Source organism: Brassica rapa, chromosome A07 (genome assembly GCF_000309985.2).
Source record: "Brassica rapa cultivar Chiifu-401-42 chromosome A07, CAAS_Brap_v3.01, whole genome shotgun sequence".
NCBI lineage: Eukaryota > Viridiplantae > Streptophyta > Magnoliopsida > Brassicales > Brassicaceae > Brassica > Brassica rapa.
In genome coordinates, this window is record NC_024801.2 from 2,410,627 (window position 1) to 2,535,589 (window position 124,963).

The 124,963-nt window shown below is 35.9% G+C and overlaps 13 protein-coding genes, 1 long non-coding RNA gene and 2 pseudogenes across 19 annotated transcripts in view; 7 read left to right on the forward strand and 9 right to left on the reverse strand.

The window, feature by feature from the left end:
* Positions 1–6,446, reverse strand: part of LOC103845919 — a 15,590-nt gene extending 9,144 nt beyond the window's left edge. The window contains exon 1 of the mRNA XM_033275476.1: positions 1–6,446. This exon is cut by the window's left edge and continues 9,144 nt beyond it. Within this exon, the coding sequence (XP_033131367.1) occupies positions 1–442 (442 nt within the window). The 5' untranslated portion in view covers positions 443–6,446.
* A 16,762-nt stretch (positions 6,447–23,208) lies between these two features.
* LOC103845921 (aspartyl protease family protein 1) lies at positions 23,209–26,198 on the reverse strand. Its single transcript, XM_009122836.3, has 10 exons — positions 25,661–26,198; positions 25,434–25,569; positions 25,043–25,278; positions 24,743–24,967; positions 24,513–24,648; positions 24,130–24,203; positions 23,947–24,046; positions 23,794–23,851; positions 23,635–23,706; positions 23,209–23,559 (listed from the first exon to the last, which is right to left on the reverse strand). The coding sequence occupies exons 1-10, from the start codon at positions 25,963–25,965 to the stop codon at positions 23,363–23,365; spliced, it is 1,539 nt and encodes a 512-aa protein (XP_009121084.1). The 5' UTR covers positions 25,966–26,198; the 3' UTR covers positions 23,209–23,362.
* Positions 26,199–32,244: 6,046 nt separating this feature from the next.
* On the reverse strand, positions 32,245–38,765 carry LOC103845923 (receptor-like protein 6). Its single transcript, XM_033275460.1, is given in 4 exon segments — positions 32,245–34,331; positions 34,741–35,647; positions 35,650–37,449; positions 37,452–38,765. Coding segments are annotated over 3 exon segments (3,009 nt in total). The 5' UTR covers positions 38,371–38,765; the 3' UTR covers positions 32,245–34,331; positions 34,741–35,357.
* Positions 38,766–39,232: 467 nt separating this feature from the next.
* Positions 39,233–40,793, reverse strand: LOC103845924 (NEP1-interacting protein 2). The gene is made up of 5 exons (XM_009122837.3): positions 40,466–40,793; positions 40,108–40,286; positions 39,934–40,017; positions 39,686–39,853; positions 39,233–39,589 (listed from the first exon to the last, which is right to left on the reverse strand). The coding sequence occupies exons 1-5, from the start codon at positions 40,629–40,631 to the stop codon at positions 39,467–39,469; spliced, it is 720 nt and encodes a 239-aa protein (XP_009121085.1). The 5' UTR covers positions 40,632–40,793; the 3' UTR covers positions 39,233–39,466.
* Positions 40,794–41,025: 232 nt separating this feature from the next.
* LOC103845926 lies at positions 41,026–57,116 on the forward strand. 4 transcript variants are annotated; one of them, XM_033275462.1, is made up of 6 exons: positions 41,026–47,829; positions 48,073–48,272; positions 48,468–48,822; positions 48,904–54,005; positions 54,094–56,536; positions 56,614–57,116. In XM_033275462.1, the coding sequence occupies exons 4-6, from the start codon at positions 54,001–54,003 to the stop codon at positions 56,887–56,889; spliced, it is 2,724 nt and encodes a 907-aa protein (XP_033131353.1). In that variant the 5' UTR covers positions 41,026–47,829; positions 48,073–48,272; positions 48,468–48,822; positions 48,904–54,000; the 3' UTR covers positions 56,890–57,116. The 4 variants fall into 4 exon arrangements, with proteins under 4 accessions (XP_033131353.1, XP_033131352.1, XP_033131354.1 ...); XM_033275461.1 differs by having other exon boundaries at positions 41,026–47,799; XM_033275463.1 differs by having other exon boundaries at positions 41,026–47,799; positions 48,603–48,822.
* Positions 57,117–57,265: 149 nt separating this feature from the next.
* Positions 57,266–57,766, reverse strand: LOC103846219. Its single transcript, XM_009123123.3, has 2 exons — positions 57,617–57,766; positions 57,266–57,541 (listed from the first exon to the last, which is right to left on the reverse strand). The coding sequence occupies exons 1-2, from the start codon at positions 57,764–57,766 to the stop codon at positions 57,266–57,268; spliced, it is 426 nt and encodes a 141-aa protein (XP_009121371.1).
* A 651-nt stretch (positions 57,767–58,417) lies between these two features.
* Positions 58,418–60,785, reverse strand: LOC103845927 (prolyl 4-hydroxylase 5). The gene is made up of 8 exons (XM_009122840.3): positions 60,395–60,785; positions 60,230–60,317; positions 59,622–59,719; positions 59,432–59,529; positions 59,226–59,355; positions 58,936–59,123; positions 58,745–58,838; positions 58,418–58,654 (listed from the first exon to the last, which is right to left on the reverse strand). Exons 1-7 carry the CDS (start codon positions 60,598–60,600, stop codon positions 58,765–58,767), a joined length of 882 nt encoding a protein of 293 aa, XP_009121088.1. The 5' UTR covers positions 60,601–60,785; the 3' UTR covers positions 58,418–58,654; positions 58,745–58,764.
* A 1,253-nt stretch (positions 60,786–62,038) lies between these two features.
* On the reverse strand, positions 62,039–63,268 carry LOC103845928. Of its 3 annotated transcripts, none has more exons than XM_009122841.3 (4): positions 63,089–63,268; positions 62,745–63,004; positions 62,548–62,627; positions 62,039–62,405 (listed from the first exon to the last, which is right to left on the reverse strand). In XM_009122841.3, the coding sequence occupies exons 2-4, from the start codon at positions 62,988–62,990 to the stop codon at positions 62,255–62,257; spliced, it is 477 nt and encodes a 158-aa protein (XP_009121089.1). In that variant the 5' UTR covers positions 62,991–63,004; positions 63,089–63,268; the 3' UTR covers positions 62,039–62,254. The 3 variants fall into 3 exon arrangements, with proteins under 3 accessions (XP_009121089.1, XP_009121091.1, XP_009121090.1); XM_009122843.3 differs by having other exon boundaries at positions 63,238–63,254; XM_009122842.3 differs by having other exon boundaries at positions 62,745–63,013; positions 63,089–63,248.
* A 264-nt stretch (positions 63,269–63,532) lies between these two features.
* LOC103845930 (peptide methionine sulfoxide reductase MsrB) lies at positions 63,533–64,375 on the reverse strand. Its single transcript, XM_009122844.3, has one exon. It carries the CDS (start codon positions 64,139–64,141, stop codon positions 63,758–63,760), a length of 384 nt encoding a protein of 127 aa, XP_009121092.1. The 5' UTR covers positions 64,142–64,375; the 3' UTR covers positions 63,533–63,757.
* An 8,088-nt stretch (positions 64,376–72,463) lies between these two features.
* Positions 72,464–76,620, forward strand: LOC103845931 (serine/threonine-protein kinase STY8). Its single transcript, XM_033275470.1, has 16 exons — positions 72,464–73,351; positions 73,588–73,702; positions 73,770–73,849; positions 73,921–74,031; positions 74,104–74,158; positions 74,297–74,407; positions 74,478–74,528; positions 74,603–74,775; positions 74,866–74,973; positions 75,132–75,205; positions 75,285–75,460; positions 75,558–75,653; positions 75,724–75,804; positions 75,890–75,943; positions 76,020–76,154; positions 76,253–76,620. The coding sequence occupies exons 1-16, from the start codon at positions 73,149–73,151 to the stop codon at positions 76,331–76,333; spliced, it is 1,704 nt and encodes a 567-aa protein (XP_033131361.1). The 5' UTR covers positions 72,464–73,148; the 3' UTR covers positions 76,334–76,620.
* A 3,305-nt stretch (positions 76,621–79,925) lies between these two features.
* LOC103846222 lies at positions 79,926–86,126 on the forward strand (annotated as a pseudogene).
* On the forward strand, positions 83,167–85,958 carry LOC108870139 (annotated as a pseudogene).
* Positions 86,127–88,792: 2,666 nt separating the features above from the next.
* On the forward strand, positions 88,793–91,899 carry LOC103845932. Its single transcript, XR_004449409.1, has 2 exons — positions 88,793–89,034; positions 89,174–91,899. It is a non-coding gene; the product is annotated as an uncharacterized LOC103845932 (long non-coding RNA).
* Positions 91,900–94,725: 2,826 nt separating this feature from the next.
* Positions 94,726–102,995, forward strand: LOC117126680. Its single transcript, XM_033275468.1, has 6 exons — positions 94,726–96,858; positions 97,089–97,958; positions 98,169–98,606; positions 98,687–99,088; positions 99,172–99,219; positions 99,306–102,995. The coding sequence occupies exons 1-6, from the start codon at positions 96,754–96,756 to the stop codon at positions 99,408–99,410; spliced, it is 1,968 nt and encodes a 655-aa protein (XP_033131359.1). The 5' UTR covers positions 94,726–96,753; the 3' UTR covers positions 99,411–102,995.
* A 5,542-nt stretch (positions 102,996–108,537) lies between these two features.
* Positions 108,538–113,621, forward strand: LOC103845933 (WAT1-related protein At1g68170). Its single transcript, XM_033275199.1, has 7 exons — positions 108,538–108,683; positions 108,740–108,829; positions 109,035–109,262; positions 110,670–110,907; positions 112,903–113,061; positions 113,150–113,301; positions 113,388–113,621. The coding sequence occupies exons 1-7, from the start codon at positions 108,538–108,540 to the stop codon at positions 113,506–113,508; spliced, it is 1,134 nt and encodes a 377-aa protein (XP_033131090.1). The 3' UTR covers positions 113,509–113,621.
* Positions 113,622–118,595: 4,974 nt separating this feature from the next.
* On the reverse strand, positions 118,596–121,188 carry LOC117126681. The gene is made up of 3 exons (XM_033275478.1): positions 121,135–121,188; positions 120,961–121,045; positions 118,596–120,868 (listed from the first exon to the last, which is right to left on the reverse strand). Exons 1-3 carry the CDS (start codon positions 121,152–121,154, stop codon positions 120,248–120,250), a joined length of 726 nt encoding a protein of 241 aa, XP_033131369.1. The 5' UTR covers positions 121,155–121,188; the 3' UTR covers positions 118,596–120,247.
* Between the last annotated feature and the right edge of the window lie 3,775 nt (positions 121,189–124,963).

The following is a 124,963-nucleotide window of genomic DNA, read 5'->3' on the forward strand; positions in this document are numbered from 1 at the left end:
CGGGGACGAAATATGGTGGTGAAGAATATGGAAGAACTTGTGCAAGGATGTCTGAAAAGATTCTAGAACAAATGGTGTTTAGAAAGGTTTTGATACCAGCAATGGCGGTGTATCGATGTTTGTAAATCATGGAAAGTGAGATGTGATTTTGCAAATATTGTGAAGTGAGAGGGATTTGGTCGAAGCCATTTGGGGGATCAGAGTACTCGATGCATCGGAAGCAGGAGACAGCTTCGTTAGCAAAAGATGCAATGAGTCGATCTGGAAGAGCAAATATGGTTGCAAAAATGTCTTCAAAACCAAAGTTTTCAAGCCAAAACCATGTAGCCATGACAAGGAGTGATTCAGATGGTGATCTTGAAAATTGTAGGACCAGTTTAGAGAATATCACCCTTTCTTGGGCATGGTAAGTGTGTAGTTGGTCTAGTGTTGGAGATGACATGACTGGTTTGTGATGGAGAAGAATGTGAAACTGACTGGTAGATATAAGGACACTCTACTCGTTTTACACACGTATGAAAGTGGCATTTAAGTAAAATGTTATTTTGAGCCAATGAATGCAATTATTTAGTTATCTTATCTAACCATAGATTTTATGCTTTGTGGTAGTTTTAAGTAGCGGTTACAAATAAATTGCAAGTAAACATTTTCTGAGTTGGTTTTGTTACTGTTTTATTTGATGTTTTGACTATTACACGTAATTTCCACTCCATTCTGACATGATTCTTTTGGAGTTAAGTTGACACTTAGCATTGAATTCAAAACAAATATTATTAAAATAATAAAAGTTCAAAGGAAAAAGACAAATTTGCTTAATGTTTTGCTGCAATTCATGATAAGAAACATATACTTAAATGCTAAGTCAAGCAAATAGTTGCTACTCAATATTTATAACTATACTTGGACTATAAAAATATATTATTTTTAAGAAATATTATATACTAGGGATTCGTGTGGTGCGTGGAGTGAAATAATTGATTATATTATTTGTTTTACATTGTTCTAAGAGATTTGTTGTATAGTGTTTTTTAGGAATGAACATTCACAAATCCTTTTGGATTCATTTCCTCAAAATCTGAAAAATAAAAATAATATAAAGCATAAATATTTAAATAATGTAAGATTAAATACTTAAATTTACATAAAATTAAATCAACTTAAATTTTGGATGGAGAACAAATAGATATTTTCAGTATTTTGAACATTCTTTTTGTTATTGCTAGATATTTATTTGTGACTACTTTGATAATTTTTAGATAATTTCATAGTTCTGAATATATAATATTGTTGGGCGTCCGTCGTGTCAATATTGCTGGACATGTTGTAAAATTGACATATTCTACAACCAATAGCCTGTACTTTTTTATAAAACAATTCTTGGTAAATATATTAAAATCAAGATATAATTGAACGGAAGGAGCTAGGGTTGCATCAAAAATAATATGATCTCTTTAATTGGCATTTAATTTGAATTATGTTTTTTCAATTGATTTCGCGAATGATCTTCTTTTCTTTTAAAGCTTTTTGATTTCTAATTTTTTTCCTACCAATATGATTATTTTTAATTTTTAGTTTGATATGAAAACTCAGTAAAAAGCATTACTTGGCTAAACTAAAGATCCGACTTTGTGTGTCGTGTTTTTCTCAGTTTTTTTCAATTCATAACCAATCACAATTATTTTTTGCTTTCGTATACCGAAGCCTCAACCATGGCCAAATTTTGCAAGGTGCAAAATTTTCAATTTCTAGAAACATTTTTATTCCAACATTGTAATTGATGTGAATCTTAATGATTTTGTAATTTCTTTCTTTCAACAATGATATTATTTAGTAGTTGCACGGGGAAAACTTCAATTTACTAATACAAATGTTAAAAATGCAGAAACTGAAAATTAGTTAATTAAAAAATTAGTGTATGAACACATTAAATGGTATGCGCTAGAGTTAAAAAAATTAGTGTATGAACACATAAATTTTTAAATAATTGTAAGACTGTCACGTCATGATTCTAATTTTTAAATGACTGTGAGGCTGCTACGTGTCAATTAGCGTGAACATATTTATTATAAATTTTTATCTTTTAGTATAGTAGGGGATTACAAATAATATTAAATATCCAATATATCTACCAATTATGTTTTAACCAAAATATTTTTTTAATAGAGAACTAGATATATATCCAAGTAATTTAAATTTTAACATAATTTTAAATTTTAATCTAATTTTAAATTTTAATCTAATTTATTTAATTAATTTCAAATATTAAATTAAGCAGAATATATAATTTACTTTATTTATTACAACTTAGCATAGATAATTGTTTGATACTTACAAAATTGTTCATTTATTCTATCACCAAACCACACATGTAAAAGAATCATCATCATAATAATATAATAAAATTTTATTAATACCGTAAATAACATAAAAGATAAATCTTCAAACTATGAAATCAATCCCTTCTTCATCAAAAATCTAATTGCATTTATATGAATTTCCTTTTATTAGAGTTTATAGTGACACCTATTAACAAAATCTACAATGATACTATCACCAAACCACAAATGTAAAACTATCATCATCATAATATTATAATAAATTTTTATTAATATTGTAAAATAACATAAAAGATAAATCTACAAAACCTATGAAATCAATCCTTTCTTCATCAAAAATCTAATTACATTTTATATGAATTTCTTTTTATCGGAGTTCGTAGTGACACCAGTTAACAACATATTTCTATTTAACTAAAATTTTATAAACTAAAATTCATAATTATATATGTTTAATAAAAACTTTTTTTAAAAATAAAAAAAATTAACGGCTAAAGATTGTGTTTTTTTGTACTCATATTTTTGATTGGTAAGATGATGATGATATAAAATAGTAGCAAACATCCTTTAAAAATAATTAATACAAACATTAAACAATTTTATATAACTAAAGTGAACACAAGATGAAAAACTACAAAATTATTGCTAAAATTTACTAATATTAGTTAATAATAATTATCCCTAAATATAATGTGAATATTTATTAAACAATTACTAAAACATTTTTAATACTAACAATTTAAAAATTATTTATTAAAAATAATGACTCAACCTAAATCATGAAATATAAAAAATAATGCTTTAAAATAATAAAGCATAAAATATAAGCAATATATCCTAAAATCATAGAGAACACAATAAGTAAACAAAACTAAAATTATCACCTAAAATTATTTATTACAAATAAATAAAATTACCAATTGAAATTATTAAGATTATGAAAAATAAATAAATTATTTAAATTGTGGAGAATATGACAAATAAACAAAATTAAAATTATTAAAACATAAAAAATAAGTAAATTTCTTAAAATTATGGAAAATAAGACAAATAAACAATAAACAATGACAAATAATCAAAATTACCTAAAATCATAGAAAAGATGACAAGTAAGCAAAATCACTTCTCAAATAATAGTATAGATTTTGGATACATCAAGGATGATTGGTTGGACTGTAGAAGCTGATTTTAGTTTTAATTTTTAATCTACCGCTTTTAAATCATCAATCATGCTTTATACTGGGTTTTAAAGTTACAACCAAAAAAATTAAAAAACAACTTTATATTCTAATGTCCCATCTTTTTGATGTATCAAATCTATTCTTGTAAAAATAAATTTTAAACATACATTTCATCCCTACAAGCCCTATTCTAAAAAGCGGCGACTTTAGTCGATTACGCAGCAAGTAAGAGTTCTACAGACCTTGTCCGTGGCGATTCTATGTTATTCCCACTGTTCTCTGCGAATCTTTTCCTTTTTTTTTCTAGATCTACCAAAAAATCATTTCTCCTTCTCTTAAAATTCTTCTTCTCTTTTAATTCTCTCTCAATTTTTCATAACATTTAATCTTTACTCTCCATCTTTGTTTGAGAAATTGAATCCTCTTCCTCCTTTATTGCGAGGAATCGAATACTCTTCATTCTATTTTGTTTTCGAGATCTCTTGAATCATCAGGTTGTTGTCGATGATAATCTTCCTTGAGGGAGGGATTATTTTCAAAAGATCAACTCAGGGTTTATTGTACCACCACCATTGTTGTTATCGAGTATATTCAACTCCTCACCACCACACAGGTCAACGCACTTCCCCTTCCTCTTATCTGCTCTCTTGTTCTCATCATCTTCTTATAAATGTGTGATTAATTTTTGTTTTGTTTACAAATTTATTAAGGAGCAGGGAAGGAGAAGCAGTGGTGTGACATAGCGGCGTCTCCGGTCAAGCGTGGTGCGAAGGTGGTATTCTGATAGAAAGTCCCTGTCTTTGTCTCGATGCCATTCAAAGGAGATGTCTTGCTTGAGTCGAAGAGGGAGTGGAGTCGGATCTGTGCCGGATTCTGTAGGCGGAAGACGACGATGACACGGGAAGGATAATTGGTGGAGGAGTTCGTGATGGTGGATGGTGGAAGAGGATAGCAGATGGCGTAGCTGACAGCGTTTTTGAAGCATCGATGGTGGAGGATCCGGAGCAAACAGACGAGGCGGAGGTGGAGCTCTACGGCAAAGGAGGCTGAGGGGCAAGAGTTAGAGATTTTTTAGGTTTAATTTTCTTGGTTTACAATTAAACAAATTTTGTTTAATGTTGTTTTGGTTTAACGTGTAAACTTATTTTATTTGTAAACAAATTATAATTAATAAATAAAATTTAATTTTTTTTATTAAATTCATTTTTGATTTATTTCTAAAAATTAATTAATTAACTTTAATCAATTAATTTTAATCAATTAATTTATTTAATTTTTCATTATTTAATTTTTAATTATAGCATTATATTTAGGGCAATTCTCATAAATAGATAATTTTCAAGTTTTGGTCACAAAAGCAGACCACAAAGAGGAAAGTGACAAAAATGTTTCTATATTTGTGACCAAAATTTTTTTAGTGCTATCCTTGGGTATTTCTCTTATATTTATGTCATTATAAAATATTTTATAACACAAAAAATAAGCAGTGAAAAATTATATCATAGCACGAATCAAATGTTAAATAAAACTATTATATAGCTGACAATTAACGCTATAATATGTCTATTTAACATAACACATGGGAAAACACTATGATAGGAGGGAGGTCTATTGTAGCTGCGGCTGTCACGGCATTCTTCGAAACGCTACGAAAACGATATGGTAGCACATTTGTATTCACTACTAATGCCAATATTTCTTTTAGTGTCTTTCTTCCATTTCGTTCTCTTCTGAATCTTTGCAAAATTAGGGTTTTTTAGATCTCAATTTTACATTTGATTATTAACCTGCCTACATTCTATATATAGGAACACTTCAACCGGACGTTCGTCTCCCGTCCATATTATTTGCAACTGATAGATTCCCCACCAAGCGTCTTAACATCTACTTTTCACCTGAGATTCTATCCTTCATTCGCCATGTTCTCCGAGATACCTCAGAGTTTGAAACCATTCGTTAGTCTCCTTTCAGAAAGGTTTTCGACCTCCCTTCCCATCATTACCAAGTTTCTTGTAAACTGATTCATTATTTCCTCTCTGGTCTGTTTTTGGTGGGGATCCTCTTCGTTATGGTCTTGAAGAATTTGGTACCGTCACCGGTCTACATTGTGGCTCCTTCCCTGAAGGGTATCACCCCGACAATACTAAATCAGTTGCGAATGACAAAGACAGAGTATGAAAGAGAATTATTGGCAAGAAAAAAACTATAACAGTTGCTGAACTATGTCACATGCTCGAGATAGAACAGAACATGACTGGGTGGAGGAAGATACGACTTGCTTTGATAATCATTGTCGACGGTGTTATCATTGCTCACAAACAAGAAGCACACCCTACTCTTCAATATGTTAGGATGGTTGAACACCTCTCAACTTTCTTTGCTTTTCCTTGGGGTAGAGAGTTATTCCTAAAAACCATTTCCTGCATGAAACCACCAAAGTTTGTAAAAAATAAATGTGAGGATCCAGTTGCTACACTGATTTGTAAGCTCAGGCAGGACAGTTTCAGTGTTCAAGGATTCCTACTCTCACTACAATTTGTGGCATTCCCAGCCATACCAGAGCTGTTGTCTTATATCTCAGCTTCATTTGACCAACTGACACTTATGGACCTAGAAGATGGTCATCTACCATATAACCCCCTCATCAATTCCGTTGACATCCACCATGTCGAATTTTCTCCTGATGTAAGTCAATAGTTTCTATTAATTCTCAACAGTTTCCTCTACAAAACACTTTCTTATTTTTGGATTTCTCGTCTCGCAGCTTCTAGTTACACCGATTATTCCCATTGAAAGCCAATCACAGCTATGGTGGGGAGTGTGGCCAAATGATCTCAAGGAAGACAGTGTCTGTGGGAACCGAAATTCGCACTGTCGATTTCCGTTTAAATAAGGAAACTAGGAAAACCCTAATTTCCCAGAGGTCCCGGATCTCTGCGAAAGCCAACGACAAGTGATCGAATATATGCGGAAAATCATGAAAAGATAACAAACGAGTTTAGAGAAAACAGTAGATCTTATTTCGAGTCCGCGTAAGAGCGTTGCGATCATTACAAGAGATCATAAAAGCTTTGGCCGCAAAGGCTGTCAGCGAGTTACTTAGTTCTAGCAGCCTAAAAGCTCAAACCTAGTTGAGTCGCAGCTCGATAACAAAAGACGAAAAAGATATATAAAAGGTTTTTGATTGATTTCGGACTGAACCTTGTTAAAGGCTGCCTACGTACCCCTTTCGAGGATCAAGCCGAACGTAGTTCAATTGATAGAGCTGCACAAGAGATCGAACTGCCTGGGCGAGTTCGTCTAGTAATTGAGTGCCAGTCATAGAAACCAAACTTGTCGAGAATAAAGCCTAAAGTTTCTAAGTGCAGAGAATTCCGAATCTAAAAAGTTCCCCCCTCTTGCTCCTCGCCTAGGACTCCTTATATACTAGCTCCAAGGTCGGTTTACGCTTTTACTCTTCTGCCCTTAAGCCGTCATAGCATAAAAATGGAGATATTCCATTTTTCCCGATCTTCACAATTATCTTCAAAACTTCCGTATTTATCCGCGGAAACTTGATATTTATCCTTCCTTGTGGACCAAGCGTAAACCAGGCTGTGGTTTACGGGCTTTTGATTAGGAAAATCGTAGGATGGGCCTCGAGTCGTGTTTTAGGTCCCTTTGGGCCGTCTTCCGACTCGACACGTTTACTACGAGTTTTCCGCGGTTTCTAATCCGCGAAGTTTGATCGATGAATTAGAATGGCGGGAAACATGGACTGAGCATACGGTCTTCGGGAGATAGCATTCGAAGGTTTTGACGAGAATGCAAGAACTGGTGTCGTATTGACGTTCGGAAAGGTTCAATCGCTACACAGCGACCGAACTTTGGCTCGAGCCCGGTCGCTTCGTAGCGACCGAGCGGGACGAGCGCTCGGTCGCTACGTAGCGACCGAGCTTTGGCTCGAGCTCGGTCGCTACGTAGCGACCGAGCGGGACGATCGCTCGGTCGCTACGTAACGACCGAGCTTGGCTGAGCTCGGTCGCTACGTAGCGACCGAGCTTTGGCTCGAGCTCGGTCGCTACGTAGCGACCGAGCGGGACGATCGCTCGGTCGCTACGTAGCGACCGAGCGAGACGGATGCTCGGTCGCTACGTAGCGACCGAGCTTGGCTCGAGCTCGGTCGCTACGTAGCGACCGAGCTGTGTGCATGCTTGGTCGCCGCGTATCGATCGAGCTTGGCTTGTCCGCGGTCTGATTTCCATACTCGAGCTTGTCCGCGGCCGATTTGGATACATGTCCGTTGCCTTCGGACAATCAGTATTTAGTGGTTCGATTGAGATTTGGACGATATTTTACTGCAAGGCTGTTCGTAAAGATATCTTTACGAAGATTACTTTTCGTAAAAACGGTTATGCTGATTTTTACGTCGTGACCGATTTTCAGACATTGATTCCGTCGTGACCGATTTTGACCCCAACAGTGTCATTTACATGGAACAGTTGATAGCTGATTAGCACACGTTCAACAAGGGAATGTTGCCAGGTGGAATTACATCGAAGCCTCTCATTGTGGCGCCCAAACCTTGGCTTAAACGAGATGGGAAGGAGTCTGTTAGTATTACGCAATCACTCAAACCTAAACATGTCAAGAACTAAAAGACATCAGCCATGAAGCAAAGGTGCATAAGTTCCTACTTCACACATTCTTGTTCAACCAGCTTCACCAATGAACAGCTTACGGAAATGGTGATCCAACTAAAAACTCAGATGAAGCAGCTGCACCAACTGATCAAACGGAAGAAGAAACGATCTCATGGTACACAATCATCTTTTCACACACTGATGTCCCGTCGCAAGAAGTCCGACACACCTGATGACACTTCTCAGCCTGAACCCCTTCCTCTCAATGATGACGTTCCAAATGATCAGGTAGAATTTAATCTTTTGAACTCCTCCTACAAACTGTTGATACATTCCTCCGTTGACTACTGAATCTATTTTGATCAAAACTCATTTTTTATGATGTCTAGGATGTGGGTGCAATGGAAACAAATGGGCTACCTGAAAGCCAGTCCCCTATCAGCAGTAAATATGCAGCTCAACTACATCATCATTCCACCAAAACCCGTCCTAAACCTCTCCTTCTGCCTACCAACAACTCGCCACCACCCACCTCTCTTGTGGTTAGCTCCCCTGTTGCCAACCCAATCATCCACACACCAATCGTCCATGACTCTCATGACCACCCTTCCCCAACTGTCCACATATCTCGTGAACACAATGCAGAGAGTGATCACGTCTCTCCCATTTATATAACAACCATACATCATCCTCCTGCGGATACTGACATGATCAAGACTAACCAAAATTCTTCCACCAATCACCCTTCAGACGATCTAGAGCGACCTCCCACACCAGTCACCCTGAAACCAGCTACCTCGTTGACAACAACACGACTGCATATGCAAGGTGGAGAGTTGGAGGAAGCTGTAGCTTGGAAAGCATTGATTGTGCCAGTATGAACGGCGAAACCTGACAAAGTATCATTACTCTTAGTGGTAAGTAAGTGGTACTTACAGACGTCTTAAATCACAGTTTTGGATGATTCCTACTTATGTCTGATAAGGCTTTCTAATTTTTTTCTCACACACCTTCCATGTTACCCCTCCACTTTTGAATTTTCTAACAACTTTCTTCTCGAACTGGCGCAACCAAAGAAATGGATAACAACCTACGTAAGTTCTTCTCACTATTAATTTTGTTACCATTACTCTTTTATCAGCATATGGAAATCCTTATCCACATGCTCGCTGCTAGACATTCCACCCAACTTGCCAGAGAATACGCAACATTCACCACACCCTTCCTAGCGATATTTATCGAGGATATCTGGGTGGAATTCAAGCGATCTAGAAAGAAGGCAACCTTCAGCTGGGACGAGCGTCTGGTCGACATTGTCCTACCTCCTAGAATGAAAGAGATAGACGATATCCACACCGTCTACACTCCTATGATTTGGAACGACTCTCATTGGGTGGTGTGTGAACCGAAATTCGCACTGTCGATTTACGTAATCGGAGGAAAGTCAAGAAATCCTAAATTTCCCTGAGGTCCCAGATTCTCTGCGAGAGCCGACGACAAGTCACCAAATAAATGCAGAAAATATGAAAAGATAACAACACGAATTTATAGAAAATGTAGATCTTACTTTGAATCCATGTAAGAGCGTTGTGATCATTACAAGAGATTATAAAATCTTCGGCTGCAAGAGCTGTCAGCGAATTACTTAGTTCTAGCAACCTAAAACCTTAAACCTATTTGATTCACAGCTCGATAACAGAAGACGAAAAAGATACGAAAAAGATTTTGATTGATTTCAGACTGAACCTTATGAAAGGCTGCCTACGTACCCGTTTTGAGGATCAAGCCGAACATAGTTCGATTGAAAGAGTAGAACAAGAGATCAAACTGCCTTTGCGAGTTCGTCTAATAATCGAGTGCCAATCATAGAAACATAACATGTCGAGAATAATGCCTAAAGTTTCTAAGTGCTGAGTGTCGTTTTCCAAATATTTTTTAGTAGTCGTTTTCCCAATATTTTGGACTACTGTCAACCGATTCTTCTTCAGGAGTGTCGATCGATTTTTGGTGAGAAATGTCGATCGATGTCGCTGTGTGAGTTTCGATCGATGCCGAGTATTCTGTCTCGTACTCAGCTCCATAGTGGCTTGCTACGATGAGTCCTGGATGATCAATTCTTCTGGAGGACGTATGTGGCTTCTTGACTGGAATAGGATTGTAGTGGACATGAGGATCTATGAACTTTAGGCACAACTGGTTAGTTTGCAAGTTGCACACTGCTCTTACTCTCGACAAGAAAGCTCTCCCAAGTAATAGAGAAGAGTTCCAGTTTAGATTGATATCCAAGACATGTATATCAACTGGAACTAGGGAATTACCAATCTGCACCTCTAGGTCTCGCACAATTCCTCATGAGCTCCTCTGAGAACAATACACAAAAGTGATTGATTCCTTGGAAGGCTCCACCTGAAGACCCAGATGGTCTGCCATAACCCTAGGTAGGATGCTGACGAATGCTACTGTGTCGCACATGGCATGTGGGAACTCAATACCCTTCACCGTACATGGTATTGCAAATTGCCCAGGATCACTCTTCTTCTTCTTCAGTGTAAACCTCTTCTTCATCTTTTCTCTAGCTTCACAGATCATTCTCCTAATGTCCTCTTCGGTCTCTCTAGTTTCTCTGAAGAACATCCACAATATGTGGGTAAAATAAGCCTCCTCGAATGACTTTTCTAAAGGAATCCTGAAAACTCTCTTTTGGAAACTTTCCCTTTCCTTTTCATTAGCTTCCCTCTTTAGATGTTTCGCCACTTTTCTTTCTTTTCCTCAGGGTTCTTCCCATAGGAACCCTATCAACTTCTATAGGATCTGCTGCATCATCTGAATGTGCACTGGTGGCCTCTAGTAGGTTATCTGAAGGTTTGGGTTGTGGCCTGAGCGCATTGAGAGGTACAACGTCTATCTTTGGCATCTGCACTAGGTATGTAAGAGGTGCGCATCGATCAATGGGCGCTGGAGGTTGTCGATCGATGGCGTTCTCTTTCTGTCGATTGACGGCAGTATCATAATGTCGATCGATTTTTACAAAAACAGGAGTGAGCGGATGTGGGTGTCTTGCTGCGAACATCTCGTGAGTCAAGATCCTCACGGCATTGCAAGATGCGGTCGACTCCGTAGGTGTCATCGATTGATTCTCTGGAGAGCATGTCAATCGGTTTTGATCAAAGTCTATCTATCGATTTTCGAAGTCCAGCGTCGATTGGCACCAATGCGATCCGCAGAAACTCATCGAGCTTTCTACTTTGAAATCTCCTTCTTGCAGCTTCTCCTGCTTCACCACTTGCCATAAATCATCATCTATGATGGCGTTCACGTGGTGCTTCGTCACATCATCCACTACCCCTTTTGTTAAGGCTTCTTGCCTCTTAACAGCTTCTCCTGTCTGAACAATCTGCGTCCCCAGCTTTTTCACATGGGTGCTCAAAGTCTCAAACTTTTTGTTCAGGTTGGTGTAGACATAGTCAATCTTCCCATTGAAGTCTACCGTCATGCGCTGTTGTCCTTCAAGAACTCTGTCAAGCTTCTCTTCAATCTTGCTCTCTTGAGTAGGTGGTGGTGGCTTCTGGAAGTAGGAGTTTCCATAACCCCTGTTGTTGTTGTTGTAGTTCTTGCTGTAGGGTTTCTGCTGCTGTGAACTCTGGTTGAAATTACTTCTTTGTCCATAGAAGTTTCCATTCTGGTTTCCAGACCTCTGAAATCTAGTTCCACTGATGAAGTTCGCATCTTCTTCTACCTCTCCTCTACCCTCTGTGTCTACAGCCTCTGCATCCTCAACTAAGCAGCCATGCTTCCTAAGAAGCTTGTGAACACTGTCCAGCTTTGCCTTCACTTCATCCATCTGATCATTCCCAAGAATGACTGCAGATCTCTTCCTCTCAAAATCAGTGTACTTGGTGTTGGTGCTGGATGCTAAGTTCTCAATAACTTTCACAGCTTCCTCTGGGCTCTTGGTGTTGAAGTTCCCATTTCTGGAAGCACCAAGAGCAATCTGATATTGCACCGCAATGCCTCTGTAGTAAGTATTGAGTAACTGTACTTCATCGAATCCATGGGGTGGACAATCTCTCTGATAAGACTTGAATTTGATCCAGGAGCTTCCGAATGATTCTGCAGGCTCCTTAGTGAATGTAGCAATCTTGCTCCTCAAGTCTTCAGCATGCGCCTCATCAAAGAAGTTGCAGAAGAATGCATTCTTGATGTCGCTCCAGGATATGAAGGATCCTGGTGGTAACTGCTAAAGCCAATGCAAAGCATCTCCAGCAAGTGAGTACTTGAAGAGCTTGCATAGGAGGTAGTCTTCAGAGACTCCCTCGACGTTTAATATCAGATATTAGATCCTTGAACCTCTCGAGATGGTCCATATGCTGCTCGTGAGATAACCCATAGTAGGGCGTATGTTCCACGAGTCTGTAGTATTGCGGCTTCAACTCGAAATTCCCCCCCCTGAATAGTTGGAGGACGAATGGCTGATCCCTTGGTGTAGAACTGATCTGGACGGTTGTAATCAGCCAACGTTCTGAGTCGAGCAGCCTCATCTACATGTAGAGTAGTGCATGTAGCATCAGTATCATACTCAGGGATTTCATCCACATGAGCATCTATCCTCTGACCTGCTGCATTTCGCAGATAACCTTCCTGGTCATGCAGGTCTCCCTTCTCTCCCGTACAAGTATCAAGGTCGCAACCATGTCTCCCGGTTCAGTATCGATCGATGTTCGGACTGAAGTATCGATCTAGGTCGGATGGAAGATGTCGGTCGACGGAAGAAGAGTGTCTTCGGTCGATGGTGGTGAGCGAGTGTCGGTCGATGAGACTGGTGTCTGGGTCGACGGTGGCTGACGAAAATCGATCGACGAACAAGTGTTGTTGTCGATCGATTTGGAACGTATTCCTTTGCGGATTGACCGTTCCAAGCTTGCAGGATCTGATGAGAATAGCAGTTGAGTTTCTTTGTTGCTTCTGGTACTGCTAGGCATGTACCTGAAAAGACAAGAAGAAATTTTTGTGTCAGAAAGTGGTTTTAAGAAGAAACCTAGACTAAACAAGACTAAATAGGCCCACCAATACTATATCTCTTTCGCTTCCATCTCCTCCACCACAGAACAACATAATTGACAAGAGGAGGATGACTGGAAGTTGTGAACAGCTCAGTTGGGTTGGATCGTGGAAGAAACCCGACGACTCTCCATCATCCGTGAGGTCAGATTTCCTCTCTCTCTATCTCTATCTCTCCCTCACTCTCTCTGTTCTGACAGAGGCAAACCCACGGCAGAGCTTCACTTCCTCGGTAGCAGAGACGGAGAAGACAGAGGAAGAGGAATGCGGCAGTGAAGATATAGGAGCGACGGTGGTTTGTTCGTGTGAGACCCTTATGAATCATCTCACCAACTGTGGCTTTCAGTCTACTCCTCGAGGTGAGAGGGTGCAACAGTCTATGTTAAAATATATTGAAAATTACAGAAAATAATACATTTATTATAGTGATTAAATGTGTTTTCTTAATATGTGTGAAAACGTTAGAAAGTCTATCTTTGTGAAACGGATAGAGTAATAAATTTTGATTTATTGTAGAAAGACCTATCATAGTCCAAAAATATTGTTATAGTTAAGTTAATAACAATATTCAAGTATTGTTATTGTATCTGTACATTTTTTAGCGTTTAAAAAACTGCTATCGTAAGGAGGGTATCTATAATGGCTGCTGATGACATAGCATTTGTGAATTCGCTATGAAATGTCTACTATAACATATTTCATATGCTAAGAATGTACATATTTCTTGTAGTGTCGTAATTTCGTTCAATGGCTCTAGAATCTGTATTATGTAATCTCTTTGTTATTTTAGTTGTTATGTTTTAACTACTAGGAACTCATGATTAATCCCTTTTGTTGCTCTGTTTGTTTTGGTAATTTTTTTTTCCTTTCAATGTCTCAGTCAAAACAAACAACTACTAACAACAACTGTCCCATTTCAAAGTACTAAAAGCCGCTTTAAACAAGATTCGATACAAGAACCGTCCATATCCACAGTCTGATAACTAAGAAACTACAATACTTAGATGCGATTGTATTAGACTGATAAGTCAAAGATAACTTGAAACTATATGAAACAAGATAGATTATTTTGTTCTTAAATCACGAGTTCACAATAGATTTCTATGAACCAGTTTCTGTGATTGTGTCCCTCCCCCTACACCTACCACATTTGTTCAGAACCAGTTTCTTCTTAGGGACCTGCAACATACAAAACAACAACCAACAAGCTATAACTCTCAAACATACCAAATTGTTATCACAAAACAAAGAACAAAACTAACTTGTATCTCCCCAGTTGATGGTATGTGTGTTTTTCGGCGGCGTCGTGATTGTCTTTTTGTATTCGGAGGGTACAAAATCATACTGCTCACTTCTTCAGGTATTTCAACATTCCTCGGATCACCATCTGGGTTGATATCACCTTCATATGTCTCCCTCCACGATGTTGTTTTATACCAATGCCCACATAAGGTGTTGTAAGGCACACCAACACCATCTGCTGCAATCATAGCATGCCCGCAAGGAATTTTAATCTCATCAAAATACTTACAACTGCACTTTCTCTCAGCTAGCATTACCTGGTCTTTGTCCCCCCCCCCCCCAAACTTCACTGAATTTATCTTGCTGCCTCTAACCGTAATCATGTTCTTAGTCATCTGTTTGTCAACTTCAACGCTCACCAAACCTCTATGTTTCTCAACATTTTTTCTTCTCGCACTAAACCATCTAGTCATCATCCTCTGTATGAATGTTACCAACTCAACTATAGGGGCTCTCCTCCCCTCCAACAAAGCCTTGTTTAGTTTCTCATCAATATTGCTTGTCAAGATGTTGTACATATGACCTGGGAAGTTAGCTCTTGATCATTGAGCTACACCGATTTTCCCCAAATAAATTTCACAAGCACAGTTAGTCGCCCTGATCTTGCCATAAAGATCCTTAAATTTTAGTGGCCTATATGCCATTGCTGCTACATTAACCATCTTTGTTAAGTTCTTACTTGAAAACTTAGAGTTCACATTCTTTGCCAAATGAACTATGCAAGCTTCATGCTTTGTGATATACCATGGATTTTACCCACTTTTAGCCATGGTATATAGGTATTTTTAGATACATTGTAGTTGTTTTGGAGTTTTTAGTATGTTTTCAGGTTTTGGAGTGATTTAGAGGAAAGTGGTGATTTTGGTGCATTTTGGAGATAAAATAATAAAGACTCGTAGTTGACCATCGAACAGTCTAATGGTCGATGATTGAAAACAATAATCGATCGACAGCAAAGCGCGCAAATGCCAGATTTGGTTCCAGCCGACTTTAAGCCCAAGTTCCACAAGAATTACCAAATTTCCCCTGACGAGTTTTAACCTAATATTTATGTGTTCTGCCATTGTTCTAGGCAACACATGCTTTCTACGCTTTCATATTTTCATATAGAAAAATATTTAGTCTTAAGTTTGAAGAGAAGATCCAAGAACTCCTTCAGAGATTTGTGATTTAAACTCCAAGTGTTTCTACTCTTATCTATTTATGCAGTTTTCTTATTATTTTGTTATGAATTGCTTAGCCATGTCTGAGTAGTTCTCTTTGTTAGAATTAGGGTTCAGATATTCATGAGGGATTAGCCAAAATATAGAATCCTAAGTGTTAGGATATCTATCAGTTGAACTGTTATTTAATGCATGTGTTCTAGAGTAGCTAACTAGGACCTTGTCCATAAATATTAGAGTGTAAGCCGAAGCATGGTCATTTGTCTAATCTAGTTTACATTGTGCTAGGATTGCTAGAAACAAGCGGAAGCTAATTTAGTTTAACTTAGTGAACGCGTCAAACCCGTGCGGTAAAGCTTCCTGGAAGGAATTTCGATCAACAACTCAGTAATTGCATCGATCGACAGACTGAAAGGTGTATCAATCGAAAATCCATAATTGGTATCGATCGACACTTTCTCAAGACCAACAAGCAACAACTGAGATCTTAGATCGGGCAATAGAGAGTCTAAAAATACGGAAGTTGATCGACTATTCTTTAAGTTTGAATTCTAGAATATCCAACATACACATATATCTCTATAATCCCGATTCTCTGAATAGAAACCCTAAGTCTAACGTCTTTCATATCTATTTCAAAACCTCAATCAATCTACCAAGCAACTACCTTGCTCACCACTGCTATTTATATTTAAAGTATTTGACCTGGCTTAGTCACATAACTATAGATCTTTTGTGTGCCGTAGCTCCATGTGAATTCGATCCCTAAGGCTACCACTCGACCTCTTATTTGAGAGAGTAAATCACTCTTTAGGGTAATTTGAATGATATCACTTAGCTTGAGAATAGATCTTACTCACCGCATTCGATATGCAGACCACCCTATCAGATAAATACTAATAATTGATAATTTTTATCAAAAATACTAATATAAATAAAAACGTGTTGGTTTAAGTGCTAAAAGAGTTTCGGCTGAAACTACCGCTAGATGGGTTCGACTTACATTGATCATCTAATTGCGCCTTTAACAATAGAATAACGTGTATCCGGACGTAAAACTTCGGATCCCACAATTATCAATATGAATTATTAAAAGTCATAAAATAAATACACCTGTTAAAATATACATTTGTAATGTAATTATAATTTTATTTATTTTAGTATAAACATTAAACAGGTGAAATTGCAAAGTATAAGAAAATACATTAAAAAAAAAGAAGAAGTTAAGCAAACCACACTTTATACGAGTATTTTGACCGAACATTGCGTTCTAGCTACCATGATTGAAAAGTAAAATTTTTGATTTATTTATTATTTTATTTTTCTCTAAGTCCAAGAGCACAAAAAAATGTGAATGGTTGACATATTGTCAACTGCTCCTTCCCGCTACGGAACGCCATTAACATTCATACCCATAATCAAGAAATTATAAACGTCACTAAGGTTGACTTTTTTTAACATTGGTTTTTTTTTGGTTTAAAAACATTGTTTTTTTCTAAATACTTATAACGATTTTGTTATTTTATTTTTAATTACTAGCTGCTAGATATATTTGTCAGAGACTCAGAGTTATCGCATTTTGTTATAGAGAAACTTACATAATAAAACACAATCTGACTTTTGTTTACGAGACACATTGTCTTCTTTGCACACTTCTCTTTACACAAAAAGCAAGATGTAAATAAACTTGTTTTTTGTGTAAGGGGTAGTGTGCAAAGGAGACAATATGTCTTTTAATGTAAACAAAAGTCAGATTATGTCATATTATGTAAGTCTCTTGTGGAAGAATGGACTGCACAACAGTGAAAGTAGCAAAATTATATTATTCATTACAACACAACTAAATACTCACTCTGTTCCTAAATGATCCATATTTTAGAAAAAAATGTTTGTTTCAAAAAGATGCATATTCTATGTTTTCTATGAAAAAATTGCAAACTTTAAGAAAATTAATTGGTTTTAATAGATTACTATTGGTTAAAAGTTGTCGAAAATTGAAAATTACAAAAAACTATAAATTTAATGTGTTTCTTAATATATGTAAAAATATTAAAAAATCTATTTTTTAGGAACGGAGAGAGTATTAATTAGTATTTTAGCAAAAAAAAAACTAATTAGTATTTTTGAGGATCGATGTATATTAACTTTTAAGGAAAATATGTATTCTTAAAATTGTCTTGATTATTTATAAATAAATTATACAAAAATAATTTTTGTGTGACACACACACAAGTCAAATTTACTTTTATCAGTTTATTAAAATGATGTTTTATCACAAAATGGAATGTTATGTATTAAGTTTTCAAATCATATAAAAGCATACTAAATTAGAAAACACAGAAATTACTATATAGTATAATCGAACGCATGAACGGCACAAAAATGAGAAATAATAGTGGCTAAACGGTCGATTATAGTGAACATTTTCTTTTTGTTTGAACAAACGGTTTTTCTAAGTTTCATTAACAAATTTAACTGAATGTATTATAAATTTATCCTTAATAACCTAAGCTATGCTGGGTTTACTTTGGATTCTTAAATTGATGTGGCTTTTATTTTATTCGTAAAAGATAACAAACTTTTGTTCTATATGATAATATCAGAAATTTTTTTTTGTCAAAAACAAATTGCAATAAAATCAATTAAACCCTAAATCCTAATCTCTAAATTTTTGGGTAAATCCTAAACCGTTGAGTAAACCTTAAACCTCTGGATAAATCCCAAATTTTAAATCAAAAACACTAAATACTAAACACTAAAATACTCGAGAGTTTAAGGTTTATGATTTGGGTTTTATGATTTAGGATTTAGTGTTTTAGTGTTTAGTGTTTTTGATTTACGATTTAGAATTTATCTAAGAGTTTAGGGTTTACCCAAAAATTTAGGGTTTATAGTTTACTCAAAGATTTAGAGTTTAGGATTTGGGTTTAGTGTTTTGCTAACGATGTTAAAAAATATTTTTTCAAAAAATTCTTTTTTTGTAATTACTATTATTTTTATTATTTGTTTTATTTTTTTATTTAAAAACATAATATAAATTGATAATATTTTATTTTCTTTTCTGAAAAATATTGAATATAAAATAACGAAATATTATTAATTAGTGAACCTAAAAGTTCATCCTAGGAGGTGAACCCAAAAATAACTCAAAAATAAATAATACAAAAGAATTTAAACAACATTTCTTGGAATAAAAATTATGTAATCTAGATATAATAAGGATCCTCAGGGGGTGGATTGTGAGTTTACTGGGTTTAAGCGTGGGCTTTATGGGCTACAGGACTTTGGGATCATAAGATTGTTGGGTATCATTAAACTCCAATCTTTCGGCTCGAAAGAGCAATATAAGCATGTTTATATATGAAAATATTAAGTTGGAACTGTAGAGGTCTTGGAAGTCATTGGACAATAAGTTATCTTCGGGAGATATGGCATAAACACAAACCAGACTTTTTGTTTTTATCGAAACGAAACAGGACTTTGGATTTGTACAACGATTTCAATCACACTTTGGTTTTGATAATGTGGTTACAGTGGATCCTATTGGGAGAAGTGGTGGTTTAGCTCTTTATTATAACAATGAGTATCAAGTTAAAATCTTGTATTCTAGCAATAGAATGATAATGTTGAGGCGGTCGTCAATGGGAAACAAGCTTTCCTTACCTTTGTATATGGAGAGCCGGAACAGACACTACGGGAACAGGTTTGGGAGAGATTAACCCGGTATGGTTTAGCCAGATCAGAACCTTGGTTTATTATAGGAGATCTAAATGAGATTACTGGAAATCATGAAAAGGATGGAGGTTCTCTAAGATGTGCGACTTCATTTATTCCTTTCAACAATATGATAAGAAATAGTGGGCTACTAGAATTTCTGGCTCGTGGCAACAAAATGTCATGGCAAGGACGGAGGGGTAAAGGGAAAGGAGCTGTGATGGTCAGATGTCGACTAGATAGAGCCTTGGCTAATGAGGAATGACATACACTTTTTCCATTTTCTTATACAGAATATTTGAGAATGGTGGGATCAGATCATCGTCCCGTCATTGCTTTTTTGGATGACAAACCATCAAAGAGAAGAAGGGGCCAATTCAGGTTTGATAAGAGATGGATAGGTCAAGAGGGGCTCATGGAATCAATAGTGTCAGGCTGGACAGAAACTCGGGTAGGACAATCAGAGGATTTTATCTCTAAAATTAATAATTGTCGTCATGAAATATTCTCTTGGCGGAAAGACAATCAACCATATGGGAAGGAAAAGATCCAGAATCTCCAACAAGCATTAGAAGAAGTACAAACAGACAACAATAGATCACAGGAGGATATTCTAGAGATTTCCAGGAAATTACAGGAGGCCTATAAAGACGAGGAGGAGTATTGGCATCAGAAGAGTCGGAATATGTGGTACTCATCCGGGGATCTTAATACAAAGTTTTATCATGCTTTGACAAAGCAACGCCGAATCCGAAATAAAATCGTGGGCCTCCATGATGAAGCGGGTAATTGGATCACAGATGAGAATGGTGTTGAAAAGGTGGCGGTAGATTATTTTGAGGGTTTGTTTAACTCTACTAATCCTACCGAGTTTGATAGTTTTCTGGATGAGATAGGATCATCAATCTCTCCACAGATGAATCAAATGCTACTACGGTTAGCAACGGAGGAAGAGGTCAGACAAGCTCTATTCATGATGCATCCAGAGAAAGCTCCAGGACCGGATTGAATGACAGCTCTTTTTTTTCAGCACTCTTGGCATGTAATTAAAAAAGATGTGGTTGAGTTGGTGAATAATTTTTTGGTCACAGGAGAATTGGATCCAAGGCTAAATTTAACCAATATTTGCATGATACCAAAGGTGGAGAGACCGACAAGGATGACGGAACTAAGGCCGATAAGTCTTTGTAATGTTGGATATAAAATAATATCAAAAGTTTTGTGTCAAAGATTGAAAATTTGTCTTCCCAGATTAATCTCGGAAACACAATCGGCTTTTGTGGCAGGTCGATTAATTTCAGATAATATTCTTATTGCGCAGAAAATGTTTCATGGTTTGCGAGCCATTAAGTCTTGTCAGAGTAAGTTTATGGCTATAAAAACCGATATGAGTAAGGCATATGATCGGATTGAGTGGAATTTTATTGAAGCTCTCCTGCATAAAATGGGTTTTGATTCTCACTGGATCAAATTAATGCGAGAGTGTGTCTCTTCAGTCCAATACAGGGTACTTCTCAATGGGCAGCCTCGGGGTCTTATAATCCCTCAGAGAGGATTACGGCAAGGGGATCCTTTATCCCCTTATTTATTTATTATGTGCACGGAGGCGTTAATTTCAAATATTAAAAAGGCGGAGCGGGAGAAACAATTAACCGGTATGAAAGTGGCAAGAGCTTGCCCTGCAATTTCTCATCTATTATTTGCAGATGATAGTTTGTTTTTCTGTAAGGCAAACAAGGAAGAGTGTCAAACTATCCTCAGGATCCTAAAGGACTATGAGTCTGTCTCAGGGCAACAGATTAATTTCCAGAAATCCTCTATTCAATTTGGACATAAGATTGATGAAGCTAGTCGTCAAGAGTTGAGAGATTTTTTGGGAATTCAGAATCTAGGTGGTATGGGATCTTATTTAGGCCTGCCGGAAAGTCTAGGTGGTTCTAAGGTACAAGTGTTTGGCTTTGTACAAGATCGATTGAATAATAGGGTTAGTGGATGGACTTTTCGATTTTTTACTAAGGGTGGAAAGGAGGTGATCATTAAATCAGTGATTACGGCTCTACCAAACCATGTGATGTCGGTGTATCGGTTACCGAAAGCTACAGTTAAGAAGCTTACGGGTGCCGTAGCCCAATTTTGGTGGAGCCCAGGAGGCAGTACAAGAGGCATGCATTGGAAATCTTGGGATAAAGTGTGTGTACATAAGGATAATGGTGGGCTGGGTTTTAAGGATTTAACTGATTTGAATACGGCAATGCTTGGGAAGCAGTTGTGGCGGCTAATCGAGAAGCCAAATGCTCTTTTCTCTCGAGTTTTCAAAGGAAGGTACTACAGGAATGCTTCACCCCTGGAACCGATTCGCTCATACTCCCCGTCATATGGCTGGAGGAGTATCATTTCTGCTAGATCTCTGGTTTGTAAAGGACTAATTAAAAGGCTGATCCCTGGCTCCCATCCACTCGCCCGAGACCAGCTAATAAAAACCTTTATAATAGTTACCCGGACCTCACAGTGGATTCTCTCATTGATTCGGAATCCCGAACATGGAATTTACAGGCAATTAGGAATTTGGTGGATCCACAAGATGTAAAAATAATTGAGAGTATACCATTGAGTAGAAATCAGATGGAAGACAGGAGTGGATGGCACTTCACCAAGAATGGGAAATACACGGTACAATCAGGGTATCAGGTGGAAAGGATTTATCCGGATAAGGAGAAACCACCTGAGTGTTTTGGTCCCAATGTAGATATTCTCAAAGCATTCTGCTGGAAAGTGCGATGTCCCCCAAAGTTAAAGCATTTTTTATGGCAGCTGGTGTCCGGTTGTATAGCGGTAAAGAAAAATCTCAAAGCGAGAGGAATACAAGGCGACATTTGTTGTGCCCGGTGTGGAGACCCGGAGGAATCAATAAACCATGTATTTTTCGAATGTCCTCCAGCACGTCAAGTGTGGGCACTTTCGAGGATTCCATCAAATCCAAACCTTTTCCCAAGGGGCTCTCTTTTTGCTAATATGGACCATTTATTTTGGAGAGTTAACCCACAAATGGAGGATCATCAGTTTGCTTGGATATTATGGTATATTTGGAAGGCCCGGAACAACAAAGTGTTTAGTAACCTTGATGTTGAGCCAAGGGAAACGCTTCGATTAGCCGAAGTTGAATCAACGCTGTGGGCTGAGGCACATGTTATTAACAATCATAGATTGGCACATGAATTACAGGTCAGGCCGGAAATAGGAACCACAGGAAGATGGTGTTTCACAGACGGTTCTTGGAAAGATAAGGACCAATTCTCAGGACAAGGATGGCTTAGTACGTTACCAGGTTTTGATGGTTTATTAGGAGCAAGGAATGTCAGGGCATGCCTTTCACCCCTTCATTCGGAGATAGAGGCTTTAATTTGGGCAATGGAATGTATGAAAAATTTAAGGCAGTTCCAGGTTACGTTTGCGACGGATTGTTCTCAATTGGTGAAGATGGTTTCGGAACCAGAGGAATGGCCAGCATTTGAAAGCTACCTGGAAGACATCAAGCTTTTGCGACGAAGTTTCATCAACTCAGATATTGTTCATGTTCCTAGGACGGAAAATAAACGGGCAGATAGCTTGGCACGTAGTGCTCGGCAACAACCGTCTTTCGTCGTGCACATGGACGCAGAGTTACCACATTGGTTTACAGAGTCTACATGAGTCTGTAAATGTTTGCTGTCAAAAAAAAAAAAAAAAAAATCCACTGGGAAACATTGTTTGTAATCCATTCAATTCATGTAACTTAGTTGTGGTATGTATCCTCCTCATACCTATCATATGTACATACATCACAAGTACGAAATGGGTAATTAAATAAATTATCATATATAACACAGAACAAAAAAATACAACTGTAGTGCAATATTTTTTGGTGTTTAATCTTCTAAAGAATATAAATACGTGTGTAGCACCAGATGGCTACGTGTATATATATATATATGTATAGTGATGTATAATCAAAGGAAGGCCAAAACTGAGAAGAAGTAAAAGAATGAAACTGTGAGCGAGAGAGAATAATAAGAGGAAGACGAGGTGCTTGGTCTTTGAGATGGTATGTTAGTGGCCTCTGGCTCAAACGAAGAAGCTGGCGGTCTAGCAGATGAAGAAGAACGGTTCGATGGAAGCGCCCTAGCCGATGTCTCACCAGTGTAACCTTAGCCATGAAAGATGAGACAGATTAGAAAGGTAACAAGATAAATAATATGCTCTTACTCGATAAAGAACTCACAATCAGATTCTTTCCAGCCAAGAACCAGTTTCTCACGGTCAAACACGACACGATAGCCAGTCATGAAGTTCTCTGCAAATTGTAAAGAAACCAAAAAATTCAACAAAGATCTTGCATTGTTAGTTTAGAAAGAAAACATGTTTTGAATTTGATACTTACGTCCAATAATGCTAATGTCTTCGATCTTCATGACGCCTAAACAGTAGACATCTGTGTCCTGAAAACATTATAAGAACAGAGAAGACAGAGGTTTAAGTCTAGTGGCAGACAAGCAACAGAGTTGAGCTGTAATAACAGAGATGCCTAACTAACCTTCATGGGGATCACTACTAAAGGGTGATAAACAGGATATGAGCCCCCGCCTTTCATTGTCAGATTCACAGCTGGATACTGGAAGCTGTCTTTGTTTGGGCTGCAAACAGATATAGACACAAAAGCTATTAGCAACAGTCTAGAGAGACTCAGAGAGATGGTGAGTTAGAGTAAAGAGGCAACCTTAATGCATAACAGTACTCAAAAGGTAACTCGGAGTCAGTCTGATAACGTTTGTCCAGAGCTAGAGAATTAAACTGCAAAATCATATCAAGTTTATTTAACGAGTAACGACCATGACCTGGCTTCTCTTTAAACCAGTTTGGCATCATCATATTTTATTTCGGTTTTAATTAACTTTTTGATTCAAAGTATTTTATTTTAAATGATAACTCGTTTTATTTCGGATTCTTTATTAAGAAGTTTGATATTTTATTAGTTTTTTTTATAAATTTTAATTAAAATAACAGGTCGTTCTCGAAAAAGGAGGAGATGGGTGTTACAGTTTATTACGCCATGTACTACCAAATCAAGATCATATACTATAATATAAGATGAAGACTTACACTTTCTGTAATAAGGGTGTAAGCTTCAGCAGTAAGATAGGTAAACGAGGTTCCAGAGTCAAAAACAGCATCAAATTCAAGATCCCCGGTGTTTCCTCCAACGCTTATTTGAGTGACGGTGATGTTGTAAGTCGGACTAGTTAACAGGAATAATAATATGGTAAGTAGAAGTAACCTTCAAGGACACGATTAAGCATTTAAGAAGAGATATCATTTGAGTGATTGCTTACTGTGGTTGTCTAATGTTCAATGGTGTTTCTCGTTGGTCTACGCTACCTCTATCTCCGAAACTGATCCTACCAGCTCCATCGTTTCCAAAACACATTGAGAACGAGTTTGCTGCGATTCCTTCCTTAGCTAATACGCTCGGAACCGATATGTCTTCTAAGCCAAGCCCGAAAAGACCGTTTGGAGCTGCACCATCGTGGAACACACCGGTCTGAACTTGACCACATCTGCTCCAGGACAAAGGGTTTAGTAATATAGATAGTTTGAGAAACACACATCTGCAAGGAAAGAACTCTACTTACCCCAAGGTAACGCGAGCAGGAATAGCTTTGGAGTTTTTGTCGTTTGAAACTAAGTGAAGGACATCTTCAACCAAGACTCCAGTAGAAGAGGTACCGTTTGAAAGATACCGTATCTGGTATGGGCAGTTACTATTTGGGGAAGCGCATCGGTCACCTCTTGTGCATAAAGAGCTATTACAAGGAACTTTAGCACTTGTTGACGATGCATTAGGGCTATAAATATTGAGCTCCAAGCTCTGTTCAACACAAAGAATAAAAAACTCATTTTCGGAACCCAACAATTTCAAAATAGTCGAATGTTTCATTTGGCTATAATAGATCTTTAACTTAACAATACAAGTCAACTGAAGCCTCATTTTAGAACATAACCCATCAAGATTATTCACATTACCGAGGCACCAGGTCCTTTGAGTTCACGAACACAATTGGTACAATCACAGGGCAACCAAAACAAGTCACTTCCAGTATCTAACGCAACCAGAAACCAATTAGACGGCGTCCCGACCGTCACATTCGCGTAATGCAAACTGTACAGAAAAAAACAACAACAAACCAAACATAATAAACATCTCCAAGTCTCACAACAATCAACATAAAGCTAAAGGAGGAAACTTTTACAATCCAAGTGCGTCGACACGAACAGTCTCATTGCCGTCAGCGAAACTGACGAGGGACTGGTCTTGGGTCGCGAGCCTACGCCCTCTGATCACTCTATCGCGATGAGCCATCACTCTGTAATACTGAGAAGAGCCTCGACTAGGCAACCCATCTCCGGGCAAAGCCCCAACGACCCGATCCGAGAACCGGTGGTGAAATTCGAACCCGAATTCGCCAAAGGCTTGGGCTTTACCCAAAACCCAGCTCGAAATCACAATAATAATCAGACCCACAAGCATAATTCTACAGCTCGAGTACAAAACCATGGCGGTGGCTTCTTTCACTACTCCTCCGCCGAGATCTCGGAAACTTTCTTAGAGAAAAAGTTGGAAACTTTCCGAGAATTCGATAGCTAGTGATGAGAATTTCGATACGAAACCGAGAGATTAGGCAAGAAGGAAGGAAGGAAGGATCGTGGAGGAGGAAGCTCTGAAGCTCTCCTCTTCTCTCTTTTGGTATTATGTTGAGCTTTCAAGTCAATTTCTTTACCAAATTAAAATAAAAATACTTTCTAGTCAATTTTATTTTCCTCGGAAAATTATTAAAATGGTTTTGATTTATTTTTTTTAATAGGAAAAAAGGTGGCAGGTAACTTTCCTTCTCTACCTCAGAAATGGCAATAGTCAACGTGGAAGTCGTCGATGTGGGGCCTCAAGTCATATGTGTGGAATATTCAAACAGTGGGTGTGAATGTGATGCAGAATAATATGCAGAACTAATGCAGAACAATTATTTTGCAGATTGTACTGCATTTGTTGTCCATTCACCTTTTTATATGCAGATCATTAATATGCAGTAAAATCTGCATGCAGATTTTTATTACAAAGACTTCGAATGGCATGCAGATCAAGAAAATACAGATCAAACTCAAAACGCAGATCAAGCAGAACAAATGCAGATCAAGCAGATCATGTAGAACAAATGCAAATCTAACTGGTTAAGCTAATTTATCAAATTAGTGTATTTAACCAAATATTAAAAATAATTTTGTAAATTAAATATCTAAAACAAAAATACAAATTCTCATCAATTATTTTTTATTAATTTAATAAATGCAAAGAAATTTTAAACATTATATAAAAGTTAACACAATTATAACAAAAAAAAAATCATAAACAAAAAAAAGTATAATTCTAATAAATATATTGAAACCTTAAAAATTATATAAAATTCATTAAAATGACAAAGAGTATTCCTTTTCCATTTAATTATTTTTATAGTCCAAATTACGAGTTTTACCGGTTTTTACAAGATTTGAAGGTTTAATTCAAATCCGAATTTTAGAGCAACCCGAAACATGAATATGGATGAGTTACGGTTTGACCGGCCAGTCCAGTCTGGTTTTCAAACACTATTCAAAACAGTTGTATCTTTATTTATCAAATAAACTTACTAAATTATCATATTTTATTAAATGTTAGAAAATAATAATTAAAATTAAATATATAAACCAAATATACATATTGTTATTTATAAATAATGAAATTTAAATTACCAAACATCATAGATATATTCATTAAAATAAGTTTTACAAAATAGTAGAAAATAAAAATTTATAAAAAAATATTAATTATTTTAGTTATATTACTCATAACAAGAATAAAAATAAAATATACTATAATATATATGTTTTCTATCAATGTAAATATTATAAATGATTTTAGTAAAGCAAAGAAAATAGATAATACAAAAATAATATATATAAATATATATCTAGTTATTGCAAACATAATATATAAAAATATGAATATGTTGAATATATACTTTTATGTAAATTTTTTATAAAATTATTTAAATTCTATAAAATAAAATCATTTTAAAATAAATTATTTATAAAACGAAATTATTAAATTTTGTTTCAAAGTGAATAACATGAATTAGTAAAGTAGACTATCTATTAATAATTAATAACCAATATAAATAAATTTATATTATTGATCTGTAAGTGTACAGCTTCTTTTTCTTCTTTAATTGCAGATCAAAACATTTATGTGCAATTTAGATCTGCATGCAGATCTTTAATTTTTTAATCATTTATTTTTGATCTGCAAAAAATGTGTTGAATGGCAAAAAAGTTGCAGTTCAATCTGCATTTAAAATGTCCTGCATTTATTCTGCATCTGTTCTGTGTTACATTCAAAGCCAAAGAGATTTATTGATCTGCAAAAAGAAAGGAAAAGAGGTGGGAGAAATGCAGATGGCCAATCATGTAGTTTTATTTTGTTTTCTAAATAGGTTATTTATGTGATTTCATTTATTTTGAAACAAAACACCAAATCTTTCATAAATATTATTAATATTTATACCATTTTCGTTTTATATTATAGTTTATTTATTTTTAAATTATTTATAAAAATAATATATAAAATATGTATTATATTATTTATATCTGATTTGACATAAAATGGTTTAGAAAATGGTATATTTTTAGTATACAGATTACATTTTTAATATATTTTATTTGAAATAAATTGTAATGCATGGTGTGTATCATCGAAAATATATATAATTTCACAATGGAATCATACTCCCTCGGTTTCTAAATAATCCATGTTTTAGCTTTTTCACAAATATTAAGAAAAATTAAATATTTAACTATCAATGCATTAATTTTTAAAATTATAACAATTTCCCATAAATTTAAACCAATAGCAATTCAATAAATCTAAAAAGTGTAGAACATACATTATTTAGAAACGGAGCGAGTATATTATATCTATCTAATTTACAAAATCTCTACAACAGAATGATTTAGTATTTTCATTTCTTATTTTAATGTATCAATTATTTTAGATGAATTTATTTATAATAAGTTATATACACATATATATATATATAACTGTATCCTTTAAAAATAATATTAGTAAAATAATGTATAATATTTTAAAAGTTATTAATATTATATAAATTAGTCTTGGGCATTTTTTTGAACCCCAAAAATCGAACCGGAACATAGCCGAAAAACGAAACTGAAACTAGACCACAATTTTTAAAAACCTGAATTGATACAATTTTTTTATCTGAATAATAAAAACGAATCGAAATTGAACAGATACCCAAAATTCCAAAATATAATAAAATATGAATTACTTATAATTTTAAAATAACTGTGATATTAATTTATAGATAAAACACTATTCAACACATCTGAGTTACTTAAATATTTTCAGGCTTTTAGGATTTTAACTCAGATTTTCTTAGGTTTTATATTTTTTTTTGTTTTAAACTCGATATATTAGTAAATCAGAACCTTTTTTAGTTCGATATGTTTCGGGTTTTATTAAAAAAAACAAACTTGCACCGGCATAATTATTCGAACTGGTTCATTCTAGATATTTTTTGGTTTCCAAATAATCTTAAGAATTATAACCCGAATAACTAGATCCGTCATGAACCGTATACGCAAATGCCCAACGGTATTTCAATTAATGATGATTTGATAAATTAGTTGATCTGCATTTGTTCTGCGTATTTACTTGATCTGCATTTGTTCTGCTTGATCTGCATTATCTGTTGATCTGCATATTTTGAACTGTGTCTCCCATTCGAAGCCAATGTGTAATCGATTGCTGATGAATAATTACGGCATTTTCGCCATTTAATTGTTGTACTAGGATAAGACCCGCGCCTTGCGCGGAATTAAGTTATTATTTTTATTATATTTTGGAGAATGAAACAATAGTTTGGCTTCATTTGGATTAGGGGTGTTCAATCCGAATATCGGGTTGGTTTCGGTTCGGTTCGGGTTTTTTCGGTATTTCGGTTAGTAAAATATAATTATTATTCTAAAACCATATTTACTTTGACTTTAGTCTTTCACATACTTTTGAAAGATTTCAACTTGACGACTAAATTGATCAGCCAATCTTGTTGCTTTAGATCATTAGTATTTATATATATATATATATATATATATATATATATTATTTAGTTTGAATATTTATTAAATAAAAATTCATATGCGTTATATTTTATGATCATTTGTAACTTATTATAACAAAAAAAATAATCTATTGATCACAAAATTTTCAGAGTGGGAATATTCAAATTTCTAATAATATATAAATGTTTTGAAAAATTCAAAATATAACATATAAGAAAAAATATAAATGTTTTTATTATATATTTAATGTGATTTTTTAATATCTTTCAATAATATAAAATTAAAAAAAAAAGAACTAAGATACCAAAATTGTTATCAAATATTTATTATTCATAATAAATAATTTTTATATATACGTTAATCATATTAGGTAATTTCGTAGCTTCTAATTAAGGAAAGTGCAAAAACAAATTTGGTAGATTATTTATCAATTCGATAGTTAGTTTAATAAAAAATATAATGTAAGTTAAGATAGTCCAACCTATTTTTCTAAGAATAGTATATTTTATATAGTCATTTATTAAATGAGAATTTATAATCATACAGTTCTATGATCATTCATATCATTTTATAACTGAATATTTAAATCATCGATAACAAAATTTTCAATGTGAAATCTTTAATAAGTTTATAATTTATAAATGTTTTTGAAAATTCATTGAAAGTTTTAATATTAAAATATTTATGTAATCTTATGGTATATAGTATAATATATATATATATATACGTGTGTTTTATTATTAAATAATATTTTTTACTCATATGGTTTTAAAATCATGTGTATCTTCTTATATTATTAAATAAAAGTTCATATTAATACAATTTTATGATCATTTGTAACTTATTATGACAAAAAAATAATCTATTGATCACAAAATTTTCAGAGTGGGGATCTTCAAATTTCTAATAATTTATAGACGTTTTGAAAAATTCAAAATATAACATATAAGAAAAAATATAAATGTTTTTATTATATATTTAATGTGATTTTTAAATATCTTTTAATAATATAAAATTAAAAAAGAACTAAGATACAAAAATTGTTATCAAATATTTATTATTCATAATAATTAATTTTCACATATACGTTAATCATATTAGGTAATTTCGTAGCTTTTATTTAAGGAAAGTGCAAAACATTTTTTGGTACGTTATTTATCAATTCGATAGTTAGTTTTATAAAAAGTGTAATATAAGTTAAGATGGATCAACCTATTTTTCTAAGAATAGTATATTTTGTATAGTTATTTATTAAATAAGAATTTATAATCATACGGTTCTATGATCATTCATATCGTTTTATAACAAAATATTTAAATCATCGATAACAAAATTTTCAATCTGAAATCTTTAATAAGTTTATAATTTATAAATGTTCTTGAAAATTCATTGAAAGTTTTAATATTAAAATATTTATGTAATCTTATGGTATATAGTGTTTAATCTATATATATATTTATTTATTATTAATATAGTGGTATTACTTAAGCTGGCTGAACTGGAATCAACACTTTGGGCTGAGGCTCAGGTTTTAAGGAATCAGAGAGTGGCACCAGTTACACAGAATAGTTCCATCCAAACGAATACAGGACGATGGTGTTTTATAGATGATTCTTGGAAAGATAAGGCTGTGTTTTCAGGGCAAGGATGGTTTAGTACTTTACCAGGCTTTGATGGATTGTTAGGGGCACGAAATGTCCGAGCATGTCTATCACCTCTTCACTCGGAGGTGGAGGCATTGATTTGGGCAATGAGATGCATGAGAAACTTAAGACAATTTCAGGTTACGTTTGCAACAGATTGTTCTCAGTTGGTGAAGATGGTTTCGGAACCTGAGGAATGGCCTGCATTTGGAACCTATTTAGAAGACATCAAGCTTTTGAGAAGAAGCTTCCACAACTCAGATATCGTTCATGTACCAAGGACGGCGAACCAAAAGGCGGACAGCTTAGCACGTAGTGCTCGGCATCAACCGTCTTTCGTTGTACACATGGATGCAAAGTTTCCAAGTTGGTTCACAGAGTCAATATGAGTCTGTGCATTGTTTGCTGATAAAAAAAAAATTATTAAATGATATTTTTTACTCATATGGTTTTAAAATCATGTGTATCTTCTTATAATAAAAATGTTAAACCATTGATCATTAATTTTTAACATAATAATTTTAATAGTTTTAGTCATTTATTGTCGTTTTTAAAAATTCAAAATATAACATATACGAAAAAATCTAAATTTTATTTTTATAGCTAATTTGATTGTTTAATTTATTTTAATAATATAAAATTAAACAAAAAATGATAGAGGAGATATAAATTGTTATCAAATCTTTATTATTAAAAGCATTAATTGTCATATATATATTAGTCATTTATGGTAATTCCGTAGGTTTTATTTAAGGAACTAAAATAGCATATCATATCATTATATCATATAGTTTGACCAACTTATGTATCTAACAACATATAAAAATCGAATGTGGACCTACTTATTTTTCAATTGAATGTAATTGACTACCTAATTGAGTGTCACCTATGCATTGGGGCTTCTTTTAATTAATACAAAATTGAGGTTACATCTTTTCAAATGTTCCTCAATTAATATATAGGGGATATTTTGTCAACACGTCATTAGATTATTTAAAACTTGATATTAGTATATGTTGTTGGACCAAGTTTTCGTCATTTTTCATTTTCTTCTTTACGTTTAGTGTATCTATCTGTGTTGTGGTGCAAACTCTAACTTAATAACTTGTCCAATAAAGCCATTCAAAGAATGGAAAAAATGTTGAAGACATTGTAAAAGAAGTTGACTCGTGAATTCGAATTCACATAGAGATTTCACATAGAATGAATGACGCGGTTATCTCACTCACAAAACAAACCAATGAGCAATGACCTATTAAAAATATACAATAATTAAAGTATTTTTATTCATAAGAATCGAATCTGTTTAAATAAATATCAAATCAACTGAAATAAACGTAAACGTTAAACATGATTTCAACTTACATAAATAAGATGAAATATACTGAATATTCTAGACATACACATATTAGACACATTTTTCATTAGATTTTATTTAGATTATAAAATCATCAATATTAAAAATCACTTATTTTACTCTACTAATATCTCATTTATGTTATACCAAAGGCGTAAAATACTCTGACGGACAAGTTGGCACGAGGTGCTAGGACTTTGCCATCTACTATGGTTTATGTTAACTCAATTCTTCCGAGGTGGCTCTCGGAGTCGGACCAGGAATCTTCTTCATTTCATAACCTTTTGTTGTAAAAAAAAAATATCTCATTTATGTTCAAATTCTTCTATATTTGCTTGATTGCCATTTTAATTTGTTAGATTTCCATTTTGATCATTAAAATATTTTATCTGTGATTTTTGATAGTTATGTCATACCAATATGATATTTGGTCGTTAAAATTAGTTAACATAGTTAGATTTATGAGTATACACCAATGATAGGTATTTTATTTTATTATAGCCAAGCCTTTCATAATTTGTTATTTATATAGGTAGACAAAGGTGGGCGAATTGTTTAGTTGGTAAAACGGTTTACCTGTATTTAGATTGGAAAAAATAAGAAAACCATATTCAAAACAACAAAAAACCTACCAAGTCATAAATTGAGAACTTCATCTTGTCAGTATTGATGCCCACTTTCAGAACAACTCCATCCATGGTATGAAAATGGAGTTCTCAAAAAGTAATTATATGTTAATTAATATTAAAATGCTGGAAGAGGTTCTGAAAATCTTAGATGTATTATTCTATAAGTTTTAAAATAAAAACTTTTGAGAACTTATTTGATGGGAATATAAGGGCATCAGCATCAATGAACCTTAAGGGAGGTTCATAACTTTAATTTTTTATTATTTTTTGTTTAACTTTTCTGTTTGATTTAAAAAAAAATTTAAGCGGACCAATCACGGGCCGCCATGTGGCGTGGGGCCCGCGATACAGTGATGAACCAGGTTCATCCCAGTGACCCTGCAAGAGCTGAGTTCACCAAAAATAGAATATTTTAATTTTTTTTTTTTTGGGGAAATGTGTTAACTTCTGCATTGAACCTTCAATGCAGATGCTCTAATCATTTTTTAAGAACTCCATCCTTTTTAGCAAAAAAAAACTCCATCCTGGGTTGAAGGTGCTCTCAGTCCTTTGTAGGAAGCACGTTTCTTTGGAAGACACCGGATCAGTTTCTTGACTAACTTTTTATCTTTCTACTTTTCACCTAACATTATCGCTTCATTAGCAATCGAATTCAGTGTTGAGATCAAGATTGTAACTGATTCATATTTAAACATTATTAAAGTCTCGAATTGAGATGCTAAATAGTCAAGCCTCGTTCACTTGAACGTATACATACCTTTATAGTAATTTACAAGTGTATCTCAAACATCTTTTGTTGATGAACAACCTTGAACAAGCTTAAATTAATGACTTTAGAATTGAATATAGAGCCTAACTTGTCACTTTTTTATTCATTTGTCTTTTGGCTTTGCAACAAGCTCACCTTCCTCATTTTTGACAAATGGCTCTGTCCAACCCGTTTTGACTGCAGTTCATACATCTTCTTCAATCCCCTTAACCTTTACTTCATACAGACTTTCCAAAGTCCAAAGTTATTTTCATCGAGCATGGGAGTTCTCTGAATCGCTAGTAACTCGAAAAATCCATGCTCACCTCATGATCTCAACATGTTATAGATCACTTGATCTAGATATGCTTCCTGCTCTAATACCAAATGAAAAACGTTAAACACGAATAATCGTATATAGATTTCAACAGTAACTCAATTCCAATACTTCAGAAATTCTGTATACAAATACACTGAATCTGTTTAATCGTATTAGCATTTCTAATGGCTCTCCCGCTAGTCACCAGATTTGTCAGCCGCTCTCCAGGATGAACACATATGGAGAATCCAAGTCTCAACACATAACTTACATTACAACACACTACTACTTTCTTCTTCTTGTCGATAAAAAAACTGCATGGGATCTTACTAAAACCATTACTACATTGAATTGAAATTTGAAAGACAAAAAAAAAAATTGTATGAAAAAAATACAACCCCTCAATTATATAAAATCATACAAAATAACTACATGAGAATGTGTCTGGTCTAACTCACTCACATAAGAGATGGCAAACAAGTTGTCTCGCGCCCGTTTGTCCTGCCCCGCAGCCGGCTCCATTTCGTTCGGGTTTTTGCGGGTCGTCGGCCTGCTTACAAATAATAGAATGCAATTTAATCAAGCAGTTGAATAAAATATACAAAAATCAAGAAAACATTAGAATATTAGTTGTTACGAGCAACTCTTGATAGTTTTCATAATCAATATGATCTTGCTCTCCAACTTCGTATGTTTCTTTAAGATGTTTCGCTCTTCGTATGTTTCATTCACCTTCATGATGGTAACAAAAAACTAACAAGAATAGTTGTAATAATGCTTCAGAACATGAGACAGTGTCATGATGATGTGATTCAAAACATAATCAAACGCGGAATCACAAGTTATGATACTTTTGTCTTGCTCCAAACACTAATTTTACTTATTCCACTGAAACACATTCACATGGTGGTGGAGCCACGCATTTGTCCTCTGATCAAGAAGCCTTAATAAGGTTCTTGTTATGGTAATTCATCTGGATGTATACTGTTTATTCTGTTTTATATAAAACTTGATATTTTGTTCTTGCAGTACAAAAAAATAGCATGATACTGAATACAATAACTTTATGGAACAGAACATCAATGCTTAGGGGAGTGTGATCGATGAGTAAACGAGTGCTTGTTTCTGCCAAAAATCTTCATGAACCACTCATGCTTGTATGAAGCCACTATGTATCCGATGGTCAATCCGAATACAATTCCAGGTGCAAAGCCTATCCTTGCTGCTATCCAACTCAAACTTTCCTCTTCCTCCTCCTCCTCTTCTTCTTCTGAAACCGGCAGTGATGTTGGCGCATGGATATCTCCACAAATATCCTTAAGGGAAGGACCATAAAGTCCAGGGTTTCCCTCGTAGGCAGAGCAGTTTGTCGTTGAAACTGTGTACCTTGTGGTATTGAACCCACAAGCTGATTATGTGAAATGTTTATCCACCCTAGGGAAGAAAGGTCCCCGAGCTTTGGAGGGATCTCACCAGAAAGCTTGTTTTGCGATAGATCCAGTGATTCCAGCGCGGTGAGGTTTGCCAAAGACTATGGGATGTGTCCCGTGAAAGCATTTCTTGACAAGTTGAGTACATGTAACTCCTTCAACAGACCAATAGATTCAGGTACTTCTCCATGGATCCTGTTTCCAGAGAAATCAATGGCTGTGTAGATTGTGAGGATACGCTCCAGTGCCATTGATACTCCTTTATTCATCAACACCACCGAAGTGTAGTAGCCGTAGTCATGAAAGTCCCCAATGTAGTGCAGCTGTGTATTGTCTTTCTTCGAAGATATTGCAGTCCAGTTGAGGAAGTAATCAGATGGCAACGTGCCGTGGAAGTCGTTATGTGATGCATCAATGATTTTCAGTTCAGGAAATCCGAACCATGCCCCATTGTACTGATGTAACTTGCCGTGAAACTTGTTTGACCGAAGGACAAGAACTTGTAGCTTCTGCAATGAATTCAACTGGAATGGAAATGTGTCACTGATTTTGTTTCCCTCCACGTTTAGAACTTCCAGAGCAGAACAACCGGTAAGAGATGAAGGAAGTTTTCCCTCCAATCTGTTGTGGCTGACGTCAATGGACCTTAAGTTGCTGGCGTGCATAAACATATCCGGAAGACTTCCTCTGAAGCTATTGTTACGAAGATTTAGATCCGTAAGAGAACTCATGTACGTCCCTAAACACCGAGGAATGTAGCCGTGGAAGTTGTTGTTTGATAGATCTATGATGGTAGGAGAAGTCAGTCCACAAATCAACTGAGGCACCTCTCCAGTCAAGTTGTTGTTAGAGACAAACAAGTAGGTTATAGACGTGGATGGGATGAAGAGTGGTCCTTGGAAAGCGTTTGAGCTTAGATCTAGCACATTAATCTGACTTCCAGTTACAGCTTTCAGAGATCCATCAAAACCGCTTAAGGAGTTGTTAGAAAGTTTCACAACTTGCAACTCTTCTAGTCTCCATAACCAGTCCGGTAATTGACCTTTGATATTGTTGTTGGAAAGGTCTAGAGAATCCAGATTTCTTTGGTCTCTTATGAACTCAGGGAACTCAGTGATGTTGCAGCCTGACAAGTACACATATCGAAACTGCGATGAAAAGTCCGAATCAGAGGTGATGTTTGCTGTTGAAAGAGGGATGCCTGAGAGAGCTAGTCCTACTAGCTGTTTGAGGGAAGAGAAGACGTTAAAGTCAACTGGACTACTGATTCTGAAACTCTTCGAGTGAAGGAAGAGATACTGTAAATTAGGTAACATGGATATATTCTCTAATCCAAGGATATCACTGAACTGGTTATCCTCCAAATAGATGTGGGTCAGTGAAGAGATTTGGAAAAGGGATGCAGGAACTGATCCTGTAAAGAAGTTACTACCGGCGAAAATGGCTTCCAGTTTGGAGAGTTGGCCAATGTTAGTTGGGAAAAAACCTGTGAACTCATTGGAACCGAGATCGATACCACGTAGTTTGGTCAAGTTGAGAAGTCCGGATGGAAAGTTTCCCCTGAGCTTATTATACCCAACGCTGAAGATGGTCAACTGTTTTAGATTAACAATGGAAGATGGTACTTCACCAATGAAACCATTTGAAAAAAGAACAAGACTTGAGAGGTTAGAAAGCTCTCCAAGTGAAGATGGGATCCTCCCAGAGAAGCTGGATTCTGAAAGTGTCAAAGAAACTAAATCTTGAGGTTGCCAATGGAATCAGGTATGGTACCTGAAAAGGATGTTTCCAAAAGGCTCAAGACTTGCATAGAGTTGTTTATTGAAAACACAGGAAGCTCCCCTCTCAGTTCTGGATTGTGGTCTAGTTTAATGGACTGTAAGTTTGGTATCATGAAAACACTGCTTGGAAACTCTCCAATCAGGTAACAGTTTTTAAGATGTAGAGATCTTAGAGACGACATGTATGAAAACTCTTGGGGGATTTCTGAAGAAATGTTTACAGAGCTCATATCCAATGCTCTAAGGTTTCTCAAGTTTCTAGCAAGTAGAGGGAGAAACAATGGTGGGTTCTCAATGGACAAGAGCAAAGCTGGAGGAGGTGCGAAGTAGGAATTAGAAGCAGAGGAAGAAGAAGAAAGATCAAGAGACACCAAGTTGGTTAGTTGAAGAAGCTCTATAGGAACATGACCTTTGAGTGAAGACTCAGAGAGATTGAGTGTTTCTAACCAAATGAGTTTATTGAACTTATCTGGGATTGGTGAAAGAGTGAAGTTGTTGTAAGCAAGGTTCAGACTTTTCAGATGTTGCAGTTGGAAAAGACTAGAGTTGGGTTCTAGCCGACCGTGAAGACAGCTGCAACTAAGGTCTAGACCGATCACTTTGCCTGACTTGGTATCGCACGTGACACCTTCCCAGTTACAACAGTCACTGATGCTGTTTGCCCATGATTCTGTCTTGGGGTAAGAAGTGACGTTCATGGAGTTACCATCATAATCAAGAAACTCATCAGGCTTGCGGATCTTGAACTCCGTCTTGAGGTCAATTAGTGCATCTCTTTGATCCAGAGGACAGAGGTTAGGTGTAAGAGAAGCAAAAGTGCCGAACAAGTTTAAAGAGAGGAAGAGAAGAAGAACAATGGTGCGAAGAAAGAAGCTCAGCATACTCTCTTTTCTTCTCCTGTTCTGTTTTTATGTTTGGTCAACAGCTTAGTTAATGTCTCGTTTATACGAATGTTTTCTCTTATCTCAACAGATGTAATCATATATTTAACTTTTTCAGCACGTTTGATTCTTTTAACGCCGGAATTTTAAAATAAGTTGCCGCACTAATCACGGACCTTCCGGATAAATATCTGGCGTTGGCTATTTGTTAAAAGAACGTCTCTATGATCTCACTTCTTTTTAGTTTTTATAACATTACTGTAACCTACTACTAGCCACATGTTAGGTGAACTTAAAATAAAAATTGAGTAAACTTTTGTCTGTTATGAATCTCGTGTTTATCGGAGACTGAGACTACAATACTTTTTTCTGGCTTGTCAACTTTTGTGATTTAGTGTTCCGACCATATGGTATTAAATCTTCACATTATAAAAAATTTAAAAGAATGTAGTCACCGCTCAAACCGTGTTTATCAGTTACTATTTGTTGAATGAGAAGCCGTGAGAGAGAAGGATTAGAGGACATAATGTTAGTAGATGTCATATTAATTACGATTTGGTATTGCAATCTGGTGCTTGATAAGGACTCAAAACCGTTATATAGTATTTTTGTTACTTCACACACACACACACATAAAATAGTGATCTTAAATATGATTAGGTAAATATCAAAACACATTAAAGAGTGCTTTAAATATGAAGTACCTATATTAAGTTTGGGTACAATAGACAAGAATCTATTACCATTGTTTCACTGGATATGGTCGGTCCCCTGGCTTGTTTCAATAATGGTCTCACAACCTCATAAGAAAAATATTACCAACCATATAGTTTCTAGCTTGAATGGAACACTAACATAAGCCTTGACACAGAGAAACTAGAAAACTCTTTTTCTTTTGTGTGTTTATTATATACATCTGCTGACTAAACATAACATTAAGAAGATACCTATACTAAACTCAGATAGGGTGTAAAAGGTAACTAATTGTCAAAGCAACAAAAAAAAGAAGCGTAATTTACATGAAAGTTGAAAGGAAGACCAGATTCTTGAGAGGTAAGGAGCTGTGTGTAGACGTATCTGAGCTGCACGGTTTACATTAAAGGTCATGTCTACACATAGGACAAGAACCGTGCCTGAGGAGCCATTTGTCTATGCAAGGTAAGTGGAACATGTGATGACAATGAGGCAAGCTTCTTACTGTCTCACCGAGCTGGAAATCCTGCAACATCAAATAAGGAGAATTGAGAAACCACAAAAAAAAGGGTATCAATTATAACAGTAATTGGATTTATTAAGCTATAAAACTAAGCAGAACCTGAAGACAAACAGAACAGGAGTCTCTGTTCTCAGAGGCATCTGTGTTATTGTTGTCAGTGATTGTCAACTTTGGGATCTTCTCAACAAGGTCTCCTGTTAAACCCTTTGCGCCTCCTGTCTCAAATAGGCTCGAGAGATCGTCATAGGGTGCATCCAAAGCTCCCATCTAATACCAAAAGAAACATAAAAATTTGAGATCATAAGAAGAGCAATTCTGAAAGTTTTGTATGCAAAAAAAAAACATACTTGACTTTGCACTGCACTTAGCATTGCAGGACCTATTCGCTCCCTTACGAGTCTCCCGCTTAGAAGACTAACAATAACATCAATCTACAAAAAAAAAAAAGAGAAACACTAAATCACTTCAAGTTTCATTCAAATTCTTATTTCGAAACAGAGTTCAAGTGTTGCTCTGCTCACCAAGTAGAGAAGGCATCCGAAACAAGACTCATCAGATTTCCAAAGATCGAGGGACGATTCAAAGACCTCTATGGAGAACACAGCTCCTGTGATGGCTCCAATGGCTGCTCCTCTGATGAACCCGCTCTCTGTTTCTTGGCCTATCAAAGCTCCTGTAAGTGCCCCTAACAATGTGCCCACTGAACATCAAAAAAGGAAACAACTTTTTTTTAGCTCCAAGGCCCAGATTTTGAATAATTAAATAATATTAAATTCCAAATAAGAAAAGTCTATTACATAGAGACAAGCAAACAAGAACAGAGCGATCAAGAACTATTGACTAAATCTCAAGAACAGAGACTAAGAACGAGAGGCGAACCTAGGGAGAAGAAGAAGGTCAAGACGGCGGAGATGATGGTGCCAAGAACAGCGGAGACGAGGAAATGACAAGCGTCTTTGATCCGTTCGACGAAGTTTCCAAGAAGAAGAGAGGGACAAGGCGAGAGAGGACAAAACCCAGATTGGAATCTGTAATAAGATGCCATGTTTTCTGGTAGAAAGCAGAGCTCGGAGAGAAGCTTAAATAGGAGAAAGATGGGGGATCTTTGCTTAGTTCTTAAGAGAGAGAAGATGCGACGTCGCGCTACTTCGCATTTAAAGCACGAGTGAGAGAGATGAGTTCTACGGGCCAAGAACTTTCTTCTTTTTTTGCTCCATTTTTATTTATTTTTGAAATATTTAAATTAAAACTTAGAAATATGAGTTATATCTATTCTTTTTTTTTTTGTCGTCAACTATTATAGATTCATACTGACTCTATAAACCAAATTGAATGATCTGCATCCATGTGAACGACAAAAAACGATTGTTTCTTACCACTGCGTATTAGTCTATCCGCCATTGTATTGCGTCATTGGTACATAGTTGTATCTATTCTCTTGTAACACTATTTTTGTAACACAAAAGAGTTATATCTAATTCTAAAAGTGGAGTTGTAACATAATTTATATTTGATTTTATTATTTTTTTACGTCAAATTTAGATTTGATTTGATTGAGTCGAGACTGTTACAATGTGACAGGTAAATGTAAATTAAATTATAAAATGCGAATTTAGTTCATATATATACAAGATTCGTCAAAAAACTTCTAGAAGAAAAGTTTTAGATTTTTCTAATTAAATTAAAAAAATTAAAGATAATATCTTAATAATTAAAATTTTGGGATTGAAGCAATTGTGTTTCATCCTGTTGTGTTTTTTTTTTTGGGATTATATGCACTTTAATTGATTTTTCTTAATCTTGTGTAGACATATTAGCACAAAGTACCGAATTTTTAAAATTAAACAGTATATACATGCATAGATCAATTAAGTTTTTTTTTTGTCAACGATCAATTAAGTTTCCAACAGTTTTTCGTTACCCTTTCTCAGAAAAAAAAACAGTTTTTCGTTTGTAACTTTGTAACCCTAACGCATCTTTTACCATGCACACGACATTTGACACAAATATATCTAATATTGAATTTAGCGCCAAGAAATGGGAAGTTTAGACTAGGGTTCGAATGGTAACTGCAGTTTGAATGGTGCGGAACAAGCGGTTTAACTGCAAGACGGTTTTAACAGTTATAAAAACGTATAAATATATGGTATATATAGAGATTTTTGTTACTGTTAACTGCGGTACGGAGCGGGACAGTTCGTAACATTCGAAACCTAGGTCTCTCTCCGAAATATTATTTTTTTGTCGACCGTAATTACATAAGGGATTTATTATAATAAATACTCGATATTTTATACGACATTTATACAAATATCGGTAGGAAGATATTTTCTTGGAGATTATTTTTATTTTAATCTAATCCGAAGGGACCTGTATGGTCCCATACATACATCAGAGTTATTTAAATAGTCAATAGCTAAGGAAAACGAATAAAGAACTGCGTAGACAAGTTCATGATAAGAATGATTTGTGTATATGAGAGGGTATCGTGTTAGTTGTATGTACGTGTGTGCACCAAAGAGGATACATGCGTGGGTGCCCTTTCTAACTCTGAATAAAAAGAGAATAAAAAGAGCTACACTGCGTATTTTAATAGAACACATATATAGTGAAGACTTCAAAATAACAGTGTTATTTATCAAATATATATATATTATCAAATATATTTTTAACATTTTATTTTATTGATATTGGTTTGAAACTATTAATTCATAGAAGAAATTCGATATACAAAAGAAAACTACTACTATTCCTCAAGGTAAATAGCATATATTATTTTTAATGATACATTATTAGTACTATGATTTATGACGATCATAAAGTAAATATCTAAACATTTCCATATCTACACTAGCAGACAATTTTCTAAAATCTTTAAAATAACATAATATATTTCATATTTGGAGATATTTGTGATTGTCTTTGTCAATTTTGTTCATTATTACGACGACTACGACGACACTGTGAAAAGTTTTTTTTTCTAAAAGACAACATTTTCTATATCAGAAAAGAATTTTCATTTATAAAGACTAATAGGCTTTGTGGAAACAAGGTAGCCTAATAGTCAAAGTTTAAATGTTTATATAATCTAGGTCTAAGGTTTAATTTCCAGACAATGCAGTTTCTTACAAATTATATGATGTGAAACTTATCGGAGGTTCTAGAGTACAATAGGCAGAGTCGTTCGTTCATTGTGGTCGTCTGCTGCGGAGAGAGCATGTCCATCGAAGATGTCATACATGCAAAACCGTCGATTCAAGTGTTTCAGGGAGAGCTTCATCATAGAATTTTTATCTGTAGAGCTGTTCATCAATATCTCATATGTTACAGGTAGTTGATCATCATATGTAATAGAGTTGGTGATTATATGATAATGTAATGTGTTATCCAATGTAAAAAAAAACTATCTAGGCTCCAAAGAGAGCATTGTCTGCCATCAACCTTGCCAGAGCTGATTTGGCTAAGGAGTATGCCATTACATTACAAGAACGGGAAACATGAGAGAAAGATAAGTGATTGAAGAGAGAGGCAAAGTTTCTAATGTGAACAAGGAGACCCGCGATCTCATTCAATTCAGACTCTGATAAAATGGTGGAGATGAGGACTAGAGAGTCCGAGAATAAGTTGAGGGTGGTTAGTCCCAAAGCTGCTGCTGCTCGGAGACTGTTCCTTACTGCCATTGCTTCAGATACTAGAGCTGAGCCCACATGAGATCTTGAGGCTGAATCTTTTCATAATATTAGCGTTTTTAGTTGCCTTGATTGTCCAACCAAAACCACCACAAAAAAAGTTCGAATCCCATGCTCTGTCGACCTAACATGAGGGGAAATTTTCATTGGGTCTACCTCTGAAGGGAGATAGAGGAGGTTTAGTCTTATGGGAGAGATGATTTGCCGATTCCCATTCTTTAGCATCCAGCAAGGATTTAACCAAAATGTTTGTTGCCGTAGGAGACAAGTTATCAAATATAGCTTTTCCTTGCCGTCGATAAGTTCCAGAGAATCGAGGGGGACAAGATTAGTAAAAAGACGATATTTTCTTTCTTTTTTTCAACTGAAATTTCCAACAATTGTCCACACATGATTACAATACACAGGTCCAAATCACAGATGATCAGCCACAAGAAAAAAAAGGATACAAAGCTCCCTTCAAAATAGCACACAACATCTTTTTTTTTGTTTTACTGAATAGTACACATTCAGTTCAAAAGATCATCAATATTCCAAAAAGATAAAACTACGAGGAATGAAACAGGAGAAACTAGATGGAAAGAAAAATTTACTGTGAAAGGGAAGTTCTTTTGATCTCAAGATAATGAATCGAGTTTGTACCGAATTATCTAATTCATCTCTGCAATAAGTGTCACCGCTGGTCAAGAGATGGAGGAATGCAAACAGTAAGACAAATTACGTTCTCTCTAAATGAAGTAATATGAAACCTGGAAAAGAAGTTTGAAATTGACTGAGATATTCTTATCTCTAAAAAGCCTAATCATTCATCTTAAACAATTTTCAATATGATCCGATGGAGATAGATTGGACTTAGCGCAAAAGTAAGACCAGATTCCGGCAGAGTATGTACAGCTGAAGAACAAATGCTGGTGAATTTCTAAAAAGACGAAAAGAGCAAACAAACTCAGAACTTAGAGAAGATAAAAAACATTAAACATAATGAGACTAACGTCCCAGTATAATTAAGCGAAGTCCACTTGGGCATGTCATTCACGTGGCAGCAGTAAAACTTTGATACTGTCCCTTGATATATAACCACATTTAAGAAAACCAATTTGTGTGAACCACACGCCCCTAAAACACGACCTAAGAGGCGAAGAACCAAATAATCTCCGACTGCAATTTTGGCGACATGCTGGTGTGTGTCGCCGACGATAGGCATGTGGTGAACTTTGTCTTCTTCTACTTCAACCTCTCCCCCTATCTTGCCATGGAAACGATGAAATCAACTTCATCACCTCCGTCGATTGCGATGGAATCGAGCAAGGTTCTTCCTTCATCATCTTTACAAAACTCTATGGTACTAATTAAGGATCCATCTGCTCTGTCTCTGACTTCTGTTTGCTCAAAGGGAATTGAAGCCTTAGCTCTTCCAAGAAGTGATACAGAGCTCTCAAACTCTCAGCTTCCCGACGGCTCTGTTATTAGTGAAGGCTTGAGCTCTCTCTCACTCTCCAACCACAACACAGAAGGATTGAAGGAACCTCCTTCGACTGTCATCACCCCTCCGCCGTCTGGATCAGTTGCTCCTCCTTCGGCTTCTCAATACTGGTCATTCAAACATTTGAAGTTCTAAACACTCCTTCAACTGAGTCAATTTATCCTCGTCAGGTCTATCAGGCACATGAAACTCGACTTGAAGTCAATGTAGCACCTCCGATCTAAGAAACCACCACTCCCCAAGAGAAACAAACTTGTCCCCTCTTTTGGTTCATCGGCAAAACCGATTTTCTTCAAACCACCCTCTTGAGACTACGATATGTGATTGTTGGGAATCAGTTAGCCACTCTCTGGCCGTCACTCAATACAGGATCTTAATCAATAAACAGAATAGGAAACATCCAACACGTACTCTCCAGCCTCCGATAGAAAAGCTACCGCCTCCGGAACTCAAAGCTGATGGAAATTTAAGAATCCGTGGGCTGCGAGATTAAGCCCAGAGTCGTGAAATGTATATCGTGCTTCTACTCCCTCTTACACACTTGATGGTACACCTGGGGTATTAATCCCCTCTAAGTGCTTAAAATAGGATCTGAAAACAAGGATGAGTATATCGTTGGCAGGTTCCATAGATGTTCTTTACCTCTAGATGGTATTGTTCATGCTGTGATTAATAGAATTTGGGGAAGGAGTTGTAAGATTAAGTGGAAGAAGCTTGGTGATTCTTCCTTTATGTTTCATATCCCTCACCAACCTACTTGTCAATGAGTAATCCAGAGAGGAGTCTAGCATATTGATGATTGCTTTCTTTTTGTACTAACGTTGACTCTAGAGGGATCTTTCAAAATTCTGGAAATATCTACATTGCCAGTCTGGGTAAATTAAAAAAGAAATTCATGATTGCTGATACTCGAGATTAGAGATTAGTCATGTTTCCTCAGATCTTGGGGAGCCTATTCTAACGCATAAACCTTACATGGATTCTACTATGGGTGAAGCTAAGGTGTTAGTTGAGATGAAATTAGAGAGTGACTTATCAAAATTTATTGCTCTTGATGATAAGTATGGAAGCATATTCCTTGTTAATGTTGAGTATACATGGATTCCATCTCCGTGTGAGAGATGTGGTAGCTTAGGCCACAAAGAAAAGAAGTGTTTGTTGTAGTCTAATCCTACACCAGATAAGCATTTGTCTTCAAATACATAAGGAGTAGTGTTGAGACATTAGCACATACACTTCCCACTATAGTAGTTTGGAAATTGACAAGCAATGGGTTTTCTCTCATCTCCTCAAACAAAACTAATGTGTTATCTCATTATGCTTTCAAGAAAGAATGATGAACATGGTATCTATTCAATAAAAGAAAAAAAATCCAATAAAGATTTTTCAGTTTTAACATTAAAAATTTTGATTATGAAACCTAATAAGATGCGGAAAATGTATCATCTTTGTGTAGGTTTGCCACAATTGGTCTGACATTTTTCAGCATAATAATCCCCTTTATAATTACATTTGCAGAATAACCATTTTCGTTTGAAATGAATGCTGACCAATAATGTCCAATGTTGTTTCTATTGAACCAAGTTGTACATTTTCTAAGTCCCAAAAGATCGATAACAACTGGATCATTTTCCAAAGGAGCCTTGAAAGTAGTCTAAAAGACAAAATGGTATTGATATTAAATCAACAAGTGTTTTGTTGTTTATCTTATGGATAATAATATCTACTTTACCTTACACCAAGACATGGTTCCGTTGAATGGTATACTTTCAACTGACCATTTAGACACTGATTCTGTTTTAAAGAGTTGGTTCTCAAACCCAATTAGACCTTCTAATAGCTCAATTTATGAGCAGACAAGTCCTTAACTATAGTTTCATCACCATTTCTTCAATAATAGAAATGGGTCCAGTGATTCCGACGCACTTTCGAAGAAAACACCATAGTTCTATAAATAAATTTGACAAAATTTATTTTTCAGTCATACTTAAAAAGAATTTTTTACTTTTAAAAAATACAAGATAAAATAATATTTAAGAATCACCGCAAATCCCACAGTTATGCTAAGGAGAGAAATGACATTATGACCAGACTTAAACTTTGCATCTTTCTCAAATACATAGTGAAATTTTCCATTATCAGCTTGTTGATTACCTAAAAATATAAATCAATGATTTTGTTTTGGTAAATTAGTGTTATTGAGATTTGAAAAAAAACATATATATGGGTTACTTACCACTATGTTTTCCATTGATAAAAACATGAAATATATGAGAAGTATTGTTGATGCGAAGAGACATGATTTTTTCCAAAAATAGATTTCAATAATCATGTACCATAGATAATCACTTTGATAATTGCTTGCTACTATCTTCTTATATAATAAAGTTGCCTTTTATCTCTCCTTGGGGGAATAATGACACCTGGCACTTAAATTGTGTATTGGGCTATTGAGTTTTAAAGCAATTTTGTCCGTAGTGTTTTAGTTAATTAATTAGTTGGGCCTTCGTGAGTTTAGTTTAATTTTGTGGCCTGCTCCCCATGGGTTTTTCCGTCACCTAAGGTGTGAGAATTTTACTTCCCGCAGATTTTTTTCGATGAGAAATGATGAGAAGCTCTGAGGAACGTTGCAACGTTTCGTTTGTGTCTTCTTTATTCCCCGTTTATTCGTGATTTGAGCATTCAATGCGACTCATTTCGTTCCTAGAGTAACTTACTTGAGCTTGGGGTATAAATATCCCCTTCATCCAGAAATGAAGATTACAGCTTCGACAACAACCAGAAGAAGAATACTCTGTTCAACTTTCCGGTTATTACAATGGCGAATCTCCACATGTTTCTTGCCGATTTGAGAGGATAATAGCATCCATTTCAATAGCAACTAGCTATCCTCTTGGCTCGATGCCGGGATTAGTTAATCGTTATCAAAGGGTTGAACGTGGTTCTGATGTCAGTTTGCACGGATTATCATCTACGGAGGCAGGAACAACCAGAAAAGGCAAAGAAAATTGAAGGAGGAACAGCTTCCTCGCCATAGATGTGTAAGATCCATCTCGCTTTGCTTTAAATATGTACTTTTTTCTTCTGATCTCTTTTTGATCTCATATGTAGCTTATTAGACTCTGGAAACAAGCTCTATGGTAGGTCTTATGGCCTTTGACCATGCTTTTTATGCAATTTCAGGGTAGAGATCGATCAGTATTTTTCTTTTGCATGTCAATTATGTAGCAGGAACATATAGTCAAAACTTGGAAATACTTTAGATTCACAATCGTGTTTGGGTAACTTGATTTTTTCTTTTCTATATGTATCAGGAGTGATGATGAGTACGATGAGTATGGTGTATACCAGACTGATATTGATACCGAGCTGCTCTCCTCAAGGTAATCAATATTATGGCCCAATGGAATATGAAGAGACGAGCATAGGTGATGGCCCCTGTAAGCATCTTAGTGGCGAAACCCAAGATTGCATATATATACAAGAAAGCTTTGTATTTACCTCTTTTGGGAAGGTAATGAAAGAGAGAATCTGTTTTGTTTTAACCAAAGCAGGTTTCTTCACTTAACTTTTAAGCAAATCATGTTTCTTCAGTGTTCATAGTGGCTGTGACTGTGATTCTTGTCTGAATCTGTTTTATTTCTTCTTTACATCATCAACTCTCAAAGCATTTAACTCCCCAGTTTTGTCTGAATCTGTCCTTTCTTAGTTCGCTTTTTTCCAGGAAGGTAAAGACAAAATATTATCTTCACACTCCCATAGCTTCCATAAACGAGATTGGAGTAGCAGAAGCAATAAATATAGTCACATCAATTGCTTTCTTGATAGCTTTTGCTATACTCAGGATTCAACCAGTAAATAACATAGCCTACTTCCCTAAATGGTATCTCAAGGGCCTAAGAACTAGCTCCATACAAACCGGTGGCTTTGGAAGCAAGTTCATCAACTTGGACTTCATGTCCTATGTTTGATTCCTCAACTGGATGCCTGAAGCACTTCAAATGCCAGAACCAGAGCTCGTCAGGTCTCGATTCTGTTGTCTACTTGAGGATCTACGTACTCGGGTACATATATAAATAAAACCTCACAAAGCTCTTCTCTTTTCTCCAAAGCCCTTTACTTGACACCATGGTTTTAACTTGCAGGTTCAAGATTTTTTCCCCACAGCTCGTGTTGCTTTTACAACAATGGTGCATGTTAATTGGAAAAACAAGGGATTGGATGGATTAAAACACTCTAATATAAGCTACAGTGATATTGATAAGATTTCATTGTCAAATATACCAAATGGATCAGACATGTGAGCTATACATTTCCCAGAGTTTGGTTCTTTTTCTTCTTTGTTCCATTAGTGTAATGGTTATTCATTTTCCTATAGATTTTGGGTGCATATGTGTATAGCTTATGCAATCACCTTCTGGACATGCTTAATGCTGAAAAGAGAGTATTAGAATATAGCAGGCTTCAGTTTCTTGCAAATGACAAAAGGAGACGTAACCAGTTGACTGTAATGACACAATGAATTTCTTTTTAGTAACTATTGAGTTAAGCTTTCTTGATAGATTCAATCTGAAAAATTAGTTCCTTTCGACATTATAGGAGCAAATACGTTACAAATAAACCGATATATCTACAATATATTTACAAATTAAATTGCACAAAGATTCTGATAGAACCACAAATATCTAAACAACATGGCCAGACTCAAACCCTCATAAGAATTTTTACTACTTTTTAAAGAGTTGAGAAATTTGTAGATTACATTACTCATAGATAGAAAATTATGTTATTGTTTAGTTTACTTTTTAAAGACCAAAAGGAAATTACATTACTTCTATCAAGAAAAAAATTAAAAAGTTTATTTATTGTTTACTTTAATTTTTAAAAATAATTATGGGGTAAAAGTGATTATATAGTAATGTAAAACTCTATTTTTTTTCTCCAAAATAGAGTAGAATTGTTATGGAGTAAAAATGCTCTAACTCCACTTCATTTATCACTCCATAATGGAGTAAAGAACAAATAAAAATAGCTTACTTACTCTATTTATGGAGTAAACTTCATTATGGAGTGTGAAATAAAGTAAGATCAGAACATTTTTAATTACATATATATTTTTACTTCATTTTAGAGAAAAAAATTGAGTATGGTTAGAAATGCTCTTACTCCCTTATGTATTGACTCCTGCTATCAAGTTTGTGTTGAAGATAAAACCATAAAAGGCAAAGTAATATATTCATCAATACGAACCGTAAAACAGTTAGTAGTAAAAAAAACATTGCATCGCTTCCATTATCACTCAGCAGGACACAAAAATGCATTAACATGTCGTCCAAAGCCAAGATACTCACAAAACAAACACATGCATTTACATTATTTTACTTTCGGAACATCAACTTTACTTTACTTTATGTTCAAATTGTTCAAGTATATTAACTTTGATGCCACTATCACGTGCTTATCCTATTTGTAATTAAATCAAACAATAATTACAGATTAGAATACAAGACTAACAAGTAACAAATGGAACAAATAAACAAATTGAACTCAATGAAGAAATAAAACGTCCAAACCCGACGTATAGCGCCGGAATACCCCTAGTATAATTATAAAGTTGTCTCTTTGTAGATTCTCGTTTTCCTTTCAAAAGGAATTTATCGATGTTTTCTGGTCTCAATGACCATTTCAGAGTTGAAGGGTGATAATCTGAAAATTGAAAACCAACAAAACAATGAATTTTGGTTACTCCTGTGAATGAATAATGGTTGTTAGTACGAAATTTTAAAATTTACAAAAGAAAATGTAAAAGAAAAAACTTTGGCACAGTTATAAGTCTCGATCCGTTTTGCAATCTGGTAAAATAGTAAGAGAACAAGTCTGAATTTTCATTTCCGTTTCCAAAAAGGCAGTTTGATCCTTCTTTGGTTGCATAAATTGATGTCTATATAATATGTTCATGATAAGTAATTAATCAAGAGTAACACGTACGATACTAATAAAAATAACAAGAATATTACCGATGCAAAGTTTCCAAAGTCAATGGTGGAGATGTTTCTGTATGCTATGAAGAACATCTTGAAGTTGTTTCCATATTCGTCTCTTTTCATGGCCACAATTGCTATAATTTTAGAATCATACTCATAGAGATCCACCATCTCAAACTAGTTGGGTTCTAACAATCATGCGGAACCTTCTTTATGCCACCAAGGTAATAACTTGCCTCACCAGAAAGAATATCAAGGGTAGCTGTGATTCGAATGAGAGTAAACGGTAATAACTCCAAGCTTGGATCCCCTTGCAAAATTTAATAAAAGTTGCATCCTCTCGAAGTCGACTGGTGACCTTCCTGAACGAGCTATCAAAAGCACATTCTTCATCAGATTAACGACTAACGATAACCAAAAACGACAAAGTAGTGACCTAACAAAACTATTTACCGGGGTCCATGTTTCATTCATATCGAACCACCTTCATGAAGTTTTCAGAGACTAATTTCTCGTCAGTCTTCATGACGAAGTATTTACTCTATCAATATTAAACCGAGCTGTTGGGTGCAGTGACTATCTGAAGATTACCGACAAGGTTGTACATGTCGGGCTTTTGAGAAACAGTCATGAAGCTGGTTATAGCTTCAAGTACCTGCAGCCCCATATCCTGTTTGAGCTCACAAGACAGCACTATAAGGCCTATTATTGTTAGGACTCCACTATCAACTGGGAGATAGCCATATCATGTCAGTGAGAATATTTGAATAGAAGAGAAGGAAGAGGGAACCAGAGATGGCACTCCTTCACAAACACCTCGTACATCATAAATACCCAGGAGGTGCCAACCAATGTGTCTCAGACTCAGAAGGAAGAATGAAAATCGTCTCTATAGGGACTTCACGCGACTCCCAACCCCTGAAGTGACTCCTCCGTATAAGCGTTTTTGGAGTCAAAAACACCAGGTGAGAAGCGACCAGACGAGTGGGATCCCCAGAACTTCTTACAGGAATAAAAGCACCGCCTCCACCATCGGCACCCCGACAAGTTCCATAGCAGGAGGGAGAAACCTAGTTCTGGAACTTCTAGTGGTTCGGGGACCGCTAGAAGAAGGAAGACGTGAAATAGGGAGGTCATTGTCAGACGACGAGCCACCAGAAGATGGAGCCAAGGGCGTCCTTTAGTTTCTTCTCATCAACGTCGCAATCGACAAAGGAGGGAAAGAAATAAACAGAGAAGCACTTTTACGAAGAAGAAGATGAAGTTAAGAGACAAAGAAGAAAAAATCGCAAAAATCCAAGAAATGTATAAGAGAAACTAACTTATAAAGGTTAAAGAATAAAAACCTATTTCTGAAACAACACGATGGCGATAAAAGTAAAAAATCAAGGGTCTAATCTCTCAAAAATAAAAAACAATTCAGTTTCCAAGGAAGGAAAGTTGAATCCTTTGAGTTAAATCAATCAAATCGCAGATCAAGTAGGTAATTAATTTTAGAAACCGGAATCTCGAACCAGATTTTGAAGTACAAAAATCAACGGTCTCAAGTACACCATCCAGGTAGGAATCAATACTAGACCTGGCTAGCGACCTGAGACACACCGGACTCCAAAGAGGCTTCACCCACTCCAAACCCGGTCCAAAGTCCGGCCCAATAGTTCAAAAGCCTGATAAGAAGACAATATTCTCATAAAGAACGCTAGTCCATCCCGAGTTCGGAAGAGAGTCAAGGCCGGACTAACTCGGTCAATCCAAAACATAAGGAAGATTAGAGCATCGAAGATGGTCTTTATGACCTTAGATGCTCAACGGAGATCACGTTGTTATTACAATCCTCCTCTAAATATCTATAGAAGAGCCACAAAGGAGAAGGGGATCCAAGTTTCCAACATCACAAATATACTTAAATTACTTTTGAGTTTACTTATATTCTTATATCTCCTTGTTCATCACAGTTGTATAATTTCAAAAATCAATAATACACATTTTCATACCAAAATCATCAATAAATAGTCTTTTTACTTATTACTTCCTCAGTACGTTAGTCTAAACTCTAACGTTAAGTGGTTTTTGAGATCTATCAACCTTGTATCTGTGTAATACCCTGGTAATGAATTTGTCAATCCAGTTGTCATGTTCTTGAAGACTTGCATGTGCACCAATGTGGAGATGCCAATGTGTCTATTTTCACCATTAAAGTGTCTTCCCTAAAGTCTATTTGTTGCAAACGCCAGACTACAGATATGCATATGATATGAAGATGATCTTCGAGACATTTATGATCATAGGCTTTTATCCAATGATCCCAATCTATGTTTATAATCCCTACTTATAATATTGGTAGTATCTTCTTGATCATATCATTCATATTTGGGGGGATTTCATGTTCACCACTTTTATGATATCATTATTTATCTTTGTCATCATTAAATAATAGACATTTTCAAAAATATATTATTCATTAAGTGGCAAAAGACTCTTGTACTCGTGTTTTCTATATATATAATAAATAATTATTTAAACAAATAATTTTTTTTTATGTTTTCGAATTATACTTTTTCAAATTTGAATTTTTTTTATAATATTTTTTTCAAATTTCTTTTGGAAAATTGAATATTATGTTTGAAACTATTTTTTCATATTTTTTAAGTATTTATTTATATATTTATTTGAAACTTAAATTTCATATTCCAAAAACGCTTTCCGAGACCCATCAACTCTAAACCCTAAGTTTAGATTAGTTAAATCTAGGAGTATAAATTTTTTTTACCATTCGTTAAAAGTGAAGGAGTAGTTAGTGTAAGGAAAATTGTTACGCAGCTACACAGACTATGTAGCATCACATGGCCAACCATCCAGAGTAAACAAATGTATTGAAACCTACACGAAGTATATGTCGCACATAACGACATGTGATGATTAGCAAAAAATTATGTGTTTAACATCACAAACCCACTTAACCTCGTCGGAACCTGGTTAATCTCTTCGGAACAGTAAAACCGAACCCGATTTACCCGGTTTTTAAAAAAACCCGACCCACCCTTAATTAACCATAAACCCGACCCAGATTTAACCTAAATCTAGCCCAATTCTGCAATTTAGAAGCCCATTAAAATGAGAAAAGAAGAAATCGAATCAAGAACTCAACTTTCCCCGTTCTTCGAATCGTGAGAGAGAGAGAACGAACAAGTGCAAAAGAAGTGGATTTTGTGGCTAAATTCGCAAGAGAAGAGTGAATCGGTGAAGAATCAAGTCGAGATGAGGTATTTCTTTGAATTTAAATGGTTGATTTCTGGGTTTGCAATATGTCGGATTTGAGATTCTAAAGTATCTTTGTTCTTTCTGATGTAGTGTCTCGGTGAAAGTGAAATGCTTTCACTCTGGTCGGTTTAAAGATGAAGGTGGATTGTGTTATGTAGATGGAACCGTCGACGAGTTCGAGTTGGATGCGGATTCTCTTTTCACGAACTTGGTAATGAAGATGTTTGAGAAAAGGATAGTGATTGGGAAGTTGTGGTTCAAGCTACCATTCCATGAGTTGGAAGATAGGAAACCTTTATTTGAAAATGTCGAAGCCAATAAGAAGAGAATGGAATCTTCAGCGCGTTGGTACAAGGAGCTCGACATCTATGTAGAGAGAGATAGGGTTGTTCTAGCTGAAGAAGGTAGCACGAATGTTGGAGTTCAAGAAAGGGTTATGAACGTTGAACCAGAAGAAGAGGGTCTGCATGATAGAGCTGAAAAACAGTGTGAGAAGCTCTGTGAAAAGCTGGCTGAAAAGAATTCTGAGACGGGTTTGATGTTTGATGAAGATGAAGATGAGGCGTTAGACACTTTGTATGATCCTCTTGCAGACGACTCGGATGATGAGAAGTGTTCAGAAGATGCCTTGTCAGAATCTTCAGAATCGAATGATGAGGCGGAAGTTGTTGAAGAGGATATAGTAGACATCGACAATGTGAACTATGAGGAACAGATACCAGACGAAGATGAGGTGTACCCTGCTACAGACGATTCATCTGGTGATGAAGAAGAACAAGCTGAGAGATTAGTGCAAAGGGGTTTACCGGATGGAGTGTTCAGCTTGAGACAGCTCTTCAGCAGTGGGTCAGAATTTAAGAAGAATGTCATAAGATACATCCTGAAGACTGGGCGTAATGTGATATTTGATAGATGGGAAAAGACTAAGCTTGGTGCAAAGTGTGGTGAAAAGAATTGTGGATGGAGGATATATTGCTCTGTTGAAGAACCTATCGGCAAATGGATGGTTAAGGTATATGAAGATGAGCATCAATGTCATCCTGTGGGGCGGTGCAAGCTTATCAAGAGCCCTGTTGTTGCTGATTTGTTTCTTGAAGATATAAGGCGAGATCCAGAGATGAGTGCACCGGAGATCAAAGATGAAATGAAAAGGAGATACAACATTATCATCTCGCCTGCTCAGTCACAAGTTGCTAGAAGACTGATTTTCGATAAGTTGCAAGCTGAAACTGATGAACAATTTGCAAGACTTAGAGACTACGAGCATGAAATCAAGAGGACCAACAAAAACACTACTGTGGAGATCAACACAACTCGTAGAGAAGATGGAAGTGAAGCATTTTCACAAATGTACTTATGCTTTGCGGCTCTAAAGACTTCATGGAAGCAACACTGCAGACCAGTTATTGGTTTGGACGGTACGTTTTTGAAGCACTCAATGCAGGGAATGATATTAACTGCTATTGGAAGGGATCCTAATAACCAGATATACCCGATAGCGTGGGCTGTAGTTTCTTCTGAAAATAATGATAATTGGGAGTGGTTTATCCACAAAGTCAAGGTCGACTTGGACTTGGGTGAAGGCGATGAGATCACAATAATATCTGATATGCACAGAAGTTTGATCCACGGTGTTGCTACTGAGTTGCCAAAGGCAGAGCATCGGGCTTGTGCAAGACATATCTACGCCAATCTGAAGAAACTGCACAAGTCAGACACACTGAAGCCAATGTTTTGGAGGGTCGCAAGCAGCTACAATGAAGCTGATTTCAAGCAAAATTTAGCTGCATTTAGAGAGTTTGACCCCTTGGCATGTGATGAGCTCCTTAAGAGAGACCACCGGACTTGGTGTAGGGCGTTTTTTAGGATTGGTTGCTGTTGTGCAGACACACACAACAACTTGACAGAGTCCTTTAATAGGACTCTAAAGGTGGCACGGAAGAAACCTTTTGTCCAGATGTTAGAGCTGATAAGGAGAGATGCAATGCAAAGGATTGCCAACCGCTTTGAACTAGCTCGTAAGGAACCTGCAAGGCATACTAAGAAAGCAAGAAAGGAGGTTGAGAAGTCGTGTGATGAAGCTCAACACTGTCGTTCTGTCTCTAGCACTGGTGGGAGGTATGAGGTTGTTGAGGGAACTAATGGATACTCGGTGAAATTGCACAAGAGGACATGTGCGTGTAGAAAGTGGGATCTAACTGGGATTCCATGTCGTCATGCTGTGTGTGCGATCAGGGAGAACACAGGCTTGGTTGAAGACTACATATCTGATTACTACACGACCGAGAAATGGAGAGAGACTTATCGAAGAGATTTGAAGCCGGTCAATGGACCAAAATTTTGGGTTGAGTGTGGAGGAGGACGCATTGTTGGACCACCTTACAAACGTCCTCCAGGAAGACCTAAGGGAAAAGCTAGGATCAAAGGAGTACATGAGTCACCCTCAAAAAAGAGGGTTGGTCGCAAAGGAAGGGTACCACACTGTGGTATTTGCAGTGAGAAAGGTCATAACTCAAGGACATGCCCCACTGAGGTATGATCTTATTTTCTTAAGTGTGTTTTATGCTGATTATGTCTGCGCTTATTGAGTTTTTCTTTGTCTTTCGACAGTCTCCGGAGACCAGGGAAAAACGAAGACGGCTAAGTAAGCAATGTGAAGAAGATGCTGAAGAAGCAGCTGCAAGGAATGGTCAAGATGAAGCAAACGATGAAGCTCAGGAAACAGCTGAAATGGAAGCTGATTTGGCAGCTCAAATGGAAGATCAAGTAGAAGTTGAGTTTATTTCTTCTACTGCACCTCAGCCAAGCCAACCAAGCCAAGGAAACCAAGCACCACAACGAAACCTCAGAAGAAGCAGTCGCTTGGCAGCTTTGCTTTTCGGTTGAAGGGAGGTTTATCCTTTTTTTGAAAAACAATTTACATGTGGTAACATGTTCTCGGGTACCTTATTAGGATTGTTTTACATGTTTTAACATGTCCTCGGAAAGCTTCTTTTTTCATGTTCTATCATGTTAACGATGATGTAATGTTTAAACTTCAACTATGTATTCCATTTTGAACTGGTTTATCTACTTCTAGTTTATGATTATAGTTTGTCATTCTAAGCTTCTTATAAATGTAAAACATCTCAATACTAGCCTAAAATATCATCACATTACACATTCATCATTCATTACATAACCAGTTTTTTTTAGAAACATAAGACTCATTCATCACATAACTAGTCTTTAGAAAGGAAAAGAAACAGAAGACTCAACACTCTTAATCACTAACAATACAACACAGTTTCAGAAACTTATTCTTCCAACCAAGGTTGGGGTTCAAACGTTTCATCTCATCTTCACTTCCATTTGATTTTGCAGCCTCTTTCTTCTCCAATTCCATAGAAAGTTCCAAATTTCTATTTCTCAGTTCATTGATCACTCTTCTTTTCTCTCTAATTTCATCTCTAGCTTCAATCAACGCTCTTTTTGGCCACCCAGTGACTTCTCCTTCATCGAACCATTCAAAGAATTTGCAGTGTTCATTGCCCATTTCCTATACCCAAATACATACAAGATGTACTCACTCCAAAAAAAATAGTAACCAATTGTGAGCAGAAGAATTGTGTACCTTATACAGTTCACAACCAAAAAATTTTCGCCCAGGATTCTTATTTGTCCACGCAGTGAAAATCTTGGCGGGCAACCCACAGTCACACATTCTTCTGCCTCCAATAGATCTGCTCCGCCTAAAACTCGAAGATTCAGCGTTGTAAGTCATCGTCTCACACTCTCGGGTCTTCGTCTTCCTCTTGTAACTCAGTAGCCTCTGTTTCTTTTTTTCTTGTTGAGAGAAGGAGATAAAGGTCTGAGAGACCAGATTTTAGATTTAGGTTAAATCTGGGTCGGGTTTATGGTTAATTAAGGGTGGGTCGGGTTTTTTTAAAAACCGGGTAAATCGGGTTCGGTTTTATTGTTCCGAAGAGATTAACCGGGTTCCGACGAGGTTAAGTGGGTTTGTGATGTTAAACACATAATTTTTTGCTAATCATCACATGTCGTTATGTGCGACATATACTTCGTGTAGGTTTCGATACATTTGTTTACTCTGGATGGTTGGCCATGTGATGCTGCATAGTCTGTGTAGCTGCGTAACAATTTTCCTTAGTGTAAACATAAACAATAGTATTATGAACATAGTATTTTTGGCAATTTTCCTTCATATTTAGGGATATGGACATGCCAGACAAAGACGTTATAAAAAAAAAAAAAGACATGCCAGACAGAATGGTTGGATCTAGGAATGCGCATGCTTAAAGATTCACTTATATTTCGAAATCTCAAATTTGGACAATACCATCCCGTCCCAGCTGACAAACCGTGCCTGTACTGGGATAAACCGAGCACAGTTCCTGAATGTGTTTTACCAGTCTTAAAACAGTGTGTGGTTGTATTAAATTATTGAAGTCATAAAAACTCAGACAGAACATGTAAAGTTACAAAAAAAATCTCAAATAGTTTAAAAGAAAAAGTTCAAATATCGCTCAAGATATCATAAAACACAGCCTTCAATTTCCTAAGGATCGGATCATTTCTCACTTCAAAAGGGAAATACAACAATACATCTGTTCGTAACTGTATCCACACAAACTTGTGCTGTCGTGTAAACCTACAAATAAATAAAAAAAGTTGAAGATAAAAGACTGGATGAAATTTTGAACATGTCAGTAATAGATAGTTCAAGACTTTAAGAGATTACCTCCTCTTATCTTAGTTTTCTTAAACCTTGAACTCATGGACGTGGAACCATTTCGTGGATGACCATTTGTTTCCTTTCACCACTGGACATCCACCTGAAAATCAAAGCAGACGATATAGAAATTTAGAGACATTAATATTATTCTCACTGAAAGAAAAAAAAAAGAGTCTTTGGTTGTTGAATCTCTTCACCGTGCAAACTGGAAGGGTCTAGAGAGGCATCAGGTCTCATGTTCCAGAAAAGTAAAGCATCTCGCTTCTTTGGTAGAACAGAGAGTCCTTCTTTGCCACATTCCGAGAGCTGGTTCCACCATGGGACTGCACTAATGTTTCCTTTTGCTGCTGGGAACACGGTCTCGCCACCATCATCAACATCAGAGCTAATGTATTGTATGTCAAAAAAAGAAGACGATTAAAACACACATAAGTATATATTTTCTAAGAAAAGAAATGGATTATGAGAAAAGTTTTTGGTTACTTACAGGTACATAAGAACAGTGGCAATTCGTTGTCCTCCGTTCTTGGTGTTGAACTCATCTAAGAAATAATCATAGTGAGGCTCATACTTCTGCCCAACTTGGTAGTGAAGAACCTGAAGACCTTCTCCATTTTCTACAAACAAACAATGATCCACAAAATCAAAGATATGATGATATTAACTCTGCAACCTTGCAAAAAGGGAACGTACCAACAGGAATGAAGGTGAAATCTGAAATCCTTTGCTCAATCCTCTCGACAACTTCGTCATGTCCTCTTTTGAGAAAAGTTCCAGAGCTCGTCCTTACTCTGAACAGAGACAGTATAGACAAATTAACAAACTTCGCCAAGTTTAAACTAAGAAGAAGCAAAAAAAAAAAGGAAAGAGGTGGATAGAAAACCTGCTATCTTTGCTGCCACCGGTTTTCTCATCAACCACAGTTGACTTAACCATGTTGGGTTTAGCGAGACTGATCAGGTGCTCACATTCTTCATTGGTCTAAAAGAAACGGAAACAAAAAGAAAGCCCAAAGATCACATCTCAGACATTTCAATTAAACAACTCTTTTCAGACACAAACGAAAAGAAAAATGTGTGTTTCCCTCCCTCTACGCCATGTTCACTGAACATTTCCATTAGGGGTTCAATGGAAGATTCATTTTTTTTTTTTTTTTTGATAACCGTGGGGATCCGGTGACCGAGATCAACTGACTAATCCCACAAGGTCCACGGTACTCCACGTATTCTTGCGATTTAACGCTAGCCCGAGTGGCCACACGGTGTTTCAAAGCCGGGTCCATATTGGGGCTTTTACTCCCTCAAGACCACTAGCCCACCACCATGTGGTTTCAATGGAAGATTCATAACATCTTAAACTCTAGTGCAGAAGCAAAACAAAAGTCAACTCGATCTATCATCAAACAAAGTCAACTTGATCAATCAAAATAAAAATCTCTAACCTTAGCTTTATCTTGTCAGACAAGAAATAATAAATAAAAAAAAGATTTACCAAGAAATTGTGGTAAACAACAGCTCTAGGCTCCCACGATATCACTTCAACCCAACGCTCACCGTTCCCTTCCTCATCTCCTCCATTCCTATTATCAAAAATTTCACACAAAAACAAACTCAGCAAAATTCAAACTCGAATTCAAATCGTTTAATCACTACTAACCTCTCCTCCTGGCTCTTCCGTACAATGTTGGTCAAATCGTTGGGCTTTGAAGAGTTTCTGTTGGCATTTGGAAGTGACAAGATCCCCAGACCTAGAAGTATCATAATCACCACGAGAAGACCGATGAGCACCGTGAACGCTTGGGTCGATCGCGATGCTGATTTTCGCGGTTGGTAGCGAAGGTTGTTCTTCGATTTAGCCGCCATTGGTTTTTGTTTCTCTTTCAAGATCTAAATGATTAGCATTGAAGAAGAGAGTCGTTACAGAGAAGCTTTGGAGTTTAATTTATAAATCTTTAAATAATTGTTATTATTATTATTGTGTAATTTCGTGTGAGATTGATTCTCTTCTTCTCTTCGTGTTTGTTTTTCTTCGTCGTCGTCGCGTATTTGTTAGATACAGACACTAGTTAGGAAGGTGGCTTTGACTTTTATAATTCTGACTCAGCCCTTTTATTTTCTTTTATTTCTTGTTTCGTTCCCAATACTTTTCGGTAATCCAGTTGTTACCCCTAATTTGTTTTGTCCATTAGTGTGACATACTTTTCCCGATTACTAGAATGTCCTCGGTTTTATTGGCACTAATTTGTCTAGATATGTTTCTCACATTTGTAGCGTAAATTAATGGAGTGGTTGGAATAAGAACAGAGTCTCTAATTGCTGGATTATTTTAGTTGCGAGTGGCAATAAGGAACATTTCATGATCACTTAAATAATAATCTCTAAACATTCAAATGTGAAATGTGAAACAATGTTTCTCATAGATTTTTTTTTTTGAAAAAAGGCTTTCATATTTAAATTGCAATGCTGAAAATAAAGTTACAAGGCTATGAGTTTTGACATCATAGAGATCAAAGTAAAGCATGGGAAAGAAAAATAATTGACAAAATCATATGGAGCTAGAGAATTAAAGCAAAACACTCTGAGCATTTGAAGAAATTGAGAGAGGGATTAGCTCACTAAATAACTTTAGTTTTGGTCTCCGTGACGACCTCTGCCTCGGCAACCCCGGCTTTTGCGACCTCTTACCGTGTGCCATTGCATATCTTAGACCTTCTATGTTTCTCATAGATGAAATAAACTTATAGATAAAAAAAAAGATTGTTAGGATTTATTTTGGTAGATGTCAAATAATTTAGGTGTTGAGGAATTACAGAGGACTTGGGAGTTTTAACTTCTAGTAATATCTTTTAAGCGAAGTTACTAATGGAAAATAGCACATGGATCTCTCCTTTCCAATGATATCGATATTTCTTTGTTTATCTACAAATTGAGATGTGGTAAGAACATGTTAGACATTACCAAAACATGATTCGGTCACATCTTGAAGTGTTTATATTTCTCTATCCAATAAAAAAAGAGGATGGTCAACATTTTCTTTAGTGGGTATTATTTAATACAAGTACTTAGTTGTCAGACTAATCCAATTCTTATCAAACATAAGAGAATTAGATTCATTTCAGATTAGCTTAATTCTTTTTATTACATGCATCCCAAATAAATCCAATATTCTCTTTCCGGATTAAGTTTTGATAATTCAGTAATACACTATTTGAGATAAACACATTGTTCATCTGAGATGTGTATGAGTCTTTCTTATGGATTTTTTTGTTTTTGTCAAGAGAGTCTTTCTTATGGATAAGAATTATAAAAACACCCATGTACAATATAACCTTATTATCTACGGAACAAGAAACTAATGTTCCATAGTAAGATTGAATTTTATTCAACACTTACAAACCAAACAACCACACACCAAAGTCCAGATCCATTAACACGGAACACAATTACACATGAATGTACAAAGACACAAACACACACACACATATGTAGACATATACGCAAGACAATTTGCACATAGTTAAAAGACATTAAGCGAAGTTGCATAGAGAGGAATGCAAGGCTTGAATGAGAAATAGTTTGGTACATAAGACGAAAACCTCTTTCTCTTGAGTGAATCTGCAGATCCAAGAGCAGGCTGGTTCAAGTACGCGTACTTACTCTTCATCCACCTGATAGATAAGTTAGAACCGTGTTATAACAGCTCAAATAGCTGAGAAAAAAAACAGGTGGCTCTTGTTCTAGACTCATTATATGGTCTAAGATATTTGAAAAAAAGAGTAAAGATTATCTGAAGGAGAGTTAAACAGAGACCAGTCTTTAATTCCCTCGTGAACTTCGGTTTCTGGATCCTCCATGTCCAAGCTTTCTTCAAAGCGTTTGTAGTCCTCATCCTGCAACAGATACAATAATTAGACCATACCAAGTTGAAAGCATGAGACCATCTGATTATCCCTCGTCAATGATCTAAAAAAGCCACACAAGAACTGTAAAACACAATAGGGACATACAGAGAGATTACGGGCTCTGACACGAGCTGCAGCCTTAATAGCAGCAAAGAGATGCTCCTCTTCAATGATCTGCTTCTGCCTCCAGAACTTCTTGATCTGTTTATTGGTTATGCTGTCTCCCTCGATCTTTCTTGATCCATATCCTGGAGATGGAGGAAGCGGTGGAGGAGGAGGAGGCGGCGGCGTCAAGGACTTCTTGAAGCACAAGTTCTCAGACTCATCCATAATCTGCTTCTTCATATCCATACCAAGGACTTCACCTTCACAAGCTAAAACAATTTGAAAACTATATACACAACAGAAAGAGAAGAGAAGCTACTAAATCTACAGATTCTGAATCTAACCTTCAAACTAAAGAGATACACCTAAGATTCTTAAGGGTCTACCAAACAATTATCAACGTCTACGTCTACTCTTCTAATTATCTTGTACGTTAAGACAAACTAAATAGCTTAAGCTGTAGAAGATAAGACAGGTAGATGTAACTTCTAACCTTCACTCAATGATAAAGTAATGTAAGGATAATGTAAAATATATGGTCTTGGAGCACCTAATGGTACATCTTTCAATCACATCCGTTGAATCATAAATGGCCATCGCAATCACTATCACCGAAAGGCTACTTTCAACATGACGCTCCTCCATTAAACTAACTATTGGTTCTTGTTCTGTTCTTCACTTATGCTTTAAGCCGCCGATTGTATAATAAAGAAAACAACTCAACTTTTGAGTTCCTCGTACGAACATTCAACCAATGAATAATGAATTAGTCTCACCAAAGAAGCGAATCGCCATAACAAGAACTGATAGATTACTGAAGAAAAGATAAAACGATAAACACAAACACACACTCTTTATTTACATGTAAAGCTTAAACCCTCTGCTTAGATAGCAGTTTACTGATTCATATAATCACAAATCCAACTTAAACAACATACTTAATTACATACACGTGTGTATATATATATATATCTATGTAAAGCTTAAACCCTCTGGCTCAGATAGAGGTTTTATTATGTCTGGGACGAGATCAGAAGGGTCTTGGTTTTGAATCGATAACGAGGGGCACGAGGAACGACCTGACTCGGACCGAACCCGTACTGACCGATACCGCCGGTGAGAGGAGGACCATCGTCGTAGATGTAACCCACGAGGTGGCCGCAGCTATGGCACTTGATCTTGGTTCGTTTACGTTGGATTCCCCAGTAATTAAGGGTTTCGAAGAAGGGCATGATCTTGTCCTCCTTCTCGAATCTGAATTTGTCGGCGTCGACGGCGGCGAAGGAGATGGTTGCTTTGTTCCCGGCTTCGAAGTAGAAATCGGGAGGGAACAGGTCGTTAGGGTTAAGGTTTAGATCGGATCCGCATTCCTTGCAGCTGTACATCGTGAACGCCATTTCTCTAATGCTACTTCTCTCTCTATCGTTTCTTCTTCTTCTTATTTTTCTTTGAGCGGAATTTTCTCCAGAAACGCGTTTCTTCGGTCAGCGCCGTCGGAACTGACTCGTATTTTCTGCCGGTGTCAAATTGCGCTAATGGGCTTAGTGTGATTTAATCTGTGGGCCTTCCATAATTTTTTTCCCGGCTGAACATATTTTGTTTTTTTTTCTCGTCTAATTTTTTAATTCAATATTTTCTGTCGAAAACAATAGCATAAAAGTTTATATGGTACTAGCATAAAACAATATTTTTTAATTCAATATTTTTTAATATATATATATATTTATTATCTCTATATTTCTGTTGATTTAATATAGCATATCTAGTGCATAAGTCCATCACTGGTACAAAGTGCTCTGGTTCTCCAAAATATTCTTTTATAACTTTTCTAGCAATAGAAAAATGCTCTTTACAGCCGATCTTAAGGCATTGTAGGACAAGAACACTTATATACCATGTTGTCTTTGTAAGAATGTTGTAGAGTCAAGAAATCATTTGTTTTTTCAATGAGAATTCTCAGTAGAGATTTGGAGTAATCTCACGAAAGGTCTGCTCGGACACCACTACACCTATGACTGCCTAAATACTGTACATGAACTGGCCAAAAACGACTTGGACTGTCAGCGGCTGTTTCTCATACGCTATGCATTTCAAATCACAATTCACTTTATCTGGATGAAAAGGAATAGGCTTAACCACGGAGACCCCCCTTCCAGGCCTCTCTCTCTCTCCATAAGACTGTCGACAATGACATTCAAAATCGCCTCTAGTATTGAGAGAGAATTGCAAGGGGATGAATACAATTTAACATTCATTCAAAAAATGCTGAATTTTGTGTATGCAGAATGTCTTAACTGCACACATAAATTGAAGTACTAATATGGACAATAAAGTGTATGCTCCAACACTCAACATGCCATCATTTTGAAACAAAATTATCAAGATCTTATAAGGATGATTTGCAATCCAGAATGATGGCATAGTTTATCGATGGAGCTTAAAGAGGTAGTATCACTGAAGAAACATTTTCAAAACTTCACAATTGGATATTTCTATGAGCTGATAATTATATGCATTAGTTCGTCATTTACGGTTATATGCATTATATGCATTAGTTCTTCATTCATATTTCATTTACGACTCTTTTCTAGTTTCATATGTTGATCATGTGATATTATTATTATATAACTAGCTAATGGGGGATTTAAAAAAGAATAAATAAAAGATGGATATAGTCAATGGGGACCAGATGAAACAAAACTTCTGATCGATTTACTTGTTGATGCATTTCATCGTAATTGGCGTGATGATAATGGTTTAATAAACAACTTTACAGTGGAAGGAAAAAAAATTCTTGTTCTCATCGAAAAACTTGGATGCCAACAAGAACACAAGCACTACCTAAGTTTTTTTTTTTTTTTTTTTTTGACTAAAGGCATTCATATTAAAATTACGGAAAGAAATAAAAAGTTTTACAAGCATAAAGCTATAGTCAAACCCCTACACAAAAGCCCGTACATAGTTATAACCCATAATTGAGATCAGAATGACAAGGTTGAATTTTTTCAAAAGATCAGATAGTTGAGGAGTCAGGGAGATCAATTCATGGAGGTATCGGCAGTGTGTTAAACCACCTTTGCATGAGAGAGGAGGATAGGGACGGCGATGAAGATCTATAGCTCAGTATCTTGTCCCTGATCAGACGATCCAAGGAGGAGATAATCATGTCTGATGATTGGAACCGCTGACTTTGGAGCCGCTGATTCCGCTCACGCCACAAAAAGTAGATCACCGCTTGCCAACATAAGAGGATGAGGCGATTTGCATGTCTGTCCCCAGTTAGTGCCATCAGACGGTTTATTGTATCTTGCCAAGAGGGGGAGGAAGTGAATGAACATCTGCGCCCGACCTCCGACCAAACTCTCATAGAGAAAGGGCATCTAAAGAACAGGTGATCCCTAGATTCCGGTTCCAAATTACACAACAAGCAATTACTATCCACCGATAGTCCCCAAGCAAGGAGACGATCACGCGTTGGGCATCTATTCAACACAACTAACCAGACAAGAAAGCTGTGTTTTGGGATTCCTCGTTTTGTCCAAACCACCTTCGCCCACGGAACTTTAGCTTCTTCTCCCTTCAGTTCCCAATATACTTGTGAAGTTTTGTATTTTCCCGATGCTACTCCTTCTACTATCCATTCATAACTGTCCTCAATTCCCTCTTGCAGAACCATAGTTGTTAGAGCTACTTGAACCTGAATCATTGCCTCCGATCGTGCACGAGGTAGTAACCAGTTGCCCGACCTGTTAAGATTCGCTAGAGTAGCAGCCATGGGGATCCCCTGTCTGGATGCCAGAGTTGAAGCGAAGTGGTCCTGCAGAGAGCCCAACAGGGACCAGTTATCCGTCCAGAAGCGGCACTCCACTCCATTACCTACTCGCATTTTGATCCATGTATACACTTCTCCTCGCATCTTGATTAACTTGTTAGCTAACCAAGAGTTTGAAGCACTAGTTTTGACGGTCCAGAAGTTAGAAAGCGAACCCTGTAGAATCTCCGACTTGAACCAAGCAACCCAAACCGAACCTCCCTGGAAAAACAGCATCCAAATCAATTTGATACAGCAAGCTCTGTTCCACGTACCCAGGTCCTTGATTCCTAGTCCACCCGCCTCTTTACTTCTTGTTACCACTTCCCAAGAGACTTTCGCAGAGTGATGACCTTCAATAGAGCCTTTCCATAAGAACATACCACATAGAGAGTTAATGCGCGCAATGCAAGCTTTAGGAAGTAGGAAATTTGAGCACCAAAAGTTAGTGATCCCAGCAATTACTGTTTTAATAAGGAGCAGTCTTCCCGCAAAAGAGAGAGTCTTCACTGTCCATGAATTAAACTTTCCTTTCACTTGTTGAATCAGGACCTCGCAGTTGGCAATGGTGAGCTTCTTAGTACAGAGCGGGACTCCAAGATATCGCACTGGAAGGATTCCATTTGGCATGCCTGTAGACGCTTTGATGGTGTCCACCTCCTGCTGAGTGAGACCAGAGGAGAAGAAGGAGCTCTTTTGAACACTGACCGCAAGCCCTGAGCGAAGCTCAAACTCCTTTAGCACTTGGAGGACATTTTGGACAGAATCAATCGATCCATCAATGAATATTAAAAGGTCATCTGCGAAGCATAGGTGAGTGAGCCTTGAGGAGGAGCACCTATGGTGATATTTGATCTTCATTTCTGCCACTGCACGATTTAGCATGATAGAGAGGACATTCATCGCAATTACAAAAAGATATGGAGACAGTGGATCGCCTTGGCGAAGACCACGGTTGCCTTTGAAGTATCCATGAACCATGCCATTATACCCAATGGTGAAATTTGTCGAGCAGACGCAAGCTTTCAGCCATCCTAGGAGCAGAGGAGGAAGCTGCAGGCCCTGTAGGCAGTTAAACAGAAATTCCCAGGAGATAGTATCAAAAGCCTTCGCAATATCCACCTTTATGGTGATTCTTTTAGGACCTTGCCTCCTGTGATACCCATTAACTAGTTCTCCAGCCAAGGTAGTGTTCTCCACAATCAACCTATCTTTGACAAAAGCTGTCTGATTTGGGACAATTAGAGTAGGAAGAATTGGTTTAAGGCGCCTGACTAGTAGTCTTGCAACTACTTTGTACAGGGTATTAAGACAGCTAACAGGTCGGAACTCCGATATGAGAGACGCCCCCGGGAACTTTGGGACCAGTGCTAGTATCGCTGAGTTAGTTGAGGATGGCATGAAGGAGTAATGGAAGAAGTGAGTAACTGCTTCAACAACCTCCTGTCCAAGGAAGCTCCAGGAGGACTTATAGAAAGCAGAAGTGAGGCCATCGGGGCCTGGGGCTTTATTTGAATTCAGCTTAAATAGCAGAGAAGTTATCTCTTCAGGTGAGGGGACAGCAGTCAGCGAAGGCAAGACAGCAGATGGCGGTGTGTAGGAGGTTAGTAGGCCAAACCATGCTGGAGAAGAAAGAAGCATAGGCGTAGCAACTATATCGGGGCCCAAGATATTGCGAAAATGCGTGATGGCATGCAAGGACATCAGGTGCGGGTCCGTGATGATTAATCCAGACGGAAGTATGAAGGACCTGATAGAGTTGTAGCAACATCTGGTCTGAAAAATCCTAAAGAAATAGGCAGTGTTCTGGTCACCTTCTATCAGCCAGTTGATCCTGGATTTCTGCCTGAAGTAGCTCTCCTCAATATCCCTAAGGAAAACCCATTTCTCATGTAATCTTCGCTCTTCCTCAAAGTTAACAGTGGATGGATCAGTAAGCGCTTGTACCTGCACAGACTGCAACAAACTGTTAGCTTCTAAAACTCTCACTTGAATGTTCGAAAAATTTTCTCTGTTTAGTTGTTTTAACACTCCCTTTACACTCTTTTGCTTCCAGCTCAGCTTTGTGAGATTCATTGCCAAACTTCCAGCTTGACTCCAAGTCTCAAGTACCAGTTGGTGATAAGAGGGGTGACGGGTGAGATAGTTAAAAAAGCGAAAGGGTTTAGTTCCGGCCAGGGGCGACGGGTGAGATAGCACTACCTAAGTTGAATAAAAATATTTAAGAAAAAAAAACAAATCTATTTGGATCTCAACGCTTCAATTCTGGATTTGGATGGGGTCATGACACTAAAAGGTTTACTGCTCCAGACGAAGTCTGGGACGAGTATTTAAAGGTATGTATTTGTCTATATAAATTTAAACATCATAACTTAAGTTTTCAAAAATATATTATAACTAAACTGTGTTTATTAATCTACAAAACATCGTACACACAAGCATCTATGGTATGATTGGGTTGAAAAATATGAGGATCTGCAACTCATATTTGGAAATGGTGTAGCTAACAGTGGTTTTGTGATTGGAATGGGTGATAGTACTGATGCTCGTACCTTTATAGTTGAAGAGAGTAATCAAATGAGAGAATACATAAATATTCATCAAAGTAGCAATGAAGATTTTGAATTATCATCTTAACAACCATCAATGGAATGTGGTATGTCATCTTTTCCAGGTACAAGTTCAAAAGATCGTGCAGAAAAGCTTCATCCGAGGAAGAAGTCAAAAAGGGAAGCGGATACCAATGTAAATAAGCTGAAAAATGATCAGGTTGCCTCTATGATCATAGTTAGCAACAAAATTCTTAGTGTCATACAACAAAGAGAAGCTGAAAAAGAGAAGAAAAGCTAAAATGAGAAGCTGAAGAAAAGGAAAGCTGATAGAAAAAAGACATCATATGGGAAGCCATGAAGAAGATTCCTAATATAGATAATCATACCCGCTACAAAGCAATCACCTTGATTCATTCCCTTGGGATGAAAAGTGTCTTCAAAGATGTGACAGTAGAACATTTTGGTTGGATTTAGAGAAATCTTGGCTCTTTATGATTATTTAGTTGGTCTTTGAACGTTTCTGGATTTTTAGATTTTCTTAGTTTTTGTTTGATAGGACTTTTTATAAATGGTTTATTAATAGGAAGTTTACTAAAATAACACAAATTAATTGTTTTATTACTAGAACGACTCATATTTTTAAAAAATTATTAGAAAAAGTATGCTATAATGTAACTGAACATTTTCTTAGGATTTGGCTGAAAATGAAGGTTCTTACTCTCTCGGACGTTTCGTTTCTGTGTCTTGTTGTGTTGTGTGTTTTGGATTGTTTGTTCTTTAATGCTTTTCTTGGATCAAACGAATGGTTCAGATTCTTTGCTCTCGTAATCTTTATTCTCGTTTATGTTGACTTAAAGTTAAATGTATTAGCTGAGATTAGAGCTCGGATTGGTGACATGTAGTATTAGGGTTGATTTGCAGTATGTATTACAAATCGATGTAACTTGCAGTAAAATTAATGTGGTAAAAACTGTAGACTTATGCGGTAAGTTTGCAGTAAAATAAGAGTTACTATTTTATTAAAAATATTGACTCGTAGCTTTTTTGAAGTATGAATTGCGGTAACGCTTTAAATAAAATAATTAATGTATAAACATATAAATAATGAAGTATTTATTAAAGAAAAATAAAATATTAAACTAATTTAAAATAATTTATTATTGAATAAAAAATATTACTTTGAATATGTATAAGAGATAAGAATTTAACAATTAATAAAATTGATTGGTAATGCTTGTACTTTGTAAATTGTAGTAATTATTTTTTAAAATTAATAAAAATTATAAATACAAAAATAATAAAAGCTATTACTAATATAATAATTAAAATAGATTAGAGAAAATTTAAATCTATTAAAATTAATAAATATCTAAATATACATATATAATAACAAAAAACTCTTATTATAAAATAAATTTATGGATGTAAATTTTAATTACCAAAAATTAACAATTTAAATTATAAAAGGTTCATTTTATGTAATTGAATAGAAATAAAAAAATTTATAATGAAGCTGACAAACAAATAAATTGATGTATATAACTATTGAAAATATTTATTTATTTATTAGCAAATAAATAGTTGTATGCAACAGTAAATGTTGGACAATTGCCATGTTTCAAAAGTTGATAAATTTCCTTAGAAAAAGAAAAAAAAACGTGGACAACCAACTCAAGTTAACTCAAGGTCTAATACATGCCATTTTCTTTGATGTTGATTTAATATTTGATTTGTTGATTTTTCAAAGGACATAACTCAAAAATATAACTCAACTTAACCACATTATAATGCAAACACAAACTCAAAAATTTATAACTACATCATAATTGGTGACATTTCTGATTAGTACCCTTAATTCAAACTAAATCAAGTATACATCATGTTACCAATCAAAGCCTAGAGCTCCACCTCCACGTAGTTGTTTTTGACTAATTATAAGCTCGTAAACGATGACCAAAACCTGAAAGCTGCACGCTAGAAAGTTGGTGGTGTTTTAGATTACTGATTTGATTTAATGGGTTGAAAAGGACTGGTAGAAGGAGACTAATCATGATCTGAATTTTTTCAATAAATGGTTCATAGTCCAAGCGAGTCAGGCTTTTAGTCGTCAAAGCTAGATTTGATGGGAACTGCAACTCCCAAAACTGAGAGAGCATATGAGCGACGGTTTGTTGCTTCTTATCATAACTATAAATGATTTTGCATATGATGGCCAAACCTGATTTACTGGTTTAAGACAAGCAGTTTGGGTGGAAGCCTATCTCCCCTACATTATTAAACCCGCAGAGATAGCACATTGATGGCAATGACAAAAAAATATATGAGAAAGTGAGCACAGTTGCGTTAGGTCACTGGAACTGTTAAAGAAGCCTTTAAACTGACACATGTTCCATGTGCTATTATAACATATAACATTTCACTTGTGTTTCAAAGATTGACATGAACGCACATTTTAGTTTTATTTTATTGTACAGTGACACTATTTCATTTATTTTCAAGGAAAATTCAAATATCCGTCTTCAACTAGTTGGGATATATGTTGAATCAGTTCCACAAAAGCGATACAAGTGTATGATGAAGCTCGATTAATACGATCTCTTTTTACAAATCTAAAAAGTCTTTTATAAATGTAAAGTGCTAGTTTACATTAGAATTTTTAAATCTTCTCTATTAAAAGAGAAGTACCATTTTTATCTACTACAAAATAGTCATCCTAGAAGTCTAGGTCCATATATTCAAATAAATTTTTTTATTGTTTACATTAGTTTATTTAATGTATAACATTTCTAAATAATTATAAGGATATTAATAACAAATTCATTTTAACTATAAATTTCAATTTTAGTTTTAGGAATAACAAAATCTGTTGAGAAAAAATTTAACAAAATCTTTTTAAAAATTTAAATATTCTTTTAATTAATGCACTGATTAATTTCGAAATTAGTAGTATAATATTATTATAAATTAATTTTAATTACAATTTTATTATAAAAAATAATGTTTTTTTGCTAATTTTATATTTTTTATAAGTATATTCTACATTATATTAAAATAGAAGTAATTAATGAATTACATATTAAAATTATTTTTTTTTGCAAACATATTAAAATTATGTTGAATTGGTAAACCAATATATTTTGAAAAAAAACTTTCAGTAAGATAAATAAATAAAATATTATTCACCATTTAAAGTGACTAAAATATCATTCACTTTTTAAAATGATTAATATTCATAAATTATGTAATAATTTTTACAAAAAATAAAATTGTTAACATATGTTAAATTTTAATATTTAGAACTATATATCATCTATTTAGTTATTTTTAAAATGAAACAATATATTATCATAAATTATTATATAAAAATAATATAAAAATTTAAACTTATAAATGAAATGTTATCCGCACGGATGTGCGGATCAAAATCTAGTACAAATTATATCATCTGACGTCTGTGCTATAATAATCATAAAACTTCCAATATCGAGTTGTATTTTCTAAGGGTTTCTTTGCCAAATAACAAAAAAGAAGATAATTAGATTTGTAGTGAGAAGTTAGAGAGAGATATGAAGAGAAATGAGAAGAGAAGATGTGTTTGGTTAGATATTGTATTTATGTTTTTTGTATAGTTACGGAGGCAAATTTCTCTTTTTCTGATAAGTAAGAATTTTTTTAAAAAAATTCAAAAACAATACTAAAAAGCAACAGTATCCAGAGAGAGGATACTGGTGGTCCCCCACACACACACAAGTGGGAAGTAACGTCCTGTGACCCACGTCACAAACAAGTGGTCCCCACTTAATGACGTGGTTATATCCTACGTGTAAAGCACACGGTAACGCCAATCTCGCTCGCTCTCTAATCTCTTTCCTCCTCCTCCTCCTCTCTGTTTCGGCGGGCCTATAAATAAGAATATCTGAAGATTGTTTCAGTCGCTCTCTCTCTCTCTCTCTCTCTCAACCTGAATCTTGGATCAATCTTCTTTTAGATTTCGGAAGGTTTCGCTTTTCTCGATCCTCCGTCGTGGATTTAGTGGCACCGATGAAGAACACAGACGAGTCGGAGAGTTCCGGAAGCAGAGCCGTCGTGGCTTCTCCGTCCCATGAGAACCCTAGACACTACCGCATGAAGCTCGACGTCTTCGGTGAAGTCTTACAGCGACTCCAAGAATCTAGCTACCAAGAAGCCTCTCTCCCTGATTTCGAGGATCAACTCTGGCACCATTTCAATCGCCTTCCTGCTCGGTAACCCTTTCTTCTTCTTCTTCTACATTGATTTCGACTGTTCCTTTAGGGTTTTGTCATCTCTGAGTTTGATCAATTGGAAGAGTCTCTTTGGGTGTAGTATCTTGCCACGTGTTTATATATGTTCATCGACAGCGATAATCTTTTTCCTGCCACGTGTCTCTTGATCCAAGAAAAATCAAGTGAATGTAATCTTTTGGTTTGTTAGTATCGTCATTGCTTGCTATCTCTCCCAGGTATGCTCTCGATGTTAAAGTTGAGAGGGCGGAAGATGTTCTCACGCATCAGAGATTGCTGAAACTTGCGGAGGATCCTGCAACTAGACCTGTGTTTGAAGTTCGTGATGTACAGGTACTATTAAAAAGATTTTAGCTAAAACAAGTGTTCTTTGTGTTGATTCCCTTCTCTTTTGTTGCAGGTTTCTCCGAGAAACTCTGCTGACTCTGACCCTGCGTTGGAGGATGATGCTCAAAGCTCTAGCAAACCACACGGGAAGGGGTAAAGATCCATCTTAAAACTATTGGCTCCTCCTCTTCAATCTAACCGTGCGCTTTCTTATTGTTTAAAAGGATTCTTGCAACTCCGACTTTTGGCTCCTCTACTAATTTTGAGGCTATTACTCAGGGGAGTAAAATTGTTGAAGATGATGATAGTTCTGTTAATGCAACATTGGCTACTCGGTGAGGTTTCTTTGTTAAGTTTTGTCTTTTTTGTACATAGATTCCTAACTTGCTTTGCCTACTATCTTGCAGACCGATGCATGAGATTACCTTTTCTACCATCGATAAGCCTAAACTCCTTAGTCAGGTTAGTGGTGCTTTGTTTAACATCACCTTTTGCCATGATCTTGATGCTTTGTTATAGATTGTCATGTAGACGATGGCTGCATCTTCCGTTTTGTTTTTTTGGGTGATAATTTGAGTCAGAGATGGTTTTCTGTTTCAGCTTACTTCCCTGCTTAGTGAGCTTGGATTGAACATTCAAGAGGCTCATGCTTTCTCCACTGTGGATGGTTTTTCTTTGGATGTCTTTGTTGTTGATGGTTGGTCTCACGAGGTATGATTTTAACTTTCTTGGAGCATCATGCTACTTGTTACTTAGTGAATGACTTTGTAAGTTATTATAGGAAACAGATGGTCTAAAGGATGCATTAGGCAAGGAGATACTGAAGCTTAAGGTATTTTCTCTATCCTGATTCTAAGATTGATTTTGGAGGCTGTACCTATGTTTTCCGTTGGCTGTGTTCTACAGGATCAACTTGGTTCAAGACAGAAGGCTATTTCTTTCTTTGAGCGTGACAATTCAAACAACTACATGATACCCGCCTGCATTGAGATACCCACAGATGGAACTGACGAGTGGGAAATTGACGTGAAACAGCTCCAAATTGAAAAGAAAGTGGCATCTGGTTCATATGGGGATCTGTGAGTGTTATTGTTTTGTAAGATTTGTTCTAAAAGGCGTTTAAGTTTTTATCCAGAAGTGACTTTAATATGTTAATGATTCCTACGCAGGCATAGAGGCACTTATTGCAGTCAGGAGGTTGCTATCAAATTTCTCAAGCCTGAGCGTGTAAACGCGGAGATGCTTAGAGAATTTTCTCAAGAAGTCTATATCATGAGGTCAGTGCAATTAATTTGAATCATGATGTGGAATGCATAGTAGTTTGCGCTGGTATTCAAGTTGTAGTCATGTTTTAAGCTCGTATGATGTAGAAAGTAGCCAACATGCATGCTTCATTAGTGTTCTCTGTGACTGATATATATTTACTGTCTTTTAGGAAAATCCGACACAAAAACATTGTTCAGTTTTTGGGTGCATGCACACTATCTCCGACCCTCTGTATTGTGACTGGTACGATATCAGTAGATGCGAATTTGAGTAGTAATTCACAAAGACATGTCTCATTTGAGTCTATTATCTTTTGTGACAGAGTTTATGGCTCGGGGGAGCATTTATGATTTTCTTCACAAGCAGAAATTCGCTTTCAAGATTCAAACATTGCTTAAAGTTGCAGTTGATGTTGCAAAAGGAGTGTGCTATCTGCATCAAAACAATATCATCCACAGGGACCTTAAGACTGCAAATCTGCTCATGGATGAATTCGGAGTAAGATTTGTTCTCTCTCTGGTTATGCTTCATGTAGAAGCAACAGATTTTCTCTCTCTCTCTGGGGTTCTTAAATTTGGGTTTATTTTCTGAGCAGCTTGTCAAGGTTGCTGATTTTGGAGTTGCCAGAGTACAGATTGAATCAGGGGTGATGACAGCTGAAACAGGGACATATCGATGGATGGCTCCGGAGGTATAAAGTCCATAACTCTCTGTTTAATCTCTCACCTCACTCACTTTGACAATATACTTCTGAGATCCAGGTGATTGAACACAAACCGTACAGTCACAAAGCAGATGTGTTCAGTTATGGGATAGTGATATGGGAACTTTTGACTGGTCATGTAAGAGTTTTGCTTACAAGTCTTTCTCCGAATTGGTCTTCATGCTAACTAAAGATAACTCTGGCTAAATTGTAAATGGAAACAGATCCCATATGCTTACTTGACTCCACTACAAGCGGCTGTTGGCGTTGTTCAGAAGGTACTGTATTTATTTTAAGAACGTCTTTGCATTTAGAATGTTTCAGAGGCTAAATTGAATTCTTTTTTTTTTTCAGGGGCTTAGACCGAAGATACCAAAGAAGACACACCCAAAAGTGAAGGGACTTCTACAGAGATGCTGGAACCAAGACCCAAAAGACAGACCAGAGTTTGAGGAAATCATAGAAATGCTTCAACAGATAATGATTGAGGTAAACGTCGTACCGTGATGATGATCCGAGTAAAAAAAAAAAACCTTTTAGAGGCGAGATTTCTGAGAGCACGATGTGGTGGTGGTGAAAACAAGCAGGTTGGAGATGAAGACCCTGCAGATAAGGACAAGCACTGTCTTGGTTTCTTACAAGCGGCCTTCCGAAAGCCTCGTTACTAGTTCATCTGATATAGTGATATAGCTCTCACTCATTCACTCTCTTACATATTTTGACTTGTACAGTTTTTTTCTTGTTTCTTTTAGTTGGTTGGTGTGGGCTGGCTGATGGGGGAGTTTTGACCTTAAGAGAGTGTTTTCTCCTTTTAGGATTCCTTTCTACTTAGAAAAACCTTTTGGCACTTTTTATAATGATAAAGAAGCTATGGGTATTCATTTGACAAAATCATTTTTCTTTATCTAGTGAACAGAGTATTTCTTTTTTAATGAGCATATTGTTTTGGTTGTTACGTACTTTTCCACTCATGTCTGCCACTGACGCACCCTACTTGAGCTTGACCAACAGCAGCAAACTCGTGTTCATGGCCATACGAGTCAAACTAACATATAGGGATGACTAACGTAATGACGACTTCTTTTGACTACACACAACACTGTTTATTGGTTTATTAGTAACTTTAATTAAGCACGGAGACATTTATTAGCTGGAGAAGAGCGGTTTTCCAATGAGTTTGATGGAGATGGTAAAGTATGGTATGAGATTTTATAGAAACATTTGGAGTCATCCGTAGAACTCATGAACCATAACCGACAAACCGATGAACATCTGAATCACACATTCCTTGTCGACCAAGTATACATCTTATTTCTCATCGTTGAAACGTTTTCACGAGACTCCATCCACAAACATCATACGAGAGATGTGTTTAGGACTTTCTAAGGGTTATGGTGTGTTTCCTTTTCTACGTAAATTAGGGTTTAGAGTTTTAGTGTTTTGGCCCTTTTTTTTTTTTTTTTTTAGGTTTGATTATATACAAGGGTCGATCTCTTATGATCAAATTAGGGTTTTGAGTAACTATGGAGCCAAAAGAAAAGAAGAAGAGGAAGACAAACTGCAAAAAAAGCAGAATACAATCGATTCCTACAGACCTAACCATAGAGATACTCTCAAGGCTGCCTGAGAAATCTGTGGCTAGGTTTAGTTGTGTGTCCAAGCTTTGGTCATCAATCACCTCGGACCCATCTTTTCCACGGTCGCGCCTTCTACTCTGCTTCCAAAAACATAATGACTTGTTTGTTTCATCTATTCCACATCATAATCCGAACTCGAACAGGTCCTACTCTTCTTCTCTGTCTTTTGATCATCATCATATGACGAAACTCCCACTACATTTTGATCGCTACCAATCCACATCTGGCTTGATCTGCTTTGTTTTAAATAATCCTATAGTTTGGAACCCTAGCACGAGACAGTCCATAACTTTACCAGCTATACCCACGCCATGTAAGGACTGGAACAAAGTAGAACTCTTTTTAGGGTATGATCCCATTGAAGGTAAACACAAACTAGTGTGCGTTCCCTACAAAAGGACTTGTTATGTGTGCCGAGTTTTTACATTGGGATCATCTCAAGAATCATGGAGAACGGTCAAAACTAATTGTCGGCATCGTCCTACCGGTTATACCTATGGGCAATGCATCGAGGGTGTGATATATTATCTAGCATCTAGTCTTGAGGGGGACGATAGAGTTGTAATGAGCTTCGATGTCAGATCTGAAAAGTTTGATATGATAAGACTACCTTCGAACTCTGACTGGGACGTGCTGATAACATATAAGGGAAGGTTGGGTTTATGTAGGGAAATACATTATGGAATAACGCATATAAGATTATGGATTTTGAAGGATGCAGAGAAACACAACTGGTCGGGACAAGACTTTCTTTTACCTTTTGGTGACTTTTTTTTTGCCAAAAAGTGAATTCATATAATATATGCGCGAGTTTGTAAATTTACAAAAAGGTTAGAGCTTAAGCAGGATCAGCCTTGGCAAAAAAGATAAAACAAGGTGAGCCTGCACATGAATTGGTTAAACTAACAACCAATTACTCAAATCTCAGCCACGACTGCATTAAACCGTTGAAACGTTTGTCTTTCCTATGGCCGAGGATAACATCTCTGATGAAGCGATCAATTTGCTTGCATATTATTGCTGAAGTAGAGGATGTACTGGCGTGGAGTCTGTTGTTCCGCTCCCTCCAGATGCTGTAGATAACGGCTTGCGAAGCAAGGCATTTGAGGGTCCTAGAGGAAATCGTGTTCCTAATGCTTATCCAATCCGAGAAGGCTGTCCAGGTGTGGAAGTGCAGACCACTGTGGCCTAGCCTTGTCAGTATACGCTCCCAGATTTGCTCACTTACTTCACATCGCAAGAAGAGGTGGTCCCTGTTTTCAATGAAAGAATCACAAAGACAGCATGTTGTCGGGGTGTTCATACCCCAACTGGCAAGACGAGCTCTCGTAGGGAGACGGTCTTGGCTTGCAACCCAAAATGTAAACGCATGTCTCGGGACAGCACCACTGAACCAAACGTTACGTGTCCAAGCTTGGGTCTGTCCCCTGTTTCTGATACCCTCCCAAGCAATTTTAATTTGAAAAGTATTAAACTCCTCTCCCTGCAAAGACCAGACATAACAATCTTCCACAGACGACAAACGAGGATTTTCGATGGTTGTAAGATAGGTCTGCAATACTTCTGCTTCATTTGAACGTGCCCCCCTCATGATCCACCCAGAGCTGGTACAAGTATCAGATACTGTTGCAGAGATAGGAATTTGGAGCTGGCTTGGCCCCCTTTCACCAAAGTAAGTCAAGAGGGAACCATAAGGGGTCCAATTATCACTCCAAAACCTGATTTTTTCACCATTACCGAGCTTGGCTTTGATGAATTGAGAGGCCAAACCCCGCAGGCGCAAGATAGCCTTCCATGTCCAAGAAGAGGCCTGATTCTCATCAATCCTCCACAAACAATTCTCTTGCAGCCTGTAGCATCGAATCCAACTTGCCCAGAGAGAATCAGAGGGGACAAGAAGGCGCCATATAAGCTTTAGACACAAAGTTTTGTTCCACAAACCAAAGTCCCGAAATCCCAGACCACCCTCAGCTTTGGGAAGACAGACAGTACTCCAAGAAACCTTAGCCAAATACCGAGAGTTAGTTTTACCTCCCCACAGGAAACATGAGCACATCCCTTCAATCTTTTTTATACATCCTTTGGGGAGAATAAAAGCTGACGTCCAGAAATTTATAGAGCCATAGATAACTGAGGCAATGAGCTCTTTCCGACCTGCAAAAGATAAAGCCTTCGACGACCACATATCAAAACATCTTGCAATCTTGTCTAGCAAAGGTCGGTAATCTGTGATCCTGAGTTTCCTGTGCATTAGTGGCAGGTCCAAATATCTTATTGGAAGTGAACCAATGTTGTAACCAAGAGCCGAGAGCTCCATAGTTTCTGCTTGGTTCAGTCCCGCCGTAAAAAGCTCTGTTTTAGCCGCATTCATTCTCAGTCCAGACCAATCTGCAAACGCTTCTAATGTTTCAGTGATATTGGTTAAGGATTCCTTACATCCATCAAAGAAGATCATTATGTCGTCCGCAAAAGCTAGGTGGGTTAAAGAAAGATCTGTTGTGTACGGGTGATAACCAATGCTCCCATCAAAGTATTTGACTCTCAGCATCTGGGAGAAAACCTCTAAAGCCAGGACAAATAGATAGGGTGATAGGGGATCCCCTTGGCGTAGACCTCTAGAACCTTTTGGTGACTTAGATGCTTGGAGTTTCAAACTAAAAGGTTTTACTCATGCTGGTGAGTTTATTTATGTACCGGAAATGACTAGCCAATCGTCTTATATTTTATTATGTGATCCGGTGAGAAACAGCTGGAGAAAATTTGAATTTAAAGGAATAGCAGACGAGGTATCTGTCCATAATGGAGTTGTTGAAGAAGAAGAGGAAAAACAAGATGATGAACACCGACCTATGTATGCGCTCCTTGCTTTTCCGAATCACATTGATAGTCAAATATCTTAGTAACAATTTGCTGCTGTTTTCTTTTTCCTTTGAATGATATTCTTATGCCAACTTTATGATTTTCTTATAATATATTTTTCTGAGCCTCTACTTTGATTCTATATATCCCGTTTCATTACCAGTTCATTGTGATTCACATTGATAGTCAAGTGTCTTTGTTACAATCTGCTTTTCCGTTTTTCCTTGGAATGACACTCGTATGCAACTTCATGATTTTTATAAATATTTTTTTTTGGAGTCTTTACTTTGATTCTATCCCATTTCATTACCAGTTCTCTGTATGTAAAAGAGAGTATAAACACGAATTGCTTTAAGTGACATTATGTTGAATCTCTTAACATTTGCACCCAAAAAAAAACATTATGTTGACACCTTTTTTAAGTTTGAACCTCAAGCTTTTAGATGTCATACAAACCCGATCACCTCACCTCATATATGAACCTAACATGGTAAGCATATAGCCTATTGAAGTAAGCTTGAGATAGCTTGAGATAGAAGCTATCATAATCCTACTGAGATTGAGTTTACTAAAAGGATTAAGAAATATTGAGTTGTGTTATACCTAATGAGTTTAGGATAATTAGATAGCTATATAAGGATATGCATAGATGTTGCATAACGTGTGAGAAATATGATTGTGTTAGAGAGCTTCCTTAAGAGAGGTTAATAAGAACTGTTCTTATTGAGAGAGTTTGCAATCGTGATCCTGAGACAGTTTGAGAACTATATTTGGTATCAGAGCCACTAAAGAGAAACATCATGAGTGATATTGTGGCAATTGCGGAATGCCCTAAAGAGAGAGGAGGCTCCTCGACCTTCCAGTGTCCCATGCTTAACGCGACCAACTATACCGTTTGGTCCATCCGAATGAAGATTGCATTACAAGATCATAAGGTTTGGGAGGTTATTGAAGAAGATACCGAGAAGAACGATGTAGCCACGGCTTTATTATTCCAATCCATACCCGAAACCCTGGTTTTGCAAGTCGGGGATTTGGATACATCTAAATAGGTGTGGGAAGCCATTAAAACCAGACATATGGGAGCAGAGCGAGAGTTAAAGAAGCGAGACTGCAAAAATTAATGGCAAGTTCGATCGTCTTAAGATGAAAGAGACCGAGAGCATAGATTGACTTTAATGGGAAACTATCTGAAATCTCATCAAAGTCAGCGGCTTTAGGATCCAACATAGACGGACCGAAACTTGTCAAGAAGTTTTTGAAAAGCCTGTCTCGGAAGAAATATATCCATATAGTAGCTTCTCTAGAACATGTATTAGACCTTAACACGACAACCTTTGAAGAGATTGTTGGCCGTTTGAAGGCGTATGAAGAACGCATTACAGAAGATGAAGAAACTAGGGACGATCAATCAAAGTTGATGTATGCAAATATGGAAGCTCAATCTGGTCAGTCGAATAAAAGCTATGGACAACAAAACCGAGACTATAATGGAGATTGGAGATACAGAGGCCGTGGAGGTGGACGTTTCTACTGTAGAGGAAGAGGTAGAGGAAGATATTATGGAGGAAAAGACACACGAGATGCATCTAAAATCACATGTTTTAGATGTGACAAAGTAGGTCACTTCGTTGCATCATGTCCAGAGCTTAAACTTAAACTACAAGAAGCACAAGAGGACAACACTGAGACACAAGAAGCCGACGATGGAGATGGTAAAGTATTGGTATGCGATATGAAGAAACATTTGGAAACAACTCTCTGCTCAGTTCTCGTGTTTCTTATGGTACAACTATCGTGTCTTAGCTTGAACACCTGAATCTGATATTCATTTCTCGTCCAAGTAGATATAGTTTTGCAGTCATCCGTAGAACTCATAACCCATAACCGAGAAAGCGATGAACATCAGAATCTCACATTCCTTGTCGACCAAGTATACATCTGATTTTTCATTGTTGAAACGTTTTCAAGAGGCTCCATCCACAAACATTATTCGAGATATGAGTTTAAGACTGTCTAAGGTTATTTATATATATATACACACTACTAATACAAGGGTCTCTTATTATCAAATTAGGGTTTTGAGCAAATATGGAGCTAAAAGAAAAGAAGAAGAAAACAAACTACAAAAAAAGAAGAATACAATACATTCCTACCGACCTAACCATAGAGATACTCTCAAGGCTGCCTGAGAAATCTGTTGCGAGGTTTAGTTGTGTGTCCAAGCTTTGGTTATCAATCACCACCGACCCATCTTTCCCACGGCCGCGCCTTGTACTCTGTTTCCAAAACTATTACGACAGCACACTCAGAACTCCACCAGGTCCTACTCTTCTTCTCTGTCTATTGATTATCATCATACGATGAAAATCCCACTAGATTTTATTCACTACCCATCTACGGAATCTGTCCATGGCGTGATCTGCTTTGAATTAAAAAAAGCCCATAGTATGGAACCCTAGCACGAGAAAGTTCATAACTTTACCAACTATACCAAGGCCCTGTAAGGACTGGAAAAAGACAACACTGCTGTTAGGGTATGATCCCGTTGAATGTAAACACAAAGTAGTGTGCATTCCATATAAAAGGATTTGTTACGTGTGCCGAATTTTTACACTGGGATCAGCTCAGGAATCATGGAGAACGATCAAAGTTAACCATAAGCATCATTCTGGCATGTATGCATATGGGCGATGCATCGAGGGTGTGATATATTATATAGCATATAATCGTCATCAGAGCCGTGGTTATGTTGTAATGAGCTTCGATGTCGGATCTGAAAATTTCGATATGATAAAACTACCTTCGGAATTTTATGGGGACAAGCTGATAATATATAAGGGAAGGTTGGCTTATTTTAGTGAAATAATTCACAGAACAAATTATAGAATCAATCATAGAATATTATGGATTTTAGAGGATGCACAGAAACACAGATGGTCGAGACAAGACTTTTTTCAACATTTTGGTGACATAGATCGGAGTTTCAAACTAACAGGTCACATTGATAGTCAAATGTCTTTGTAACAATTTGCTGTTGTTTTTTTTTTTCCTTTGAATGATATTCTTATGCCAACTTTATGTTTTTTTTTATAATATATTTTTCTGAGTCTTTACTTTGACTCTATCTATCCCCTTTCATTACCAGTTCTTTGTATGTAAAAGATAAAAGAGAGTATAAACACGGATTGCTTAAAGTGAAGATTATCTTTTCGTGGATGATTAGCATGAACACATAAGGAATGAATAATGGTTGAGACTGCCATTGCACATTATATGTTGCGAAGGACTAATATAATATTGTTTTGGCTCGACCTATTGCTGTTCTAGTTTATTCTGGCTGTGTTTGTTTTCCGAAAATCAGTATAGGTGGTTGTCCTCCAAGCCAAGTTGTGGTACAAATGCAAAGTCAATTTTCTCTCACAGAGCTCCGGAAGTGCGTTTTCTTCTTCTCATCTCTTGTATCCTACTTATATTGATATATTTGAACTATGCACTTAAGTGTGAGTTTTTTTACATGCCCTATATGTGACAAGATCAAGATACAAGAGATGAGAAGAGCAGTATTGTTTTCACCACCACCACTTCCGGTGGAAGGATCTGACTCTTGAACATTTGTTGCAGCTCGGTGGCCCATCTTTCTCTGTGTATGCTCTGTTTTCTCATCCGGCTCCGTTCAACTTCATAGGTCCCAGTGGCCTTCTAATCAAGGAGGCACTGCACCAAAGTGGTTTATTACTGCTTTTGCTGTTGCTTCATTGGTCCCAGTACCAGTCCACATTTTTCTCTGAGCCTCATACTGATTTAATAATACATTTTCTGTTATTACATTGAGTTGTTATACAATGCATCTGCATATAATGTTTCCAAGATTCTTATTTGTAACCTACGTTCGCAGGGCAGTTCATGTCCCCATATGATCCAGATGAAGGTTGGAATGTACAGCGCTGGGAATCAAGTGGAATTTTGGTGGACAGGTCCCCACCCAAACTGTCCGGGTATCTGTTGGAATTGTATCCTTAGAAGAAGAAGAAGAAGCACAGGAAACGAAGGTGCAAAAGAAAAGAAGAAGACTTGAACCGCAAGAAACAAATAATGAAGAAGAAGCGGGAAGAACAAGGAGGAAGAAAGTCAAAGAAGAACTAGAAGTTACACAAGAAGAAGAATAAGAGGAACTAGTTGGTTTGTAAGCTAACTAAGTTAAGTTGAAGTTGTTAAGAGTTGTAGTTCTGCTCATGGTGGTGAAATTGCGGTTGCTTTTCTTGGTGGTGGAGTTCATATCTTTTTCACCCGTTGAAAACTATCAAATAAATGTCGGTTGGGCAATCTCTGCACCCGCATTTTCTCCAACGAGCTGTTGCTCGGCTTCTGTATGGCATGATGCTGCCAAGGACTGTGCAATGTTGATAATCATTTGTGTTCTTCCGTGGGAGCGGGCGACTGCTAGGACGTATGTATGTCATCTCTAGTGGAGTCTTTTGGTCGGAGTTGATTGGTGGGATGCAGTTGGCTGTACTGTACACAGAGTGCTGCAGAGGGTGGCATTGGTATAATTTGTGGTGCTTATAAGTTTTCTTGATTTCATTGCTTTTTAATATTTTCACTCAGAAGTAAAAAAAACACTTCAGATTTCTGAGAGCAGGATAGGATGTTGTGGTGTTGAAAACAAGCAGGTTGGAGATGAAGACCCCTGCCGACAAGGACAAGCTCTGTCTTGTATTCTTACAAGCGGCCTTCAGAAAGCCCCGTTACTAGTCTGATTCAGTGATAAAGCAATATCACACCACTCATTCACTCTCTTATATATTGGCTTATTATATAATATAATCTGGCCCAGCGCCGGCCTTATATATATACAAGGGTTTCTTATAATCAAATTAGGGTTTTGAGTGAAATATGGAGCCGAAAGAAAAGAAGCAGAGAATAACAAAATACGAAAAAAGAATACAATACATTCCTACAGACCTAACCATAGAGATACTCTCAAGGCTGCCTGAGAAATCTGTGGCTAGGTTTAGTTGTGTGTCCAAGCTTTGGTTATCAATCACCTCCCATCCATCTTTCCCACGGCCGCGCCTTCTACTTTGTTTCCAAAAACATAACGACTTGTTTGTTTCATCTATTCCACATCATAATCAGAACTCGAACAGGTCCTACTCTTCTTCTCTGTCTTTTGATCATCATCATATGACGAAACTCCCACAAATTTTTGATCACCCATCTACGGAATCTGTCCATGGCTTGATCTGCTTTGCTTTAAAAGAGCCGATAGTTTGGAACCCTAGCACAAGACAGTTCATAACTTTACCAACTATACCCAGGCCCTGTAAGCACTGGAACACTGTAAAACTGTTTTTAGGGTATGATCCTGTTGAACGGAAACACAAAGTAGTGTGCATTCCCTATAACAGAACCTGCTATGTATTTCGAGTTTTTACATTGGGATCAGCTCAAGAATCATGGAGAACTGTCAAAACAAATCATAAGCATCGTTCTAACATGTATAAAGTTGGCCGATGCATGTATAGCATCTAATGTTGACATCAGCCTTGGTTATGTTGTATTAATGAGCTTTGATGTCAGATATGAAAAGTTCAAGTTCAATATGATAAAACTACCATCGGACTTTGATGGGGATTTGCCGATAACTTATAAGGGAAGGCTAGCTTGTTTTAATGATTTTGATGATCATACAAGATTCTGGATTTTGGAGGATGCACAGAAACACAAGTGGTCGAGTCGAGACTTTCTTTCAACTTTTGGTGATTGTAATCCGCGTATGGAATCTGATTTGAACCTAAGTGGTTCCACACATGCTGGTGAATTAATCTATGTACCAGATGACTTTAGCCAATCGCTTTATATTTTATTATGTGATCCGGTCAAAAACAGCTGGAGAAGATTTGAATTTAAAGTATCGGTAGAGGAAAAATCTGTCTGTTATGGAGGAGAAGGAGAAGGAGAAGGAGAAGGAGAAGGAGAAGGAGAAGGAGAAGATGATGATGATGATGATGAACATCGACCTATTTATAGGCTCCATTATTTCCCAAATCACATTGATAGTCAAATGTCTTTGTAACAATTTGATATCCCCCTTTAGTCAATTATTAAATCTTTAGTAAAACAAAACAATTTTCTGCTGGTTTTCTTGTTCTTTTGAATGACACTCGTATGCAACTTCGTGTTTAAATTATATTTTTCAGAGTCGTTACTTTGATTTTATCTCAACCAGTTTCATTACCTTTTCTTTGCAATTTAAGAAAACAGAAAGATTTAATAATTGACTAAAGGGGGATATCAAATTGTTACAAAGACATTTGACTATCAATGTGATTTGGGAAATAATGGAGCCTATAAATAGGTCGGTGTTCATCATCATCATCATCATCTTCTCCTTCTCCTTCTCCTTCTCCTTCTCCTCCATAACAGACATATTTTTCCTCTACCGATACTTTAAATTCAAATCTTCTCCAGCTGTTTTTGACCGGATCACATAATAAAATATAAAGCGATTGGCTAAAGTCATCTGGTACATAGATTAATTCACCAGCATGTGTGGAACCACTTAGGTTCAAATCAGATTCCATACGCGGATTACAATCACCAAAGTTGAAAGAAAGTCTCGACTCGACCACTTGTGTTTCTGTGCATCCTCCAAAATCCAGAATCTTGTATGATCATCAAAATCATTAAAACAAGCTAGCCTTCCCTTATAAGTTATCGGCAAATCCCCATCAAAGTCCGATGGTAGTTTTATCATATTGAACTTGAACTTTTCATATCTGACATCAAAGCTCATTAATACAACATAACCAAGGCTGATGTCAACATTAGATGCTATACATGCATCGGCCGTTACTTTGATTTTATCTCAACCAGTTTCATTACCTTTTCTTTGCAATTTAAGAAAACAGAAAGAGTATAAAACACGAATTGCACAAAGGGAACATTACGCTTGCACCTTTTGAAGTTTAATCCATCCAGCATTTAGATGCCAAGACCAAATCCTTTTCGTCACCGATCATATTTGAACCTAACATAATACGCATATTATAGCCGAAAATTCTTCAGCCATTATGTATCCCAACAACCACCAGGAGATGGTTTCTTGGGGGTCAAAGGGTTTACACCGGTCTATACTAAATGTTCACGAAATTTGCTCTATTGTTTGTACAGGATTCAGTCGATTAGAATGATGAACTTAGAGATGGGGTGACTAAAGACGTTTTTATTAGAATCCAATAAAAGGGGTTACAAGAGTGATCGGGAAGTAAGGAGACAAGCTCAAAAGTTAAAGCAACAAGATCAAAGAGATGATTCAGGAACCCTAGATCTAGCTGCTTGGTGTGTAAGTTGTCCAAAAGTCCCCTTATCTTCTCTCCTTCCTCCTTCTTATAGGTCTCTTGTTTGTGATGCCCTAATAGTTGGCGTCCTTTGGGCCCTGACGTGCAAGGCCGAGTACGCGGGCCTCAGCACTATTCTCTCTAAGCCGGATATGTGTATTCGGCTCAGTTGATCGACTAAAAGCACTCTGAGGTCGAGCCGACGCCTTCGGCCGTTAAGTCGACTAAAGTAGTCGAACTCACACGGGCTAAGGTCTGTTATTCGATGGGCCTTGTGGAGGGATATAATCCATCTCCTAACTCTACTTAACCATAAACTGCGTCATGGAATATATATCATCTTTTCACTAACAGCTGTCAGAAATGATATGCTGTATATCAATGCGCAGGTATGGAGAAACAGAGCTTTTAAACCTAGGTAAGACCAAATGCTTCTTTTGTTAATTTGACCAAGGATAATAATCTATACTATACTAAAAGCACAATATACTCAATGGTCATGCTGCCACGTCCTCAAAAAAATCAGCCAATCAGAAGCATTTAATTAGACACGTCAGACAGGCTTCACAGTGTGGGCTTCGTCCACAGTCGAGCATGTCACCGTGTGTTTGTGTTTTGCGTTTTGGTTCCGCGTGTATTGTTGACTTATGACAGGTTGTGATTTTCTTGGATATTGATTTATGGAATGGGCTGGGCTGGTTTACTAACTTTTATGTTTGTTTATGTACAAAACCAGTGGTCCAATTATAAATATATACAACCAAAGCCTCTCTTCGTTATCTTCCTCTTCCATGTAGAGTAGGTTTCAGTCGGTTCAGTCTCCTCTGAGAAATCAAAGTGACCCTTTCGGTTTCCATGGAGCAGTGAATCTTCTTCTACCTCTACATCTCCCCCTTCTTAACTCTTTGGATCATTAATGCTTCAGAATCCTAACAATTCAGTTATTCCTTCTTATATAACCTCATCGTAAAAACTGAAACTTTACATATCAAATCCAGTAATCACCATTACAGATTTAGAGAAATCTTCCAACCCTTTCTGTCAAGTGACAATCTCACCAGAAGACGCCAATTAATTAATTAATCTGTTTGGTCTTCTTCATCCTAGAAAGACAAAGTCCTTCGTGGATTAGATCGGGACGGCTATTGCAGCTTCGATTGGCGGAAGAGCTATCTGACTCTGATCCAAAAAATTCCGGAGGCGGATCATCAGAATTATCACTGCCTGTTACCCTTCCTCTTGATTCATACGCAAGCGCACATGAAAACCCTAGGCAAACCCATTATCCAGGTTCCTCCTTGGCTTCTCTTTTTTCATCACCTCTGTCTCTACTATATAAATATAAATCTTAATATCATGCTTTCATTCATTGTGTTTCGTCTAATTGTTTGGAACTCAACGTATCAAAATACTCACTTTAAGAGTTACAAAAAAATACTTACTTTTTAAATTTATTTTTGAACAGAGAACTTGGGAGAGGATGGTGTCAACTTTTACGCTTTGGGCTGTGAGTCACAGACTGTAACGTTGGTAATATTTCTCAGCTCTCTACTCTTTCTGGTTCTGAACACAAGAAAGTTATCTAATTTATGGATCAAAGGTGTCCTTTTTTGTTATCTTGTGATTGTAAAGACTACAAGATGATCATTTTTTTTTTACTTATTGTTAGTGGGCCAGATAAAAAAGAGAAAATGGATGACGTGTTAGAGCTACACCAGTGTCGAAGATCTGAAAAAAAGTTTCCATGGCCACCGCTTCTGTCGTATATGACTCAGTGAACCTCTCCACTTATCTGTTACACTTGGTAAACCTTCCACCCTATTGATTCATCTGCTTGAAGATGTTTCATCATCGTTGCTCACTGAAAGCAGCAGCAACAACTACCTTGATTTGATAAAGTGACATAGCGGTTTGTGGAGGAAGCACTACAAGAGCACGGAGGAGAGAAGAGGATATTTCCAAACGCAAGAAGGTGATTCTGAAAAAAAAAAGAGAAAGTCTGTTCTTCAGTTGTCTACGAGATGATTTTTGCTTTTAGCTGCAAGCAAATAATGAAAGTATGATTCTGTACTCAGAAGTCAAAAGGCTGGACTTATCCACTCTTCTTACAATTTAAACTGCATCTGAATAAGATTTGTTGTTTTAGCTACACCTTACATCTCTGAATAACTCTTCTAAAACTGTACGATATTTTTGTTTTAAAAGCCTTGCCAACCTTCTTGGTTGTGAAATGTTTTAGATCATTTGGAGGAGTAATAAAGTTTATATGTTATCACAAATCACATATATAGATTGAATAAAAGCAACACAGGCAGAGATAAACATTGGCATGCCAACGTATGCACCACAAAAAGAACTATTAAGTTATCATCATATCAAAATCTAGGTGGCATTAAGCACAGCCTATCAAAAAAAAAATTTTAAATACAGTGTGTTAATGTTATCGGCTAAAAAAAACTATAAACAAAAACCGAGCTTGCGCATTAAGATAGTTATCGTAATTAAATCCGAACACCCTTGTGAGTGAGAGTTTCAAAGTTATCAAACTGTCAACCCCTAGGATATTAACTATTCCGTGCGCAGGGTGAATTAATTTGACAAATATTTAAAAATATAGTATTAAAAATTTTATTTTTAACATTTGATTAACTTTTTTACACATATATAATTATATTTTTTGTTGTTATAATATAAGTTCTGCCGGATGGACCGAATCCATAATTATTATAAATTGTGGACCTAAACAATAAGTATTATATCATGGACCGATCAGTTTGGGCCTAAAAACTTATGACACAAAAACCTTATACTTTTTTCCATCAAACATATTCTTCTTCTTATCAAATTTAATCTCAAAACTGAATTAGGTTAATAGATGCAATAGACACTTGCGCTTCAATTTATGTAAGGAGCCTTTGGTACACTGAGCGATTGCTAATAAGAGTTGTCATTAAACAACACATACAACATTCTCTTATTATACACGGTTAAACAATACGAAAATTCTATAAGTTGTCCACTAGCTTTGGCATTGTATCCCAATTATTCAGTGCATACCATATTTTCTAAAGAATTTAAAATATAAGTTTATTACGATTTAAAAGGCTATTTCTAAATAAAATACGAAAAATATAAGTATGACAACTTTAAAAATAAATCATCCCAAATGAAGCATAAAATGATTGTTCCAAAATATAAAGTAAACTAAAAATCTCTAACTCTCGAACCGCAAGAACAAAACGCCGTAACAAAAATGTTGTAATAATGTAAAATTGTAAATATATAGATCAGCAATGACCCGTGTTAATACTTTTTATTCTTCATAGGATATGTCATAAGCAAATCATATGGAATTATGCTTACATTGACTTGAAGTATTGTATCTCTGGAATTTTGGGATCAAATAAAATTTGAGGACATTCTATATGTTTGAAGCAATCTATATAAGAAATAGATGTCCACATATCATAACACTCCCAATTGAATCGATTAGGACCATCTCAGTAGTAAGACCACCTGCAAAAGAATATTGTTTCTAAAGTTATATGATCTTCGCCTTGATCTTCCACATGGATTGAGTGGTTCCAAGTCACACGCAAGGCTAAAAGCGGCCGTTGGAAGTCAAGGAGCAATATATTTTTCTAGGTTATTCAATTTTTGGTAGTTGTAATCACAATGAACTTCCCATATGCTTCTTAATTTCTTATATAGAATACATTATATATTTTATGAGAAAGATATTATGAGTGCCTAGCAAGTTTTCGAGAAAGATAATGCAAGTTTCTGTATTACAGAATAGTATTTAATAGATAATGCAAGTTTCTGTATTACAGAATATTGTAAGGGAAATATGCGACCAACGTTATATTTTAAAACTATGGTTTATATAAGGTGCTCTAGAATTATTTTAAATAGGATTTAGTAGGCATACACAACTGCCACATAAGATGAGGTTTTTTTTTAATTAATACAAACTTAAGGTTCTTATTTTTTAAGAGATTCTCAATTAATATATAGGGAAAGTCAGGGTTAACGTAAACTTCCGTATTCAGGTTAACAAAATGCACAACTGCATGTTTACATAGTAAATCCTACCTCACATAACCATACAAAACACGAATACCTTGCATTAACAGCCGCTCTTATACGTTCATTATAATAAAATTGATCACGTATAATTCTATGTTTCTACTTTATCCAATAAAACCACACATTATATGGTTTTTCCTTCATCAACAATATATGAAACTTTTATTCTCTATTCTAGACCACTACGACTATACCAAACAAAACACTAGAGCCCACCTCTTATACCATTTTTAAACTATAATAACGTATGCATTTTTTAATATTAGAAAGCAATTCTCTGTAATTAAAGAATAATGCAATAAAAAACAATGCAAAGTAAAACAAAAAAATATACACACAGAGCAAGACTTAGTAATATACGTTCATAATAAAAAAAATTTAAAAGTGTGTTCCAAAAAAAAATACACAGAAAGCAAGAGTTAGTAAAATACATTCAAAATATGATTTACATAATTTATAGTATACAGTTATGCTAAAAGTTATTTAATTAGTTAATTGTGTTACTATTTTTTGTTAGTTATAATAGAAACATATTTGACAATAATATTATTTTCATGCTATAATGATGAAAATTGTAAAACTAAACTATACATAAAAACCGATGGTTTACATATAAAATAATAAAGATATTCACAGAAAAAATATTTTAAATTTCAAAAATTAGTTAAATAAAATTAAAATGTGAAAATTTTCATATAAATAAAAAATTATAAACATAAGAAAATTAAATATATTATCCGCGCATAGCGCGGAAAAAGGATCTAGTATTGTGTAAAAACAACGTGCTCATGAATTACACCGGTTTTCTTTCTTTCGAATAATACCCATGATCCAGTCATCCAGATGATTAACTCTTCCTTTTTTCTTTTTTTTTCTGAAACTTTCCAGATCATACTTTCCAGATCTTACAATATTAGGGGCCCTAATTATTTAATTAGCATATCTGATTTAGATTTAAACAGTATTAAAACGATGTATCACAATTTTTTCTAGTTAAATTATCAAAGAGAATATACATGTTTGATGCTCGAGTCGAAATTTCAGGGAATTTTTACCAACGTTAAAAAATTAACTTACTATAGGGGCCTTAAAATTTTTTTTGCCCAAGGGCCCTTCTATATATTAAGCCGGCCCTGGCTAGGCGAGGTTTGGCGATGTTCTCATCAGCTCAGCGTGGCCACATACACAAAGCGAGTGCTTTCTAGTTTCTACGCTTTGTTTCTAAAGTTCAAGATGCATAAAGCGACGCCTTACTGATTTTGAGTCAAACCGAATTGGTTTGTCAAAATTATACCACTAAACCAAATAACAAACACTAAGAAAACATACCCTAAGAGCATGTCCAAAGGAGTATCCAAGGCACTTCTAACTGATGTATCTAAGTATTTATGTGATTAAATTTAAATCAAAAAGACATAATTTAGATAGATATGGTTCTACAATTGGAGGTTTTGGATCCACTTCTAAATGATAGATGTCATTTTGTGAGAGGTGGTATTTAAAAAAAAAGAAGTTCTTTGTCAAGTTAATTTAAATTTTATGTAATTCAATAATTATAAGTTTTTTTTGTATTATAGAGTGTGATGCAAGTAATCAAATGTCTTATTACAAATTTTCAATTTTTTGAAATTTAGAACCTTTAATTGGTTCTACCATTGGAGGAGCTAAAATTAAACAAATATCTAAAAATTTTAATTTAATTATTTTCAGTTAAAAAATTGATTTAGAACTCTAATGGTGGATCTATTGTTGGAGATGGTCTAAGTTTAATGTTACGGTTTGTAGCTATTGTTCTTTTCCCTTTCACGTGAATTCAAAGTTTTGACATTTGGCATTCTTCTCCTATGTTTATGCATGCCTTTCTTTGCTTTCATACACAAAGCGCTCTCTTTGTGTTGCCATAGCGCAAGGCGAGAGACGAGACACATGTTGCCTCACCTTGCCATGCGCAATTTTAAACTAAGGGGGTGACCATTGCATTCCCATTTCCCAATAACCTTATTCAATCAACCCTTTGCCTTATATTTGTGAACCTACATTCTCTTAACTCTTATATTCTCTGGTTGAAAACATAAGAAAACCCTCAAAGTTTTAGTAGTGATTAGACGTACGTCTTGTTCGGAAACTCGCTAGGCTTTCTCCATGTATTCTGATTGGGCGTAGCGCCTAATAGGAAAAGCGGGGATTAACCAGCGATTACTTTTAAGGCTCTTTCTTTAATTTTTCGAATACAGTTATATATAAAATGTAACTTACACCAGCAAAACCAATGAACAAATGTGGTCTGGTGGTCGCGTACCTATCGTAAGTCCTAAAGATTTGAGTTCGAAGCCCAAAACATCTTTTTTGCCCTTTAAATTTTTACGAGGGGCATAATGATAATATTATATTCATTTTTCTGGATCATTTTATGGAATGGACCACAGGAGAAACAAAAATTCCAAAATAGACCCACTTTTTTATTTAAAATAAATCAAAAATAGGGTAAAAAGATCTTGAAACCTAATAAGTACTATTTAATTACTAATCCAACTATTCACTATTCAAATCCACCAACCCAAACCGACCTGGCATGTTTTCTAGCCTTAAAATCCTAATCCCCTTCAGTTTCGACCTAACCAACCACGATTTCCATCTCCATCTCCCATTCTTCTCATCATGATTACCGAAGTTTTCGATTTGGTCTTGTGTTTTGGTTAAAATGCTCATTGCAGAGGTCATGAATTCGGGTATTCTTCATGTGTCAATTTATAGGCCCAAAATGTTATTTTTGCTTCCAGCCTATAAAATGCTAGTACCGGCACTGACCAATTGGCCAAGTTTTATAACAAGGGGAGGGAAGTATAAAATATTTCAAGTAGATATATTTTTACGACTCACAGTGCAAGGCATGCGGGTTATTAAGTTTTAAGGTTGTTCGGGTTGGGGTGTTTAGGACCCGTTTAAGAATCAGACATTTTTCGGATCGGATCAGTTCGAGTAGTGACGGGTTCGGTTTGCGTTTATATTTTTTTTAAACCCGAAGTAGAACCGAATTAGAAATAGTTTGAGTTTGATTCATGTTTAAAGAAATCTCGAAAAAAATTTGAAAACCCGAATGAATCCCATAAATCCAAAAAGGGTTGTTTGGGTAATTAAGGGTTTTGGTTATTTTATATTATAAACTCTCTTCGTTTTATTTTAAGTGTTGTTTTGGGTTTGTGCACACAGATTAAGGAAACAATTAATTTTGTATATTTTCTATATAAAAATACAATTACTTATACACTTAACCATATTTCAACCAATAGAAAAATAAATTGATGAATAAAATTAATGAATTTTGCATTGAAAGTCAAAAACGACACTAATTTTGTAACAAAAATATTTTTCTACAACGACACTTAATATGAAACAGAGGAAGTACTATATATTATGATAATTAATATTTTATTATATTTTTAATATTTGGATACCCTTTCGGTTCTGGTTTTATTTTCAGGTTTTGGGTTATAGAAATAGTAATCGTTCAGGTTTTTGAAAATTTTGGTATGGTTTTGGTTTCAGTTTTTTTTATTCATTTTGGTTCCAGTTTGATTTTCGGGTCTTGGATAATATGATCAAGACTAACGTCTAATCAGTTTTCTTGTTTTAATATCTATCTTACTAAATTATAATTATTCTTATTTTTAGCCTTAAAATACTTTATAATATTACTATTATATTATTAAGTTTTAAAGGATTTTTTTTTCATTAAATATATTTATATCGTCTGTAAAGTGTTTTTTTTTTTGCTAAAAGAAAAAATGAAATAAAGGATTAACTTTATTTTTTTTATTCAACAAAATCATTTGTCCCAAATATCAGACCTCACTTGCCTATATTCAAGGGCTGTATGTGACTATTACTAATGATTCTCATATTCAAAATAGTTATATATAGTTCCATAAAATTATATAGTAATGGCATCGTTGTAAATGCTTAGCAAATCAAGAGGATCTCAAAATAAATCTCATGTTTTAATAGTATAAACTAGATTTTGATCATTGTTTTAAAAGTTAAATATTTAATAGACATCATAAATTTTTAAATAAGTAACGTATTTAATTTTTACATACTTAATAGACATCAGCCGGGATAAATTTTCATGTTTGTTAAGTGAGATAATAATTCTTAGGTTTTGAATAGAACTCAAACCCGTACTATATAAAGATATATTTGTCACTGGTTAGTATGTATTTAAATATTTTATAGCAAAAATGATCTAATATTTTTTATTTTGTCTGTTTTGTATTTGCTAAATATATCTATAAAATAATAATATGCAATTAATTTGATCATTATATAATCAAATATTATATTTATACTCAAATTTAATATTTTATATTTATTAATATTATATATAGTCAATTTTAATATTTTATTTATAAGCTTTTATGACATAAATATAAGTATTGACTGATAAAAATGGAAACATATTATTTTATAAATGATATTTGTCAAAATAATAGTAACTTGATTTTTTTAGCAATCTTAATATACTCCCAAAAATATATTGCGTAGATCTTTGTTAGCCCATTTTGTTAAATGCTTAAAATTTAGGAGAATTTTCATGTTTACCACATTGTTGATATCATTATCTATGTTTACCTTCATTAAAGAGACATTTTCACAAATACCTTCTTTATTAACAGGCAAAAAACTCTTATACCCTTACTATATGTATATAAAATAAATAATTATTTAAATAAATAAAAAATAAAAATTAATTCGAATTATACTTTTTCAAATTTGGAATTTTTTATCGTTTTTGTTTTAATTTGTTTTTTCAAATTTTCTTTGTGAAACTATTTTATTTTAATTTTTTAATGGGGAAATTATACATTTACACTTTGTTGAGTACCCCTTTTCAAATTTACACTCAGGAGGAGGACATTTTCACAAATACCTAATTGTTTAGTAGCCGAAAGACAATAATAACCCTCGCAATTTTAACCTTTTCTCTCGAATCTCTCTAGCTCGCCATCGAAGGCGACGAGATTACAGAGCTACGACGGCGATTCTAGCAACGGCGACGACAAAAGGTCTTCTCTCTCACTAGTCACGCCGTCTCTCTGGAAAGAGCATCCGGTGACGACGAATAACAATCAGACTATACGATTCAAAATTTCATCTCAAAAAATGTCGTCTACTCCTCACGATTCTCCTCTACACGATTCTCCTATACACGATTCTCCTCTTCACGATTCTCCTATTCATGATTCTTATCTTCACGATTCTCTACAAGTAAGTACCTAAATTATTGTTTGTTTCAAGTCATTTTTTGAATTTGTTATTTCTGTTATAAGAAAATAGAAGAACATTGGTTGAGGATTGTCATGTTTCTAGTTAGATCTAAGAGAAATAGTATCGATAGTGAACATTGAGTTTTTTTGAAAAATTATAAGCCTTTATAAATGTGGGTTTCAAGTAATTATAAAATGCGTGAACTCAAGAAGTGTTGTCTTGTATTGCAGTTGGATAGCAACGAGTTTTGCACAACCTTGAAATTGCCTGGGAGGGTTTATGAAGCTGTAGAAACACCAGATAATCCCAAAGCGATAATCCATCACTCAAAGATTGATTATATCGAGAAGGTGGAAGATATATTAGGAAAAGAAGAGTTTTCTTTCATAGAGAACTCTCACATTGGGAGCATTTTGAAGTTGGTTAAAAGGAATAGGGTTCAATTTTCAGAAGAGTTGTTCCATTTTCTAATGCAGCGAAGAGTATTGACGCAAGGAGAGGATCTCTGGTTTACTTTCTCGGACCAGCCTATGAGGTTTTCACTAAGGGAATTTCATCTGACAACAGGCTTACGTTGTGAGGAAGATCAGACAATAACAGAGCCGCTGTTCAAAATAATGAAGAAGCCATACATTTGGATGCTGGGCAAGATTGATAAGTTTACGGTGAGAACGTTATATGAAATGTTTAAAAAGAAAGCACGAAGCATGCCAACACTAGAAAGATTATCCCTTGGAACAGCAATACTCACAGAAGCGGTAATTATGGCAGAAAATCCGAGTTCTAAAATCCCGAGAGACAGGTTGCAGCGTTATATGAACTATCGCTCACACAAGATTGCTTGGGGTAAAACTGCTTATAGAATCTTGATGAGAAGTGTAAAAAGTTTGAGTGCAAGTTCCTGGACAGGAGATAGTTATGAAGTGAGTGGTTTTGCGCTAGCCATAAATCTGTGGGCAATGTCATCAGTGAATGTGCTTGGTAAATCTTTGGGAAAGCCATGCGAGACATCCTCTTCTTCTGATCCGTTGTGTCTACATTGGGACTCAACAAGAACTCCGACAATAGCTGAAGTGTTAGAGCTGGAGAAGATAAACAATGTGAGTTTTTATAAGCGTATATAAATATATTCGTATTGTATTGTTTGAAAAGTGGATTTCTAGGGACTCCTTGAAAAGGTCCACAAATCGGTGTCTTGTAGGATTGTAAATTTGACATGTGTTTATACAAGATTATAAATGTACTTTTATAAGGACTATATAAATTAATATATAAGAGGTTTACATAGATATGTTTTATTTATTCTACAGGTTGAGGTTAGCACAGTGATTGGATTGGCTGAGGAATACAAACATTTGGTGGGGGCAACACATAGTGACGATGCTGACTTTCACAGTGTTGTGAAACTAGTTCAACAAGGATACAAAATGAGGAGAAGCGATTGGGAGAAAGGTTTTGTGGATATGTTTGTTGCAACAGAAGATATAGGTCAACAACGCAAGACAAAAGACGAAGATGCAGAGCATGGTGAAGATCTGAACCATAATGAAGATGAAGAGGAAAAGAAAGATGAAGAGGAAAAGACAGATGAAGAGGAAAATAAAGATGAAGAGTATCAAAAGGATAAGGAGCAAAGAAAAGATAAAAATCATTCCATGTCTAACAGCGAGAAACTTGATAAGCTAATCCAAATGGTTCGTGATTTGGATAAGCGAGTAGTAATGATCCAGAATGTTTTAGGAGTTAAGGTAACCAATTCAATTTTACCAATTACTTATCAAATTTCGCGTGTTATTCCTCTCTAATGATTTCACTTGTTTTTTTGAAGTTTAACGACAGTTCACCAAACAAAGAAGATTGTGAAAATGGAGCTAGTTCTGGTGATAGAAGAAGTGCACAAGATTATGAAAATGAAGAAGATACAATTAATGAAGAAGCAAACTCTGATGATAAAAAAAATGCACCAGATGATGAAAATGAAGAAGATACAATTGCTGAAGCAGCAAACTCTGAAGATACAATTGCTGAAGAAGCAAACTCTGGCGATGGAAGAAGTGCACTGGATGATGAAAATGAAAAAGAGATATGTGATGAAGAAGCAAAATCTGGTACAGAGCATCAAAGGGAAGAAGAGAATATTCTTGGGGAAATTGAGACTACACAAAAAATCACTCAAGACGAAGACACAGAAAAACTTGAATCAGAAAGTTGCTTGAAACAAACGTCGCAGGTATGAATCTAAAACAGGATATAAAGGTTTATAAATTTTTTAATTTAGTGATAGGCAAATTGAATTTCTTATTTCTTTTGTAGGTTACGTCGCCTACTCCAACATTCAATACTCCAAACTTTGATACAAGGGTACAAAATTAATATATTTTATAAGGCCTTGTAAAAGTTTAATGTATATAGCATAAACATCTAATTTTCAAATATTTTGTCTGAAGGTTTCATCGCCTAATCCAACATTTACGTCTCCTAAGTTTGATCTCCTTTCCCAAGAAAGTCATAGTGGAAAGGGTACAAATGAGGTATTTTATAAAGCTTTATAAACTATTTCATGATCGTTAAGGTCTCTTAAACAATGAGGCATAGCTAAGATTTACACTGTTTCTGTTGCCATCAATTCCAAAATCTTCTAAAACAGCCACAATCAAATCATTGTAGCTGATATCTTCATGAATCATACTAAGAGAGGATCCTCGTTGATCATCCACTATGAAATCCCAGTGAATTCCATTTATTAGTTTCCATTCTCCACATATAGAACAAATTTCGAACACCATAACCTGATTATAAAGAACATGGGTATTAGAGAAGGAATGATCAACAAGATATATCAATAAGAAAAATACATAAAACTATATTCCTCATAGCTAAAAATTTATAAGGTTTTATAAATCTGAGATTCGAAAACTTCATGAGAAAAATTCGTCTCCTTCCCAGAAACCGATCGATTTTGAGAAACCAAGCAAAAATTACAGAAAAGAGACGAAAATCACTTTGTTACGTTCGTGAAGAGAGATTGATTCGATTGAGCTTGTAGTCTACGCCAAATCTCGTCGGACGTCAATGTCGCCTGAATAATCAAATCTCGCCGGTGAAAATGGCTGAAGTCGTCGAAACTCTCTCGACGGATCGAATCTCTCTCGCCGGAATCGATCTCTCTCGCCGGAATCGATCTCTCTCGAAGGAATCGATCTCTCTCGCCGGAATCGATCTCTCGTTGGAATCTCTCGATCGCCGGAATCAATCTCTCGATTAGGGGTTTTTGAATTTTCAATTTCTTGTGGGAGAAGACTTATGTTTATGTTTGATTAAATAAGGGTATAATGGTACTTTACCTACTAAAATTTTAAAGGTAAATTTGAAAAGTGTAAAGTTGAAAAGTGGTATTAGGAAAGTGGTATTAGTGGCAATTCCCCTTTTTTAATTTTTGTAAGTATTTGTTTATTAGAATCATAAACTCCATATTCCAAAACTCTATCATACACCTCAACTTTAAACCCTAAGGACATTTCCATCTACACTCTATATTGGTTTTTTTCAAATATGACCTAAAATTTCAAGTCAACACACAAAAATAACCCATGTTATTTTTTTGAAACTTTACTTTTTCTTATTCACCCTATAAGTTTGAGTTATTCACGAAAATGTCATTATATTTTTTTCTTTCTTTTTTGAAAATAATTCTTTTACCTATCATCCTCATCTTCACTAGGTATTTACAACTTTTTCATTGCCATCAATATACTAACCACCATGAACAACCAATTTGAATCTCTTAATGCACTAAAGTTTCGATTTTTACTCTTCGTATCTCATTACTTATGCACACAAATCACATTTCTTTCACTCTCTCTTCAAATTCATCCAAAAAACCAAGATTTTGATTCCAAGCTTTGTAAGTTTCATAGAGATATTGAAGCTCATGATTCGTAGTCATTAATGACTTGGTAACTTTTGTAGTGAAGTTTTGGGTGTTTGGAGAAGCTAAGCAAGTAATCTCACAGGCTCAAGGTATGAAATCATTGTTTTCTCAAATCTGTTCGCGAAGACTTTCAAAAGACTCTTAGAAGACTTCGCTAGGTGTGTTTTCCATCAATAATACTTTCTTAGAAGTCTTCTAACTTTCCTTTATAAAGAAAAAAAAACAAAAATCCCAGCTCGAATAAATATGTTAGTTTTGCAATTGATCGAAGTTTGTCAGAAATTTGACTTTTTATAGAAGACTTCTCGAGAAAAAATTCTATAGAAGTCTTCTGAATTTTTTTTCGAAGTAGACTTCTCGGGAAAAACTTCTATAGAAGTCTTCTGAAAGTTTTTTTGAAATCTTCTCACTGTCGCAAGAAGTCTGCGTGGATTACTTTTGAAATTGAAAAATAGTAGTGAAATATTTAATATTAATGAGAAGACTTATTGAGAAGTCTTCTCAAATTTGATTTCGGGTTTTGGTCAAACCTTTGGTTACGAGAGAAGACTTCTATAGAAGTCTTCCGACGGAAGATTTCTAGAAAAGTCTTCTCTTGAAAAGTCAAATATAGTCAATTGCAATAGTATACCAAGTAGACTTCTTGTGACATTGAGAAGATTTCTATAGAAGTATTCTCCGAGAAGTCTTCTATAAAAAGTCAAGTTTCTGACAAATTTTGGTCAATTGCAAAACTAACATGTTTATCCGAAAAGACTTCTCGAGACGTCTTCTCTTGCATTTTCAAGAACTTTTCAAATTCAAAATTAAGCCAATATTTACATAGGAAGATTTCTCAAGATGTCTTTTGTAGAGTAGACTTCTTATAAAGTCTTCCTTTGTAAATTTTCAATTGCAAAAATGACCTAAATAGAAGAAGTCTTCTCGGAGAAGACTTGCGTAGAAATCTTTCTCTGAGAAGACTTCTTAGGAAGTCTTCTACATCAATGTTTAATAAATTTTCATTTTCTCTGCAATTAAAATGAATTTTTAATATTTTTTTATTAATTCATGTGTATTAGTCAATATGGAGCTCCTGGATGAAATTCATAATTTATTTGGTGATAATTATGAGATTTTAAATATTTATGTTTACTAATGTTTTTAGCTAATCCAAAAGCTTCTGGAGAAGTCTTTTACGTTTTATTTTCAAGAGTGTTAAGTAACTTTAAGGTATGTTTTTAACTTTCAAAAGTATAAAGTAACTTCAAGAATATCAAGTCATGTGGTTTATTGTGTCTTTTTATATCATAAGGTATAATTTTTAACTTACATGAGATTTAAAATTTCAACTTTCACTTAAAATTCAAGTTTGATCTTTTGTGAATTTGACTAAGTTTTCTTGTGAAATCTTCTCTCTTAGTTTTTAGTAAATTCGACTAAGTTTTTGTATTGTTGTGTTTGTTTATGAGTGAGTAGAATGGTTAAAAAACTTTCTTGGTATGTTGTATCAATAACTTCAATAACGTCAAATACTTTTGGAAAAAATTGAACATATATACCAAATTCTTTTGATTAACATCTTTTCAAGTTTACAAAAAAAATCACAACTAAAATCGTACACATAAAAATAAAAAAACAGACAATAAACAAAACTATTACACATGGAGCCAGATATCATTCCTCAACATAAATAAGTTTGGATTCCACTTGACATCATTTCTTTGTAGCACTTTGGGCAGAAGACTTCCCAAAGACTTCGTGGAAAGTCTTCTAACATAAAATACATTAGAAGCAGTGTTTTTAAAACAGGACCGGCTAGCAAACCAGAATTTTTTTGGGTCATGGGTCATTGTGGTTCGACCGGGTCTGACCGGGTTTGATCGAGTTTACTAAGATTAAACTAAATTTATTAATTTAATGATATTTTAATAAATAATATGCATATTCTTAAAAAATATATATATCATGTCAATAAAATGTTTAAATAACCTTAATGTGTAGAAAAACTTAAAAATAACAATTAAAATCTAAAATCAATATGAAGATCACATTTAAACTTTATTCGCAGATCTTATCACTTTAAATCTTCATCACCTTTTTTAAAAAAAAAGTTATATACACATTAGGTAAAAGTTATATTTTGAAATACAAATTTCACAAACGTAAATGTTTCAATTATTTAAAGTCTTCAAAACAAATGATCATGAAATAAAATTTAAACAAAGTGAGAAGTAGACAAAAAATATCTTGACGCTAATATTAAACTTTGTTAATCCTGTAATTTATGAGTTGTAGAGACGACAAAATAAATAGACGAGAGACGATACTTTATTAAGTTTTAGTAAATCTTATTTTTACTTAAAAAGAAAAAAAAATTGTTTCATTAACAAAATCTTGGCAACCGGGGTTTGGCCGGTTCATTGGATTGCCGGTTCCCAGGTTTTTAATGGTTCGATAGGAGTTTTTAACTGTTTCGATTTTAGTTGGATTTTAGCATTAACCCAACACGGATTATTTTCGGTTCATGGTTCAACCCGGTCCGGCTTCCGGTTCGGTCCGGGGTTAAAAATACGGATTAAAAGACTTCCCAAAAGTCTTTCGAAAGTCTTCCGAGAATCTTCCAAGAGTCTTCTGAGAAGTCTTCCAAAGTCTGACTCAGATCTAGAAAAATTGCATATTCAAAAGCATTCAAATGGTTTCAAAACATGGAAAACTTCAAAAATATATTCTTTATGCCTAAATAATAAACAATACAATCAAATTTGGTTGAATCTATAATTTTTTAGAATCTAATATATAAAATACACAAAATACATATCCAAAATTTTCCGAAAATGCATTAGAAGACTTGCCTAAAGTCTTCCGAGAAGTGTTCCGAGAGTCTTTTTAGAAGTCTTTCAACGTCTGTTTCAGATGTGAAAAACTTGTAAATTTAAAAACATTCAAATGACTTCCAAACAGAGAAAAACTTCAAAAATATAATTTTATGCTAAATACTACACAAAACAGTCACTTAGGTTGAATTTATAGCATTTTAGAATCTAATATATAAAACACACAATAATATATATCCAAAATTTATAGATCTAATTTTAAAGAAGTGAAAGATGAGAACCATGTAATGAAAAACCTGAAAAATAGATAAATTAGTGAGAAGACATAAGAAAAAAATGAGAAATAGATTTAAAGTTTGATGTTTTGATGTTCAAAGAGATTAAGAGATGTTGGACAGTTTAAAAGTGAGAAACATTACATTTTTGTTGCAACCATTTGAGAGGAATAAAGAAAATGTATAAATTTTCTTTATATATGGAGATAAATTTTTTAATTAGGTTAAATATTTTTGATACAGAAGACATCTAAAGAAGTCTTCTAGACCCTAAAATCAAATACATTAAAAGACTTCTGGAAGACTTCGCTTTAGTCGGGAAACCTAAATTTTACTAAAATTTAGGCGTGAATATGTCAAAAGACTTCTTAGGAAGCCTTATGGAAGTTTTCTTGTGAAGTCTTCTAGAAGTTTTCCAAACCATAACCTAATTAAATAACTAACTAAATAGCAAAAAACAATTTATAAAACTTAAAATCAACTTATAAAGCGTTTAATATACACATAACTAAACACATGTAGGTCAAAAAAAATTAAAAGTTAAGATTCTAAAATCTAACCCTAAATACAAACAATACTCTAATATATGTTACGAAATCCTAAATCAAAGTATTCTCGGAGTCTTCCAGTCCATATAATCAAATAACTAAGCAAAAACACTTCCTTAAACTTAAAAAAAAACTTAGAAAGTGTTTAAATCAAGTAATTAGATAGTCACTAAAGATTTCAAACTAAAAAAAATACCAACAATATTATAACATATGTTACCAAACCCTAAACCGAAGGCTATCATGACTCAATCTACATTCATTCACTTATGTTAAAAATAATTCAATTTAGTAAAACTAAATTTCCATCATTTAAAAATGTTTATTAATACATGATTTTGATTTATTCTCTTTCAAAATATTTTTTATAAAATTTATTAATTACTTTTAAGATCTAGTACATGAGAAGACTTCCCCTAGACGATTTTTGGAAGACTTTGATTTAGGCGGGAAACCTAAATTCTTCTAAAATTTAGGCGGAAATCCTAAATTCTACTAAAATTTAGGCGGGATATGTCAGAAGACTTCTTGGGAAGTTTTATGTGAGTCTTCCAGACCCTATAATTAAATAACTAAACAAAAAAAACATGTTCTTAAACTTTTAAGATACTTAGAAAGTGTTTAAATCAAGTTATTATACAGTTATACTAAGCACATATAGGTCAAATTTAAAAAGGAAAAAAAAGGAAAAATTTCAAAATCTAATCCTAAATATACCAACAATATTATAACATATGTTACCAAACCCTAAACCAAGGATTATCGTGAGTTAATCTACTTTCACTCATCTATGTTGAAAATAATTCAGTTTTAGTAAAACTAAATTTACATCATTTATAAATGTTTATTATTAAATGATTTCAATTTTTTTCATCAAAAGATTTTTTATAAAAAAATTAAATTATTTTAAAAATCTATTGAACGAGAAGACTTACAAAGAAGTCTTCTCATGCGGAGGGTTATAATGATAAAACTCAATACATGTTTTTTGTTTGGTCATAAGGTGCTTGTTGTAATTTTACTAGTTTTTTGGGCTACTTTTACATTTGATTAAATTGGAGGTATACTTTTGTATTCAAAATCAAGTTTTGAGTCATTTTGGCACTTTCCCCCTCTATATTGTACTCCAAAATGGAGTGGGAACTGAAGCAATGAACTAAAAAGGAAGATTATTCCATTTATAGAGTTATGCTTTTATTTTTTATTTATTACTTCATTTTCCACTCTATTTTGGAGTAAAATATGGAGTGTAGATCGAGATGCTAATTCTAGATTATTTAACTCTAGGGTTATAAATGTATTTTTCCTCTTTAAAATTGAAAGAAAAAATAGCTAAGGTAAACATAAAAAAATGTTATTAGGAATGTGGTATTTTAGTCAATTTCTTTAATTTATGAATTTAAAGTTTTTTTCAGTTATGGAAGATATCATTGGATTAATTCTCGTTTCTGATAGTGATGAATAATATTTTATTCAATATATTATGGATTATATAATATATCTATTATTATAAAACATGGTTTCCTTCCTTTTTGTTGTGCCACCTCAGCAGATAGGTCAGAACGTCGAATCATGTAGGCTTGACACGTGTCCACTTAACCAAAACGTTACGTTTCATTTATTTGGACGATATATGGACTTTGTTTCTTTTGGGCTTTATATTCTCATAATTGATCCAGGCCCATTCGTTAACACCTAAATCTAAACACATATTGATTGTCGTTTTGCTATTAGGGTTGAACCTGTGTACCCCATTCGAGATCGAAGCAAAACCTGTGTTCCAAGAGAGTTGTTTCATCTTCTTCCCTGTCAATCCGCAGAGATGCCGGTTACAGACTAACCCTCTTCAATTCCTTCTTAAATCCATACCCCACTCTCTTGAATGCGATCTTAAACCATCACCTAATTTCGTTTTCACAAACCAGTAATCTAATGTTGAGTAGAATGGCTAATGCTACAATCTTTCCGATTTGATTTGAGGACCGGACAATGCTCATCCACCGTTCAAGTGCGGTTGCTTCGTTATTGGGAGGCCAGGAACGCCCGACTCGGTGGCGAACTCATGGGAGTCGATATGTTGCTAAGTTTTTAATGTTTCTGTCGTCTTAAATCCTTCCAATAGTCGGTGATAAAAATTCTGTAATGAAGCGCTGCCAAATAACAGAGTATTATTTTGTTAAATTAACCTAAAATAATTGTAATTTCAGAATCATAAATAAAAAATTAATCCAACTTCGTAACAATTAATTTTTTATAAAATTAGTTATACTAATATATATTTAATATTTTTATAATTTAGAAAAAAATATAGGAAGAGATAAACTTGATAATAAATAAATAATATATATATATATATTGGATTGAAATAAATGTTGAATGCTATTATCGTCTTCTATAAATTACATACATGTGAATTTAATTTAAATGAATACAAAAAGGCACTTGTCAGATTTATATCAAAACCATTAATATAATGTAATCTATCTAAATAAACAGAATTAATAAGTTTAATCATATTGGTATATTTGTATTAAATTTAAAATATATAATTTGATGATTGATGTCATTAATTCAAATTTATAGAAATTTTACTTTTAATATAATAAAGTACGTAAAAATATGAAATAAAGATTGTCTTTGAATTTGAAGCACAAACATTCTTTCTCCGTTCTAGAATATTACTTAATGTTAAATCATATATAAAAGTAACACTTCAAATATAGATAAAAAATCACTCAATAAATTAGAAAGTATTATTTTTTTAAATTAACCCAAAATAATTGTAATTTCAAAATAAAAAAATAAAAAATTAACCCCACTTCGTAACAATTAATTTTTTATAAAATTGGTTATATTAATATATGTTTAATATTTTCAAAAGTTTAAAACAAAATATAGGAAGAGATAAACTCGGTAATATATATATATATATATATATATATTATGTTGAATGTTATTATCGTCTTCTATAAATTACATACATGTGAATTTAATTAAAATGAATACAAAAAGGCACTTATCAGTTTTGTATCAAAACCATTAATATAATGTAATCTATCTAAGTAAATAAATATTTTATTAATTAATATTACATAAAACATGGTTGTAAATAGAGTAATATTAAAAAAAAAAGTATTATTATGTATTTTGGAAATGTGCCTACTTATATAAGATGATGTTGCTCTTGCTTTCAAATAAGTCATAAGATGATATCTTGTGACAATTAAGAGTTATGACATAGAATAAAAATATATCAAGATTTGAAATCTATAAATATTTAAATATTTAGTGTGAATAATAAAATTAAAACTTTAAATCCAAAATTAATCAAAAGTAAAATATAAAATTGTAATAAATTACCGATAACAAAAATAAACTAACGTCAAATTACATCAACTAGTTTTGTTAATAGAATCCATATTATCATATGATCTTTTTATTTTGGAATAAACTAAAAACTTAACTTTTTTTAATTAGAATACTAAACAGATTCTAATAATGTAACAAAAAAATAAAGAACAAATAATTAAAAGTTACGTATTGGTTCAATCAGTAGTTCAACCGGTAGTCGGGTTCCGTATTTTAACATTTTTTCTCGTGGGTTTTACCCGGTTTTTAAATAATGGATTTTTTCTAAAACTTAAACCGGATTATATGTCGGATCACCCAGTTTACCGGTTCGACCACGGGTATGGGTCGGGTTTCAAAACACTGCAAAAACAAGAGTATTTTGTTTTGTTTAATAAGATAAATTTAGATTTGCTTGTTACGTGGTTTAACAAACTTTTGTATCTTATTTAATGAATAAAAAATTAAAACAAAAATTCAACAAAAATAGCAAAACAAAAACTTGTACAGCCGTTTTTACATTTGTTCAACTCCAAGAAAGGAACATAACTTGTTAGTTTGTAACCAATCAACCCCTATATTATAAATAATTCGCAAAAAGATCGATCAATTGCTTAGCCATCTGTGCAAACATAACCCTATATATACATATAATCTGTAGGGGCATGAAACACATCCAATATCCTCACCCTCTCTCCCTCTCTCTCAAAGTGTCCTTGCCAGTGTGGGGAATGATGAGTGAAATGAAGGCATTAATCGCAATGGTAATTGTCCAAATTGGTTACGCAGGCCAAGATATTCTGTTCAAACTTGTGATCGAAGATGGTGTGAACGTCAGAGTTGTTGTGGCATATCGTCTCATCTTTGCCACCATTTTTATGTTCCTCCTTGCCTTCATCTTCGAAAGGTTTGTATAATTAAATGCTGAAATTAGTTTTACTCAACTTTTACTTGGTAATTCAGATATTGTTGCTCCATGTCCTTACATAGGAACAAGAGGCCAGAGTTTACATGGAGGCTTCTTATCCTGGCATTTCTTGTGGGGTTATTCGGGTGGGTAACCCAATCAATTTATGTGATCACCTTTTGTTTGATGGATTACTCGAGCTCTTGTGTACGATCAAAAATTCATAATGTATTTAGGATATAAAGTCAGTTCTATAGATATCTTTCGTTTCTCAGAAACATGAGTAACAACTTACTCCCAACATCCAGTTTACTAATCAACAATAAGTAGAAACGTTCAAATTGATACTAGTCATGAAATAACGTGGATTCCAGTATTGCTAGTAGATAATCATGTTTCTCTTCTTTTTTGTCACAAGAATAATCATGTTTCTCTAACATTTTATCAACTTGGAAAATGCAGCTCGGCAGGACCGAATATCCTCTTTGCTGAGGCCCTGGCTAGGACAACAGCTACGTTTATTTCAACTGCGACCATACTAGTCCCGCTAGTAACATTCGTCTTGGCTGCTATACTTAGGTAATTCTCTTGATGTTATTGCGGTTTACAAAAAATAATTTATGGTATCTTTAATTTTACATCTTTTTGTTCAAAGTACGGTTTTAATATATATTAATTACCAGAATCACTCAAACTTTGACTAAGAGTTGCTATACAAAAGTTCTCAAAAGACGCGTAGAATTTATTTACCTTGACAATGTACATTTAAGTTTTCATGTATTTGTATAAGTTTGATAGGAATGTGCATGAATGATTATGTCGATAAGGCTTATTCTGGGTGTATTCTAACTTGGCATTTAATTAGTCAAACTTTTTTCAGTCAAACTTCTAAGAAATTAACGTTTTAAAAAAAAATTTACTAATCAGTTCACCTGTTTGATTTTCTTTTTCTATACATTGACTCTACCAAAATTTATGGAGTTAACTCCTAAAACTGTTTGGTGAAAGTTTGCTTCATTCTGGTGATTGAACTTCAGACAAAAATTAAAATAAATAATGCATCTAAATAAATAAATAAATAAGTATTTCCTCTGTTTCATATTAAATGTCATTTTAACATTTTTTTCTTGTTACAAAAAAAGTGTCACTTTACAATTTCAATACAAATTATACTTATTTTCGGCTGAAAATTAATTGAAAATTGCATTGATTTTATAAATAATTTTATTTATCTCAAATACTATTGGTCAGGGATGTATAATTAATAACAACTTACATATATTTCCCTCACTTTTTTAATATGTGTGAAAAATGTCAAAATGACACTTATTTAGAAACATAGGGAGTATTAAATAGAGATGGGTTTATTATTTATAATATTAATTTATTACACTTGTCTGAAAATTTATTTATCATTTAAATAAAATTATGATGTATGATATATTTATAAAAATTGCTAGAATTATAAGCCATATTAATATATTCAGAAACCATATTTATATATACATGTCACAATGCAACACTTGTAACTACTTCATACTACTCACATTCCAAGTGTGTACATATGTATTTTAATTTTTTTTATAATATATTAGCATATTATACAAATTACTCAACTAACTGATCAAAACGGAAAGTTAAGATTTTAGATAAAAAAAAAACAACATTTTTTTCGAAAAATTTCATAATAAGTTTTAAATTTCAAAACAGTACAAATCATTTTTGTGGAAAACACTTGTTTACTCTTAAAAGTTCCAAAATTTTCGATATTGAGTATATTACTCTTTCATTCTAAGTTAGAGTTTAAACTTGTTTCTATTATAAAGAGTTTTTGGTCAGTTTGATATGAAAATTTTGTTATTAGTAAACATTTTTAGTGATTGTTGCTAAAAAGGAAACTTTTTTCTTCTATTTGTAAGAATTGCCTTTCTAATTAATATATACATTAAAATATATACTTATATATGTTTTTCAAATATCTTAAAGAACGGAACATGTACATCTTGGATCAAAATATGGAAAAGCTAAAGTGATCGGGACACTACTTGGCGTTGGTGGATTATTTTTCTTTGTATTGTACAAAGGAAAAGAGATCCATCTTTGGTCGTCTCGTATTCATCTAGGAGGCCGGACACACAGTGATACAACTCCGAACATTTCTATACTTGCGGCCTTTCTTGCTCTAGGAGGCGTAATCTCTTATTCCTTTTGGGTTCTATTGCAGGTAAATTTCTATTTTAACACAAATTAAAAACTATTAAAATTTATTTTTATCTTTAAATAATATATTAACAACAGTTTCTTTCTCCATTTAATACATTGAAATAATGAGGTTAGAAATGAAAATTTATTTAAAATTTTGTATTGAAAATGTAACACAACACTTAAAATTGATGGATTATATAATTAGAGCATACAATCCTTTTCAAAAAAGGAAACTAAAAATATTATCATTTAAAGTTAGTATATATACATTGATATTCACATCTTTCTCTATTTAAAAAAATATTTTTAGGTAAAAGCCTATAAAATTTTATTAAAATAATTGTCAATATGTTCTCATATTATTTATTGTTCAACTAAACTCAGAATTGTTACACAAACATTAGCGACTATAAATTACATGGAGATCTGAAAAAATGAAATAAAAACAAAAAAATAAAACACAATTTATACTTATTAAATTTAAATATTTTTTAATTTAAATTATATTTAAAAAACTTAATTAATATTGTAGATTTTATTATTTTCTTGCCAGTATTTTAATATAAATTTAATTAAACATAAAATTAAGATAAATATAATTTTTAATTAAAATTATATTTAATATATATATATGTATATATTTAAAATTATAATCTTAGATAGATTTTGTATCTTTATTAAAAAATATATAGATTTTTGTATCTATTTCAATTGGTTAAATATATCAAATCAACTTGTGTAAAATTAAGACAAAAATTGATGTAAAAATTGTATAATATCAAACATTTAAACTAAACAGTATTTATAAAATTTGTAGATATATAAAAGAAACTAATGATATTACTATTAAAATTTTAGTTATAAAAATTATATAATTATAAAAATAGAATTAAATAATATTTCAAAAATTATAATATCAGATTTGAATATATTTATTTTAGTGATGATGTATAACTTATTACCATATTCTAAAAAGTTTACTAAAAATATAAATAAAAATTAAATGTAATGTAATGTATGAGTTACTACCATGCATATTCTAAAAAGCTTACCAAAAATATAAATCAACAATGTAATTGTCCATGTCATATTTAGCCATAAGTCATATCATCTAATTTATTAGTCATGTCATATTTTTTTGTGAAAATGATTGTAGAAATAACATATAACTTCTTTTTTTGTAACTTATTGACATATAGTTATTTTACGAAAAAAAACATATGGCAAATCATTTCTCTAATAATATCTAAGGGATAGAAAGAGTAATGATAACTGGTGACATAAATTTATTGGTTATTCCACAGTATATTACCTATAATTTACAAAATCTAGAGTTTCTAAAACAAAAAAAAATGTTTGAAATGAAAATTAAGTTATATATATTGCGTGTGCTCGAAAAAAAAAGTTACATATATTGCTTAATTAACCCACCAATTGTTATTTTGAATAATACGCATGCAATGTGCAGTGAACTATCCTATGCAGTGACACACCTGGCCTAGGTGTTTGGATACCCGATTATGCAAATGAAGATGTGCCACATGCATAATACAAATGATTATATGACAGTAAATAAATATCCTCTTTATTTATTTACAAATATCATTTAAGAAAATTTTACACATTAAAATTCTATTAATAAGTTATTTAATTTGATCTCTTACACTAATACATTTAAGTAATATGAATTGACATTTTAATTCTATTTAAGTTTTTGGCTAAGATTTAAAACAATCCTTCAGCTGAAACAAAAAAAAGGTTATGATGACATTTAACTTGAAACTAAATATGATTATAATTTTGCATTACATTTAAAAAAAAAAATCTAAAAATATTTTACAGGGAACACATGAAGTATTATTTCATTCTTTTTTCCTCATCATCTATATCAAATGAGTTAACTAATTGCTTTTGTTTCTTTTTATCAACATTCTCTAGTCTTACTAAATGCTAATACTATCAATACAGCGACCAATGCATACATATGGTATAAAGATTATTTTTATACCAATAGGTTAAGATAGGTAACGGACTTGGGGGACCTTATTGGAACACTGCTTTGATGAACATGATGGGGAGCTTGGTGGCTCTTCTTGTGGCTCTTATTTGGAAACCTGATTTTGAAGAATGGAGATTAGGATGGGATATTAAACTGTTTGCCCGCATCTTTTCGGTAAATAAACAAAACTCATGACTAAATTCTATTCTCTCTCTCTTTTTTTTTGTCGATCTTGTTGGTTAACTAATTTCGTCTATTATAGGGAATTATGATTTCCGGTATGGCATTTGCTGTCATTGTGTGGTGTGTGGACGCTAATGGACCAGTATTTGTGTCCATGTTTAGGCCTGTACGACTAGTGGTTGTTGTCATCGTCGCATCACTTATTTTACAAGAGCCTATTTATTCCGGGAGGTACAAATCTTCATCTAGTATTGATTTCTTAAGATATCATTTAAGTAATAGAACGTAATCGATGTGACTTGGCAACATTGATGCAGCATTATAGGTACAGTCATTCTTGTGGGAGGACTGTACCTCGTCTTATGGGCTAAGAAGAAAGAAATGAAGAGTATGTCAAATCCAGTAGAAACAAATAGGACAGATCGTAATGTTGTCTGATATAACAACATCCTGACGTGAGAATTTAGCCGCCACAAGCAACATTATGTATTACATAATAAAATAAATATAATCTTTTTTACACAGAATTCAAAATTTTGCTTGTTTTCAACTATATACAATCACTATTATGAAGGATCGGCCCAAATTCAGGGTTTGTCTCCCTGAACACATACTTTTCTTTCCTCTACAAATCTGTTGGCAAAAACCCTAAAACGATTTTTTTTGGAGGCTTGTAGGTGATGAGACGTTTACACTGTGAGGCACATTTTGTCTTTTGTTAACACTAGAAGACACTTTGTGGTCAGGGGACACATTACTTGGACAGGTGTATTTTTGATTGACAGAAAAGCCCTCCAACGGTTTGTTATGGGAGAGGATGTTTCCTCTAAGGAACCAAACCAGACATTTGTTTGGTCTAATAAATGAATAAGTTAAAATAGAGAGTTTTCAATTGTAGCCGTCAGATTATTTGATTAAAAGGAGATCCAATGGCTAAGATTAAGAGGGTTGGTTGGGGTCGCCATAAATGTGTTTCCTTTAACGTACCTTGCTGTGTGTTGTCTTTGTTGTTCTACGAAGCTGAAAGATAAGGGTGGGAGAGATTTACGAGTTTGAACGGACGTAGGGAGCTCCGTGCAGAGTTCCTCCGCTGCAGAAGTGAAGGTTAGTTTGTAGACTTTATCGATTTAGCTTGTTGGTGTGTAGTTTCGAAGTTGTGGTTAGGGTTTTGTTTTTTAGTGTTTTCTAGATTTCCATGGTAAACGATGTACGATGTCAATGCAGATGGACGAGATGTGTATGGTGATGTGTGGAGCATGGCTATGTGGGTCTGACGGGAAATGGGAGTTTGTGGTGGACAAGACAAAAATGGCGAGGATGATACCTGTCCATGAAGCGCTGACCATAAAGGAGATCGAGAGTCTGGTGTTTGCTGAGTTTAAGAAGTCGAAAGCTTCTTTCAATCTAGCGCTTAGCTATTGGCCGCCGGACAGCAAGGACCTTGCAACCGGGATTAAAACTCCTCCCGTCCTGCTTACAAACGATGGTGCGCTTAGGTATTTCTTCACCCACATGAAAGTTACCGGTAGTTTGAATTTGTTCGCAACTTTCGAGAGTTTGGGGTATTGTACGGCTGCTCCTGACATGGATGTCTTTGAAACACCGAGATGCAGCGCGAAGCAGCGCCAGAGTGGTACTAAAAGAAAGGCTGTCGACCTCTCCAGCGTGGGTTCGAAAACCAACTTCATTAACCTCGATGATTTCCAGCTTATTGAGGAGGTTGAGAAATTCGAAGAGCGGTTAAGGTCAGAAAGTAACCCCACTGGTGGAGGTGATTGTAATGGCTGGAGCGAGGGTATTGACAGCGACTACAGTGGGCCAGAAGAGATTGATGAAAGGGATATTAGGCCTAGAGGATATGACGTTGAGTTTTGGGAGCCACTAATAGATGGTGATTTAGGCGGCAGCGACGCCGTGGAAGTTGTGTTTAACGACAAAGAGGCAAACGGAGTTGCGAAGTTGTCGGAGGGTAGCAGCAGTGAGCCTGTTGGGGAAAGCAGCGGCGGTAGTGGTGTGAAAGGTGAGATCCCCGTGGATGACTTTGCGTGGATGGGGCGTACAAGTATTGGTGGTCGTAATAGCCGTGTCCCAGAGAGTGGTGGTCAGGAGCCTAGTAACCGGAAGCTGGAAGATGTCGATGACGAAGAGTTTGACATTCCGCCTCTGTATGATGACACAGTGTATGAAGCCGCCGAGATCCCAGGGCTTGATGTCGAAGGGGCAGATGGGGTTGTTCATGTTGGGAAGGTGTATGGGAGTAAAGTCGATTGTCAGATTGCCTTGGCAATTTACGCTATTAAAGGGCAGTTTCAGTTCAAACAGACGAGGACAAAGGTTGACTCCTTTGTGTGCGAGTGTCCCGATGAGCGTTGTGATTGGAGAGTCACAGCTCATGAGATACGCGGTTGTGGTTACTATGAAATCAGGAAAGCTCAGCTGGATCATACTTGTCCAATCGAGAGTAGGAATGGGTATGGCAGTAGGGGAACAGCTAGGGTTATAGCAGCGGTGTACAAGGCTAAATTTAAAGATCCGTCGAAAGGGCCAAAGGTGGTTGAAATACAAAGGCTCTTGATGGAGGATCTTAGGCTGTCGGCATCTTACATGAAGTGTTACAGAGCCAAAGAGCAAGCAATGTTTGACTTGAGGGGACCAGATGACGACTCGTATATGAAGCTGGCTGAGTATCTGTATATGCTGAAACTTGCCAATCCCGGGACGGTAGCTGATATTGAGACAGAGGTTGACGACGAGGGTGTGGAGCGGTTTCTTTACATGTTTTTGGCGTTTGGGGCATCTATTAAGGGGTTCCAGAAGCTGAGGCTTGTGTTGGTTCTAGACGGCACACATCTTAGTGGGAAGTACAAGGGGGTGTTGCTTACAGCAAGCGGACAAGATGGCAATTTCCAAGTGTTTCCTTTGGCATTTGCAATAGTAGACAGTGAGGATACTGAGGCTTGGACGTGGTTTCTGCAGAAGGTTGAGAGGATATTGGCGGATTCGAGCAACCTTGCTATAATATCGGACCGGGCCACTTCAATTGCCAACGCGGTTAGCTGTGTGTATCCACAAGCCCATCATGGGTTTTGTATCGTCCATTTGGCACGGAACGTTAATGCTAGGTTCTCTAGCAAGGGGTTAGCGAGGTTGGTGACTGCTGCTGCGACTGCGCATAGGATGAGGGATTACAAGAATTTCTGTGACAAGATCAGGGCGTCTAACAGCGAATGTGGGATTTATTTGGGGAAAATAGGGTCTGCACGTTGGTCTAGAACGTACTTTGGGGGCCAGAGGTATAATATAATGACAAGTAACATTGCTGAACAGCTAAACAACGCATTGGTAGAGGGTAGGTCGTCCCCAATAATTGAGTTGGTGATGTTCATACAAGGGATGATGACAAGGTGGTTCAGTGCAAGACGTAAGAAGGCCAATAAGCACCGGGGTCTGATGACAATAGAAGTCGATAAAGTGATGACAAAGACAATGGCGCTGGTGAAGGGCAGCAAGGTGAACTCTATTTCTAGCTGGAGCTGCCAAGTTGTTGGGAAGTTTGGTGGTTCTGAGAGTGTTCAGTTGGAGCAGAAGAAGTGTACTTGCAAGTACTTTGACAACATGAAGATACCATGTGGGCATGCCATGATTGCGGCCGACAACATAGGGCTCGCATATGAGACTATGGTTGGTCATTGGTACAAGACGGTGGCGTGGAGGGAAACCTATGCAGGTGTTATTAGGCCAATTGGCGACCCCAGGGACGAATCTATTCCAGAAGACGTGAGGGATGCAATGTTGATGCCACCATTGACTAAGAGGCCACCAGGGAGGCGTAGAACCAAACGATTCCCCTCGACAGGGGAGATGCCGGTAGATAGTTTATTTGATTTTGTTTTGGTGATTATTTATTGATTGTGACAATCTAGGGGTGTGATAAATTGTGAATCTCTTATGCAGGGTCCTAAGAAGAAGTCAGTGCCTAATAAGTGCGGGAGGTGCAGGGTAGAAGGACACAACCGCACCAATTGCACGGTTCCGATATGATTGGAGATTGAAGGTTAGGTGATGGAAGTTTTTTGTTTGAACGGCTATTGTATGGAGGTGCAGGGAGAATTTTTTTTTGAACGGAACTCGTGTAACCTGAAGGAGTAGTTGTTTTGGTATTTGTAGTAGAGATGTTAATGCCACCACTGGTGTGAGCAACACCCTTGTTGGTATGATTTTAAGAAACAAATCTATGGATGTTTATGTTCTTGTTGTTTTTTTATGTTGTGTAGGAAAAAAACTGAAACTGATCTAGAATAAAAGGTGGATTAGTGTATGAGATGGGTTGGTGGGGTTTTCAATGGGAGTGTTTTTCGTGGGTAGCTAGGGCATGGTTAGGGTAGTAATAGTGGTTTAGGGTGTGGTTGTGGTTAATGTTTTGAATAGTGAGTTGGCGTGGATGACATGTATGTGGTCGTTGGATACTTGGTCTGGGTAGAAATTGTTGTGAGTAAGTGGGGTAGTCGTCAGTGGTTAGTAAAGATTTGGTTAAATTGGTTATGATTGGGACAAACGCAACGGCAGTGTAGGGCGTGGATGAAATGTTTGTGGTCGTCGTAAACCTGTTTGGCTAGAAGTAGGCGTAAACACAGGAGGAAGTGGAGGAAGGGGGTAGTGGACACTAAGGTGGTGGTTAATTAGGTAATGGTTACGTAAAAATTAACAGAAGGTGTAGGCGTGGATGATGTGCTTGTGGTTGCGTTTATCATGGTTTGTGAAAAAAATGTGATTAAGATAGGAGAAGTTGGTTAAGGTTACCAGGTATGTCAAGTTAGGATGGCGACGTGTTTAGGGTTAGCGTGTTGTGTTAGATCTGTGCTGGTTATGGTTATGGATGCCGTGAAATAGTAAGGTTGCGGTTAGATAGGGAGACGTGATGTTTAAGAAAAAATTAACAGAAGGTGTAGGCGTGGACGATGTGGTTGTGGTTGCGTTGGTCATGGTTTGTGAAAAAAATGTGATTAAGATAGGAGAAGTTGGTTAAGGTTACCAGGTATGTCAAGTTAGGATGGCAACGTGTTTAGGGTTAGCGTGTTGTGTTAGATTTGTGCTGGTTATGGTTATGGATGCCGTGAAATAGTAAGGTTGCGGTTAGATAGGTTATGTTTAAGAAAAATTAACAGAAGGTGTAGGCGTGGACGATGTGGTTGTGGTTGCGTTGGTCATGGTTTGTGAAAAAATGTGATTAAGATAGGAGAAGTTGGTTAAGGTTACAAGGTATGTCAAGTTAGGATGGCAACGTGTTTAGGGTTAGCGTGTTTGTTAGATTTGTGCTGGTTATTGTTATGGATGCCGTGAAATAGTAAGGTTGCGGTTAGATAGGTTATGTTTAAGAAAAAATTAACAGAAGGTGTAGGCTGGACGATGTGGTTGTGGTTGCGTTGGTCATGGTTTGTGGAAAAATGTGATTAAGTTAGGAGTAGTTGGTTAAGGGTACAAGGTATGTCAAGTTAGGATGGTTACGTGTTAGGGTTAGCGTGTGGTGTTAGATCTGTGTTGGTTATGGTTATGGATGACGTGAAATAGTAAGGTTGCGGCTAATTAGGTTATGGTTAAGTAAAAATTAACAGAAGGTGTATGCGTGGATGATGTGCTTGTGGTTGCGTTTATCATGGTTTGTGAAAAAATGTGATTAAGTTAGGAGAAGTTAGTTAAGAGTACAAGGTATGTCAAGTTAGGATGGCGACGTGTGGTGTTAGATCTGTGTTGGTTATGGTTATGGATGTCGTGGAAGTGTTCTATATTTTAGTAAGAAAACATCTAGGGGGTGTGGGTGGGAGTGTGGTTAGTTTCGCAACCGTTTGTTTGTAGGAGTTGCTGGTGTTTAGGGGCTGGCTGTTGTTTAAAGTTGTTTTTTTTAGTTGTTGGTGAGCAAGGGTGTAGCGTTGTTGGAAAAGTTGTGTTCAGGGTAATATTTGTGTTGGTGTGAGTATAACAAGAGGCTTTTGTGTTAGTTGGTGTTAGTTCTGTGTTGGTTATGGTTATGGATAACGTGAAAGTGTTTCGGTTTGTGTGTTGTTTGTCATTACGAAGTTAAGAAGATAGCAGGGTTTGCAAGGGGAGTAGTTATCGTGGTTAGTTAGGGCATTGTCAGGGTGGTAATGGTGGTTTAGGGTGTGGTTGTGGTGAATGGTTTGAACTATGCGTTGGCTTGGATGACTTGATTGTGGTCGTTGGATATGTGGTCTGGGTAGGAGTTGTCGTAATTACGTGTGAAAGTGGTCGGTGGTCAGCGAAGATGTGGCTAGATTGGTTATGGTTGCGGCCCTCTCCGGCAGTGTCGGACGTGGATGATATGTTGGTGGTCGTCGCATATTTGTTCTGGCTAGAAGTGGAGGGGTGGAGGACAGTAAGTTCGTGGTCAAAGAGGTTATGGCTAAGGAAAAATTAACGGGAGGTGTGGATGATGTACTCGTGGTTGTGTTTGTCATGGTTTGGGAATAATGTGATTATTTCGTGTGGTTAGATTATGGTTTAGTGAGGGGGGAAGGTTGCTATGTGGATGACATGATTGTGGTTGTTGTTTTGGATGGTACAGAAAGCTGTTGTGGTTAAGTAGGTTATGGACCAGAAAAAATTTACGGGATGTGTGAAAAATGTGATTAAGTTAGTTAAATGAACAAGGTTGGAAGGTTCGTTTTGTTTAGGGTAGGATTGTTGGGTAGGTTAGATTATTTCGTATGGTTAAAGAATCGTTTAGTGAGGTTGGAAGGTTCCTTTGTGGATGACATGACTGTGGTTGTCGTTTGTGATGGTGAAGAAGGTTGTTGTGGTTAAAGGTGATTGTACTAAACGCTGAGTTTGAAACTTTGAGTGTTAGGTTTGTTGAGCATGTTTGTATTGTGAACACGTTTATGTGGTTACGAAAGTATATTGTGGACACGTTGATGTGGTTACGAAAGTATACTGTACAACACAACTACAATGAAGCTTACCATGAGAAGTAGATAAATTCCGATTTGATCTAAAGCAACCGGCAAGTTTAGTTTGTTGACAAAAGGTTACAGAGTAGTTTCTAGCCGGATTGAAAACAATAGAAAATACATAAGTTCTCCGATAACTAGGAAGGCACATTAGTAGAAAAACATGAAAAGGTGCCTTGTTAATCCGTAGAACTATAGTTAGGGAGAGAAGACTAGTAGTAAGCTGGTAAGACAATGGTTTTATACGCCTCCATTGCGTATTGTTGGCGGAACTTGTCAACCATGCCATCTGTGAGACCGCTCATGTGTGGATACGGGTCACCGTAAAGATGTAGCTCCATAAACTTAGCGCATACAGGACCGCAGTCGCCAGACCTTGAGTTTTCATATGTGCCCGTTCTCCGCTGGCATGTAAAAGGAGATAGATCACGGGAGTTGTTCTTGGCCACGTAGCGGATGAGATAGGGGAGCATCTGGAGGATGGGCCTGAGAAATCGTTGAACACGTTCCTCGTTGTATAGAGAGGGCAGTGAATCTAGTACGTCGACATGTCCAGCCCGGAGGTCGATCGCTAACCCAACCCAGTGTCTGTCCGCCCATATCATTGGAGTGTATACCTTCACCACTTCTTTCATCCAGGTTTTACCAGGAAGGAGGATGAGTTTAGATATCCGCTGATCCCACCTGATTTTGTCTTTCTTAAGTGCGGCTTGAAATTGGCGATCTTTGGACTGCATCAATGAGGTGAGGGTGGGAGGCATAAACGTCGCATTCTCCATCTGTAGCACATCTTTGTGATGCATGTCTAGCATGTGCATTAGGACAGCCATGTGCTGGAGGAGAAAAGATAAAACAAACAGAGATTGAGTTAGTACTAGGTGATAGTGGGGGACATTGCTGTTTTAGAAAGTGTGTTTGCACGTACCAGAGAGTCTGTCCACTGGGAGGGAGTAGCGAGCTGGAGGAGAAACTGGTTGCTGAAGTCGAGTTTTGAAGGTGTGACGTGGAAGCTGATTTACATAGATCAACAAAATATATAGTTGATTTGTGCAAATGTAGAATGTATAGTTAGAAGAAGAAGTTTAGTGATGTTGCTTACCCTTTTTTGTTGGCTGCCATGGTTTTTGCGAAAATGTCCCATAGATCCTCCGGTGGAGGAGTGACCAGAAGGTAATGGGGGAAATCCGGGCGGTTGAGGAAAGTTTGGGCTAGGAACCTTTTCTGCCTCAGACGGCTGATGCTCCTTTGTTTTTCTGGTTGGCGATGAGTCACTGAGCTCGCAAACTTCTTTACAAGTCGTTTGTGCCTGCAATATAAACGGGGCAACGATTATAATGGAGACATAGATTTGTAAGGCTAAGAGATCTATTGTCATAAACAGTACATTGAGTTCGTCCACAACCCTACGTACTGTCTTGTCTGGTGATGAATCACTAGCTTCGCCCTCGCCGTGATCCCTGTTTAGATCCTACAGCAATTAAAAGGAGTGAGTGAGTTAAGAAAGAATGGTGGTTATAAGCAGAGGATTCATAAAGTATCAGTGAATGAGCAAGTGTTCTTTACTTGTTCGTTCAAACGGCAGTTAGACCCTTTAAGAGTAGCAGTTGCAGCGAAAGCATTTGGGGTGGAGTAGTGTGTAGAGAAGCCAGCGGGCTTGTTTGGAGAGTGGTGGGTGTGTGGTGGTCAAAGCAGGTGGGTGGTAAAAAGTGGATTAGGGGAGATGGTGGGTGGGTTGTTGAGCAGCAGGTGTGGGTTTAAAAAGTGGTATTGGGAGTATAGAAAGGCTGAGGAGTCGTAGATAGGCGGAGCGGTATCAGGTTCGGGTAACGTAAGACCGTGAGAAGGCGGTGATTGGGATGCTGGTTTGTTAAGAGGGGTAGCATCAAACTGTGGCAAAGTCCCTATTGGGGCGTATTGTTGTGAAAGACTTCCTTGAGGGAAGGGAGCAGGTGGGAGAGGGGTTTTTTGAGAGGTGACCGCAGTGAAAAGTGGTGATAGTTCGTTAGATGTTTGTATGGTTGGAGAATTGGGCGAGGGAGATAGCGGGTGGAGGAGAGTTATGGGCAGATGAGGGTGGGTCTGATGTTGGGGTGGCAGGAATGTGGTTGGGTGGTTCGTGGTCAAGGGGGTCGACGACGAGGTGGGTAGATGAATGCTCTCCGTGTTTAGGAGAGTTGTGGTTATCAGCAGGCGATGGGTGGATATAGGTTTGATGGTTAGGAGACTGTTGGTCGACAACGAGAGGGTTAAAGGCCAGAGGGTTGTGGCTGGGAGATTTGTGGCTAGCAGAACTGTGAGTTGGTGATCTGTGGTCATGTGGTTGATGGCTAGGAGATTGGTGGTCAGTAGAGTGATGGCGGTTAAGTTGGTGGTCAGGTGAGTTGTGGTCAGTAGATAGGAGTTGGTTGGATCGTTGGCTATGAGAGGGGCTGAGGGGAGAGTGTGGACGGGAGAGGTGGACGGGGAGAGGATTTGTGGTCAGCAGAGTGGTTGTCAGCTGATAGGTGATTATTGAGAACGGGGTTGTTGAAATCAATGCGTCTAGAAGCACAATGCTGGGCCGGTATTGACTCAGAATAGGTGATCCAGAACCCAAAATGCCATCAGAGACCTGTTAATCAAATGAAAGGGTTACCTGATAGGTGATTATGAGAACGGGTTTTGTAATGGTTATGTATGTTGTTATGCAAGTAAAATGGGTTACCTGGTTGGTCTTACGCCTCTTAGAGTTGGGGGAATCATGATGATCATCACCTTGGAGATCATTAGACTGTGGTCGATGAGGTGCGCTCCTGCGACGATGCGTGACAACAAACTGTGGTAATAAAGAAGTGGCTCTGCTCCTTTTAAGTTGCCAGTGTAGCTTTTGTTTAAGACGCTCGTTGGATGCTCCCAACTTCGCAACTGTGGCTTCCAACCCGGTTATTCTGGCTACCATCAGGTGGTGGCATTGGCTTCCAAAGTAGAGATTCTAGCTTCTAACAACTCGGTGGAGGGGGGGTTGGAGTGGAGGATGCTTGCAAGCGGGTGCTGCGCCTATTTTCTGAAGGTACTGAAGTTTCTTTCCCCGCTTTGTGAGGTTTGATCGTGGACTCCATCCTTTTCCTCGGAACAGTGTGTTTCTTGTGGACGGGTTTTCAGGTATTGGAGTAAACGTGAAAACAGGCTCCGAGCAATCTCCTCCGGGCCACATAGCTTTAGAAAAACAGTGGTTGTTGGCTATCAGCTGCTCCATGTATGTCACCTTATCATCTGTCTTTTCGTTTGGCCATACCCCCCATCCAGGATGCGGTCCCCTGACTAGCGGTATAAGTGGTGTCACCCGCAGCTGCATGAGACAGAACACACAAAGTTATCGTTGTCAGTCAGCAAAGAAAGGCAAACAAATGGCGCTTGAGGAGCTATAAACTTACAGAGGAGTTAGCTTCTACTTCTAGAACTGCGTCTAGATCAATGGATGGATGGTTAGGTAGATTAGGCTCGGTAAGGTCCATTATTGTCTGGTCGTTAAAGGGAGCAGGGATCTTAGAGAGCAACATGGGTATGGCTCTGAAAGCGAGTAACTGCAATGCTAGAGGGAAGCCGGTGAGACGAAATGTTTCTTGTTTGAGCTTCAGAACAAGCATATCAACTGGGCTGTCTACGGGGTTGCCTTTCTCGAACTTAGGCGGTTTCATGCAACGCACAGTGTGTAGGAAAGATTCGCGCCCCAAGGGAATTCGAGGAAAGCATCTACATCATCCAGCATCTGAACGTACCTCAGCGTAGGGCGGTGAATCTGTTGGGAGGCGATCAAGACTCCATCGAGTATGATGATGAGAGCAAGCCGGATTCTCCTCCACTCATCCATTTGGTGGTCGTGCTCAAGCTCCTCAGCTAAGTCTGCAATGGTGATATTGTCGTACTTGCCTACTATCTTCTGCCACAACGGATCTTTGTGTGCGCCCTTCTGCTTGTTTGCATCCTTTCGGTTGTGGTCAGGTGCTTCGTACCCGTCGGGAAAGGAGCCACAATTAAGGCCCGGTAATGGTCTCAAACTCTTCGAGGCTGAATCTAAGAGGGTCTTTACCAAACACAGACCATAGCGTGTGTTCTTGGTTGCAGCGTAACTGACGAGAGAGAAGGCTGTGTATCAGCTTACAGGAAACTGGGCACTGACGAGTTGGGAGATCGAAAAGCTTTCCGAAGGAAGATTCCCTAATCTTTGCAAAACACTTCAGAACCGCGAAGGGCGTGGCGAACGAAAGCTAGAATGTTCGGCCTAGAGTAGATATTCAGACGATGACGGGGGAATCTGTCAGTGGCGAAAAGCCTCTCGGGGAGACGGGAATCACACGCGTTATCTGCAATTTAAAAAAAAAATTAAAATTTAAGGTTTGCTGTCTCCGACGGAATCAAAAAGAAAGTGAAATAATGGATCTAACCTTCCATTTGGAGTTGTTCGATGAAGCGGTTGCACGGCAAGTATCAAGAACTTCTGGGTCGAGAAACCTGAGGCGAGACGATGATTCTGCGAAATCGAAGCGACGAACTTCTGGATCGAGAAACCGGAGGCGAGACGATGATTCTGCGAACTTATGGGTAGAGAATTTCGGGGGGAGATAATCAGAAAGAAAAAAGACAAGATTAGGGTTCATCGGGTTCATCGGGTTCATCGGGAGAAAAGGATTAGGGTTCGTCGAGAGTGAGTTGTTTTACAAGAACCGTGAAAATGGAAAGAAGATAAAGTAAACGGATGGTTTGTAAAAAGTAAAAGGTAAGTATCGGTTTGGTCTCGTTTTGGTTAATTAGATTGGTCTCATTGAGTGGTTAACTAGATGTCTCTGGTCTGGTTGAGGGTTATATTAGTAAACTCTGCATAGAGAAAGTGTGCTGTATCATATTGTGTCTCTGAGTGATATTAATAAGACAACATGTGTCTCTGAGGG

Coding starts and splice junctions, on each gene's coding strand:
- LOC103845921 (XM_009122836.3), bottom strand. CDS start 25,965: ATGGTTTTGTACTCGAGCTGTAGAATTATGCTTGTGGGTCTGATTATT. Junction 24,649..24,742: donor TTGAACATTAGACAACCACA/GTAAGCAATCAC, acceptor CCTGTTAACTAG/TCCGACTTACAACATCACCG. Junction 24,047..24,129: donor GAGTACTGTTATGCATTAAG/GTTGCCTCTTTA, acceptor ATCTGTTTGCAG/CCCAAACAAAGACAGCTTCC.
- LOC103845924 (XM_009122837.3), bottom strand. CDS start 40,631: ATGGCATCTTATTACAGATTCCAATCTGGGTTTTGTCCTCTCTCGCCT. Junction 40,018..40,107: donor TCGGATGCCTTCTCTACTTG/GTGAGCAGAGCA, acceptor TTTTTTTTGTAG/ATTGATGTTATTGTTAGTCT. Junction 39,854..39,933: donor TAAGTGCAGTGCAAAGTCAA/GTATGTTTTTTT, acceptor TTTTGGTATTAG/ATGGGAGCTTTGGATGCACC.
- LOC103845926 (XM_009122839.3), top strand. Junction 56,537..56,613: donor CAAGGACATGCCCCACTGAG/GTATGATCTTAT, acceptor GTCTTTCGACAG/TCTCCGGAGACCAGGGAAAA.
- LOC103846219 (XM_009123123.3), bottom strand. CDS start 57,766: ATGACTTACAACGCTGAATCTTCGAGTTTTAGGCGGAGCAGATCTATT. Junction 57,542..57,616: donor TTGGTTGTGAACTGTATAAG/GTACACAATTCT, acceptor ATTTGGGTATAG/GAAATGGGCAATGAACACTG.
- LOC103845927 (XM_009122840.3), bottom strand. CDS start 60,600: ATGGCGGCTAAATCGAAGAACAACCTTCGCTACCAACCGCGAAAATCA. Junction 60,318..60,394: donor CGGAAGAGCCAGGAGGAGAG/GTTAGTAGTGAT, acceptor TTTTGATAATAG/GAATGGAGGAGATGAGGAAG. Junction 59,124..59,225: donor GCCACTGTTCTTATGTACCT/GTAAGTAACCAA, acceptor ACAATACATTAG/CTCTGATGTTGATGATGGTG.
- LOC103845928 (XM_009122841.3), bottom strand. CDS start 62,990: ATGGATATGAAGAAGCAGATTATGGATGAGTCTGAGAACTTGTGCTTC. Junction 62,628..62,744: donor TCAGAGCCCGTAATCTCTCT/GTATGTCCCTAT, acceptor TATCTGTTGCAG/GATGAGGACTACAAACGCTT. Junction 62,406..62,547: donor CACGAGGGAATTAAAGACTG/GTCTCTGTTTAA, acceptor CTTATCTATCAG/GTGGATGAAGAGTAAGTACG.
- LOC103845930 (XM_009122844.3), bottom strand. CDS start 64,141: ATGGCGTTCACGATGTACAGCTGCAAGGAATGCGGATCCGATCTAAAC.
- LOC103845931 (XM_033275470.1), top strand. CDS start 73,149: ATGAAGAACACAGACGAGTCGGAGAGTTCCGGAAGCAGAGCCGTCGTG. Junction 74,776..74,865: donor TCTGGTTCATATGGGGATCT/GTGAGTGTTATT, acceptor ATTCCTACGCAG/GCATAGAGGCACTTATTGCA. Junction 75,461..75,557: donor TGCTCATGGATGAATTCGGA/GTAAGATTTGTT, acceptor TTTTCTGAGCAG/CTTGTCAAGGTTGCTGATTT.
- LOC117126680 (XM_033275468.1), top strand. CDS start 96,754: ATGTCGTCTACTCCTCACGATTCTCCTCTACACGATTCTCCTATACAC. Junction 97,959..98,168: donor AGCTGGAGAAGATAAACAAT/GTGAGTTTTTAT, acceptor TTTATTCTACAG/GTTGAGGTTAGCACAGTGAT. Junction 98,607..98,686: donor AGAATGTTTTAGGAGTTAAG/GTAACCAATTCA, acceptor GTTTTTTTGAAG/TTTAACGACAGTTCACCAAA.
- LOC103845933 (XM_033275199.1), top strand. CDS start 108,538: ATGGTAATTGTCCAAATTGGTTACGCAGGCCAAGATATTCTGTTCAAA. Junction 108,830..109,034: donor TTTCTTGTGGGGTTATTCGG/GTGGGTAACCCA, acceptor AATTGATACTAG/TCATGAAATAACGTGGATTC. Junction 110,908..112,902: donor CCTTTTGGGTTCTATTGCAG/GTAAATTTCTAT, acceptor TTATACCAATAG/GTTAAGATAGGTAACGGACT.
- LOC117126681 (XM_033275478.1), bottom strand. CDS start 121,154: ATGGCAGCCAACAAAAAAGG. Junction 121,046..121,134: donor ATGGCAGCCAACAAAAAAGG/GTAAGCAACATC, acceptor TATGTAAATCAG/CTTCCACGTCACACCTTCAA. Junction 120,869..120,960: donor CCCAGTGGACAGACTCTCTG/GTACGTGCAAAC, acceptor TTTCTCCTCCAG/CACATGGCTGTCCTAATGCA.